Source organism: Pongo abelii, chromosome 5 (assembly GCF_028885655.2).
Source record: "Pongo abelii isolate AG06213 chromosome 5, NHGRI_mPonAbe1-v2.0_pri, whole genome shotgun sequence".
Classification (NCBI taxonomy): Eukaryota; Metazoa; Chordata; class Mammalia; order Primates; family Hominidae; genus Pongo; species Pongo abelii.
In genome coordinates, this window is record NC_071990.2 from 80,321,945 (window position 1) to 80,466,123 (window position 144,179).

The window sequence follows — 144,179 nt, forward strand, 5'->3', positions numbered from 1 at the left end:
TTAACATGGGAAAGACTAAATGCTGTCAATGAGTACTTCGTTTTGTCATAAACTTCATGATACCTGGGTCGGATAAGGGCTTCTGAGTAGGGTATGTTGAATTTATAGGAAAGTGTTCACTGACATCAATGTTAAATCTATTTCCATTTAATGCAAAAATGCTTTCCCCTTGAAAGCTGCTATTTAAACCCAAAGTCTGTCATTGCAGTACAGACCAGAGTGACATCTGCAATTTGAATTGCCTCTGAATGTATTAGATGGAGATGGACACAAAGAACTGAGGAAAAGAAGTGGTAAGCTAATGTTAAGGTGTCTGGTTTTTCTCATCTCTGATTTTACATTCAGGAAAAATTTGAGAAATTTAAAGGTGAAGACTTAATTGTTCTTTTTAAACTCTTTATGGCTAAGGTGTTAAAAAGCACTAAAAGCAAATGTTCATAATTTCCATTCAGTAGGCCCCTCAAAAATCACAGGAAAAAGAATAATAAAAATAATTGCTACATAAATAATAAGACTTATGTTTGTTTAACCTGACTTTTCCATTTTCTCTAATTGTATCTATATGTAAACATTTTCTTATACTTCCCCTATTGCAATTATTTTAAATGGCCTTTATGCCTAGCATAATGAGAAATTATAACGAATTCTAAAAACTTATTAGCAGTGTATTTAGGAGGAATCAAAATAGTTTCTGAATTCAACAATAACCTAAATGCAAATTTTATGTTTATTATAACATGGTCATCATTTACAAAGTGGTGGACTAATAAAACCAATATATAGAGTATTGGAAATCCCTGTAACTTGTGTTGCCTAAACTATTTCAGCAATAATCAACATCAAATCTTTATTTTATTATAGTGTTGTCATCTCCTGACCTGGAATGCAATCTTGGAAAAACGTATATATATAGTCTGTACTATATATAGTATATCATATATATATCATCTATATATTATTATAATAAATATATATCATCTATATATTAATCAAAAACACAAAAGTATCTATTATTAATATTTTTCGTTAATATATAGACGATATATATTAACCAAAAAAGATGACTAGGAGAGTTCTACAAGATTAAAAATCAAAATAAAAATAAAGAACAAAAAACAATATCTGATATTTTCCTTTAAGCACTAAGCATACTTGTAACAATATGTTCAGTATCATCTTCCCCAATTAGGCCATAATTTCCATGAAGGTAGGGATTGTGTTTGATTTACTGCTGAATCCCCAGCATCTAGTATAGCATCTGGCAGAAACTGAGTGAATATAGCTGCAAGAAATGAACTGCACACAAGGGCTTCAGTTTATCCAGCGGTTACCCTACCAGCATATCTCGAAGCTTCCTTGTTATAGTTGCAGGATGGCAGCTGTGCCAGTCACCTCTCTTCCATCTCTTCTCTTTTTCAGTTTGCTGACTTTTACAGTAAGAATAAGGTGCTGGGGGAATGAAAGTGTTTTCTGTTTTTTGGGTTTTTTTTTTTCCTGTCAGATAGGATAAAGAACCCTATTGGTTGAGGGGAATGTGAACTGATTCAAGAATATGTCCTAGGTGGGCTCCATGGCTCACGCCTATAATCCGAGCACTTTGGGAAGCCAAGACAGGAGAACTGCTTAAGCCCAGGGTTCCAGACCAGCCTGGGCAATATAGACTCCATGTCTATAAAAAAATTAAATAAATAAATTAGCCAGGTGTGGTGGCGCATGCTTCTAGTTCCAGCTACTCAGGGAGCTGAGGTGGGAGGATCACTTGAGCCCTGAAGGTCAAGGCTGTAGTAAGCCGTGATCGCACCATTGCACCCCAAGCTGTGCAACAGAGCAAGACCGTGTCTCTATTAAAAAATATATATATATACACAGACACATACATATATACACACATATATATACACATATGCACACACACACACACACACACACATAATTTACTTCCATTCCTTAATCATGAATGTTGAAAGTTCCATTTAATTCAGGGATTGGTTAGTATGGTTCCTGTTAATTAAGATTTTATTTGATCAAGAATAGACAGAATTGGCCTGATGAAACAACATAAAGCAGTAGATAAATTCTCTTTTTATGAAATTCAAGCTGCATTATTTGACTTTATTGCTGCTTCATTTCACAAATATTCTTTTTATCTTAATTATGACCTCTAAACTTCAATAACATCAAAAAGACTTTGTTAATACTTTAATTGAACATGGCACTGTACAAAGAGGCTTATACAAAACCAGATACCTGTCATTTAGAAAGTTAAAATCACACACATGAAACAAATATTTATAGGGTTTATATGCTTTGTGTGAATGCAGGCCCTTCCCTGATTTATTTTGCGTGATTAATAATACCTAACACTTATTGAGTCCTAACTATGTGCCAGGCATGGTGTCAAAAAGCACTGTACATACCTCATCTCTATTAAGCCCTGCAACAACCGGGAAGATAAGGAAGATGAGGTATTGGCAAGTTAAAGCAGCTGCCTAAGGTCATATAGCTGTGACATTAATGCAGGTATGGCTTCCCATTCCTTAACCCCTCTGGCCTACCCCTTCCCTTAACCTCCTCTCCCACAAATCTATCACCCACTAACAGCCAAAGGTACTGACTCAGCTTTTGAAGGAGTAACCACTTAGAATAGGAAAGGGATTGTGACAAGCATGGTGTGGGCACTGTGAAGTCCCTTGAAAAGTTAAATCCTTGGGGAGTCAGGTAATATTAGTTAAGAACAGGGCAGACCTAACAGAACAAAATTATCAGTCAGATTCAATTCCATTCTAAAATTAAAATCTGGGCTAGGTGTGCTGGCTAACACCTGTAATCCCAGCACTTTGGGAGGCTGAGGCAGGAGGATTGCTTGAGGCCAGGAATTCAAGAACAGCCTGGGCAACATAGCAAAACTCTGTCTCTAAATAAGTAAATAAATAAAAATAAAATCGGGATGGTTGAGACTTCAAACTGTTTAAAAGAACGCTTTATTTAATCTGTAGATAAACCTTAATGAAGGATATTTATGTTCCCTGATTCCCTTTATAGCTTCTGCCCTTGCTCTTTCCTTCTACCATCAAATTTCCAAAGAGGAGAGATGAAGGATGTATCATTGCTTCTATTACCTCATCGGGTTCCAGTCCTCAAGACACTGCAATCTGGCTTCTGCCTCCACCTCTCTACTGGAAGCGCTCTCACAAAGGTCAGTAATGATAATAAACTATTACCATAATAACAGCTAGTGCTTCTTGTGGATTTATTGGGTGCCAAACCCTGGGCTCAGTGCTTTACAATGGAGAGAGAAACCTGGAGGCCCATAGGGCTGTGCCTGTAGACAGTGAGTTTAGTGAGCAAACCTGAGTTTAGTGGGCTCAGTTTTAAAAAATCAAGCCAACATTCAAAAACCAGAATACTTCAGCTACAGTCCTCATGGTGCCCACCCTTTGCACGAAGTGAATATATTTGCACTTGGATCTTCCTCACCTCCCTAATCAATATCACCTGCCTGATCCCTAAAGAAGCATGAGTTACTACCCACGCTTTACATAGGTATTCTGGTCAGGATTTATTAGTTGAAAGAAAATAGACCCACTTAAACTAGCTCAAGATAAAGGAGGGGGATTATGAAACAGAAACTCAAGGGCAGGAACCATGGCAGACTTGGATTCATGAAAACTGAGACTGGAAGCAAGACAGCTGTCAGCCTCCTTGTTAGTGTCTCAGCTTCTCACTACATAGTGACTCCATTTCCCCGGGCCACAGACTAGCTTCCTCTTTTTACTCATTTCATTCCCTTCATTGCCTCAACTTGCTCAAAGCTTCTCATCTCAACCCTATCCCAGCCTCATACCATCCCCCTTTATTCTATTGCTAACTGCCCTAGTCTTTAAATTTTCTAACTATAAATTCCTAAAAGAGGAATTTGAAGGACCTGCACGTATTTTCCAACCTGGTCACATATGTTGTAAATTACAAGCTACATTAGGTCATGCTGGGGGAATTACACAAATGTGGTCCAAATATTCCAAATATCTGTGACCAGGTAGCCTGAGAGTTTCCTTTAGAAGGGCTGTGGGTTGACAGGCACTATATGGCATAACTTAAATAATATCCTAAGGGTAGTCAATTATCATTAGAATATTGATTGATAGCCATTGTTTATACCCATTTTGTAGACAAGAAACTTGAGGCTTATGGAGGTGATGAAATTTGCCAAAGGAAAGTCTCCATTTTCAATATAATCTTTCTTGACTTTCAGGCTAACATTCTTAGATAGTCTACATTTTGAAACTTAAAATTCTTCTCTTGGTTTCTGTGACAGTATATTCTTTCAGTTTTGTACTATTCTGGTTGCTCCTCTACTATTTTTAATTCCTTGTTCTTCTTCCAATTCTTAAGTGTAGGAGATCTCCAAGGGACTCTTCATGGCTCCTCTTGTCTCTTTCCATATTTTCTTCTTAGGCAAAATAATAGGCTTCTGTAGATTTAGATATATTCAGACATCATGATTTCTTAACCTGGGGTTCTTGGATCTCCCCTCACCCCCAGCCTAAACGGACTTGATAGAATTTAGGAGGTTCATGGACTTGAATGAGAAAAAAAATCACATCTTTATCTTTTCACTAAACTCTAACTGAAATTTACCAATTCCTTCAATTATGAATGTAGTTAAGCCATTGTAATAGCAGCAACACTGTGACTTTGTTACCAATAGAAATCACAGGCATTTTCATATTTTCCAATGATTGCAAATATCTCAAAATTTTATCTTTTCCCATTACTACTTCAAAATCACGACGGCCATTTGATCCACCAATCTTAATATTTAATACATTAATAAAGAATCATACATATTATCATATCAAAATTTTAACATTTTGGTAACTGTTTTGCAGTATAGTTTCCTTTGTAACCTGATACTTTCAAATTTTCTACATTTAGAAACTTTTTTTTTTTGAGAAACCACCGATAGATTTCATCAGACTACTAAAGGGTCTTGGCACTCCTCTTACTCCCACACACAAAAAAGGTCAAGAACCCCTACTTTAAAACATTCTAGCCATATGGTCTAGCAGGACTTGTAAAGGGGATAAAGTCCTAGGCAACACAGGAGCCACTTTCTTCAAGCCTAATGACCTGCTCAATTTTCTTAGTCTTATCTTTCAGTTTTGGCTACCCGCTCTATCTGTAGACCTTATTTGTCAGATTGGCACCTAATACTCTCTGTGGTCTGATAAGCTGGTGTTGATCTTTGGGCCTCTATCTTTTATCCTAGAGTGCGTTCTGCTCTCAGTTACTCTTCCACTTTGTTTACTAACTCTGGGTCTCAACTCCATACCGGCCTTGCTGTTTTACTGGATTGCTAACATATTTTCTCCTGCATACAAGGTCGAAAGGTGAACCTTTTCATTCAGGGTAGAAAAAATAGAAGATTCTTCTCGAAGTATAGTTCTGATTATATCCTTCTGTTTCTCAGAATGCATTTGGACACAGAATGCTTATGAACTTCTCAGGGCACTTTTGGTTCCATGAAACAAAACCTATTTCAGGTGGCTTAAGCAAAATGAGGAACTTATAGATACAGGGATATTACACAGCCCTCAAGAGCAGGGATATAGGAACAGGTTGAACAGGATCAGAGATTGGCAAACTTTTTCTGTAAACGCCAGATGTAAATGTATTAGGCTTTGTGGGCCATACGACCTCTGTCAGTCTACCATAGACAATACCAAGAGGAATGTGTTCCAATAAAACTTTATTTACAAAGCAGGTAGCCACGTGCATTTGACATGCAGGTCACAGTTTGAGGACCCTTAGATTACAGTATTGTCAGCACTCTTTCTAAAACTTAGAGCTATTATCTCCAACTCTTTTTTACAAATTCTCTGTTGTTCTCTTTCTGCTGACTAGCTTCTTCAGCTTCTCTGATTCTCATGTTGGAAGCTCTGAGCTTCTGTGTCACAAATTCAAGCTCTCTTGTTTTCCCAGTTCCAATTCTGAATCTTTAGGGTAGAAATGTTGCTTGGCCTTACTTGGCTCGGGTGCTCACTCCTAGATCAATAAGCTGTGGTCAGAGGGTTAGGCCCTGCTGTATGTACAGGGCTTTGGGGACCCTTACAACCTCCAGGATCAGAGGAAAGGAGCAGAAATCCCAAGGAGCTGAGCAGATAACCCAGTGAGAAAGTCCTTTGTTGGCATTCATTCAAACCTACTTTTTCAGCATTGTCCTCTACTAGTCCCCTCATATTCCTTTCTGAAGCAAAACCAACTCCTTGCTGTTCTCTTCACACACCCTGAATAATCTCACCCTGCATCCTCCCTATCTGCAGACAGAAATTCTACTCATCTTTAAAGTACCTTCTATAATGGCCACCTTTTTCCTTTACATCCATACAACACTGTATTAGTACAGTGTATCTTGTTCTGTCACTATTTCTGTATCTGTCTTTTTCTTCCCTAGACAATAGGTGCTCTGCTGACAGAGAAATGACTTGTTCAACTTTTTATCCATTCTTGTACCTTTCACAGAGTAGGCTCTGAGTTCCAATTATTTGAGTTTAACTATATCTTCATAGCTGAATAATTCCAAACTGAAGAAAATGCTGACTTTTATAAAGATTTGCATTTATATAGGAAATACGGTATCTACTTTTAAGAAAATTATTTTCTATTTTATAAACGTGCATTTCCACATTTATGGTAGCAAAATTAAAGTACATTTGCTGAGAGATACTAAAGACAGCAAAACTTCTATTTAAAATTTTAAACACGAAGAAGAAATAAAGTCCCATTAGGATTGTCTCTTCTATTACTGAAGGAAATTTAAAAAGATTCCTACTACAGAAATGGCTTTAAGAAAAGCAATAGGAAAGGTTATAAACTTGAAATATTCATAACTGCCCTAAAAACTACTTCATAATGATTGCTCTTTGTGCAAGAAATGTATCAAAGAGCCAGAGACCTCATCATCTAATTTCTTACTTTTTCTTAATTAACATTGTTCCCAGACCTCTGCTAAACTCCCGTGTTGAAAGGAAAAAAGTAAATACAGTACAGCAGGGAAAACTGGTTCCTTTCAACAAAACTGTGAGAGAGGCTTGAGCTTTTGTCAAACAGAAAGCGCTTGATAAAAAACTATTCCTAAACTATTAGCAACTACATAAAAGCTTTTTATTTAACAGCATCCTCCTGGGAAACTGCGCTGGAATGTGCAGCGGTTCTGAAAAAGGCACAGATTTGGCTGAACTGTAAATATTAGGTGCACAGAGGAGAAGCCATTGTGTAGGGAGGGGTGGGGCAGGTAGGGTCCTGATTTCCAATGTTGATAGAAGGATTCCAATTTCGTTTGGTATTTATTTTTTTCTACTACAATTACAGTTTTGCTAAGAAAAATAAAATATTGGTTGTGCTCCCATCTGGGTTTCTAATTTTCAGTGTGTACAGACAAGAGAAGACCTCTCATTTACCCAAAAGAATCACCTTTCTGCAATCTCCAGTGCTACTGGACAAACGAGCCCAACCCCACTGCCCACACCTCCCGAGCACCCGGCTCGCCGATCCCGCCTGCTTCAGGTAGCTGGGGTTTGCCCGGTACGCCAGCGGCCCTGAGACGATGTGTGCCCGCAGCACGATCTTGTCTGTTGGCACTTCTGGGTGTGGATGCTCCAAACCAGTAAACCACAATACAGAACCCAAGCCTGGACTTTGAACCGAGCCCTTTTGCCTAGTTTGCTTTTTCCTCATCAAGCCAGGATCCTTGCCAACCCACCTCACAGCTTCTGCCCGGGTTGTGGCTCCCCTCCAGCCACCTGCGCGTGTTCGGGATCAAAGCGCAGTCAAGAGGGGAGCTCAGTCCACTAGCCACTCCAGGGAGAGACGGAAACTACAACTCCCATCAAGCCCCGCAGCCGGCTCCCTCCTCCTCCCTCTCCTTCCCCTTCAGCCTGCGGCCGGGCGGCGCTGGGCTTTTATCTGAGGACCCAGCGGGAGGGAGCCAGATCCCAGCGATCTTCCCCGACGGCAGCGCTTTACCCAGAGGCTGCCGGCGGCTCGTAGCGGGGTTCAGCTCTGCGTCCACGCCAGCCCGGAGCCCGGGGGGCAAGGGGTCTGTCCCGGGCGCACCGAGAGGATGGTCATCCGCGTGTTCATCGCCTCTTCCTCGGGCTTCGTGGCGGTGAGCGCGGTGGGGGCGGGCAGCAGGTTGGGGTCGCGGGGCGCGGGTCCTGCGGGAGGCGCGCGGCGCTCGTCACTGCGCGTCCTTGCGCTCAGCGCGTCCGCTCGCGGGAGCCCGCTCCCGGCAGGTGATCCATCACACTTCGACAACAATGAAGAGGGCGGAGAGGAAAGGTGGGTGGGGGACCCCGGCCTCACCCAAATGCCCACCCTGCGTGGCCTGAAAGGCAGACAACGCGGCCTGAAAATGGAGTCCGAGGGAAGCCCCCAGCTCCTGTTGTGTGGCATGGAAATTTGGGGAACGGGTTGTTCAAGAGCTTCGGGGGTCCCCCTTCCCTTAGTTTAGTTCTTTCCGATTTGGGACCTTCAGACTGGTTATGTTTTGCACGGGAGCCTTTTCTACTGCTTTGGTTTGTTAACCTAGCTCCTGAATGAAGCAAGTTTAAGTGGGAATTGCTCTCTGTCCTCCCTTCCCCGCCAGCAAGTGCATTTGTTTAGTTTTGTACCTGCGCAAAGAGAATAGTAAAACTAGGTTTGTCCTGTTGTGGTAGGATTGTTTGCTTTCACTGTCATTTTTTTTCTTAGGGTGCCATAAGTATTTTTACATCTTTATGTAAATGTGTGTGTATGCACGCATTTTCTTTCCACCTGTAATGCTGTGGAAATTTTATCCTGGGGATCTATGAATTGTGGTTTTTTATTTAATTATTTTTAGCTATTCTGTTTGGTGGATGTTCTTGAATTTTTTTAGATAAAAAAATTTTTTTTAAAGAAAGGAAAGTTAAATAGCTAGAGATGTCAGAATTTAAGGAAAATTCAGTAGTTAGTATATTTGACAGCCCACTAAGGGACATAGCACATGTGTTTTACATGATTATTGAGACTTGGTTTCCTTAACCAAGTGTTCAACTATAGATTTAAGAGCCTCTTTTGTGACATATATAATCAAGTAACATCAAAAAGTGCATTGTAGGTTGCTTAAATTTGGTCTGGTCAATTGTCTGCCCAGTAGCTCAGTCAGATTGTTCCAAAATTTGTTTCTTAAGTGGGTGAAGTGGAGGATGGAATAAAATATTGTTTGAAAATCCTTGTAAACCACTGAAGTTTTTTATTTAAAAAGAAACCAACACGATCATACAAAGCCCCTCCACCCCCATTTGCACTAGAAACAATAGATGGGAAAATCCAACTTATCTTTATGTGCAGGCATGTTGGGGTCCTCAGACTTCTGACAGTTTCTGGTGTTTCTAGCTATTTGGGTTGCTTAGTCATCCCTGCCTTTTGTAGATCTCCCCACTGAAGCCACACTTCATGTGTTTGCAAACTGGCACTGTTTCAAGGGTAGATTTGTTCAAATGCACTCCTTACTAAGAATGCTACAAAGCTCTTGGTTTCACCACCGACTTGCATGCTTCAATAATTGTCCCAATAGCATTATATTGATTATGGAAGGAATGGTTTTTATCCCTTCCACAAGAGATAAAGCCTAGGCTACTTTGGAGCAAGTCGGACCAAGTCAAGATAATGACTTGGCTTATTCTCTTAGCAGGTAGTATATTGAGATAGTTTTGCTATTCCACATCTTTGTTTTTTCAGTGCCATTAGCAAATATTTATTGCCTGCCTGCTGTGTGCCTTTTTAACTTTTAAATTTAATGTTTTGTGTTTTACACATGGAGCTAAAATTAAGAGACTCAAGTTTTAGTGTGGGCCCGGACTAGTGCAGTGTAAGCTTGGATAAGGTGCCTCATCTCTGCCTGAGTTTCTCTTCTGTAAAATGAAGGATTTTCATGGATAACTCAGAATTGCACTCTAGCTTTAAAGTATTTTGACTTCACTAGGTGAGCGAATATGGATGAATCCTTATAACAGCTTCTTTTGCTTGAACAATATACCTACCTACTAGTCTCAAGGTGAATTTCTTTCCTTGGACATTTTACTGTGAAGGCTCAGATCCCCTCAATGCCCGGTCTCGTAGCATGTGTTCTGACATGGTTTCATTTGAGTTAGAAGACATACGCAGTTACCACATGCTTACAGACTATAAACACTAATTATCTATTTTAATGTTCTGCTGTTTGAAGACCCAGTCTTTTCAGGTTTTAGAAAATCCTTGTTTGTTGAGTCTCCTCAATTATATCTTAATATCAATACACAGTTATTCATTGAGTCTCCCCAATTGTAGTTTTATCTCCTATATCAGTACACAGTTTATCTGTAATATCCATACTTTTAGTGATGTTAAGGTTATGTTCATATGTAAGAATAATGATTTCTAAGAACCAGTGAGGATATTTAGGTCAATTCTTGGGCTGGCGAGGCTAATGGGGCCAGTAGCATTAAGCTATATTAAGCTTTAGTGGCATAGCCATGGTGTGTTCCCTCCAGAAGTGTTGGGTTGACTGTTGATAGTGTTTCATTTGGTACCCAACTGTGACCAGCAAGTGCATGAGAGAACAAATAATTTGATTCTTGAGTCAGTTTGGTTTTAGCTGAAGTTTATTAAACCACAAGGAAGGGATGTGACCAGAATTAGACTTAGCCAAGTAAGTCCCAGAATTTCCAAAAAGATGCTCCGCTTCAATCATCAATAGATTTAAACAATCTATTTAGAGAAAATCATCCTATTTTCTTCTGATTCCCCTAAGCTCTCCAGCTTCAGCAGTTGGAATAACTAACACCAAGGGATGATTCCTCTTTTGTCTTCCCTGGCTCCAGGTGAAGTCAGCTTTTACTAGGAAACAAAAGCAATGCCACATTATTATGCTACAGATACCTGAAAATCGGATTTCTTACTCAACTGACCATGTTGCTATTCATTCACATTGTATTGTAGGGAAATTTTTTGTTCTCAGTTCTAAGAAAATAGTATATTCATAGAAATGTCGTTTTAAAATTTAATTTATTCTGGATGTATTCCTGAAAGGGGAAGTCTTAGTAACTTTGTCCAGGAAATATGTGAATATGACTTTTTACTTTAAAAACATTGAAATCTATCAATTATTTCATTTATTCCATCGGTCAGTTATTTCATTTACACATTCAACAAGTATTTTCTAAGAGTCTGCTGCTTGCCTAGCTCTGTCCTTGGTCTTGTGGGAAGCCAGAGAATAGAGGGTGTGATCTGTGTCTCCAAGGAATTCACAGGTAGGAGATGAGTTAGGAAAGGTAGTAAAGTACAGCCTAAGGACACATGCTTCTTGCAGGAACATTCTTACCAGAGATAGAAATAATATAGGAGGCAGAGAGATGCATTGCAGGATGTCAGATAAAGAGGAAATATGCCAGAAATCGTAAAATATGCATGTGGGAGCCTTAGGCAGATGGCAGGGAGAGGAATTGGGTTGGATTTGGAGCCTGGGAGAGAGTTCTTGAGCCCATCCTGCTCAAGCTGGAAAGGGGGAGCTTTGGGTGGGACAGGGTAGACTCCTGAAAGAAGACTGAAAGAAGCCCATGATGACAAACTCTGTAGTGCTTAGCATCTCACAGATGTCTTTAGTTTCTGCAGCTTGTCTGCTGCCTGGAGCCTTTTGTTTCTCAGGGAACATGGAGCTGCCTGGCAGTGGGGGAGCCCTAGTTGTGTGATTTCAGAAGAATCTTTACCTTCCTGCTTGCCTTGACTAAGATTTCTCAAAATGTAAATAAAATCTTTTACTCTTCATTAAAGTCCTGGGCTCTGTTAGAGTTGGACGGAAAACTAAAGATATTTTTAGTGAAGCCCAACCACCTAATTTTTTAAGTGGCTTTCCCGGAAGCCATTTATGTCCAGTCAGTGCAGAGCTGAGATTTCATAGGAAGCCAGATTCCTGATGTCTGAATGCATTCATTCATGCATTGAATGATTCATGTATTCATCAGACAATCACTGAAAACTTACTTACCCAGGCTCTGTATTAGGTGATGTTAGGTGCTAGGTGTATATGGTGGTCAGAACAGACATGGACTCTGCCCTCATGGCATAAATCAGTGCTGTCTCTCTCCAGTTCAGAGACTTGGGATGCAAACTGTTTAATCAAGGATAGTGAAGGACTGATGCTGGCTTGGGAGATGTTTCCATGGGGCAGGATGAAATGAGCTAGACATCAGTATATCCCTGGATGTTGGAGAGCAACCATCACTGGGAGCAAAAGATAGAAAGGTATTGGAAGCAAAGTTGGAAATCATGGATAGGACTTCAAGTGAGGGTGGGTGTGGAAGGGGAACACATGGAAACCATGCTCAGAGTTGTCTTGCTGTTTGCAACTGTAAAAAGTGCATACCTACTGCTTTGAGTGATTTATAATTATTTTATACACACAATTATCAGGTAAGGTGTTGCATCCCCGTGAATGTATTCAGTGAGGCTTCACTGTGTAAGGACACCTCAGAAAAGAGTTCTACATCTTAAACTGATGAGTTTAACATCAGTTAAAGTCAGGATGTCATCATGTAGAATAGAGTGTGTGTTAATTCCTAAGTTACTCTAATAACAGGAATGAGAGTATAACTGGCCACTTTAGGATCTTTAATTCATTGGATCCTCACTGACACATGGCAGGGTAATTATTAATATTTATTCCCATTTTCCAGAGGAAGAGACTGAAGCAAGCTGACCAGATTGAGATCATACTCAGTAGGTGGGGGGACCTTTAATCAAACCCTGGTGGGCAGGTGGCTTTAGAGCTGCCAGAGTAGAAGTTCTTCCTGTGGGCTCTGTAGCATCCTGGGGGAATGAGAGTATCAGGGGTACTTCACATCCTACAGTGTGTGGGATAGCTCCACACAGAGAACTGCCCTATCCAAAATGCAAGTGATACCCAGTGAACAGAAACAGGGGTGAAGGACATTGGCAGAGGAGGGTGTGGAATGAGGTTAGGGAAGAGTTGGGAGCATACAAGTGATCAGAAGAAGCAAGAGTAAGTTGGGGGCCCAAGGAGAGGATGTGGTGGTGATGGAAGGTCAGAGTGAGAAAGTTTGTATATTAGTTCTCTAGGGCTGTCATTAACACAATACCAAAAACTGGGGTGCTTAAATAACAGAAATTTGTCTCAACATTCTGGAAGCTGGAAGCCTGAGATCAGGGAGTTGGTGGGGTTGCTTCCTTCTGAGGGCTGTGAGGGAGAGTCCTTTCCATGCTTTCTCCTAGTTTCTGGTGGTTTGCTGGCGATCTTTGACATTCCTTGGCTTCTAGATGTATCACCCTCATCTCTGCCTTCACATTCATATGGCATTCTTCCTCTGTGCATGTATCTTTGTGTCCAAATGTTCTGTTTTTATAAGGACACAGCCATACTGAGTAGAGCCTACCCTAATGATGTCATCTTACCTTGATTATCTGCAAACATCCTATTTCCAAATAAGGTCACATTCATAGGTACTGGGGGTTAGGACCTCAGTATCTTTTGGGTGAGACATAACACATAATAGCGTGCAACATGAGGATTGAAATAAAAAGACTAATTTATGGAGTTTTTCTCATTTAATTGGAAAGACTGGGCCACATTTCTTGACACTTAAAGGCAGCAGTGGGATATTGGAGTATATGGAGCTATATAGTCTGTGTATGAGGTCTTTTGCTAGAAAATGGGGTTTATTAATATCCCAAGTGAAGATCTAACCTCAGTTTTTCTAGTACATTTTAGTATTTCCCAGATTTGATGTGCTTTTAATCCATTCTTCAGTAACATTTAAACTTAAAAATATAATCAAGGGTATGGACTCCTTTATGAAATTAGGAGCTGTTTACCCATTTGTATTTGGATGCTGTGTTTCAGTCTACTTGAAGAAACTAATTTTTTTTTAGCCAAGATAAAATAATTTATTTGAAAATCAAAATGTGGCCGGGCACAGTGGCTCATACCTGTAATCCCAGCACTTTGGGAGGCTAAGGCAGGTGGATCACGAGGTCAGGAGTTCGAGACCAGCCTAGCCAATATATAGTGAAACCCCGTCTCTACTAAAAATACAAAAATTAGCCTGATATGGTGGCAGGCACCTGTAATTCCAGCTATCTGGGAGGCTGAAGCAGGAGAATCACTTGAACCCAGGAAGTGGAGATTGCAGTGAGCCGAGATTGTGCCATTGCACTCCAGCCTGAGTGACAAGAGTGAAACTCCATCTAAAAAAGAAAGAAAGAAAGAAAGAAAATGTATTTCACTTACAATTACAGAAGAAAACAAATCGAGTTGATCAAGAACTATGTCTTTGAGTGCAGAGATTGGTGGTGTTTTATTTCCCTGAAATTCTCATTGACCCAGTTATTCGAAGAAAAACGTATATGATGATGTTTCAAAATTATATGCTATTAGAAAGAAACATTAAGATAAGCTTTAAATTCTGGAATGATACTTCAAATTCTGCAAATATCCTTTTACCCATTATAAGTAGCATACAAACTATGTTTATTAAGAAAATAGAAGAATTAGAAGTTTTTTTTAACTGACACATAATTATACATATTTATGGGGTATCTAGTGATATTTCTGTATATAATGTATAGTGATCAAATCAGGGTAATTGGCTTATCAGTCCCCTCAAATATTATTTCTTTGTGTTGGGAACATTCAGAATCTCTCCTAGCTATCTGGAAATATCTTACAATGCTGTAGAATGCTAGAACTTACTCCTCCTATCTAGTTGAGAACATGTATTTATCTTTCTGTCCCTGGCTTATTTCACTTAATGTAATGTCCTCGGGTGCATTCATGTTGCCATAAGTACAGGACTTTATTCTTATGGCTGAATAACATTCCATTGTGTATATATACCATATTATCCATTTGTGTGTTCAACACTTAGATTGATTCCATGTCTTGGCTATTGTGAATAGTGCTGCAACAAACATGGGAGTGCAGATACCTTTTTAATATACTGATTTCCTTTCCTTTGGATAAATTCTCAGTAGTGGGATTGCTGGATCAAATGGTAGTTCCATTTGTAGTTTTTTGAGAAACTTCCATACTGTTCACTATAATGGCTGTACTCATATACTGCTTCCCACCAACAGTATATGAGTTCCTCTTTCTCTGCATCCTCATCAGCATTTGTTACTTAGGGTCTTTTTGATAATAGTCTTTCTAACGGGTGAGATGCAATTTCATTATCATTTTGATTTGCATTTTCCTGATGATTACTGATGTTAAGAATTTTTTTTATCTATTTGTTGGCCATCTGTATGTCTTCTTTTGAGAGCTATCTATTTAGATCACTTATCCAATTTTAATTGGATTATTTATTTTTTTGCTGTTGTTTGGGTTCCTTGTATATTTTCAATATTAATCTCCTGTTGACACATAATTTGCACCTTTTCTCCCATTCTGTGGGTTGTCTTTTCACTCTGTTGATTGTTGAGGAAACTAAATTTTGACATATATTTATAATATGAAAAACAAGGTGGTTTGCACATTGCAGGAAGACTCATGTAAGATGGTGTATTGATTTTTCTCTGTTTTTCAATTTTTAAAAACCAAAAATTGAAAAGGAAAAGAGCTATTGATGGTGAAAAACTCAGCAGGCAACAAGAAGCAGTGTGAGATATTAACTAAACAATATTTCTTCCTTAGTTATTTTTCATCTTTGATTTATAAAAAGTTCTTAAATGAATTGTGTTTTTTTCTATCAAATTAGAAATGGGTGTCAGAATAGAAAAAAATCTAGATTCATAGTGAATGTTTCACTTTCTAGAGTAGAAATTAGCATGACTTACTGATCATTATATATGAAAGTTTAAAATACTTTATTATGTGCCAGGTGCAGTGGCTCATGCCTATAATCTTTGCACTTTGGGAGGCTGAGGCAGGCAGCTCTCCTGAACTCAGGAGCTTGAGACCAGCCTGGGCAACATGGCAAAACCCCATCTCTACAAAAAATATAAAAATTAGCGGGGCATGGTGGCATGCGCCTGTAGTCCCAGTTACTTGGGGGGCTGAGGCAGGAGGAGTGCTTGAACCTTGGGAGGTCGAGCCTGCAGTGAGCCGAGATTGCGCTACTGCACTCCAGCCTGGGTGACAAAGTGAGACCTTGTCTCAAACAAACAAGCCCCAAAACCATCACCACCACCAACAAAAATACTTTATTTCGAAATGCATATTTAAAAATGGGGTCTAGAAATTATTATTTCACCTGCTAAATGTCAGTTTTTTAAAAAATCACCCTCAAGCTCTAAACTCAGGAGACCCTTTTAGGCTTCAGGAGTTTTTCAGCAGGAATTCCTTTAAATGGGTATTATTTTAGCTGGAGAGTTAGTTAGAGATTTAAGTTCTATTTAAGCCACATTCCTGTATTCATTTTTTTCTGTGATTAATTTTATTTTATCCTGTTTATCCATGATGCAAAAAAAGAGGTTAGCCTTAAAAATTTAGTGAACATTTTCTTTCTTCTGTGAAATGGCAAATGCTTGTTAACTTTTGTGGGGACTCTTCTACTTCAGGTTATATACAGTTGTCTTTTGAGGATCCTCCTTCTAGTTTTAGCTTAAGAACATATCAATGAGCCTTTCTGTTTAGTGTTTTTTAGATAGTGATGAATATGTGCCATGTCTTAGTTTTTGAGGGACACTGGGGTGGCTGGGAGGAGTAGGACAGGAGGGGAGGAGCTGGAGATTGGAAGCCTGTACCAGCTAGAAACTGCACAACCCAATTTAAGGCAGTGCAGTTTCCCTTCTGTCTCCCTCTCTTAATAGGCTTATCTGACTTCATCTGTCAGCACTGGCTAGTTTCTCAGGAACTGGACTGTGGTAATTTAAAGGGTTAGTATTGCTATCTCTTTTATATTTGATTGGTTTTATTTTCTAACTCTAAAAAAGAAATAAATCTTGGAAAAGCACTTAATTGAATGTTTCCCTTCTGGCTCATGACAGCTTTGCAGTGGGATGGAAAGCTGAACTCAGATGCCAGCATCCAGGTGGATGGGACCCCACCTCCCTACAAACTTAGGCACTTTTAGGCTGGCACAGCCTCTGGGACAATTTGGGAACAATTTTGTTGGTCACCTTCGTTACTATTGACAGCTTATTCCCAAGGGGATCTGACTCTTGAGCTGGTTCAGTATTTGGCAGAACTCCAAGGGTTGTTTCCTGGAGCTGACCCCTGAAGTGGAAGGTATCCAGCAGGGTGTGTCTGCTTTGCTGTGGGGTCTTGGCAGGCCCTCTGCCAGCATTGCTTCTCAGCTCTTGGAGCAGACAGGGAATGTTGGGTGCGACTGAGAGCAGGGGGTTCTAACTACTTTAGGATGTGTTTGCCATTTCCTACTGGGTTATGGCCCAAATTTGAAATGACTTTTTGTCATCTTCAGTCTAGTGGCTTTGAGAGTGGAGGACTGAGAGTAAGAGACACACAATTAGGTGACTTGATTGACAGGTCAGTTCAGTGGTATTTGGTAAATGCAAATATAGTTAAAGTCAGCAGCTATTGCTACATACCGATCTGATATTAAAAACAAAACAAAGCAAAACAAAAAACCCAAAGAGCAATAAGCATAGCTTTTCAGTTAGCTTGTTTTCCTTCTGCATGTTCCACAAGGCGTGGGAGTGGTCTTCTTCATTCATGACATTCCCATGTGTATTAAAGCTCAGTGGTTCTCTCTCTCTCGCCCTTTTGTGTGCGTGTGTGTGTGTGGTTTGTTTTAAATCACAGTCTCTGCTTATCTTTCACTGGTTCTCTTTTAATAATTATGTTCATTAGCGCAGTTTCTTCAAATGGGAGTTGGCCACCTTTATAAGCCTGGGCCCTTCATTGATGGGAGTTTAGATTTCACTGTTCTTTTATGAGAAACAAACTGCTTACTAGCCAAAATAAATGTTTGGGTTGAGTATGCGCTGATTTCTTTAATTCTGGAGTCAGTTTATATTCAACCCATGCACCTACCTCTCTGTGCTGGCTATGGCAATCTATCATTAGAGAACAGTGTTATGGTTAAGGCAGGGGCTGAGTCCAAATCCTAGCTCTGCCACTGATGAAAGGCATGACCTTAGACAAGTAACCTTAGTCTCTTCATTTGTAAAAGTGGGATAGGAATGGTATTTTATGCATAGAAAAGCTCTTATGAGCTTTGAATGAAATGAATTAGGCATTTAGCTGAGTGCCATAACATACTGAGTACTCAGCGCATGTTACCTACTTTTTCTGTATCATAATCATCTTCAGCAGTAGTAGTAATAACAGTAAAAAAAATCACGATGACCTTGAACTGTGTAAGTTCTTTAACAATCCAAATATTATATATAGTACATACTACTTACTAGGCTGAGAATGCATACAGGTATAATTTTAGGAGAGATTTTAGTAAATTTAAGTGTAAAGGGTTTTCTACTCAAACGTATAAGAACATTATAATTTGAGCAGGCCATTCACCAAACATACCATTAGTTAGAGTTCTGCTGTAATGTTTGGATATTTTATAGGTACATGGCATGTTGTGCATAACCCATTCAGATCATATTTTCACTCCCTATAAAGTGCTTACTACTATGCACATGGTCACTATTCTTTGCTATACATAATACAGTCAGCCCTTGGTATCTGTGGGTTCCATATTTGTGGATTCACCCACCTGTGGATCAAAAATAATCAGAAAAAAAGTGGACAGTTGTATCTGTACTGAACATGTACAGACTTTTTCTAGTCTTCATTCCCTAAATAATTTAGTATTGCAGCTATTTACATAGCATTTACATTGTATTAGATATTATAAATAATCTACAGATGATTTAAATTATACCATGTTTTACATAGGTTATATGCAAATACTATACGACTTGATATAAGGGACTTGAGCATCCAAAGATTTTGGTATCTAAGGGACACCAAATATACTGTGTGTGTTTTTTTTAGAGCCCTGGCTTGATTTAAGGATTGCTGAATAATGTGTAGATTTCATCCCAAATGATAACTCTGACTGTTGGATAGTAGCTGCCTGGAGAGCCAGGAGAGGGGTTTTGGAGCCTTGATTGGGATCAGCAGGAAAACAGTGCGATTGATTGTTGATGCCTGCTCTGGTACCAGAGAGAGGATCAGGACTTATGCCACGTATTTGCCGTCCGTGCCTTAGACTTCATGTATTTAGACTCTGTCTTTCAGATTCTTGTAACTGATATAGAATATGTTGAGTCTGTGAGTAACAGGGAAAAGGAATATGAAACACCAAGTTGAATTGATGGATATCCTCTGCAAACATCATGCCTTGTCTGTCACCCCAAATTTGGTGGGGGTTGGGGGCAGTGAAGGGCCAGGATTTCTGTGTTTAATGAAGATGAATGGAATTTCCTAGAATCCTGACTGTGAATCTGAACACTGTGAATTTTGAATACCTGTGAAACATAAGTTGGGCTGGCAGATGGGCAGGTAGATGATGGTAAAAGCAGTAAGGGGGCTTTGTGGAAAATGTGGGAGACAGGAGAAGGAAAAAGACACCTGGAAGAGGGGACCCATCGTGCTGAGCCTTGGAACACTGAAAGGGCAGCTGAACAATTACTCTTTATCTGTGTCCAGCAATGTGGTACAATATTTACTTTATGTCATTTCATCTTTACAGTTGTCCTACAAACTATGATTTCTTATACTCATTTTACAGATGAGAGTGTTTAGACACAGAATAATTAAATAGCATGTCTAGGATTATTCAGCTCAGTGGTAAAACCTAGATTCAAACCCTTTTCTTCTGATTTTGTGCCTGGTACTTTTTATATTGCCCCACATTGCTCACCAGAAGAGCCTCTGACCAAGAGACTGGTGAGAACCTGGGTTGTGCTATCACAACAAGCATGCTGGAATAACAGTGTCTGAGCTCAAGCTGTAATAAAGAGAGGGAATTGTGCAGGACTCTTGAGGAGTGGTTCCAGGGGTCTCCACTCAGCTGCTGAGCTGATAATTGTAGGCATGATGTCCTTAGAGCATGTGATAGCAATGGCTTTGCTTCTTCAGAGACTGATGGAAGCTAAAAGGAGTATGATTTAAAATTGAAAACTAATATTTCGTGATAATAATAATGAGTACCATTCACATGTGCAGGCAGTTCTAGGGGCCTTGCGTTTGTTATTTGTATTCCTTAAAGTAACTTGGTATAGTAGCTGTTCATAATTACCCTGCCCCCTCACAGAAGAGTAAGAAACCCAAACTTTAAACAACTTGCCTTGTCATAGAACCCAGAAGGTTCAGATAGCCAGATCTGTACCATCTTCTTCCTATAGGCCGTGTGCCACAGGAAGACTTCAGAAGTTAAAAGAAATGAGGAAGAGACTGTTTAATGTTTTGTTGGATGTCCTGAAACTAAATGTATGATTTCCTTCGAATGTGGTTCTCTTGCTGTGTGTGATAAAGCTGAATAAAACCAACTTGATGGGTTGAACTGGAGGGAGCAAGATTGGATGGGAGGGCAATAGGTAATACAGGGAAAGAAAGGTTGGCCAGGATGGCTGTAACCCAGAGATGGGGTCATAGGCAGAGATATTTAATATATTGGGGCCTTTTGGGCAACAGATCCATGGGGACGAATGGTTGCTGTGAAGGTGTGTGCCCTCATCCTTTACATCTTGAACCCTAGGTTACTAGGAGAAATGTTCTCTATGCTGATTATTCCCTGTTGTATGCTCTGCACAAAAGTGTTCTTGTGAGTGGAAGGAGTTTATCAATATATTGCAGCCTACCGAGGGAGTTGAATGCAAGAGAGGGAGTAGAAAGTAGGAGGCCAGAATTGGGGTTGTTGGTGGAAGGGAGGGAATTGAGGGTCTGGGGGAGTATAGACAGCCTCCATCTGTAAAGGGAAAGATTCAGTCAACACACACCGGTAGGGAGGAGGCCTGTGGGAGTGGTCAGTGCAGCTGCTGTTTACACTCTTCATCTGTCCAGTTTAATTGCTCCAAGATCATTGTGCTTTGTTTATTGTCAACCATCTCTCTAATATTAGATTATTTATATGTAAGTTATTGAGAGAGCCTCATAAGCTTGGTAGATAGAAGAAATTTGTGTGATACAAGGGCAGTGATGAGTAGAAAGAATGTAGACTCTAGGGGCAGAAAGACCTGGATTTGAATTATGGATCTGATACTCTAATGGGCAAGGTGGCTGAACATGCCTTTTTACTTCTCTGGATCTCAGAAAATCTACTTGTAAAGTTGTTGAAGCTTAATGAAATTGCAGCCATTATTATTATTGAGTGTCATTTAAATTTAAGTTGGCAATAATTTTCTGATTTTTTTTTTCAACTTTAAATGAGCTATAAAGATTTAATTAAGGAAAAAATAATGTTCAAATAATCAGATAATAGGTCCTGAGTTGGCCGGGCACAGTGGCTCAACCCTGTAATCCCAGCACTTTGGGAGGCCGAGACGGGCAGATCACGTGAGGTCAGGAGTTGGAGACGAGCCTGGCCAAAGTGTTGAAACCCTGTCTCTATTAAAAAGGCAAAAATTAGCTGGGTGTGCTGGTGGGTGCCTGTAATCTCAGCTACTCAGGAGGCTGAGGTAGGAGAATTGCTTGAACCCAGGAGATGGAGTAGGTTGCAGTGAGCCAAGATTGCACCACTGCACTCCAGCCTGGGTGACAGAGTGAGAGTCTGTCTCAAAAGAAAAAAAAAAAAATAGGTCCTGAGTTAGATGGAACATAGCCCTAGGAACACCCCAAACTGTCATTGTTTATTAAGGTTAGTGTAGGCTGGAAGTCACAATCTGGTTGCAAGTCTGAAACACCCTCTTTTGAGTTAACATACCATTTTAAATTCTTTTGAGCAAATATTTTAAATACTGGGAGATATCTTTCCTAGACACGAACATAACCTGGATTTCCCATTCTTCTTAAGACATCTGAAGATTACTTGATCCTGGCACCTCACTCCATTGTGGCATCATGGCATCTTGGCATGGATCCACTGGAACTGAGTAGTGATGCCCCCTTGCCTTAGGGCCTGTATCCTTGGTGTCTACACAGCCCCTCATCATTCTCACCATTTTCCTAACTCTGAGCCATTTGCTACTGAGCTTGTATATTATTTTATCTTATAATAGAAAGTATTTCTTGGCATCTATGTCTGTCAAAAGTGGGAAACCATAAGATTATATCGAGAAGGCTATATATATGTTTCAAGAAGAGTGGGAGCCAGCAAGTTTGTGTGTATGTGTAAAAGGAAGGAAATAATAGTTTTAAATGGTTATTAGTTGTTTGCTGGCTTCATTATTTCATATTATTAACTGTCTGACTTCTGTTGGCATTTGAATATTTGATTCTTTGGAGAGGTTGACTACTGTGGGGTTAAAAAGTACTTGTCTATTTGCTATATGCTTGGTGCTAGCATGGTGTCAGCCTCTAGTCACTCTGTAATCTCAAAACTGCTACTCTGAGGTTATTAATTCTAGGGTGGAACTGCCTTGAAAAGTTTGAAAATAGTTGATCATACCCTAAACCAGGGTTTGTCATCAGTGGCATTATTGACATTTTGGGCTGGACAGCTCTTTGTTGTTGGGGGTTGTCTTATATATCGTAGATATAGAGCAGTTTGCCTTATTTCTACCCACTGGGTGCTAGTAGCACCCTTCCTCCTGGGTGCAACAACCAAACATGTCTCCAGACATTCTCAAATGTCCCCTAGGGGGCAAAATCGCCCCTGATTGAGAACCACCCCTCTACAGTATCAGACAGGAAATGGTCTCAATCTGAGAGGACTCAGATTGCTTTAAAACTGGAAGGAACTGAAGAGATCATTTAATTCATCTTCCTCTTCTGATAAGGTATGACCTGTTAAACGACTAGTTCAAGTCTACATTGCTTCCAAGCTCAGGATCCATTGTCCTAATACTTCTAGAGCAGTGTATTGTGGAGCTAGAATACTGCATTGGAAGTTGGGAGACTTGGAATCTGGTTCTGGCGTTGCCATTTAATCAGCTTTATGTCTTTGGACAAGAAACTTGGCTTCTCTGGGCTTCAGGTTTTTTGTTGTGTTGTTATTGTTATTTTGTAATTGAGATATAATTCACATGCCATAAAATTAACTTTTAAAAATTGTATGTCCCAATGTGTTTTTTTTTGTGTGTATGTTTACTATGTTGTGCAATAATCTAATTTCAGAATATTTTATCACCCCTATTCATGCCTATTAGTAGTCACTCCCCATTTTCACCTCCCTCAGCTCCTGGCAAGCACTAGTCTGCTTTCTGACTCAATGGATTTGCCTCTTCTGGACATTTCATGTAAATAGAATCATAAATGAAACCTTTGATGTCTGGCTTCTTTCACTTGGAGTAATGTTTTTAAGGTTCATTCATGTTGTAGAATGTATTAGCACTTCATTTCTTTTTATGACTGAATAATATTCTGTGGTATGAATATACCAGAGTTTGTTTATCCGTTTATCAGTTGATGGATATTTGGGTTGCTTCTACTTTTTGGCTATGATGAATAATGCCACTCTGAACGTTTGTGTATAAGTTTTCTTATGAACGTATGTTTTCAGTTCTCTTGGACATATACCTAGGAGTGGAATTGGTGGTTTGTATGATAATGCTGTATTTTGTGTTTTTGAGGAACTGCCAAACTGTTTTCCAAAGTGGCCATTTCATTTTACGTTCCCACTAGCAATGTATGCGGGTTCCAGTTTCTCTGCATCCTCTCCTACATTTGTGATTATTTGTCTTTTTCATTGTAGCACTTTTAGAGAATGCAGTGGTATCTCAGTGTGGTTTTGATTTGCATTTTCCTAATGACTAATAATGTTGATTTTTTTTTTAAGAAGTGGTCGTGGGTATGTTTTTTTTTAAAGCTCTTCTAGCTCTGAATTTCAGATTTTTCTTCTATTCCTTGCACAAACCATATGAATAACAGAATTGAGTCTTTAGGGAATATATATTTTGGAAATTAATTGGGTTAATCAACTCCTATGTATTTATGAATATCTTCTATTGTCCAGTGTTCAGCCATGTTCAGGATGCAGAACGAGTATATGGCATGATCCTTCCCCCCAAACAACTCTTAATCTTGGGGAGCAAAGATGATCTAGAAAATTGGGACAACACAGGCTCATATGGAATATAATCCTAAATGTACTCATCCTGTAGGTAAGTCAGGAGGGCAGGTATATCTATTTGGATGAAGGCAAAGAAAGTCATCAGTGCTAGATAGAAAAATAGCAAATCTTGAGTTGGGAAGGTGGCTGTTTTTAAGATTCTAAAAAATTTTACTTATTTAAAAGACGCCAGTGGGAAGTTAAAAGACCTAAATATTTTGTATTTATTGTGAATTGGAACAGATGTCGCTTTCCCTGTTCTTTTTTGTCAAATAAATAAATTTGATTTGTATATCCACACTGCCCTTTGTTTTAGACTTAATGACCCCTTTTTTCCATTTGTATGTATTTCCTGTAGTGTGCGAGCAAGACAAGTGGCTACCCTGTAGTTAATTCCACAGCAATGTTTTAATAGCGAGCTTGGTTCTGAGAGATAATTAACACAAATGAAATGATTAATAATTCACCTTTGAGTTCTTTTTCCATTAAAGGGAAAAAAATCATCTTGTTAACAAGATTAAATCTTGTGTGTTAGGTTCAGAAACCTAGAAAAACTTCACTGACCTTTCAGAGCTTACAGCTTCAAGGCCTTTTTGGTCTGGCATTTTGGGCCCTATGTGATCTGATTCTGACCTACCTTTGCAGCATTTTCTCTCTCTATTCTTTTGGCATATATATATATATATATATATATATATATATATATAAAATATTTGACATATATATAAAATATTTGACATTTTATATATATATATATATATATATATATATGGCTTCTTTTTGCTTTTTCTCTCAATTTCCTGTCCCTTTCTCATGCTATTTCCTTTGCCTTATTGTGCTCACTTTGCATTGTGTCTCGTAAGATTGCTTCATTTCTTCAAAGCCAGTGGCATTGCTATTTCCTGATGAAGGTTATTCTTTCCCCTCCCTTCCACCTTTGCCCTCCAAACTGAGAGACTTTTTCTTCCACCTCCCTCCATGCTGTAGATTGTGGAATGTTTTCTCCTGGCCTCAGTGCAGTCAAGGTTCTTTGAGTTCTTAGTTCTTCACGGTTAGGGACCTGTTCTGTTTATCTTTTAATTCCCCCACGTTTCCTTTTAGAGCACTTGGCACATAGTATTTTATTGAATTAGTGCAAAAGAAACACTGTTTCTGTATTTTCCATATCAGAATAAAGCTAATCAAGAGTTTATGACCATGTCAAAGAGGAACGGGATTAGAGTGTAGCTAGAAGTCTACTTTGGAAAACATAAAGGCTGTGAGGGACACGATTTATTTTACTGCTCTTAAATAAGTGGCAGGAAGAATCTATGTTATTAAAGATAACTTTATTGTAGAATTCTATTTCGATATCAGAATTCTAGATCCATGTAGAATGAAGCAGGAGACCTGGAAGGAAGCAGAAAAGCCACTGAGAGGTGATTAGCTCTTCATTCTACATTCTTCATGGCAGAGGGCCACCCTGTAGGACCACCTCACCCAGAGGACTGTTAATGAAACAGGTAGAAGTCCTCAAAGCCCAAGTGAGGGAAGTCATAATGGGAAGCTCTGAGAAGTGACAGCTCCCTTCTTAAGGCAGAATTGGAGAATTCCAGAAGCATAGTTTTAGACTGTGTTTGGCATAGAGTGAAACAGCATACTTTTACATTTGAATGGACTGTGGGAATGTCAGCACACCACATCAAAGTACAAAAATGGATCATCATGAAGATTCTTAGTCTAGAACAGATTAAATCAGGTTTGGCATATTTTGGTTTGATGTCTTTGCTTTACAATGCAGAAATGTATGTGGTATATTTTAGAAAGATTTCTAAATAGAAGTAGTTTAAAATAAAATATAATAATAAATTTGTGTTTGGCAGGGTGAGCTTCAAGTATACAGAAAACCTTAATTTCCAATTCCAGGAGAAAATAGGTTATTTGCTCCTAACTCTGGCCCCCACATTTGCAGCTCCTTTTTTGCCTTTCATCATCTCTTCTTTTTACCTTTTGTTATAATACTTACAGACTTTCTTTTCCCATCATCCTAGGAGCTGTTCTTTTTGTGTTTCTCCTTTTTATGTGTCTGCTGCTGTGCTTCTCTTCTTTGTCTACACATAGGTGTAGCATTTTAGCCCCCATGCACTTTTCCCTTTGATTGCCCTGGCTCTATAGGCATGCCTCTGTTAATGCCAATTTCAAATTGAAGTTTCTTGTAAGCAAGCTCTGTCTCTTCCCTTTAGACTTTGCACTGCATCAAATTAGAGGCTTTGTTTTGTCACCTGTGTTTCTCTAGTTCCTCAGGAAGTGTCTAGCACATTGAAAGTCCTTGTAAACATCTGAGTGAACCTCTTGACCTTTTTAAAGGGTTTTGGTTTGTTGTTTTTAATGCTAGTTCTTATGTACTCTCTCTCTCTCATACACACACACACACACACACACACACACAGTTACCCTAATTCTCCTTTGTTAATTTCTTCACTTTTTCTTTGGAGTCAAGATGGAATGGAGAATTATATGGCTGAAGATACAGAGAAATCTGGGGTGGAGAGACCAGAATTTGGAGGCACACTCCAAGTTGGACATTCTTCTATTTGGAATGCAGGAATTAGGATCATCTGAGGGAAGGGCAAGTGCCTGTAGAGATTTCAGAAAGATACAAAAGTTCCCAGTGGCAGTTATGTAGGACAGAAATAGCATTGAGTCTCCAGCCAAAGTTAGATAGTTGGAGTTTTCAGTAGACAGGGAAGCTAACATTACTCAGTAGCCCAAGGAGGGAGGAAAGTACCGATGAGATGACCAACTCAAGACAGAAGGTGAGTCCATAGAATGCAGGTGTCTTAGTCCATTTGGTTGCTATAAAGGAATACCTGAAGCTGGGTAATTTATAAAGAAAAGAGGCTTATTTGTCTCACAGTTCTGCAGGTTGTACAAGAAACATGGCACCAGCATCTGCTTCTGGTGAGGGTTTCAGAAAGCGTCTATTCATGCCAGGCATCACATGGAGAGAGGAAGGACATGAGAGAGGGAAGGGAGGAAGGTGTCAGGCTCTTTTTAACAGTCAGTTCTCAAGGGGGAGACAAGAGTGAGAACTCATGCACTCTGGTCAGAATGGCATCAAGACATTCTTGAGGGATCTGCCCCCATGACTCAAAAACTTCCTGCCAAACCCCACTTCCAACATTGACAATCAGATTTCAATGTGGGATTTGAAAGACAAATATCCAAATTATCAGCAGGTGAGGGCATCCAGACTTTCCCTTAAGTATATCAATTTATGCCTACTATGGAAATGTGAACTAATTATATAAGTATAAATAATTATATAAATATATAAAAATATATAAATAATATATAAATAATGTATAAATATATAAATAATTATGTAAATATATAATTATATAATTATTAAAATGTAATTCTGGAAATCATCCAGTTCTTTATTATTTTTCAAATGTAAATAGAAGTAGTTTTTAGATAATCTGTTAGGATAACTTTTCACACAATTGAGGACTGACTGATACAGAAATGAGAACAACATATTACAAAACACATTCTTTTGCAGAGTGGCATCTACGCACATTGATAAAGGCATGGCCTTTGGCTGGAGTCCTGCAATTCTTGTCTATAGAAAATACTATCCTCAGCAGGATTTCCTTCTTACTGTGGAGGATTTTGACTATTACAGCAATTTTTACTGTAGCTGGTCTTCTACAAAGTATCCTCTAATTAACAGGAGGCACGTGTATGAAGAGTTGTATATAATTTTCAGAGAGAATCTCATCAAATAGTGGCATCATAAATTCATATTTTATGCTTGGCTGACTTTTTTCTTTAGAAAATAAACATACAATCTTGACAGGAAATGTAAAAACAGTAAAATCCAACCACCCTCATCTTTTATTCCATGGTTCTGCTAATGTTTTATTAAGGCTTTACATCACTAAGTATTAAGGTTTTTTTTTTTTTAATGCAGACTAAAAGTAGTTTGTTATACACATGTTGATGGAGAAAGTAGTTAGAGCCACTTGCATTACATCAAACAGGGAAATAAATCAGCTGCTGGGTATAAGCAGCCCCTCTGAAGCTACCCGACTGAGACCCATGGGGGTGCAGTGTGACGTGCACATTGTCTTCATCCTCCAGAGCAGTTGATGGTTGTCAGGGAAAGAGGCACAGACACATGCAACTGTTATTAAACAGTGCAAGGCTGTATATTATTAAATGCTAGTTTGTGGTGACCGTGGGTATAAATGGGAGTTTGGTGAAGGAGATGATTCTGGAGGGCAGTGGTTAGCGTAAATCAGGGTTTCCCAGCCTTGGCAGTGCTGGCATTTTGGGCTAGATAGTTCATTATTGTGATGGCTGTTCTGTGCATTTTAGGATGTTTTAGCAGCATCCCTGGCTTCTACTTATAGGTGCCAGTAGTATCCCTCTCCCAAATTCCCTCAGCTGTGACCACCAAAAATGTCTTCAGACATTGCCAAATGTCCCCCAGGAGGGCAAAATCACCTCCAATTAAGAACCACTGGGTAGGCTTAGTTGAGTGCAATGTGGATTTGAGGCTGAGTTGTGAAGAATAATTAGAACTTGGATAGGAAGTATGGGCAATATGGAGGGGATTTTAGTGGAGAAGAACCTTTAAAGTGAAGACTCAGAAGTGTGTCTGCAGCAGGGCTACTCAAAGTGTGGTCCATGAACTTAACTGTGTTACCAGTGTAAGTACTGCAATTGAGGGTAATCATTTAGAAACTTTTATAGCGACTTTACTGAGTAATTTTATCAACTATAGTAATGAAAACTTCAGGTTTGTAGCTTATCTTTGTTATTTAATTTTTCTAGAAATTAGTTTCTTGTTTTATAAAAGTATCATTCTGCAACAGATTGGAACATTAGTATAAGAACGATAGCAAACTGGTCCTTGGCCACTGAGACTTTGAGAGAGGCTGTGACCAGATTGGATTTCAGGTGTACAGTAGGACATGAGGTAGGCTAGGTATGGCCCAGATGGAGCATGGAGTCAGAGTGGTTTCTGAGATCTCTCACAGTGCCTGACATCTTAGGCCTGGTACTCAATAAATATTTTCAGGATGAATCAATGCCTGGAAAACCTCCATGCAGAGGAGAATGGACCTAGCAGTAAGGAGGGGGGACTCAGTGGATATTTTGGGTTGGGGGTGACTTTTAGAAATTTTTTTTTAAAACAGGAACTATAATCACATCATGTAACACTGTAACATTCTATATTTTTGCCTGCTGATATGTAACATAGTTAAGTTTATTACAAACATTATTTCCTAAGACTTATGGTGTAAGTGCTCCTTTTCAAGTATTAACACTTAATAGTGTTTAATCTACAATGTAACATTAGGTAAATCAATGATAAATGTATATAATGCAATACACTGTGCCACCTTTCCCTACCCTGTGTTAAGGTATTATTAACAAAATCAATTAAGAAAAAAACAAGACAACTATTATAACTGAAACAAGGCTATGAACATCACAGATGCATGTCTGAGTAGATAAACAGCATTTCCCCTTAACCTGAAGGTCATTTTGTCAAAGAGACTCCTATATCTTTAGGTTAGCATTGTTTTAGCAGCAGCTAGTCTTCAGGACAAGATCAAAAATTTCAAGCAAAAAAGACAATGAGTTACTCTGAGAAAACATCGATCCACATTACTAATAAAAGAAGCAAACTGCTGGTTTCACCTTAACATAAAGTTGGGTGTGTTCCCTTTCACATGTGATTCATGTTTAATATCATTTTGTCTGTCTCTGTGGTTTCAGTCTTTAAATCATCTGATTATCTCCACTTAGGAACCTTTCTAATTGCTTACCCTGGAACCATAATTATTCGAAACTGTAATTTATATATTTTAGAACTTATTGTCAAATTATGTGTGTCCTGGCTGTTGGGATTTGTAAACAGTCTAACGTCTGGTGTAAAGTAACTTTTGTGATTATTTGGCAATATTTATAGCTGTCCTTTAAAGAAATAAAGGAGAGTACATTTTGGTTCATTTACATTTTCTGTGAATAGAGAAAGGCCTGTGCCCTTGGCACTGTTTTCATAGTGAAGTTAGTGGGTCTGTGCCTGAATTAGCAGTGAAGTGAGGAAAGAGATGGGGTATGGAAAAGAGTAATTGAAAGGAGCTTAAGAAAGAGTGGGCATAAACACATGAAACCGGCAAAGATTTGGAAAGCACCCCAGAGATGGCAGCAGCAGGTTTTGGGGTGGAGAATGGTCTGGCTGTTGGCCAGGGTGACTGAGCCGTGTATGTTGCATTGTCCAGCTGGCTAGCTCAAGCTTCTTCACTTGGTTGTGGTTTCAAGGTTCTAAAAGTGGTAAGAAGGAAAGCCCCAAGTACTTTTCAGTATTCTGTTTATATCAGTCTTGCTAATCCATCAAGATTCAAGGGATGGAGAAGTAAACTCCATCTCTTGGTGAGAATAGTTGCATTGTCACAGTGTCAGGGTGTGGACGCACAAGGTAGAGAATTTGTGAACACTTTTATAACTTGCTGTAGTGTATGAAAAAAGAAATAATTTTTTTCATTAATAGTTCAAATCTTACAAAAATACTCCAAATCAATTGCCACTTATTTTAACATAGCTGATGTGAAGTACTGTGGCTTACAATCCTATTTTATTCATTTATTTATGAAATATGATTGTATTCACTGAAGTTTTGAGAAGGAAAGGTAAGAATATTTGGTGTGGCATTACCACACTATGATTTATTTTTGCTAAAGATCAAGTGAATTTTCGAGTCCTTTCCAGTGAACAAATGGATGGAATTTGTGTGGGATTTTGTTTGACAATATGTGCATTGTAGCTCAGAGTTCAGAATCTTTGTTTTGATTTTTACAAATGCTGTTTTAGTCCCCGTTCTGTTTTCTTTTCTCATAGTTTCTACTCCTTTACAGATAAACACCGATGGTGAACCCCCTAACTTGATATGCTTTTGTTGTTCCATCTTGATCACGATTTTGTTGGGTTTGCAAAGCCAAGGGTGAGCTGAATTAAACCCACTGAATAAATTTATGCTTCATCTTGGTTGTTGTTCTTGGCTGTATTATTCTTTTACTCTCCCTACAAGCTTCAAGAGGTCTAGGAGAAATGTTTTGATAGATGTTTCTTTGTCTTCCTCTTAGAGAACTTGATGCACACCTGGACAAAAGGACGAAATAGCAGGTGGGATTGGAAGTGTCATGTACCTGCTTGAGGGGGGTGATGTTAAGGTTTGATCCCTTTTACTTTTATTCCTCTCCAGTGCAGATATCTGATTCTATTATGGCTTGCCCCAGGAATGTGTCTGAGAACACTGTGACAATTCTTCCTTGTTTTAACCTGGTTTACATCCTAGCATGAAGGTACACTTTAAGTAATCTACTACTTAATTCATTAAAAGTGTAATTAATCTTATAAAGGGGGAATTAATGACACTGAAAATGTTTACAAGCAAAAATCTTACCTAACCTGGGTGTTTTTTTTTTTGTGGGGGGGTCGGAGATGTGGTCTCACTTTGCCACCCAGTCTAGAATGCAGTAGTGCAATACCTGGGTGCTTTTGTCAGGGAAGATTTACTTGAGAGGGTGACCTTAAAGCTGAGGGCATAAGAGGGAGCATATGAGTTAGCTAGGTGAAGCTGGAAAGAGGTTTCATGAGCTGCTGACTACCTTATGGGAAGTTTTGATACAGGAAGGTTAGTGGTTCCCCTAAACTACTTTTGTACCATGGGTACAATTGAGCAGATGAAGGGAGACTGCATAGGGTTAGTGTAGAGCAGTGGCCCCTTAAGGTTAAGCATTACTTGGGAACTTGTTATATTTGTAAATTCAGTTTTTTTTTAAAACAGCACTATTGAGATATGATTAGCATACCATTTAAACTATTTAAACTATACAATTCAGTGGCTTTCAGGATATTTGCAGAATTGTCAGCTATCACCACCATTTAAGAACATTTTTATTACCCCACAAAGAAATCTCACACCCCTTTAGCAATGGGTCCCCGAGCCCCCCACCTTTCTCACTCCAGCCCAAGGCTACTACTGATCTGCTTTCTGTCTACAGGGTCACCTATTCAAGACATCTGATACAAATGGAATCATATGATATGTGACCCTATAAGACTGACTTCTTTCTCTTAGCATGATCTCAAAGTTCATCCATGTTGTACATGTATCAGTACTTCATTTTTATGACTGGATAATATTCCATTGTTTAAAGATACGAAATGCAGATTCTTGAGCCCCATTCCAGTCTTCCTGAATCTGAAACTCTGGGTGCTATTCACCCTTCCATAATCTGTGCTTTAACAAGCCCTCCAGGTGACCCAGATTCACCCAAGGGTAGAGAGCCACCTGCAGAGGGAGTGGGAGGGGGCAGGGAGTTGGAGAGTTGGGCACTTCTTATCACTGCCTGGGCCCGGGTATGGACTTTTTTCTTCATCTTAAGGATAATGAGAAGTTACTGAAAGGTTTTTAAAGCAGAGGTGTGAAACCATCTAATTTATGTTTTTTAAAGAAATTCATTTTAGCTTTTCTGTGTAAAGTGGTTTAGAGGAAATCTAGCTAGAAGAAAATGTAGGAAGCTCTAGAGGAGACATGAGGGTTTGGCATGGGCCAGTGGCAGTGAAAATGGAGAAATGTGGATGGGTTCAAAAAAAAATTTGAAAGCACAGAGGTCATGACTTGGTGGTTAATTGCATCATCAAGGTGAGTCAATGATGATGTCCAGGTTTCTAGATTAAGCTGGTGAATGGGTGGTGGTGCCATCGCTAAGATCTTCTGAATTTTCTCCTTTTCTGATATGTGAGTAAATCTTAGTCACCCATTCTTCCTTCTAGAATCCACTCTTCCAGGCAATTCCTAGAGGAAACATTGGATAACATTTGAGTATATACCATGTGGAAAATACTCCTGGGAAGACGTATCACAATACATCAAGGACCATAAGTACAGTTGGCCCTTCCGTATTTGCAGGTTCCACATCCTTGGATTCAACCATCCGTGGATGAAAAATATTCAGAAAAAAAGAACAGTTCAGCAATAAAGAAATAAAAATTTAAAAAACAATACAGGGCAACCACTATTTACATAGCATTTACATTGTATAAGGTATTATAAATAACCTACAGGTGATTTAGAGTATAAGGGAGGATGTGTGTAGGCTATATGCAAATACTACACCATTATCAAGGACTTGAGGATCCTTGGATTTTGGTATGGGGGTTGGGGGGAGCTCCTGAAACTAATTCCCTTCAGATACTGAGGGACAACTGTAACATAAATATGAATGTGTGTGCACACACACTGAACCTGCAGTAACTGTATATTAAAATAAAGAACATACATGAGAAAGTGGGAAATAAAGGTGTCACCAAATTGTTTAGACTTAGGGGTGTGTGTACAAGTCTTTTGAAGCCTGATGAATTTGCATAATTTAGAGAAAAGAGATGGAGCGAGAGGTTTGAGGTTGCAGTCAATTCTGAAAGGAATGCGCAGCAAGATTAGATTCCAGGGTTCTGAAGATGAGATAAACATGGGAATGGCTGACGAGAGTAGGACCAGGAGACTATGGAACTTTATTTTTTTTAAATCAAGAGCCAATGAGGAGTATAAAATTCTGAAAAGGCAGTGATATGCGCTTGAGAAGAACACTCTTGTCTGCTTTTAGATGGGAGAGAGTAGGACAGTAAAGAAATTCTTGGAGGTATCAGCATCAGTGGGATAGGAAAGGGACTATAGCAATGGGGGAAATAGGCAAGATGTAAGGAATAGTAGAATTTCCAGTATTTGGTAGCTGAAGGAGACAGTGAAGAAGAAAGAAAAGGAGATGACTTTGTGGTTACTAGGAAACCAGAAGAGGACGTGGCTCTTGTAGCTGGTGGTGGAGGAGTTGTAGGGAGAAAGGGCTGTGGAAGACACTGATTTTAGTCTTTTAACATGAACAGGTAATTATGGAATTAAAACTTAAACATAGTTTTGAGAAATAAAGTTATTAAATTTGAGGTAGCAGGTTTTATAGACTTGTTAATTTTTTTTAATTTTTTTTTTTTTGAGGCAGAGTTTCACTCTTGTTGCCCAGGCTGGAGTGCAATGGCGCGATCTCGGCACACTGCAACCTCCACCTCCCAGGTTCAAGCGATTCTCCTGCCTCAGCCTCCTGAGTAGCTGGGATTACAGGCACCCACTACCATGCCTGGCTAATTAATTTTTTTTAATTTTAATTCACTTCTAGTATTATCCTACTTAGCCATTTTTAAATTATACAAATAATTAAAAGCAAATATTGTTTCATTAATGTATGATCTGGAATGTGAAGGGAATTGACTAACCTATTCTGAAAATACAGTTCCTAGTTGGAAATTATGTACAGATAATAATTTGTTAGTGGTGGATTAGACTTAATTCAAGTTAATAGGAAGAAGCATCCAGCCACAGGCAAAGCAGTAGTAACCTCTTTTTGATCGGTTCTAAAATATTCCTTTAAACTCAAGAACAGTAGACTGTAAATTCTGACACCTGCCCAAGTTTCAGTTAAGGAACTAAATGAAGTGATTGGATTTATTTTATTTATTTTTTATTATACTTTTAAGTTCTAGGGTACATGTACACAGTGTGCAGGTTTGTTACATAGGTATACATGTGCCATGGTGGTTTGCTGCACCCATCAACTCATCATTTACATTAGATATTTCTCCTAATGCTATCCCTCACCCAGGCCCCCATCACCCGACAGGCCCCAGTGTGTAATGTTCCCTGCCCTGTGTCCAAGTGTTCTCGTTGTTCAGTTCCCACCTATGAGTGAGAACATGCGGTGTTTGGTTTTCTGTCCTTGTGATAGTTTGCTGATAATGATGGTTTCCAGCTTCATCCATGTCCCTGCAAAGGATGAACTCATCCTTTTTTATGGCTGCATAGTATTCCATGGTGTATATGTGCCACATTTTCTTAATCCAGTGTATCATTGATGGACATTTGGGTTGGTTCCAAGTCTTTCCTATTGTGACTAGTGCTGCAATAAACATATGTGTGCATGTGTCTTTATAGTAGCATGATTTATAATCCTTTGGGTATATACCCAGTAATGGAATTGCTAGGTCAAATGGTATTTCTAGTTCTAGATCCTTGAGGAATCGCCACACTGTCTTCTACAATAGTTGAAATAATTTGCACTCCCACCAACAGTGTAAAAGCGTTCCTATTTCTCCATATCCTCTCCAGCATCAGCTGCTTCCTGACTTTTAATGATTGCCATTCTAACTGGCGTGAGATGGTATCTCATTGTGGTTTTGATTTGCATTTCACTGATGACCAGTGATGAGGAGCATTTTTTCATGTGTCCGTTGGCTGCATAAATGTCTTCTTTTGAGAAGTGTCTGTTAATATCCTTTGCCCACTTTTTGATAGGGTTGTTTTTTTCTTGTAAATTTAAGTTCTTTGTAGATTCTGGATATTAGCACTTTGTCAGATGGGTAGATTGCAAACATTTTCTCCCATTCTGTAAGTTTCCTGTTCACTCTGCTGGTAGTTTCTTTTGCCGTGCAGAAGCTCTTTAGTTTAATTAGATCCCATTTGTCAATTTTGGATTTTGTTGCCATTGCTTTTGGTGTTTTAGTCCTGAAGTCCTTGCCCATACCTATGTCCTGAATGGTATTGCCTAGGTTTTCTTTTGGGTTTTTATGGTTTTAGGTCTAACATTTAAATCTTTATCCATCTTGAATTAATTTTTGTATGAGGTGTAAGGAAGGGATCCAGTTTCAGCTTTCTACATATGGCTAGCCAGTTTTCCCAGCACCATTTATTAAATAGGGAATCATTTCCCCATTTCTTGTTTTTGTCAGGTTTGTCAAAGATCGGATGGTTGTAGATGTGTGGTGTTATTTCTGAGGGCTCTGTTCTGTTCCATTGGTCTATATCTCTGTTTTGGTACCAGTACCATGCTGTTTTGGTTACTGTGGCCTTGTAGTATAATTTGAAGTCAGGTAGCATGATGCCTCCAGTTTTGTTCTTTTTGCTTAGGATTGTCTTGGCTATGCAGGTTCTTTTTTGGTTCCATATGAACTTTAAAGTGGTTTTTTCCAATTCTGTGAAGAAAGTCATTGGTAGCTTGATGGGGATGGCTTTGAATCCATAAATTACCTTGGGCAGTATGGCCATTTTCACGATATTGATTCTTCCTATCCATGAGCATGGAATGTTTTTTCATTTGTTTCTGTCCTCTCTTATTTCCTTAAGGAGTGGTTTGTAGTTCTCCTTGAAGAGGTCCTTCACATCCCTTGTAAGTTGGATTCCTAGGTATTTTATTCTCTTAGTGGCAATTGTGAATGGGAGTTCACCTATGATTTGGCTCTCTGTTTGTCTGTTAATGGTGTATAGGATTGCTTGTGATTTTTGCACGTTGATTTTGTATCCTGAGACTTGGCTGAAGTTGCTTATCAGCTTAAGGGTATTTTGGGCTGAGATGATGGGGTTTTCTAAATATACAATCATGTCATCTGCAAACAGGGACAATTTGACTTCCTCTTTTCCTAATTGAATACCCTTTATTTCTTTCTCTTGCCTGATTTCCCTGGCCAGAACTTCCAACACTATGTTGAATAGGAGTGGTGAAAGAGAGCATCCTTCTTTTGTGCCAGTTTTCAAAGGGAATGCTTCTAGTTTTTGCCCATTCAGTATGATATTGGCTATGGGTTTGTCATAAATAGCTCTTATTACTTTGAGATACATTCCATCAATACCTAGTTTGTTGAGAGTTTTAAGCATGAAGGGTTGTTGAATTTTGTCAAAGGCCTTTTCTGCATCTATTGAGATAATCGTGGTTTTTGTTGTTGGTTCTGTTCATGTGATGGATTACGTTTTTTGATTTGCATATGTTGAACCAGCCTTGCATCCCAGGGATGAAGGTGACCTGATCGTGGTGGATAAGCTTTTTGATGTGCTGCTGGATTCAGTTTGCCAGTATTTTATTGAGGATTTTTGCATTGATCTTCGTCAGGGATATTGGTCTAAAATTTTCTTTTTTGGTTGTGTCTCTGCCAGGCTTTGGTAACTGGATGATGCTGGCGTCATAAAATGAGTTAGGAAGTATTCCGTCTTTTTCTATTGATTGGAATAGTTTCAGAAGGAATGGTACCAGCTCCTCTTTGTACCTCTGGTAGAATTCAGCTGTGAATCCGTCTGGTCCTGGACTTTTTTTGGTTGATAGGCTATTCATTATTGCCTCAATTTCAGAACTTGTTATTGGTCTATTCAGAGATTCAACTTCTTCCTGGTTTAGTCTTGGGAGGGTGTATGTGTCCAGGAATTTATCCATCTTTTCTAAATTTTCTAGTTTATTTGTGTAGAGGTATTTATAGTATTCTCTGATGGTAGTTTGTATTTCTGTGGGATCAGTGGTAATATCCCCTTTATCATTTTTTATTGCATCTATTTGATTCTTCTCTCTTTTCTTGTTTATTGCTAGCAGTCTATCAATTTTGTTGATCATTTCAAAAAACCAGCTCCTGGATTCATTGATTTTTTGAAGGGTTTTTTGTGTCTCTATCTCCTTCAGTTCTTCTCTAATCTTAGTTATTTCTTGCCTTCTGCTAGCTTTTGAATTTGTTTCTTGTTGCTTCTCTAGTTACTTTAACTGTGATGTTAGGGTGTTGATTTTAGATCTTTCCTGCTTTCTCCTGTGGGCATTTAGTACTATAAATTTCCCTCTAGACACTGCTTTAAATGTGTCCCATAGATTCTGGTATGTTGTGTCTTTGTTCTCATTGGTTTCAAAGAACATCTTTATTTCGGCCTTCATTTCGTTATTTACCCAGTAGTCATTCAGTAGCAGGTTGTTCAGTTTCCATGTAGTTGTGCAGTTTTGAATGAGTTTCTTAATCCTGAGTTCTAATTTTATTGCACTGTGGTCTGAGAGACCGTTTGTTGTGATTTCTGTTCTTTTATATTGGCTGAGGAGTGCTTTACTTCTAATTATGTGGTCAGTTTTAGAATAAGTGCGATGTGGTGCTGAGAAGAATGTATATTCTGTTGATTTGGGGTGGAGAGTTCTGTAGATGTCTATTAGGTCCGCTTGGTGCAGAGCTGAGTTCAAGTCCTGGATATCCTTGTTAACCTTCTGTCTCATTGATCTGTCTAATACTGACAGTGGAGTGTTAAAGTCTCCCATTATTATTGTGTGGGATCTAAGTCTCTTTGTAGGTCTCTAAAGACTTGCTTTATGAATCTGGGTGCTCCTGTATTGGGTGCATATATATTTAGGATAGTTAGCTCTTCTTGTTGAATTGATCCCTTTACCATTATGTAATGACCTTCTTTGTCTCTTTTGATCTTTGTTGGTTTAAAGTCTGTTTTATCAGAGACTAGGATTGCAGCCCCCGCTTTTTTTTTTTTTTTTTTTGGCTTTCCATTTGCTTGGTAGATCTTCCTCCATCCCTTTATTTTGAGCCTATATGTGTCTCTGCACATGAGATGGGTCTCCTGAATACAGTACACTGATGGATCTTGACTCTTTATCAAGTTTGCCCATCTGTGTCTTTTAATTGGTGCATTTAGCCCATTTACATTTAAGGTTAATATTGTTTTGTGTGAATTTGATCCTGTCATTGTGGTGTTAGCTGGTTATTTTGCCCATTAATTGTTGCAGTTTCTTCATAGCATCGATGGTCTTTACAATTTGGCATGTTTTTATAGTGGCTGGTACCAGTTGTTCCTTTCCATGTTTAGTGCTTCCTTCAGGAGCTCTTGTAAGGCGGACCTGGTGGTGACAAAATCTCTCAGCATTTGCTTGTCTGTAAAGGATTTTATTTCTCCTTCACTTATGAAGCTTAGTTTGGCTGGATATGAAATTCTGGGTTGAAAATTCTTTTCTTTAAGAATGTTGAACATTGGCCCCCACCCTCATCCAACTTGTAAGGTTTCTGCCGAGAGATCCACTGCTAGTCTGATGGGTTTCCCTTTGTGGGTAACCCGACCTTTCTCTCTGGGTGCCCTTAACATTTTTTTCCTTCATTTCAACCTTGGTGAATCTGACAATTATGTGTCTTGGAGTTGCTCTTCTCGGGGAGTATGTTTGTGGTGTTCTCTGTATTTCCTGAATTTGAATGTTGGCTTGCCTTGCTAGGTTGGGGAAGTTCTCCTGGATAATATCCTGCAGAGTGTTTTCCAACTTGGTTCCATTCTCCCCATCACTTTCAGGTACACCAATCAAATGTAGATTTGGTCTTTTCACATAGTCCCATATTTCTTGGAGGCTTTGTTCATTTCTTTCTACTCTTTTTTCTCTAAACTTGTCTTCTTACTTTATTTCATTAATTTTATCTTCAATCACTGATATCCTTTCTTCCACTTGATCGAATCGGCCATTGAAGCTTGTGCATGTGTTACGAAGTTCTCATGCCATGGTTTTCAGCTCTAGCAGGTCATTTAAGGTCTTCTCTACACTGTTTATTCTAGTTAGCCATTTGTCTAACCTTTTTTTCAAGGTTTTTAGCTTCCTTGCAAAGGGTTAGAACATGCTCCTTCAGCTCAGAGAAGTTTGTTATTACCGAGATTCTGAAGCCTACTTCTGTCTACTCATCAAAGTCATTCTTTGCCCAGCTTTGTTCCGTTGCTGGCGAGGGACTGCCATCCTTTGGAGAAGAGGTGCTCTGGTTTTTAGAATTTTCAGCTTTTCTGCTCTGGTTTCTCCCCATCTTTGTGGTTTTATCTACCTTTGGTCTTTGATGTTGGTGACCTACAAATGGTGTTTTTGTGTAGACATCGTTTTTGTTGATTTTGATGTTACTCCTTTCTGTTTGTTGGTTTTCCTTCTGACAGTCAGTTTCCTCAGCTGCAGGTCTGTTGGAGTTTGCTGGAGGTCCACTCCAGACCTATTTGCCTGGGTATCACCAGCGGAGGCTGCAGAACAGCAAATATTGCAGAACAGCAAATATTACTCCCTGATCCTTCCTCTGGAAGCTTCGTCCCAGAGGGGCACCCACCTGTATGTGGTGTCAGTCGGCCCCTACTGGGAGGTGTCTCCCAGTTAGGCTACACAGGGATCAGGGACCCACTTGAGGAGGCAGTCTGTCCGTTCTCAGAGCTCAAACATCGTGCTTGGAGAACCACTGCTCTCTTCATAGCTGTCAGACAGGGACGTTTAAGTCTGCAGAAGTTTCTGCTGCCTTTTGTTCAGCTATGCCTTGCCCACAGAGGTGGAGTCTATAGAGGCTGTAGGTCCTGCTGAGCTGTGGTGGGCTCCGCCCAGTTTGAGCTTCCTGGTCGCTTTGTTTACCTACTCAAGCCTCCGCAATGGTGGCCGCCCCTCCCTCTGCCAGGCTGCTGCCTCGCAGGTTGATGTCAGACTGCTGTGCTAGCAGTGAGCAAGACTACCTGGGCGTGGGGCCCGTCAAGCCAGGCATGGGAGAGAATCTCCTAGTCTGTCAGTTGCTAAGACCATAGGAAGAGCACAGTATTTGGGTGGGAGTGTCCCGTTTTTCCAGGTACAGTCTGTCATGGCTTCCCTTGGATAGGAAAGGGAAATCCCCCAACCCCTGTCCTTCCCAGGTGAGGCAACGCCCCACCCTGCTTCAGCTCGCCCTCTGTGGGCTGCACCCACTGTCCAACCAGTCCGAATGAGATGAACCAGGTACCTCAGTTGGAAATGCGGAAATCACCCGTCTTCTGCATCGATCACGCTGGGAACTGCAGACTGGAGTTGTTCCTATTGACCCATCTTGGAATGGACTTGTGATTGGATTTAATGTTTACCTCTTTTTGCATGCCAGGCACTGCACTAAGAACTTTATGAACATTATGACATTTAAATTTCACTGCAGTTCTCTATGCTGAATTATTATCTGTGTTTTACAGATGAGGAAACCAAGGCTTTGGTAGAATAAGTAACTTGGCCAAGGTGACACAGACCCAACTCTTTTTGACTGTTCAGGACTAGAACATTAATAAAGCCAACTGGCCCAATTGAGGTTCAGGCTGCTGCCTTTGGTGTCACTGTTACCATGTTCAGTCCAGCAAAGCCACATGTTCACAGACCAACCAGCGTCCCACACAGACCTCAGTGTCCTGCTTGCAGCAGCCAGAACTACTTCCCATTCATCAGTCATATAAAGGTTTTTGTTAACAGTTTGATAGTTGAAATCATGTTATGTTCCATGATGTCAATTAGCTATTCCAGGAAACCAAGGGAAAGACGGAAAGATGTTACATTAAAACAACTCACTGAAATATTTCATTTGAAAGACTTTAGGAGACAAGATTTAGAAAAATCTGTGTAAAGTCCCTGTGTTTTAGTACTGCTAGGTAGCCTACTGCTAATAACCATTTGTTTTCATTGAAAAAGTTGCCCAGGCGTGGTGGCTCACGTCTATAATCCCAGCACTTCGGGAGGCTGAGGAGGGCGGATCATGAGGTCAGGAGTTTGAGACCAGCCTGACCAACATGGCGAAACCTCGTCTCTACTAAAAATACGAAAATTAGCAAGGCGTGGTGGCGGTCACCTGTAGTTCCAGCTACTCAGGAGGTTGAGATGGGAAAATCGCTTGAACCCAGGAGGAGGAGTTTGCAGTGAGCTGAGATCGAGCCACTGCACTCCAGCCTGGGCAACAGAGCGAGAGTCCGTCTCTAAATAAGTAAAAAAATAAAAATTCAGCAAATTTGAAACACTTACATTTTCTATAAAACATCTTTATAACACACCTAAATCTCCAATGTTGGAATAATGTTTAAATACATTAGCATAAGTACTCAATATAATTCATACATGCAATAAGATAACTATGGAGATTTTAGAAACAAAAAATATTCGTAATACAACAGAAACATCCTTCCCCAAAACATTTGTTATTATGGCAACTATATAGAGTCTACTTCTAAATGTGGGCTCCCTGAAAGGTTCTATGAAAATAAAAGCCTCAGCATGATGAGATTATGGGTTTTCTAAAATTAAAAAATTTCAAATGGGAAAGACGATTTACCATATTATAAACATGTAAAAAAGAAACCAATGCAAATTGATCAAGAAAACAGGACCAAAAATATTGACTGGTTAAAAAGAAAACCAAAGTTAAAAGTATGAATTCAAGCTTAATAATATTTATTTGTTTAATACAAATATATACCTATGTAGTAAGTGCCAGGGACTGTGCTAGTGATACATAGATGGAAAACCACAGCATTTTCTATCATTAAAATTATATTGTTTCAATTTATAACATGTACTAACAGTTTTTCAAAAATTGACCTTTATTTTATAATCTGTCTTTCTGACAGTGATTCTATAAAACTCAAGCTTCAGTCTTTTGTAAGTCATCCTCTTTATCCTTGGCTTGGTAATCTGGTATTTGCTTTCTAGTAAGATAAACTGAAATAGAAACTGGAGACACTGTACTTTATGTATAATCTCTCATTTAGTTAAGCAGCATTAGAACATTGCCAGTTAGCAAATGGCTTCTTGGGGGTTACTCTACACCCCTGCCCTACTCCCCAACAATGAGGCATACTGCTGAGGGTTTCAGTTAGGAGTGTGTTCATTTGCAAGTAACAGAGAACCTGTCTAACTTGAGCTTAAACAGAGGTGTTTCAGTCTCTCCTGGTAAGTCTGGAGGCTGAACTTGTTGAAGGCCTGCCTTGCTGGGATTCTCTTGGCCTTTTCTGATGCCTGTCACCTCAAGGTGGAAAGGCTGCCCTGCACCACTAGCCCTCACATCTGGATGCCAAGCTGGAAGAATGAGGAAGGGCAGGGACAAGGGGCCTTAGCATTGTAATCTGTGGGCTTCAGCAGGAAAGCCAAGCTCTGTCCAGAAGCTCCACCTAGCACACTTGGGTGCACAGCTCACTGGCAAGATCTGGGTCACGTGGCTGCTTCAGCTGTAAGTGTGGCTGGGAAAACTGGAGCTTTAGTTTTTTAGACTTCACAGGGCAGATCATGAATGGCTTTGGTATAACTAGGCTAATGTCTGCCACAGTACTTTCTGCCATTTGCATCCTTTTTTATGACAGCATAATGCCTAGTAAGGCCAAGGATGGGGTTTTATTTAAAGAATTTGCCATGAAATTAGGTATATTTAAGGTACCCTACTCAATCACTGGAAAGTTCCTGAGGTCTTTGACAAGGGAAAGAGCCTCAGTCCTTTCCTCCATTTTTAGTTGAAAGGAAGAATCTTCTTACGGCCTTCTACCTTCCTTAATCCAGTCCAGGCCCTCCTTTGTAAATTTTGTCAAGCTATTTAAAAAAAACTTTTCCCTTCTATTTTCTCTCACTGTCTTTGACTTTTTTCCGTTTGAGATACATAAGAGGTCCTAATCAGCCTTATGTCTACCCCAAGTCAGAATAAAGAAAGCTGTGTATTTGAAGTGTGAAGGCAGGTGAAATAAAGAACTGTTGTGTGGAATATCTAAAGCCTTTGAAAGCACTCAGAAGTTACTATATTTTTGACAGAGGCCACATCTAGGGCAAAGATAGAAAAGCTAGTATGTTTGAGTGAATGAAACAATTGAGCAGGTGCCCATTACTGCTTAGACCTTTTCTTATTTAATTTTCCACTGAACCTATGGAAAAAAGATAATTGGGGTCTGTTAAAAGAAAAGCTTTATGGAGATTATATTTAACAGAGTTTTATTGAACCAAGAATATTTTGTGAATTGGGCAGCCCCCTGAACCAGCATAGGTTCAGAAGGACTCTGACACTGCTTCATAGTCACAAAGAATTTATGTACAGAAAAAGGAAGTTAGGTACAAAAACGGGAATAATCTAATGGAAGTTAGATTGGTTACAGCTTGGCGCTTGCCTTGTTTGGACACAGTTCGAATAGTTGGCTGCCTTAATTGGCTGAAATGCTGTGATTGGTCCAAGAGTAGGTTACAATCTGTTTACGTATCTAGTTAGGTTACAGTTCACTATGGGTGGAGAAACCTTTAGGCTGAACTCAAAATATGTAAGGAGGTAGCTTTACGCTAAGTTTTTTTTTTTTTTTTTTTTTTAGTTGAGACAGAGTCTCACTCTGTTGCCCAGGCTGGAGTGCAGTGGTGCGATCTCAGCTCACTGCAACCTCCGCCTCCTGGGTTCAAGGGATTCTCCCACCTCAGCCTCCTGAGTAGCTGAGATTACAGGTACATGCCATGACAGCCAGCTAATTTTTGTATTTTTTAGTAGAGATGAGGTTTCACCATGTTGGCCAGGCTAGTCTCGAACTCCTGACCTCAGATGATCCGTCCACCTCGGCCTCCCAAAGTGCTGGAATTACAGGCGTGAGCCACCACTCCTGGCCTTAGGCTAAACTTAATTTAGCAGTTTATTTCACAGGTTTGGAAATGGAAGCTAAGAGAGAAGCCAAGTAATATCTCCAAGGCTACACATCTGTCAGGGTCAAAATTAAAACCAGGACAATCTGACTCTAAAATATATACTTCCCCCGGCCCCCCTTCCCCCCAGTTTTCCTCATTGTCCTCTGTGGCTCATTTGTCTTCAGTTAAACTTGCTTTCCCATTATTGTTCGTATTCAATCTCAATGTTAAAAAAAAACTCTTATTCAAATTGATTGTGTCTCTTTATTTCCTAGTGAGTCCCAAGGTTCCAGCATCAGCTAGTGAGTCCCATGGTGCAGCATCAACTATGTATACCCTGGAATTCAAACATGACTAGACGTGTCCGGAAGCCTATGGAAGGAATCTGGCAGGGGCTGCTTAATTATATAAGTTAACTGGCATCCTCCCGGGAAAGAAGTAATCCTAAAGAAGAGAGTAGAGGTGTGCAAGTTTACTTAGCAGTCAGTGCCACAGAGTAGGGGGTTAAGGCTGAGTCACATGCAAGGTAATTATTTAGCCTGTCTTCTGATCCAATCCCTAGGGACTCTTGGAGCCAGGAGGTTGCCAGTGAAGGTTCCAAGTGTCTTCACTAAGATTTCCACGGGTCATTGAGTGTTCACATGGAGTCAGGAGACTCCGCAGCTTACTGCCCAGGGCCCTGTGGGGGTGAGTCACCAGGGCTTGGGTGCAGGCATTGGGGTCCTCAGGAGATTCACAGATCTGGAGTCAAAGGGTAAAGGCTTATCCATTCAGTGGCCAAGAAGGCTGCTTCAAAGCACATCTGAGGGAGGAGTTTGCTTCAGAGCTCCTGAAGTTAGTGGGGGGAAGTGGTTGAGGGTAATAGAGTACTAAGGTCGTAATGGGAAGCAGATTCAGGGAAATACCCTGAATCTCAATTGCCATATTTGTAAATGTATCAACAATTTAATAAAACCATTTGAGCAAAACAAAACACTTTTTGTTTTGTTATGCACTTGCAACTATTAAAATAACTGACAATAGAATTTATTTAAACATGCAACCACATACTACTTTCTTTTTCAGTCATTGTCAGAGTTAGAAGCAAAGTCTTTTTTCGCATTAGGGTCTAGAGACTTCTGAATTATTTCGGCTATGTACAGTTAGATGTACCATCCTAAGCACAATGCTTTTCAAAACTGTGCTGCTTTGGGATTGAGAAATACTGTCATTTGATCCACATTCCTGTTGGGCTAAATGTAAGTTACATTTGTTCCTAAATTAAATTACTCACTTAGTTTGAATAGTTTCTCTTGAATATCACCTGGAAATCTTTGATGTTTAGGACTGGAATAATTCTTGAATCATCCATTCAGTTAATATTTATTGAGGGCCTCCTGCACGCTGGTCCTTCTGCTTCCAGAATTGACGTTGCAGAGAGAGAAGTGAGAACAAAAATAAAGAGACATATAAATAAATAAAATTTTAATAAATTTAGGCAATAAAACTCTTTGAAGAGGTGATACTTAAGGTGAGCCCTCAAGGATAAAAGAATCAGCCCTGTTGCTGGTTGGGAGGAAAGTTCCCCATCTCCCAGGCCTTCTACCTGTGAATGTCTTGTCTAGTCATTAACAAATGTTTAATAAAACTGACAAAATCTCCTGGCCTTGGGGAATTTATATTCTTTTTTTTTTTTTTTTTTTTGAGACAGAGTTTCGCTCTTGTTGCCTAGGCTGGAGTGCAATGGCATGATCTCTGCTTACTGCAGCCAGGTTCAAGTGATTCTCCTGCCTCAGCCTCCCAAGTAGCTAGGATTGCAGGCATGCACCACCACGCCTGGCTAATTTTTGTATTTTTAGTAGAGATAGGGTTTCACCATGTTGATCAGGCTAATCTTAAACTCCTGACCTCAGGTGATCCCCCCGCCTCAGACTCCCAAAGTGCTGGGATTACAGGAGTGACCCACCACACCCAGCCGGGGGATTTATATTCTAGTGGGGGAGATGGACAAACAAATACGTAATATCTACAGTCCGTCAGATGCCAAGTGCTGTGGTGAAAAATACAGCAGTGGAGGGGAAGTAGAGAGTTCTGGGGTAGCTGGTAAAAGTGTAAAATCAGGTGGTCAAAGGAGGGCTCACTGAGAAAGGGAACTTTGACCCAGAAATGAAGATCTGTGATCTAGCTCAAAGGTTGGCAAGCCTTTTCTATAAAGGGCAGCTAGTCAATATTTTAGGCATTGGGGGATCACACAGTCTCTGTTGTAACTTCTCAACTCTGCCATTGCAGGGAGAAAGCAGACATAGACAATATGTGAGTGAATGGGTGTTGCTGTGTTCCCATACAGCTTTGTTTATGGACACTGGTGTTTATATTTCATGTAACTTTTACATGTCATGGAATACCATTATTCTTTTGTTTTTTTCCCCCAACGGTTTAAAAATATAAAGACCATTTTTGGCTGCAGGCCATACAAAAATGGTCAGTGGGCTGGATTTGGGCCTTGGGCCACATTTTGCCTACTCCCAATCTAATGCAAGGGATTCTGTGTTCCCTTTAATTGCTTTGTATGATGTGTAGTAGTGTTTGAATGTTAGGGTGAAATGCACTCTTCATCCTTTTAGATAACCTGCCTGTTTTAGTTCCAACATGTTGGTTGTTGCTCTGTGGAGTAGATTAAGAAAATTCCTCTGTTTATCCAGTGACAAATATTCACTCACATATATTAATTTTATGTCTTACAGCTTTTATTGCCAGGCTCTACTGTGCAGTAATAGCTGTTATTTTCAATCCTTCATCATAACACAGTATTTCTGAAGTCATTTTAAATAGCAATTAAGAATTGCATTTGGGTGCAAGCTGTAGAAAACTGGATGAAGAGTGGCTTAACTTATTAAGGGTTTATTTGTCTAATACAGAAAGGTGTAGAATAGGTTGTGCATGAAGAGACTGAGGTGGCAGCTACAAAATGTCATTAAGGACCCAGGCTACTGGCTTTTTGCTTGAGCATATAGTATTTTCACATATTTATGGTGTTTGTTTTCACATTTGTGAAATGATTTCTGCACTTCCAGGCACCATATCTGCATTTCTGCAAGTAAGGAGACTAGAGAAGGGCAAAAGCCTGCTTTGTGTTTTCATTCATTTAAGTGAAGCCTTCCCGAGGACTGTCTGCCTCACATCTCATTGGTCAGAACTGTGTCATGTGATTACCTCTAACAATAGAGGTGTTTGGGTAAACATGATTTTGTAGCTGAGCACATTGCTTTTCTAAGTAAAACCAGCCTTCTGTATTTATAAAGAGAGGGAGATTGGTTACTGGGTATAACTACCATTGTTTTGCTTCCAAGGATGTTTAAGTAAAAAAAAAACCAGGTGAGTCGAAGGGACCTTCCACCCATGGATCAAATGACATAGATGAGGTCAGGCATGGTGGCTCACGCCCATAATCCCAGCACTCTGGGAGGCCGAGGCAGGCGGATCACCTGAGGTCGGGAGTTCAAGCTCTGCCTGACCAACATGGAGAAACCCCATCTCTACTGAAAATACAAAAATTAGCCAGGCGTGATGGCACATACTGGAGGCTGAGGCAGGAGAATCACTTGAACCCGGGAGTCGGAGGTTGCGGTGAGCCAAGATCGCACCTTTGCATTCCAGCCTGTGCAACAAGAGCAAAACTCTGTCTCAAAACAAAACAAAACAAAAAAATGACATAGATGAAAGCAGTGACTGTTGGCCCACAATTTACTTCTCTTCCATTTGCTTAGGAAATTCCTTTTGATATTGATTGTAAGATTCATTTCATTTCAGAAGAGTTGAAACGTGGGGAGAATAAAAAATTCATTGTGTGAAGGAAATGATTGTGTATATTATGGCTATTTGGACTCTGGAATTAAGCCCAGCACATGAAGTGCCCTTGATGGCTTCCTGTTGCCGCATGGGAAGCCTCTCTGTTACCTGGGCCCCGCCCAGTAGGCTGATGTGTTCCTCTAAGTTCCTGCTTCCTGAACTGCCCGCCCCCGCCACCCTAGGGTGGGTGCTGTCAGTTCCAGGCCATGTTCACCTCTGCAGACCTTACAAACAGGCTGTGGTAGTGTGACACATCTTCCTTCCTGATGCTAGTATCACAAACATCCACTTGAAAACTTCCTTCTACGGATTAAGTTTCTCCTACCTTGTTATTTGAGTGATTTGCTATAGTACTAGCTAATTTTCTAAGGTTTTACCTGTTTTGTTTTTTCATGTCTTCTTTTTAATCATCTGCCCTTTCTTATAAGTGAATCATGGGGGCCAGTGACTCAACAAAATGCTTTGAGTTCTGCTTCATGTCACATTGGGAAAACGTGGTTTGTATAAAACAGGGCATCTCTGTGGTGTGTACTGCCATCCTCCAAGCTGTTCTGTGGAAGCTAGGGTGCCACCTCTCTCTCGTTAAAATACATTTCTTCTTTTTACTCTTTTGAATATTAACACATTTATTATAATGTTCAAAACATTTTAAAGTGAAACTCTTGCTCCCACTTTGTTTCCTTACCCAATTCGTGCTCCCCTAGCCCTTGGATAACCGCTTCTGTTAGTTTCTTACATGATCTTCCAGAATCTTTTAAAACAATATACATACAAGCAAATATAAATGCGATCTTATTTTTCTCCATTTTTTAAAAAGTGAGCTTAGTCTACATATAGTTCTGCTGCTTGTTTTTCTTTTTAACCTACTAATATGTCTTGGAGAGCTTTTCATAACAGTGTTAACAGTACATACAGAGCTTCTCTTTTTTTCTTTTTAAGCTGCATAGTGTTAAAGTGATCTCTTTAAAACACAAACCTGGACATGCCTCCTGGTCATCAGATTGAAAAAATATAGTATACATAGGGGTTTGGCACTATCTGTCATTTCAGGTGTCTTCTGGGGGTCTTGGAATGTATCCCCTATGGATAAGGAGAGACTACTGTGTTTTCATTCCATCTCAATTAGTTAGTATGTACTCTTAAATTAAGAAGGTAGGCAACATTTTGAAAACTTTGCAGAGATGGATTTGCAGCTCCTCAAGAGCACATCTGACCCCTAGTGACTGAAGAAGGAAAAGTGAAAGATCAGAGGAATGAAAAGGGTTAAGAAACAGAGTTCAAAGTAAGATGATATTCTTTGTTTACTCTCACCTTAGAAGTGGAGAACATTTTTCTCCTGTGAATTGATGAAAGGATGCTTTCATGGTAGTGGCTACAGCTGTGGAATTTCTGAAGAAGGCTGCTGAGGGGAATAAAAATGTTGCTGCTGTCGTGAATCAATGAAATGTCGACATCTCAGATAGTCTATACGTGGTTTTCAGATGGTTTTGGGCAAAGGGAGCTTTTATGACTATAAATGTCAACTTCTTGCAAGGGTGAGGGTGGGGTTGGGGTGGGATGGGGAGTGGTTATGGCCCACTGAGAACTAAGTCACTCTGTTATCTCATAGTCCATTCTTTCCAAGCCACCTGAATTGTGCTTCAGAGTTCTGGGGAATCTAGGTTGAAGAAACGACCGTGTTAGTGGCCGGGTGCAGTGGCTCATACCTGTAATCCCAGCACTTTGGGAGGCCGAGGTGGGTAGATCACTTGAGCCCAGGAATTTGAGACCAGCCTGGGCAACATAGAGAGACCCCATCTCAAAACAGCAACAACAACATCAAAGAAACAACTGTGTTGGGACTGGCTTAGTCTTCCACTAGATATCTAGTGAGTGGGCAGTGCATGACACCTACATAAATCACCTCTTTTTTTGTATCAGTGACGTAAATCTAGTTCAGTTTGGAAGTATATACATACTGTTTCAGATAAGCATATCTACTTATTTGTTTGTCTTCTCTCTTTAGATAAAGAAGAAGCAGCAAGATGTGGTTAGATTTCTGGAAGCCAACAAGATAGAGTTTGAGGAGGTGGATATCACAATGTCAGAAGAACAGAGGCAATGGATGTACAAAAACGTCCCCCTGGAAAAGAAACCCACTCAGGGCAACCCCCTGCCGCCTCAGATATTTAATGGCGACCGATACTGTGGAGTAAGTGGCTAGACTGTTATCATGCTGTTTCTTTTTATTGTTCAGAACACATGTCATCTAGAGTGCAGGTGGGTTTTTCCAGTGAAGACTGTGACTTCTTCACCCAATGCCCATTCAGATCCGCATGTCTAACAGAGGGTGAAGTTGAGAAGGGATGTGAGTCCCAAGGTCATGGACTGTGTATGTATGTGTGAGGGTAGTGTGGTATGTGAATGTAAGTGCACGTGTGTCTGTCAATCTGAGCTCTGTCTTTGCTTTGGAAACAGAAGTAGGAAGGGAAGCTCTGTGTGTGTGTGTGTGTATGTAAGTACGTATGTATGTATGTATTATGTTCTAAATTTTGGAGCATTAAAAATAATCATTTTAATTATTAAATTATTAATCAAATTATTTTTTGATTAATACATTTTAGGGGGCAGAGTAGTAGAGGGGGATAATTATCTTTGAATATCCCTTTATGGTATAAATAACTGCTAATAGCTGATTGTAAACCAGAGTTCCATTTCTTATGATAATGAGCCAGAGGGATCATTAAGAATATCAGTGCACCTCATATATGAACATATATCAGGTGCTTTCCTGCTGCATGTAGCGTACGAGAAGATGAAGAAGTCACTTTCATCTATTTACCCACTTTCTTACTCCTTAGGTTAAGAAAAATAATTGAGAAACTTCTTTCTAATGAGTAAGTTAGGATTTACCTTTTGCCATATCTCTAAGTATCTAAGTCAGTGTTTATTTTTGGACCTGTACTGTAGTTATTTAAGGACGGTCTAAAGAAGAAGGAGCTACAGAGCTGAGGTGCTTGAGATTAAATAAATAGCTAGGCTGTAATTAGCATAGAGGAAAGGAATAACAGCCTTTCGTGGCTTCAAAGAAAACAATCCTTTCCCAGACGTGCGTAATGGAGAATGAGAAGTTGCAATATAAAGCCATGTGTAGATTATACAGAGAATTCTTACCTGTAGCATCCTGAGGAGAATCCTGAACATGGCATTAGACATAAGTTTGAGTACTAGTACTGCCTTATGTCGGCTGGGACACCTTTGGAAAGTTACTTATCTTTTTAAGCCCCAGTTTTCTTATCTTTAAGCAAGGGGTAATGTCTGGCTTACTTTTTGATCATTTCAAAAGCATTTCTTAAGCATATTATTATATAAAAATGAAAATTGTTATTTTATGGAGTTTTTAATATCATTATTTTATATTTTATTGAGAGAAGTGTGTGGTAACCAAGGGTGTATTTTATTCATGATTACCAAGGATATAAAATGTACTCTTGTGCCTGCAGACTTAAATGAAGTAATAGCTGAAAATATTTGCAAAGTATATAGTTCAAAATAAAATAAAGCTATAAGTCAAATAGTGCTAGAAGGCTTAAAACAAAAATCTAGCAGTTTTCTGTCCCTCGGACTTCGAGGCTTTGAAAATGCTTTTATTCTAGTCTCATGGTTTAGTGGTAGTTTCTGGGTACAGAATTCTAGGTTGGAAAGGATTTTGATGATATTGATTCAGTGTCCTCTGGTTTTCACTGCTACAATTGAGATATCTAATGCCATTTTCCTTGATTGTTTATGTTTTTGTCAGTTTTTTCTATGAAAAATTTTAATCTCTTATTCATATCTATATTCACCACATCTTTTGGTAAATTACTATGGAATGAGCTATTTTTCATTCATTGTGCTGAGTGCTCAGTATGCCTTTTAAGAAATTCTGTGGTTGCTGATTACATGTGTTCTTATATTATTTTTCCTGAAAATTTTCTCCCTACTTTTTTCCTTGTTCCCTTTCTCTTGAGTGCCTATTAATTTGGATATTGGATTTCTTACATTGATTTTCTAATACTTTAATCTTTTTTTCTAATGTCCACCTGTTTGATTTTTGTTCTTTCTGAGACAGAACAAAATCCTTTCATTGAATTTTTGTTCTTTTCTCCCCATTTCTTACTCTGTGATTCTTTTAAATAATGTTGTATTTCTACTAAATGAATACAAGATCTTAACTAAAGATATTAAATATGATTTATTCGAAGTTTTCTTCTGTTACTTGTGTTGTTCCTGTTTTCACTGATTTTTTTTTTCACTTTGTTTTGGTTATTTTTCTCAGGTAGGGTGGGCTTTCCTTATATGTATGTTGATCCTCATCTTTTGTTCATGTAAGAGGTGAGACTAGGAAGTTCACTAGAAGCTGCGTGTGTGTCTTATATGAATGCAGGCTTGTTTCCCTGTGGGATGACTCAGTAGCCTGTTAGCATTCTCATTGCCGATATTGATAGTGGTATCTGTAGGTCTTTTCTCAGATGGTGGTTTAATTTTTCCAGAGAATGGCCTTTCAGTCTCCTGCTTTGGGAATCTCTGCCTGGCTATTGGAGTTCTGGACATGTAGGGTGAGGGAAATGGAAGGTCTTACTCTCTAGCATGCAGATTTTTACTTCTATGCCTATTTTCAGTCTCTCTTCAGTGCCCATATGTATATGTTTTTTTGCTTCCCTGAAGCCATGTTTATTAATAATGTATTAATATCTTCTAGCTCCTTCGAGGAGAGTGAGGCACCCTGGGATCTAACTGCTGCTTATACAGACTTTCAAATAATTTTTCTGTTTTCTGCTTTTGCTCACTCACCGTACCTTCACAATAGATGATGCCTCCAGTTCCTGACCTTTGATGGAGCCCTACACCTTGCTTCTTGCTGTTAGTGCTCCTGTAGACATTGAGTTTTGGCCATTGTCTTTTTTCTAAGATCTTTCACCATTTCTCTTCCCACTTACTGCTTATATTGTGGTTTAGGCCTTTAGATTAAATCTCCTAGCTTTATGTCTTTATGTATATAAATGTATATGTATATATATAAAATATATTTTGAAAATCTTTGTTGTTTTGTTGACTTATTGAGAGAAAGGAGGTAGAGACATCTTTGTTCTGTCATGATAAAAGCAGAAGTGTTCAGTGCTGTTTGAGTAGAAGAATATATTGAATGAATAGAAGAATATAATGTAAAATATAGTTAACTTTACTCCTTATTTTTATCTCTTTATGACTTCTAGCTGTCTATGTATCTTTGCCCTTTGAAGTCTGTGGAAATTTTTTCAAGTAGACTATCTGGGAGCTGACTAGAGGTTTATATTACATATTGATTAAACTGTGCCAGGTAAATGGCATCTTCTCTGCTTGAACGGTGTTAGTCCTGTGGTGGTGGTCATGACAGCTATTGGCATACGCACTGTCATCATAGTCTGTTCTGGCAAGAGTTTTGAGACAGTGTCGGCTCTTATCAAGGTTAGGTAAATTTGACTTTGACTTAAGCATTAGAGGGCAACTAACCATAGGCCTTGTTCATCTCACCTGCTTCTGTGCACCTTGCTTTACCTAGTGATAGTTTCTGACTGGTCTCATCTGGTTGGTTAACCTGTAGAAACCTACCACATTGCAAGTGACACGATTCAGAAAGCTTGTACATTTTTATTCTGTTTCCTGGAATTAGAAAATTATTATTTTAACCTGGATGAGCTAGGCATGTGAGGCATAGAGTAAACAGCTGCTAAGCTGCTTGGTAACCAGTGTGGACAATTGCCTTCTCTCTCATTTAGCAGTTGAATATCTTGCCTTTTGGAAGGGGTTCCCCACTGAATGGAATCTCCCTGGCATGACCAATCAGTTTTTTCTACCCCAGAATTTGAACATTGAGGGGATGATGTAGAAATACGGAGTCAGTTGGAGGTTGTTTGTGGCAATGAGTGTCCAGGGGTGATGGGGCCAACCATAGCTGTGGCTGGTGTCCTTACGCAGCTGATCTGGGGTGTGACATGAGTGTATTCTTGGCTACCCAGACAGGGAAATTCCTTCTGTTTTCTAAACTGGTCCTCTAGTTTTAATGTGGAGTCTTGCCAACTCCCTATGATACCTCCATAATTCATAATTCCTCTTCCTCAAAGTTGCTAGTATCTTTCTCAGTTGTTTGCATCAAGAACCCAAACTGGCACAACTTGTTCTTGTTGATTCCCTGGAGTGGAATCAATCCTTACTGTGAGCAGGATTCTTCCTTCTCTGAAAATGTGGGTGATGAGATTCTAAAGGTAAAGGACCCAACACTTTGGCTTTTATGATGAATTGTAGTGTCTGATTTGGATTTTAGAAAGCTCTGGGCCTCATGTCCAAGGTTTTAACCCTTTGTTCTCTCTCTGTGGAACTGGCATTTGTGCAATGCATCAGAAATGAAAACTCACCCACTTATACTAAAGGAAAATACCTACTACCTTTCATTTCTTTTCTCTCTCTATCTATTCAGCAAACAGATGATTTGGATTTCTTTATATAATTTTTCTTATTTTTATTTTAAATTTTCTTTATTATGATGAAAACGTGTAACACTTACTATCTTAAGCACTTTTAAGTGTACAGTTGTTCAGTAGTATTAAATGTATTTACATTGTTGTGAAACAGATCCCTAGAACTTTTTCATCTTGCAGATCTGAAACTATCTCCCTTAAACAACTCCCCTTTGCCCCCTTCCTCAGCTCCTGGTAACCACTATTCTACTTTCTCTATATAAAGTATCTACTTTAGATACTTCAACTAAGTGGAATCACACACTACTTGTTTTTTTTGCAACTGGCTTCTTTCACTTAGCATAATATCTTCAAGGTTCATCCATGTTCTAGCATGTGACAAGATTTCCTTCCCTATTAAGACTGCATAATATTCCATTGTATGTATGTGCCACATTTTGTTTATTTATTCATCCATTGATGGACATTTGGATTAAATTCACCTCTTGGCTATTGTGAATAGTGCTGCTATGAACATGGATGTGCAAATATCTCTTTGAAATCCTGTTTTCAGTTCTTTTAATTTTTAGAATTATTTTATATTTCTTTTATTTTAGATACAGGGAGTACATGTGCAGGTGTATTACATGGGTATATTGCACTGGGATAGTGAGCATAGTATCTAATAGGTAGTTTTTTGACACATATCCCCTTCTGTCACCACTCTAGTGGTTCGCAGTGTCAGTTGTTTGCATTTTATGTCTATGGGTCCTCAATGTTCAGCTCCCACTTATATGTGAGAACATGCAGCATTTGGTTTTCTGTTCCTGTGTTAATTTGCTTAGGGTTACGGCCACAAGTTCCATCCATGTTGCTGCAGAAGACATGAGTTTATTCTTTTTTAAGGCGGCATAGTATTCCATGGTGTATATGTATCACATTTTCTTTATCCAGTCCATCATTGATGTGCACCTAGGTTGATTCCATGTCTTTGCTATTGTGCATAGTGCAGTAGTGAACATATGAGAGCATGTATCTCTTTGGTATAATGATCCATTTTCTTTTGGGTATATACACAGTAATGGGATTGCTGGCTTGAAAGATACCTGTTTTAAGTTCTTTGAGAAATCTTCAAACTGCTTTCCACAGTGGCTGAACTAATTTACCAACAGTGTATAAGCCTTTCCTTTTCTCTGTAGCCCTGCCAGCTTCTGTTGTTTTTTGACCTTTTAATAATGGCCGTTCTGACTGATGTGAGATGCATCTCATTGTGGTTTTGATTTGCATCTCTCTGATGATTAGTAATGATGAACATTTTTTTTTCATTTTTTTTTGGCTGCTTTTATGTTTTCTTTTGAGAAGTGTCTGTTCATGTCCTTTTAATGGGATTATTTGTTTTTTGCTTGTTGATTTAAGTTCCTTATAAATTCTGGATATTAGACCTTTGTCAGATGCATAGTTTGTGAATATTTTCTCCCATTTGTAGGTTGTCTGTTTACCCTATTGATAGTTTCTTTTAAATATATACCTAGAAGTGAGATTGCTAAATTGTATGGTAGTTCTATTTTTAATTTTGGGGGAACAGCCAAACTATTTTCTATAGCAATTGTACCATTTTGCCTACCAACATTACCTACCAACATCGCAGAGAGGTTCTAACTTCTGCGCATCCTCACCAACTTTTTTTGTTATTTTTTAAATGGTATCTACTCTAATGAGTGTGAGGTGATAACTCATTGTGGTTTTGATTTGTATATCTCTGGTGATTAGTGATGTTGAGCATCTTTTGAATATGTTTGTTAGCCATTTGTATATTATCTTGGAAGAAGTATCTATTCAGGCTCTTTGCCCATTTTAAAATTAGGTTATTTGATTTTTTGTTTTTGAGCTGTAGGTGTTCTTTATATATTTGGGTAGTAATCCCTTATCAGCTATCTGATTGGCAAATATTTTCCTCCACTCCATAGGTTGCCTTTTCACTCTGTTGATTGTGTCCTTTGATGAACAAAAGGTTTTAACTTTAATGTAGTCCCGTTTGTCTATTTTTGCTCTTGTTACTTGTGTTCTTGGTATCATATCCGGGAAATCAGTGTTTGCCAAATCCAATGTCATGGAGTTTTCCCCTGTGTTTCCTTCTAGGAGTTTTATAGTTTTGGGCCTTGGGTTTGTGTCTTTAATCCGTTTCAAGTTAGCTTTTGTACCTAGTATAACATTAGGATCTAACTTCATTCTTTTGCATGTACGTACCCAGTTTTCCCAATACTGTTGAAGAGACCATCTTTTTTCTCAATGAGTGGTCTTGGTATGCTTGTCTGTTTATTTGACCGTACACAGAAGGATTTATTTTGGACTCTCTGTTCTGTGCTATTAGTCTATATGTCTGTCTCTATGTAGAATCACACTGTTTGATGACTATAGCTTTGTAATATGTTTTGAAATCAGAAAGCGTAAGTCCTTTAACTTTGTTCTTTTTCAAAATTGTTTTGGCTGTTTAGGGTCCGTTGATTTGCTGTATCAATTTTAGGATTTTTTTCTTCTATTTCTGCAAAAACTGCTGTTGAAATTTTAATAGGGATCATGTTGAATCTGTAGATTGCTTTGGGTATTATTGACATCTATAATATTATCTTCTAATCCATGAGCATGGGATATCCATTTATTTGAATCTCCCTTAATTTTTTTCAGCATGTTTTGTAGTTTTCAGTGTAGTTTTCAGTCTTTTACCACTTGATTAGGTTTATTCCTAACTACTTTATTATTTTTGATGCTATTGCAAATAAAATTGTTTTCTTAATTTTCTGTTTCAGTTATTTATTGTTAGTGTCTAAAAACACAACTGATTTTTCTGTGTGTTAATTTTGTATCCTACAACTTTGCTAAATTTGTTTATTAGTTCTCTTTTATTTTTATTTTTTAACTGGTAGTTGGAAATGGAAATTCAGTCAAGTTTCATTTGACTAGGGGCCACATTAACTAGTTTGTGGATTAACCCTCAAGGGGAAAAATACACAGTGGCTAATCAGATAGTCAAGACAGATTGGTGCAGTTTGACTCAGGATGCCATATCTAGAGTCAGGCATTAGGTGAAACTGGGAAGAAAAACCAAGTGGGGTTGAAAATGTGGTTGGAGTTAGCCATGTAAAGTTCTGTTTTATAATGAAGAAAGAACAGCTTAGCTGAGAGACAGATGGCAAACTGTTTTTACCAAAAAATAACCTTTATATCATTTTCCATGAGTTTTAATGTTTTAAAACTATTGAGTTAATTTTTTTTAGATGCTGTTTGTGGAATGTTAGATTTGTGCCTTAGCATTGGATGAGTTGCTAACCAAATAAGATTATGTTAAAGCTTTTTACTAGTTTTGTGAAGTAGTGATTTGGGGCTAACTGCCTGCATTCCCCCATATTGCCTTGGTTAATTGAGGCCTGAAAGTAGGCTAGAGATTGATTAGACTAATTTTCAGGAGGAGTATGAAGGGTAAATTACCAGCAGTTGGTATTTATGGTGTCTCCTCTCCTCTTCATTCCTTGTCATGAAAGGAGACAAGGAGATGTGTTAGCATTTTCTCACCATTTGTGGAGGCTCAGAAGCAGAGCCCAAGCACAACTAAGTATATACAGTTGCAGTTGTTCTCAAGTGCAGTGTTTATGTAAAACTTTTGGGAACACTATCCTGGGATCAGAAGTGTGTTTGGGATCTTTTTTTAAGCATAAAGAACCTAATCCCATTATTACCAGTTTTACAAATCCCCGATCCATATATAAGATTTCACTTTATGTAGTCCCAGCTACTGGGGAGGCTGAGACAAGAGAATCGCTTGATCCTAGGAGGCAGACGTTGCAGTGACCAGAGATCGCCCCGCTACACTCCAGCCTGGGCAACAGAGCGAGACTCCGTCTCAAAAAAAAAAAAAAAAAAAAGTTTTCACTTTAAAAAAGATCACTACACTGTTATTTTATACACACACACTACACACACACACACATATTTTAAGTGCCCACACACAAACATAAAATATGGTCTTCAACTACGGTCTGACAAAAAGTTACTGGAAAGAGATATTTAAAAGTATTTATGATGAATTAATTGGTTATTCAGCAATATTTTTATTAGTGCTCATTTCCCCAGCACTAAAATCAATATGCAAGTACAGGAAGTTTGACAAATGAGAATGGGAAAAAGGGGGAACAGTCAGTTTTACTTTTCAAAGAAGACTGCAAACATTTGCTTTATATATTGCCTCTTTTTAATTTTTTATTATTTATTTATTTATTTATTTGTTTATTTATTTTTTATTTTTTGAGATGGAGTCTCGCTCTGTAGCCCAGGCTGAAGTCCCAATAATGGGATTAGGTTCTTCATGCTTCAAAACAGATCCCAAATGCACTTAAAATATATGATCGCAAGACAACGTTCCTAAAAGTCTTACATAAACACTGCACTTGAGAACAACAGCAGCTGTATACACTTAGTTGTGCTTGGGCTCTGCTTCTGAGCCTCCATAAATGGTGAGAAAATGCTAACATATCTCCTCGTCTCCTTTCATGACAAGATGATTATTATATGTGTTGCTGATAAAACCAGAATTGGGTTTCTCAGTACCTGGGGGTGCCCAAAGTCAGAGAAGACTGCCCATCTCCCCGGAACATCCACTGGACTTGAAGATTTTCATCATGTTGCAAAACTTAATATTTTTAATAGCAAAACAAACACTGGTACTATAAAGACACATGCACACGTATGTTTATTGCAGCACTATTCGCAATAGCAAAGACTTCAACCCAAATGTCCATCAATGATAGACTGGATTAAGAAAATGTGGACATATACACCATGGAGTACTATGCAGCCATAAAAAAGATGAGTTCATGTCCTTTGCAGGGACATGGATGAAGCTGGAAACCGTCATTCTCAGCAAACTATCACAAAGACAGAATACTGAACACCGCATGTTCTCACTCATAGGTGGGAATTGAACAATGAGATCACTTGGACACAGGGCGGGGAACATCACATACCAGGGCCTGTCAGGGGGTGGGGGGCTGGGGGAGGGATAGCATTAGGAGAAATACCTAATGTAAATGATGAGTTGATGGGTGCAGCAAACCAATATGGTACATGTATACCTATGTATCAAACCTGCACGTTGTACACATGTACCCTAGAACTTAAAGTATAATAATAATAAAAAAACACTGGTATATTATAGGGCAAGATGTCTCATTTCCATTAAGTTTTAAGATTAAACAAAGATTCAAAGGAATTTCACATTTATGGGACCTGCTTCAAAATCTGTCCTTCAATCCTCTAGATCAGGGATCAAGCCACCTGGTAAATATTTTAGGCTTTGAGGGCCACGTAGTTCTCTGTTGCATATTCTTTTCTGTTTTGGTTTTTATTAGTTGTTTTTATTTTGTTTTCCAACCTTTACAAATGTAAACATCCTTCTTTTTTTGTTGAGATGGAGTCTCGCTCTGTTGCCCAGGCTGGAGTGTAGTGGCACGGTCACCGCTCACTGCAGCCAGGTTCAAGCAATTTTCCTGCCTCAGCCTCCCGAGTAGCTGGGACTACATGCGCATGCCACCATGCCTGGCTAATTTTTGTATATTTAGGAGAGACGGAGTTTCACCATGTTTGCCAGGATGGTCTTGATCTCCTGACCTTGTGATCCTCCTGCCTTGGCCTCCCAAAGTGCTGGGATTACAGGCGTGAGCCACCGCGCTTGGCCATAAACATCCTTCTTAGCTCACAGTCCCTTCCGTAGTCTGCCCCTGCTCTGGACATTCCATTCACATTTCCCTCTGCCTCTTGGAGTTCCTTAGTGGATATATTTGAGAAATACTGGATTGGCTGTTTCCCAGGTCTCTGTCCTGACAATTGAGTGTGTCATCTGGTAGAATGGAGTAGAACAAAATGATGGACAGAAATTTTGACCTACGTCATAGCCTATCTGCAGTAATAATGGGTTACTAGAGCTCTGTTTAGAGTCAGTGAGGAAAACAGACAAACAAAAAAGCAAAAGTCCAGAATAGTAACTGTTATCCACAGGAGATTGCGCTCTATTTCGAATTTATGGATGTTATTTATTTAGGGCTAATGGCTACATCTACTATACGATACTTAAGGGAAAGCCCTAAAAATCACCCCACACTGATCTTTCATACCTCATATACCCAGTTGATTACCAAATCCTGTAATTTTTACATCATCTATAATTCTGCCCTGTTTCTCTCTCAAAGCTCAATCCAAAGTTGTGTTGTTATTACACTTTCTCTAATTAACTAGGACTCTGGTTATTACTTCTTCTCCCCCATGCCCAGCAAACTTGTGCCTTATTACTGCTAGTATGATATTTATCGCATAGGTTTTTTTTATTGTCGTTGCCTTCAGTTGGTTTCCAAGCACCTTGTGCTCACCTTTACCCTATTTATCTTAGTATCTGGTATCCATTAGATTGCTGGAAACACAGAACATACCTAACAAACATGGTTATATGAATGGGTAAGTGGTGTTTTCAGCTCAGGAGGTAGCCAGCCTATTCTGTTGGGACATGCCTTGTCAAGGTTCTGAGCATTTGCTGTACATGGTTTGAAGTCCGTTAAGCCAGACTGTGCTGCATTCCCATTTTATTAATAAAGTTCGAAGCCAGATTGTTAAAAGCAATCTTATTGAATCTACTTTTAAAGTTTTACAATGAAATCTGTTTAGAAAACTAACTGTTAGAAGCTCACCTATCCCACAGGTAGCATTTTCTTAGGAAACTTTATCTGCATTTGAAAATCTGTATTCCAAGGCCTTCTGTCTAAAAGATTAGTTGTCTAATCAAGGAGAATATTCTCCATCAGATGTTTTCTTGTAAATATTCCTATGTGGCATCTTTCCAGATACCAGGAGGGGAAAAGTTGAGTAGTAGAGAGGGTCTGATACAAATTCTCCTTTATGGTTGATTGCTGATCAACTGCATGCCCGGAAGCACAGAGATGTAATTAGATATTCTCTGCGTTTTATCTTTCCGGTATAACTCTAGCTTTTATTCTTCTGTCTATAAATGTTTAATCTCCCATTTTCACCTTCCTGAGTTGTTTGCCTTAATATTCTACAGTGATGAATTCCTGGGATGTGACTTTCATAAAAATGATGACTTGTGCTGTGAATACTGAAAGCCTTCATCCAGACAGTTTGAGGCCTCCCCAGTTGCATGGCTAGCAGTATATCTTAACTAATAGCCAAACTGGTGGTTTTCTTACTGTTTCAAATTCTCTCTCTTTCTGAACCTTATGCAATTGGGGTTAATGAAGAGAAAACAAAACTGTTAAGACAATCAGGCCATGTTAATATCACTTTGGACAAAGGGTCCCAAGTGAAAAGTTGGTTTTCGTCTGCTCTTCTTTCTGCAGCTTCCCTCATTTTCCCAACATGTAGTCTTTTCATGAGGCTCTGCTTTGTCATTTTTCTAAGTTCTTGCCATTCATGTATTAATATCTATATTCCTTGATTTTAAATATTGGACAGCATTTACTTTTTCCTTTGAAAGTTGAAGAGAAATTGACATTCTCATTTCTCCCCTATTTTGATATATGAATACACATACACACATGAATTGCTAAAGTATATGTCATACTCTCTTTTGTAACTATAATAATTATATAAATGTATATTATATGTATATTGTTATAATTATATAAATACTATTCCTTAAAGAACTGCTTAGTGTGAGCAGCCATAGATAGAGGAGGGTATGTAATCCTATTTTACTAAATCCCTGTGGCTTAAGGGAGAGTGACACAAATGTCAGTGTCCAAGGGAACCTCTTAATACATTTTAACCTTTTCATTTCTTCCACTTCACACTTGTCTGGCAAACCTATGAGAGAAATAACTTTTCCTTCTTGTATTTTTTTTTAATTTGTGTGTCCTGAAAATAATTTTGTTAATGTAGTGTGCCTACCTAGTAAACCTTATGAATGCTTTAATTTTTTGTAAGTCTTTCATTCTTAATTGATCATTTTGTTTAATATAAAAGACTAGATTTAAAACCAAGTTCCCCCAGGAAGCATTGTTCTATTTTCCATATTCTTTGTATTGATTGGAAGACTTCATGTCTGCTAGATTAGATTCTTAAAGGTAGGTTGTTTTGCTTCTTTTTCTGGAAAGTTTTAGGGTTTTCTTGGAGCTTTGGAATTTCATCAGTATGTGCCTTTAAAAAACATTCTGCTCAGCAGTTAATAGGACTGCTCAGTCTGAAAACTAATGTCTTTTTTCACTTGAGGGCAAGTTCTGTTATTTCTTTGCCCTTTTTTCCCCCCTCCCTTCCATTGTCTTTCCTTTTCATCTTCAGGATCTTTTTTCCTTTTGGATGAAGTTTTACTCTTATGTTCTAACTTTCAATACTCTTGACTTATCTAGTAATTTCCATCTCTTGGTCTTGATATTCTATATTCTGAAAGGCATTCGTAACTTTTATCTTCTGGATCTCTAGCCTGGTTTTTAGCTCTATGCTATCCTGCTTTTTATTCTTTTTATCTACTTTCTAATTTGGCAGTCAAACTTAATTTTCAGGAGCTCTTTTGTTTCTTATTATTCCTTTAAAAATAGTGGCTTGTTCTTGTTTTGTGGATGCAGCATTTTCTTTAATCTCTCCAAGGATATTAAAAAGCATTTTTTTAAGTTTTGTATATTCTATAAGTTATCTCTGTGTTCTCCAGCATTAGTTCTAGTTGTTAGTTTTTGTCTTTCTTAGGAGCCAGCTTGGCTTCCTTCAGTAACTCACAGGCCTGCTTTCCTTTGAGCAGGAGGGCTAAATAAGACTGTGTAAGAGAGTGGGGGTAGCACGAAGCAGACTGGAACTCCTCAGGTGCCCGTGAAAGAGCCACACCCAGGCAGCAATGGACTTCAGTGCGTGTCCCTCCGGGGTGAACTTCCTTTCCATTTTTCCCTTTCTGTGTCTGATGGGGGGTCAGGGTGACCACAGACTGTGCTGGCCTCTCTCAGGCCCCTGAAGCCTCACCAGGAGTTTTCAGCATATAGGCAGCGAATGTTCGTTGGAGAGCACTTCTCTGGAGCTCTGGCCACACTGGGAAAAAAACTGCCTAAGCCGTTACAAATGTACTTCTTTTTTACATTGATTGCCCTGCCATAGCCTGCTCCAGATTGTTGTGTTCATTGTCTCAGGCTTGTGATTTCTGTGCAGGCTCCTTGGGAAGGACTGTTCTTCTATTGGTTTGGGCTGTGGTTTCCCCTGCTGTGTTTTCTCTACCTGTTTGGTTGTATTTTATGTATTCTGGGTATTTCTTAAAATTTTATGGCTGATTCCTGTTCCTAGGTTTTTTTCCCCTCCAGTTTAAATTGGCTCTTGGGTAAGAGGGGAGGTAGATGTATTTGCTTGCTTTGTTGTCTTGAACCTGTATGGTCAGAACTATTAAACATGAATTAGGAATTTGAGATTCTCACCTTTGGATTTGCTCATATTTTGGTATTTGGCATAAAAATTGCCAAAATGAAGCTATTTTAGATAACTGCATCTTATCTCTCCTGCCAGGATTGGAATTGTCTACTGTTTTTTGATTTCTATAGCAAGATTTCATAAAGTAGACTATAGCACTAACAACCTTTATCCACTAAATCAAGAAATTCTGCTTAGAGGCTACGCTTCGGCTTGAAAGAAAATTTGAGAAGCAGCCACTGTTCATTTTAAGCAGCTGCAGCAACTCCTATAGTCTTAAAAAACTGCTTTTTAAAAAATATTCTTCTTTTGGGTAAAACAAATTTACTTTGGCTCATTTAGAACTGGTTGCTGCTGTACCATTTCCTTGTTTTTGTTCCCTCCAGTTTTCTGTTTGGTCATGTCCTGGGTATGAAGAAATAATGTGGGCCTGTCACTTAATTGTGATTGACTTAGCTGTGGGAAGCAACACAGCTTATCAGAGTGGCTGCTGTGGGCTTTCCTAACTGTTCTCTCCAGAGACACTGAAAGGGCAAAGAACATTAAGGTGTTTGTCTCAGATGCTTGCTTAGTCCATAATGGTCTAATCGGAGTGCACAGATAATGTCCTTAAGTAAGCTTTGTGGAGGAATGAAACTGTTGTTAACTCTACCTGTTGTAGATTTTATCATGAGCTTAGAAATGTCTCTAACAGTGGTTTTCACTTGAACATAAACAGAAGTGTAGGTGATGAGAGATTTAAAAAAAAAAACAAAATCAAAAAACCACAACTGTTTAGGTTGCTATATTCTTAAAATTACAGCATTTAGATAAATGTCCCTTAGTGAGTTTGAGTAGCTTGGTTATGCTATTATCTGTACAGTTCAGAGATTTTTCTTTTTGTCAGCAATTGGCATTATAAACAAAGTGAATTTTTTGTCCTTTGTCTTAAATGGAATGAAAATGTACCAGCTTCTGAAATGGGCAATTTTACCTTGAATATGATTTATGTGGCTATACCTTTCTGCAAAGTAAATATTTACTAATCATCATATTCTGTAATTACAAAAGGTTGATTGTCCTGAAATGTGCAATCTACAGATGTATATTTACAAAACACTTTAGGGAGAGTGCCTTAGACTGTAAGGAATTCAGTGAGCCTATTTGGAAACTTTATGTGAGTTTTAAAAATACAGTGCTTTTAACCTTTATAGTAGGAACCCTAAGGTGTTTTTTAAATATGTATAAACCTGACAAGTAAAACAAATTTGATGATAAGAAAGCAGATTTTTTCTTTTATTTAAGAATGCTTACAACCATAAGAATTTGTATCTTAATAGGAAGTAGTTTTAAATTTTTAACACTATATTAATCTTAAATTATTTCACATGCAATTTAACTTATCTCTATCATATCTACTTTTTGCTTAAATGTGACAAAGGAAATATTAATAGTTTCACTTTATATTTATATACCTTAGGATTCATCAGGCCACTCAAAAGCTTTTGAATGTTAGAAAGTAAATTTTTCACACAATTCTTTAAAACTGGTAAATAACAGAATAGAAATAGGATTTACTTAATTGTTACTAACATGATATACCTAAAACATGGCCTGTCATTAATTAACAAATGCAATTCATCTATCTACATGACAGTAATTATTGGTAACCTGGTGTCTGTCAGGTACTAGTCTAACACTGACTTTTAAAAATGATTTACTTTAAATCATTCTATTTTTCAAGCTAATTACCAAATTTTATATTTGTCATTTGGAAGGAGTTAATTACCTGAAATAAAAATTTCTGTTCTTTTGGGTGGATCCCATTCAATTTTTGGATAAGAAGCACCCTGCTGGCAATAGTGATAGGGCACTGAATTAAAGGTTCATAACATAAAAATAACGCTTATAATTATTATGAGAGAAATACAGCTTAAGAGAAATTTTTCCTTTCTAAAAGTAAAAAATGTTGCTATTCTGAGATTTCTAAACATCTGACATTTTTAAATACCTTTCTTGGTGACCGAAACTTTAAGAATGGTTTCAATTATTATGGACAAATAGATTATTAATAATGTTACATATTTTCTCTGCATGAGAGAAAATGTTATATATACACGGTTTTTTGTTTTTTTTTTTTTTAATTGAGACAGGGTCTTGCCCTGTTGCTCAGGCTGGAGTGCAGTGTGGTGCAATCTCAAAATTTTGAGGCTGCAGCCTCAAAATCTATCTATTTTATAGATGTTGGTTTATATATATGAAACTTGCATGTGAGAATCTACCTTATTTCCAATGTTGTGATTTGGGACATTGGGATCATTTTAAGATTAAGGTTTTTAGTTATAAACACTGAAACCTGAAATATAAACATTAAGTCTCATTGTACCTTGCCTTTTGCTCTTTTACATGCACAGTATTTTCGTGTAACCACTTAAATCTTTTGAAAGTAGAATTCGTTCTACATTTATAGAGATTGAATGAGGCATTATGTTTTCTTTTTTACATTTCATTAACTTTTCATTCCTGCATTTCACACTGACATTAGAGTTGTTTGTTTTTGTTTTTGTTTTGACATAGGCCCTCCCTCACTCTGTCACCCATGCAGGCTGTAGTGCACTGGTGTAATCATTGCTCACTGCAAGTAGCCTTGAACTTCGGGGCTCAATTGGTCCTCTCACCTCAGCCTCCCAAATAGCTGGAGCTGCAGGCACATGCTGCCATCCCTGGCTAATTTTTTTATTTTTTTTAGAGACAGGGTCTCGCTATGTTGCCCAGGCTGGTCTCAAACTCCTGGCCTCAGACAGTCCTAACACCTCAGCCTTCCAAAGCTCTGGGATTACAGGTGTGAGCCACCCCAAATGACCACGTAAGATATGTTTCATCACATAGAGACAGATGGTAGCCTTTTAAAACAAGAACAGGGACAACGTTTTGATGATCAAGTTACTAGCCCTCAATTTTTCTCATTAATATCTCTTCCCTTACCTATTCAGTTAAACAAGACAGGGGCAATTTCCAAATAAATATCCCCAGGAACAGGAATACTTAGGCTGGGCTTTACACCTGGACACAGCTAACAGTCCATTTAGGAGCAACTCTACTGGATTCTCCTTTATTTTCTAGAATTCTGGAGTTCCAAGGGATTTCACTAGTATTCTGATACAGAAAGAAAGAAAGTCTGAGAAGGTTAAAGGAGTTGGTCAAGGTCATAGATAATTCATAGTGGTTTGCTGGACATCACATCCACGGTTGACTAAACATATACACCACTCAGTTTTCCAGAAATGAATCTGTGGTTGCATCAGACAGTGGTTGGTGCAAGTAGAAGTATAACACCCCTCTTGGCTGGGCATGGTGGCTCACGCCTGTCATATCAGCACTTTGGGAGGCCGAGGCAGGAAGATTGCTTGAGCCCTGGAGTTCAAGATCAGCGTGGGCAACATAACGATACCTCATCTCTACAGAGAGGTGGTCTCTTTGTAGAGGGAGTTTTCTCTAAAAAGACGGGTTATCTCTACAATAATTTCTCTCATGTACATAGATGAATTTTTTGATTTCTTTCTACAGAAAATGAAAAAAATAGCTCGGTGTGGTGGTGCGCACCTGTGGTCCCAGCTACTTGGGAGGCTGAGATGGGAGGATCACCTGAGCCCAGGAGGTAGAGGCTGCAGTGAGCTGTGAACACACCACTGCACTCCAGTCTGGGTGACAGAGTGAGACCCTATCTCAACAACAACAAAAATGATCCTTCTTCTCCCCAAACCTGATGAATTAGAGCTAGGCCATGTAGGGCCTTTCACATTACATTAAGGATTTTAGGCTGTATCTTACAAGGAGTGAGAAGTCTCAAAGGAAAGGATTTAAGCAGAGGGTGAGATCAAATCTGGTTTTATAAAAATCAGTCTGTCCTCACTTTGAGAGAATGATGGGGTAGAAATAGATTAGACAAAGGTTGATAAGTTGGGGTGCTGTTGCAGAAGTCTAGCTTAGATCAGGTTGGTAGAGACCAATGTGGAAAAATTGAGAGGCTTAAGGGATATATAAACTAGTGATTGAGGGAAGAAAGGAGTCCTGTGATGTGTTAATTTTGGAGTTACAGGGCGCAGTAAATAGTGGTGCCATTTTCTGAGACGTCCAGTTTGTGGAGTGGAAGATCATGAACTGTCGTTAAGACCTGTTGTGTTTAAGAGTCTGTGAACAGTTAGTGACTTTTATGGAAGCAGAGCTCAAAAGAGAGGTCAGGGCAAGAGATTGTGAATTTAATCAGGGCCATGGCTATGAATGAGTTTCCCAAGGGAAAGACTTTCGACTGAGTAGAGGCTGAATATGGTATAGAGAGAACAGGTATACTAAGTTAACATACAGTGGATATCTTAAAGGATGGAACAAATCTAGCTGTAATTTAGCCCTCTTCCTCCTCTTACCACATTCAGTATGGTCAACAAATTGTCAGGTAGAGAAAGTATGTTTTGAACAGAATTATTTCTTGAACTCTCATGAGGTAATTATTACTCAACTCTTTGGAAATAGCTTCATTACAAAGAATATAACATTTTTAGTCCATGAGATTTTGCCTGTATTTCATGTCAAACTTTGACCTGTTTTTGTGGCATAGTTAGGATCATATTTTGTCTTACAAGAAATTACAAATTTTCTTACAAATTCCATGAAATCTCTACATCCTAGAGCCATTAGGAACCTCCAGTTGCTCAGTTGATATCTTCTTTACTCAATGTTTCATATAGTTTCTCAAATATTACATGTTGAAATTGAACTCCAACCTTCCCTTCAGATTTTTTCTCGTCTTTTTCATCAAGCCAGAAAGTTCAGAGCCACTTTAATTCTTATTTCTCCCTAATCACCCCCATCAAATCCACAACCAAGTATGATCACTTCTACCCCCAAAATGTATCTGCAGCCTGTCTGCTGCCCTCTGCCGTCAGCCCGGCTGCCACCATTGCTTACTGCAATTGCCAAAGTACTCCCTTTTTTCCCCTGCTTTCCTTTTTGCTGCCCTTTTTTGAGCCACTGTCCACACGGTTATTTAGGTATTTTCTTAAAAGAAACTAGATCATTTTTCTCCCTTGCTCAAAACCCTTATATTATTTCTTTTGGTACTTAAGATAAAACTCAAGATCATTTTCTTGGTTTACAAAGCCCAGCATATGTTGATTCCTGTCCACCCTGCCAGCTTCACACTTCACTAGTGCTGCTCCCTGCCCAAGAATGCTCCCATCCCAGTCCTTCACTTGGCTAACTCTATTCATCCTTCAGATGTAAGCTTAAATGCCAGTTTTCAAAGAAGACTTGGCCAAATCTCTCTTTTCAGACATGTTGCTCTTTCTTGGCTTGGTCAAGGGAGGCCTTTCTTTAGAGCTGATCCTAAATGACAGAAGGAGCAGCCCGTGAAAAACCTGAGGCTACTGCCTTCCAAACCACGAGAGTCAATTGCTAAAGCTTTTGGAGAAGAGGATCTGTACACAGAACCAAATAATTCAAAGATTTTTTAATCAGACAAGGCATGCGTTGCAGGAAGCGAATCTCTACAAGTTTAGATGCCGTTGGCTTGGCTTAACAATGGATTCATTAGCGCTCAGTGACTCCAGCACACGTGGTGCCCCATACTTGGTTTCCTTTTGGGCAGGATGCATCCTAGAGTACAGAACGTGTGAATTTCAAGGTCAGTGAAACATGAGCCCAAATATCAGTTCTTTAACTTATTAGCTGTCAAACTTGGACAACGTATTTCTTTGCCTTGAGCCAGTCTCTAACCTGGCAGGCTGTGGTGAAGATTTAATAACATAACATTTATAAGACACTTAGCACAAAGCAAATGCCTAAAATGATTGTGATCATCATTTGCTTACATTATTTATCCTTAGGATAAAGTTACCAAATTACCAAATTTTAAGACTGCTTTACATATGATAAATGCAAACTTTTGAAAAGAAACAGTTGAACAGATTGACCAGAATTCCTTGGTGCCTTCTTGTGAAGGTAGGAAGAGAAAAATGATTCTATATGTTTGAGGCAAAGGTAAATATTATAGAGTATATAGTTTTGTTTAGTTTTTATTTGATCTTTTTATTCCCTCTAAGGAGATGGTCTCAAAGAATGTGGAAAACTTCAGAAGCAGAATAAGACACACTTTCATTGACATATGGAGACCTTTACAGCTTTGTTTACCCAGTGATTTTTTCAAAGCCCTAGATAACAAAATATCAAGAGTGGAATTGGGAGGCAGCCTTCCATACTGAAGACCTAGAGTAAAATCTTAGGTCAGAGCGATTCACACAGACAAATGTTAGTTTGGCCCACAAAGGAAAAGGAGTGTGTTCCCATTTCATTTCTGTCACCAAATGTTTTACATTTTAATCTTGTCATAGGTTTTGGATTAAAAACTTGTTACATTCTTCATCATACTAAAATAAATTTTTACGTGCAAGCAGACTAATTCAGCAGATTTATTTAGTTTTTCCCTGATCTGGACGGAGCAATGGTACATTTTTTACTTCCATAAAGAATTTGTCCAAAGCACCAAATATAAAGATAATTGTTTGCTTTTGTTGGTTTATTTTCTCCTTCCCTTTTTTTCTAGGATTATGACAGTTTTTTTGAATCCAAGGAAAGCAACACAGTCTTTTCATTTTTAGGCCTGAAACCACGGTTGGCATCAAAGGTAGGTAAATCTTTTCTTATTCTTGTTTTAGAATTCATCTCTTTTGAGTTTTTCTTAGAGATGTAGAGTGATGGTGTTAGAGGAATGCATATATAGTTTCTTAGATTTGGGGGTTTTCCTTCCTCTGATGCATAATTAGAGACTACCCAGTGTTAAAACATACAACAGAGGCTAGTTTTTTGTTTTTCCCCCCAATTTTTCAATTGTTGCTATAAATTAGAATATTACCTTATTTTTAATTTATACCTCATTCCTCCAAGAATTTAAGGTAGCAAAAACTAGTAGGTGCTTTCTGTTTAAAATTGCAAATTTTTTTACTTTACATTTTTTGAAATAGCAGACTCAGAGTCATATTTAAAGGTGTTTTAAATTTACTTTCATTAGAGAAGAGATGGTCTATAATAATAAATGGTCAACCTGGAAAAAAATCTTCAAGTCCTTAATCAAAATATTTTGAAGCCACTTTATTAAGTCATATGTCTTTTAGAAAACATAAAGTAGCCAATATTTTCTCATGTTTAGCACTAGAAATGATGTGTGTTATCACAACTTTATTAAGCTTGTAGATTCACTTTCAAAAAAGAAAAAACATTTCTTTATTAAGTAAGGTACTACTTTGATATTATTTCTTCTTTTAAAACACACATTTTCTTTCTGATTATGAAAGTAGCCTAGACTCCTTTTTTTGAATTGGGAAAATATTGAAAAAGGGTAAAACAAAGAATTAAAATCACCACCCAGAGCTAACCACATTGACATTTTTTATATTTCCTTGCAGTCTTTATATACATAGTAATTGAAGTTTTGAGCGTTTCAAATTGAGACTGAATTCTAATATGTCTATTTTTAACACAACTGAAATAAAAGTACATTTCCTAGAACTTTGATGTCTGAAAATAATAGGTCTTTCGAGGCTACCCAGGATTTGTACCATCTCTGGCATACCTGTAGGAAGAAGGCAGGGACCCTCAATAACATAAATTATACACCAGCATCTGCATTGCATAGCCAATGTGAAATCGTGCTTTGTTTTTACATCAGTAAGTCCACAGATGGTTGTGGGTGGTTTCCATGCACATGTTTTAAGCAGAGGCAAAACCCACGCATACCGTATTTAAAGGTTCTTAAAACTACTTTTATAAAGATGGAACATTTGAATACTTGTTAGGAAAATTAGAGTATTTTTATAACGTATTTCATCCAGAGATATTAAAAGTCCAGATTTATCTTCAAAGAACTGGAAAAAACTAGGATGGAGTAGTCTAATGGATACGTAAATCCAGCGGGCGTCATTGTCTATGCAAAAACCTTTTAAAAAATACTGTTTTTTCCCATTTTCCCCAAATATGTAAATTCTTTAGAGACTGTGGGCTGACTTCTTTGTTCTTCAAAGAAATGTATTTTCTCACCAGTTTCTTAGGAAATCTGTGGTCTGTGAAATATACATTCTCACATGGTTTGTGGCCACAGTATTAAAGTTGATCTTGGTGTCACTGAAGTTAACTTGATTTCAGGGGACCATCCCAAAGGCAGTGAGGGCCCTGGACACTGCCCCCATTCAGCCCACTGTTTTCAGGGACCTAAATCAGTTATACCTGGGCAGGAGTATCTGGGACCAGAGCAGATGTCCATAGCACAAGGTCTGTGCCACTCTCCATGAACCATTTAGGGCTTTAAAAGCTAATAGTAACTCATACTTCATCGTTGTATGAGAGAAGTGAAAATGTCTTCAAGAACAATTTAGCATTTTCTCTCTTCTAATCTTCTATTTTTTACCTTGGTAGTGATTCATTATACAGTCTATAGTCTAAGGCTTTGACAGAGTGTTCACAGGTTTAATGTACTAAAAGATGAAAGCCCTCTTTTCTCTTTTCCTTTCCTACTCCCTGTGTAGTATACACACATAAAAAACATGGCAAGAAAGCCTATCAGGAAACATAAAGACATCATTAGCACCTATAATTGCTCTTACTTGGTAGGAGAGGACATTCACGGGCCCAACAGGCCCAGGTGCAGTGTAGGCTCTGACGGGGCTGCCCTCCGTAGTGGGAGGGGCAAAGGTAGGTTAGAGGTCTCTAGATGGTGGCCTGCAGGCCACATTGGTGCTGGATATGTTGTTTGTCCTGTGAAGAGGTTTTTTAAAGTATGTAAATATTAGATGGTATGGAATCCCTGGTGGGGGTGGTGGGGGGATCTCAGTTTCCCTTGTAGTTGGCTGGAGCCCACAGTGGCTGGCTCATTGTGATAGCCAACTAATTCTGAGAAAGGGAGGCCATTTCACCAATACATTTTAGGTAGAAAACCATCAAAGTTAAAATTTAGTAGACCCCAAGAAGGGCCTGTCATAGAAGATTGTACTTTCAGATCCCTAGCTTTCAGGGGTAATATCCAAAGTAGGTAACAACTGGTCAACACTGGGTGCTGACTGGCCAGAGCTTGAGCAGGCCACAGAGGCCCCCTGTGCCAGATGTCAGCTCTTTATCCATTGTCTCAAGGGGGAGGGTGCGCAGGGGTGGCAGTCGGGGGATTGGGGCAGCGACTCTTTACTAACAGATATGGTCGTACTAGAGTGGTTCTTCATCTTGGGTTGCTATTAACGGGCATCTCTGCAGGCCCTCTGAGCAAGGTAACCCCCTAACCAGCCATACACCAGTGGAACAGTACCTCTGAGAGGAATCTCAGTAGGTCATTGAAAACATGCAGCTTTCTTTCCACTTTTATATTTGGCAGGTCAGGTGGGTGTGATTTAAATCTGGGCTCTGATGCTGAAATCCAGGATTTTCTCTTATCAATCATATGGAGGTGATCTGTTATGATTTCCAACATCTCTGTTCCTGACATTTAAAAAACCCCTGCCAAGGGTGAATTTTCTTGTCAATGTAATGCAAAAACCGACCTTTTTTTTTTTTTTTTAATAGGCAGAACCTTAGAGAAGAAGAGTGGAAGATGACGGAGATGCATTTTGAAGCACCCCCTGGTACTCAGCACACACATGCTTACCTAATGCATCACTGTGACAAAAGCCACACGCATTATCAGTAACTTTGCTTGCCACGGAAAAGGTGTTTTTGAAAGATGTGGCTATAATGAGAATTGCATGATTGCTTTAAACCAAATCAGGTGGTGGATTTTTTTTTTTTTTCTTATTCTATTTGCCTGCAGTTGCCTCACTCACCTGGAAATAACCGTCACCTGTTACAGGTGTACTTTCTTAATGACTGAAAGATAAGTGGGTAGCACCGTCAGAGAGAAAATGTTGGATCTGCCCTAGGTTATAGTAGATGTCGGCATTGCGTAAACCCACTTCTCATTAAGCTGCCTGGATTGCATCTTTGAAATATGTCTGCCAAGTTGTTAGAATCTTTGAATCAGAAGGAAAAAAAGCAGCGCTGGTTGACAAAGGGTGTTGAAGATTTTTGCTGCAGAATCAGTTACAGACATCACGGTTCCCATGCTTTGTAATAACACCTGGTGAAAAAGTTAGATATTCTAGACTTGTTTTAGTAATGGAAACTCTTACCCCCGCATATTATCCAAGCTCCTCCAGATGTTTACAAATCCCTATTGTAACATCAAGTGATCAGAACTAAGTTACTGGGATGACAATAATTGCTATTTGAAATATATGCTTCTTTATTTCTTGCAAGGGGCAAGTTTCACCCAAATGCCTAAGACTGCTTGAAAGTTATATTTTAAGTGGTGCACTAATTAGTAAATTTATAGGAAAATTGTCTGATGAGTATCTGAAGGCATTTTCGGCTCTAGCAATTTATTTATAATACATAAGTTCATATATTTTTTAATGCAACTCCCCTAACAGACAGCTGCTGCTTCTATTTTGTGAAGGGACTATATTTTTTGAGAAAGGAAAATCTCAGTTAGATATATTTTGTGAACCCTTGATTAGACATATTAAAATATACCAATGTTGTAGTAAAATTTAATTTTTCCTTTTGTTACTTTTCATTTGCCTCTAATTTTGCTTGCTCATATTTCTGGCCAATGTACAGCCTCATATTTTTCAGAGTAATACAGATACTTGTTCTCATTCTGTATATGAGCACAAGTAAGTTTTCAGAGCAACACATATGAGAAAGAGAGTAACCTGGAATTGTACTTGTCAAGAAAAATCTATACTCCTATTGGAGTGGATGCTGATAAACATCGAACATATCTACTTCATTAGAGCAGAGGCTATTTTTCTGCATTCTTGTCCCTATAACAGGGATGCTTAATTTTTTTAAAAAACTTAAAGAGTTTTAAATTGCCAAACATGGGAACAGCCTTGAATAGGATAAATTTTCAGAGGGCTGCCTAAAATATTTTATTTCTAGCATCCTGATTCTGGACTTTTCATTATAATTCTGAGCAGGAAATTTATAAGAAATTCAAAGAGCAGAAGAATTACAGCCCTGTCACATGTGCCTAGCACTCCGCCCCATGCCTTGCTAAATGTAGACTAAAGAACTTGTTGAATGCTAAGGCTGAAATCCCAACCTGAGATTTGTAGTCCAGGATTACAACCAGAAGGAAAGTATGACAGATTTCTACTTAACAAGAATGGACACATGATCCACAATTTTCTCTTCAAGGGAAGCTGTTGTCAAATTATGGATATTACTGGTTAGTTGTCATTAAGTAAGATCCAGGTCAAATTCCATTTGACAAATCCCAGGGACTATCCAGGAATTTTTTTTAACTGGATATTGTGTTTGAGTATGTGAGTCTTCTGATAAAACTTAGAATTTCTTTTCAAGCAGTTGTAAAAATTGTCATGTTGTAATTCATTACTCAACTAACATTTAGTCTACTCTTGCTAGTGAGTGCCAAGAACCAACTTGGTAAGGTTGAGGCTTTGCAAGTTAACTGCTGGGGTTATAGGATCAATACCATACTTGCTAGACAAAGATACCCAGATTTGTCTTATATTATAATTTTTGAGTTAACCATAGTATACCTATTATGATTATAGTAAGCAGACTAGTGGGTAGTAATGCTAAATTACCATCACAGTTATGTACCATCTCCCCACCCCATTTTTTTTTTTTTTTTTTGATCAGCAAAGAAATACAGGAGACCAGTCTCGAGTGGTGCTGTGCTTGTTATGAGTGAAGCAGCAGCACAGTGTGTGGCATTTACATGGTACCCAGGCTCCACAGAGTACCGAGATGTTGCCCTCTGGGACCACACTTAGTTCAGAGAATATGGGGTCCTTACTTGTATTCTTTTATCAGCTGATTTTGAAACATATAATAATGATTTTCTTGTTCCCTTCTTTAACTAGCTGCCTTTAGATTTTGATAATCACAGTCTTAAAATACTAGGAAAGAAGTGGATGGGAATTATAGGCATAGATTTCATATCAAGGGCATTTCAAGACAGAATTTTTATTTCCTGTAGTAGGCTTGTTGGAGCAAAGGAAATGTGCTGCTAAAAATCAACTTATGCCATTTTAAAATTAGATAAAATATGGAGTGCCATCCTGCTAGGTGTGTACAGACCAGAAGAAAATTTAGTTGGGAAAATACTTGTTTTTCCAAATTCTGGTGTTTTATTACAATCAAAGAAGAGGAAAGCAAGGTATTTTTTCACCTCAGACTCTAATATATTCTAGATTTGTTTCTGTTTTATAGATTTAATTCAATACCTCCACATAGATGTTTTTATATTACATGAATTTAATAATAAACTAAACTTTTTTTTGTCTCCTGTTATTGAAAAGTACCAAAGCTTCTTTCTGTTGTGTTTGATTTTACTATAGGGTTTTGCTTTTTCTAGAGATACTTTTCATTTAACAGCTTTTGTTAAGTGTCAGGCTCCACTTTGCTCCATATAATTATTGTTTTCAGATTTCAACTTGTATGTGTTTGTCTCTTAAAGCATTGGTGAAATCACATATTTTATATTCAGCATAAAGGAGAATAAATTCCAGAAAACACATATTCTGAAAATGGAGTGTTTGTTCCCTACCATTTTTCACACCTCTCTTAATTTTAGTTCTGTTTAGTTGAGAGGCTGTGATTTTACTCTTGCCTGTGAACCTCATGCATGAAAGCAGCACATTAAATTGTAAAAATACAAGCAGATCGTGTGATCATTCAAGGAGCCAGACATGAGGTCCTGCACGAGGGTGTTGGGAGGACACCACAGATTCATCTCAGACAGTGATCAGGACCGAGGATGGAGTTAAATCACTCAGCCCCTGGGTTGGGTGGGGTGGTTCAAATGGATGACTGATCTCCTGAGTACACTGAAGCCACGGGCTGGTGGCCCTGTTCCCTGAATTGGGTGCAGAAGACAAGGGCAGAGTGGCTGCGGCCCCTATTACCTTTGTAGCAGCCACAGCAGAAAGCAGAAGAAAACAATATTTCTGAAGGCATTGTTTGAGGTTGATCTCAGCACTGAACGATTTCAAGCCCTACGCACCAGAACAGAAGGAGGGTGGAGGAAGGGATCAGAGGGAACAAGCTGTAGGTTTGCAGAAATGTGTGAAACCAAAATGATCACTGCCTACTTGTGATTCAAATCTTCAGAGTTTTCCTAGTTCTTCTAGAAATACACATCAGGTTTGTTTGTTCATCCTTTCTGTCAGCATGGATCAAGCCCCTAAAATGTGGTAAGTATTGTCAGAGCAGGGCAATATCTCTACTCTCAAGTATGAGGGGAATAGAAACAAAGCAGCAGTTTTAGCCAGGGTTCAATGATAGAGTGGAGGTAAATTAAGAGCCTCCAGGCTGTGATTCACCATTTGAGACATTATACATAATTTTTTTTTTTGGTATAAGCCATTTGAATTTTTAAAAAATTTCATACATGCAATGGAATATAGATATGTATATACACATATAATATATATGCTAAAGTATAAAGAGTAATAATAATGACAATAAACAAACCCCTGTGTGCCTACCACCCACCTTACTGCCTTTCCTTTGAGGTACCGTGTGCTCTTTCCTGAACCTATCTCTATCCCTGTCTGATAGAGGGAACCCCTATACTGAACTTTGTGTTGACCATAGCCTTCTTGTCTTTCATCACTTTATCTCCATGTATGTATCCTTAAAGAATAATAAATGGAATTAAACTGAATGTATTCTTCTGTCACCTCCTTTTTATGTTCATTGCCATCGAAGTTTTTTCACTGCTAAATATTATTCCATTATGAATATATCACATGTTCTCTTCTCCAGCTGGTGCTTATTGAACTGCATCTTTGTTTGAAATAGAAAAAGGTAATGTTGCTGTGAATATTCTTTTATGTGACTTCTGGTGTATATACTCAAGAATGGATGTATACCTTGAATAGAATTGCTGGTTTATACAATAAAAGCACATCATCAGTTTTAATAGATAAGGCCAAATTGCTTTCCAAAGTACTAATTTATGCTCCCCACCAGTATACTAGAATTTGCAGGACTCTAAATCTTTGCCAATGTTTGAGATTGTCAGAGTTGCATTTTTGCCAAGCTGGGGAGTATAAAATGTTACCTCATTGTGGTTTCATTTTGTAAATTTTTGATTATTAGTAAGTTGAACATGTTTTATTATGGGAATTCTTATTTCTTTTTCTTGGCAATCCCTCTTCATGTCTTTTGCCTTTCTTCCTATTGAGTTGTGTTTTAATGATTAATTTTTAAAGTTTCTTTATATTTAATATTTAATTGGTCAACATTTATTTAATCATTAAAGTGAAGAGAAACCAGATTTAGAGTAGAAAACTTTTCTGAGGCCATTTCCAGAAATATGCTAAGCATATGAATATTCTATTTGTAGAAAATAAAGTTAAATACATATATATTTTTTTTTCTTGTGTGCTATTTTTTACCTTGTCAGCATATCAGCCAACAGTTGACTTCGGGAACTCCTCTGTGCTCTAGAAGTGTGTCTTCTTTGAAGCCATTTTAAAGCTCATCAATTCCAGTTATTTTGTAATAAATTAATTTTATTAATGTTATAATCTAGTTTTCTGCTACAGAATTTCACCAACAAGAAACCTTTATATAGACTGTATGTTTATGCACATCTCCTTAGTATGTCACCATATAATGGGCCTAGAGCAATAGGCCAAAATGATGTTACACGTAAATGAACGTTAAAAAATTACTTCTTTAAGTAATAGGAGATTGTATTGAACCCATACCCAATTAAATAATCCTTAAGCTGAGTGAGGTAGATCAGCATCATGCTGAATATGACCCAGTGTATTGTGGTGGCAGCATGTTCCCATGTGTAAGCCAACTGTCAGGTAGAAGAACAAGAAACTAGAATGCAGTCGTATCTTCTGGGCCCCTGGTAACTGAGGGCATGACATTTTTGATAGACTGAGGACCCTGGTATTTGAAAGCACATTAACTGAAAACTTGGTGTTGCTTACAATGAATAGGACAAAGATTTAGACCTTTTTGTAAAATAGCACTCCACACTGTTGTAATATACATGATTTTTGGCCCTATAATAATAAAATTCATTATAATGAAACTTTCCACTAAAAAAGCTCTAGCACAAGAATCTATCATACTAATGTTACAGAAACGAAAGCTCTGTAGTTTAGAACAGTGCTATCAGTGTGGTACCAACAAACCATATATAGCTGTTGAGCACTTGAATTGTGCCTAGTTGACTTTGTGATGTGAATGTAAATATATTCCAGATTTTGAAGACTTAGTGTGAAAGGAAGAATGTAAAATATCTCATTAATAATTTTTATATGGTTATATATTGAAATAATATTTTAGATATATTGGGTTAAATTAAATATTAAAATTTATTTTTCCTTTTTGTTAAGGTGGCCACTAGAAAATTTAAAATTACATATATGGCTTGTATTATGTTTCTACTGGACAATACTGTTCTGTACAAACCTCTTTACCTGAATTTACAATAGAGAAATTAATACCTTTAAAAGGCTTTTTGGGTTTTGGCAAAATGTCACCTTCTTTCCTTTGTAATACTGAAAGGAAATGTGAATATCTTCAGGAACATAGTTTTCTAATACTGCTGCCAAGATAAATATTTTTCTCATTTTCCTTTTTTGTCCCTCTAGGTTGAAGCAGTTTTTGTAGTGAAAGAGAAGTTTTTTTTTTTTCCTGGAAAAACAGAATAATGTTTGTATGTTCTCATAATATGTGACATCTCTTTATGTGTCCAGTCTGTTGTTACTGCATCGTCGTATAAACTCAGTCTCCTGTTGAATTGCTTTCTGTGAACTAATTCATAGTGGCATGTTTGTATTTTTTAAAATACATTTTATTGTGTATATTTAAGGCATACCACATGATGTTATAAGAAACATATTTGTAGTAAAATGGTTACTATCATAGAACAAATTAATATATCCATCATCTCACATAGTTACCCATTTTCCCTCCTTGCGGCAAGAGCAGCTATAATCTACGCTTTTAGCAAAAATCCTGAATAGAATGTGCTATTAACTACAGGCCTAATATTGTGCCTTTGGATCTTTAGGCTTGTTTATCCTACATATTTGCTACTTTATATCCTCTGACCTACATTTTTCCACCTTGTCCTCCAACCCAGACTTAGTAACCACTGTTTTATTCTCTCTATATTTGACCTTTTTTTTTTTCCCCAGTTTATCCATGTTGTGGCAACATGATCTCCTTTTTTAAGGCTGAATACTATTCCTGTCTCTCTGTGTGTGTGTATACACACCTACACTATAGCTTATCAATAATAATGCAACTGCAACGTCTCTGTGTCCAGTTTCTTGTTACTCTGTCATCTTATAAAGTTGATGTTTCCTGTTGAATTGGTCTATATCTGTGAATTAAATCATAGTGGCATTTGTATATTTTTTTCCTTTTTTTAAAAAAGGGAACTTAATGAACCACATGGATACCATCTACAATCTGCAGAACAGTGATGAATATTAATAGGGTTTAGTCCTAAATTTTCTAAAATGTTAATTCTTTGTATCTATAAAACTCAGTTGAGCTTGTAAGAATGTATGAATAATCTGGCCAGGTGCAGTGACTCATACCTGTTAATCCTAGTACTTTAGGAGGCCGAGGTGGGAGGGTTGCTTAAGGCCAGGAATCCAAGACCAGCTTGGGCAACACAGCAAGATCCCTTCCCTTCTCTACAAACAATAAAAATGTTAGCCAGGTATGGTGGCACACACCTGTAATCAGGAGGCTATTAGGGAGGCTGAGGCAGAAGGATTCCTTTAGCCCAGATGTTTGAGACTGCAGTGAGCCATGATCACGCTATGGTACTCCAGCCGGGACAATGGAGCAAGACCCTGTCTTACAAGAAAAAAAAAAGAAGAATATGTGGATAATTTGCCTTTAAAAAGTTTAATTTTGGGGTGGATGCGGTGGCTTATGCCTGTAATCCCAGCACTTTAGGAGGCCGAGACAGGCAGATCACCTGACGTCAGGAGTTGGACATCACCCTGGTCAACATGGTGAAATCCCGTCTCTACTGAAAATACAAAAAATAGCTGGGCATGGTGGTGCACACCTGTAATCCCAGCTATTTTGGAGGCTGAGACAGGAGAATTGCTTGAACCCGGGAGACAGAGGTTGTAGTGAGCTGAGATCGCGCCACCACACTCCAGCGTGGGCAACAGAGTGAGACTCTGTCTCAAAAAAAAAAAAAAGGTTCCTTTGGGCATTATTGCCAAAAATTAAAAACAGAACATGTAATTATTAAGGGAAAATTCTTCCTTTCCCTGCTCAAGCTTTGTTTTTTTTTTTTGAAGACAGTCGCACTCTGTTGCCCAGGCTGGAGTGTGGTGGCACAATCTTGGCTCACTGCAGCCTCTGCCTCCCAAGTCCAAGCAATTCTCATGTCTCAGCCTTCCAAGTAGCTGGGATTACAGGTGTGCCCCACCACGCCCAGCTAATTTTTTTTTTTTTTTTTTTTTTTTTTAAGTAAAGACAGGGTTTTGTCATGTTGGCCAGGCTGGTCTCGAACTCTGGACCTCAGGTGATCTGCCCGCCTCAGCCTCCCAAGTGCTAGGATTACAGACATGAGCCACTGCGCCTGTCCTGCCCAGGCTTTTTAACCATTTCTTTTTGCTATTCTCTTAGCATAGTAACTTCGGGGGGAAAACCAGTATTATTTTTTCATTATAATTGATGGTAACAGCACTCATTGAGTGGAGGAATTTTTTTGCATAATTTTGTTTGGGATCCTTTCCTGAAATAAGAGTGATTGTGTTATACCCTTGCAAGCCCAGGAGATGCCAGCCATCTCTGTGTGGTGTAGCTACTTCACGTGTTGCTTTGGGTCTCATCTTTTGTCATTCTAATAAATTACTACACACACCTGTGTGAGATTTAGCTTTTGGAGATTTAGCTTTTGGGTTTGCCTGTATTTATCTTGTCCCAGATAAATACAAACATTGTTCATGATAATTTGATTTAGTTTATTGATATGGTTATCCCATTTGTTTACATTCTCTTTTATTTTCTTCCCTGCCTGTCTATTTCAGGTCATGTACTAATAACATCACTAGGTTGAAATACGGATTCTGGGCCCTGAGACAGCCCACAGCTTGGCTCCAAGACCAACTCTGAGATCAATAGCTGGGCTAAAAGACCAGCAATTTGGCATGGACTTTGTGACCCTAGCCCAGAGGAATCCTTTTCTCCCTTCTTTCCTGTCTTTAGTGGTGAACCACTCTTAAACAATCTGCTCCTAGCCATGTCCTAACCAACTAGTATGGCTAACAAAAGTGATGACAACAGCAATATTTTCACTTCCCAGACTAGGAACCAGAAGGAATAACTCCAACTGCAGCCTCCCTTACTGTACTGTTTTACATACCTAGTAAATGTTTATTATTATGCTGTATCCTAATCTTAGATGAGGAGCTGAATAATGACAGTTTTTCCATCCTAGTCATAAGGGGGCTGTGCAAACAGAATTTTAGCAGTTACATATTTAGTAGGTTAAAATGACTCCAGCATTCGGACTTGTGGATGGCTTCTGAACAACAGCAGCAGGAAAGCCCTGCCCTATCATTGACCCATTGAGGGCACTAGGCTGCCTCTAAGTGAAAACATTCCAGAGTGATCCAGTTCTCTAGGGGTAACTTTACCCAAACTCCAAAACATGTAACCAGTTAAATCTGCAGCGTAGATGGGCAAGATACTGCTGGAATCAGATAGATGCAGGCAAAATGACAAGTTGATGCTGAAGGAATTTAGGTGGTGGTGGTGTCTACCTGAAAAGACAGCTGTCTCCCTGAAATGCCACATTTTAGAAAGTGGATTTTAAGTGTTGATGAAGAGCTGATTTCCACAATGTTTTCACCATAACTGAAAACTGCTTATTAGTCTCCCTGACGCAAATGGCCCTTTTATTGCTAATATTTTTCAATACCTTATAATTTAATTCGAATATTTTTCTGATTGAAATAGCATCCTTTGCATCAACAAATAAGCTGTCAGCCAAAGCCTGAGAATTTTGTGCTAACGAGTAATTTTTTTTCTTTGTACTTTGGTTTGTGTCTTTTACCTGATGAACATCTGAGAAAGGAGAAAATAAACCTTCTTTTATTTCAGTAAGGGCATAATCACCAGTCACCAGTTTAAACCCAAATATGTTGTTATAAAAAACAAATCCATTATCTCTTATCTTGTATTAAGACAATTTTATGGAGTATGTTGATACTGAGTATTATACTTGCTTGCATTATATTGTTGAAGAAAGTGTAGCGCTCTGTAACTTACCTGTGAGCATAAATGTTCACTGTTTAGTATCTCAGGAGCTGCTTTTTTTGTGTTTTTTATTTTGTGCTATTTAATTTGGGTCAGCTTTTGTATGCCTTCGTTTTCACGCTGCTATGAAGAAATACCTGAGACGGTAATTTATAAAGGAAAGGCTCACAGTTCCGCATGGCTGGGGTGGCCTCAGGAATCTTATGATCGTGGCAGAAGGGGAAGCAAATATGTTCTTCACGTGGTGGCAGGAGAGAGAAGTGCCAGCAGGGGAAATGTCAGACACTTATAAAACCGTCAGATCTTGTGAGACTCACTCTAACAGGAGAACAGCATGGAGAACCACCCCAATGATTTAATCACCTCCCACAAGCTCCCTCCCCCAACATGTGGGATTATAATTCAAGATGAGATTTGGGTGGGGACATAGAGCCAGACCATATCAGTCATGTAACCCAAAGAGAGCAATTACTTGTATGTCCTTTTTTAAACTTGTATACAATAAGTTTGCATAAAAAAGCTGATGCTACAGTCAAATGAAATACGTGGTTTATTAGTATGTGTTTATCTGATAAATATATGGCCATGGACTGAAAAGTCTAGTTTTTTTCTTACTGTATCACTAGAACTTTGATTCCTGTCATCTTTTCTGCTGACAATTCAGTTAGAAAGTTTGAAATATCTTTTGTCAGTCTAAGACCAATTAGGAGATAAACATCACACCGTGATTTAAACAGGGGAAGTTAAATATAAAGAAATGCTGAACTCTGATAAAAGAGTGACTATCAGATATAAGAAAACTGTATTTTTTCTTAGGGGTAAGGGAGACTATCCAAGGAAGGACAGACTTGGAAGGGATGCTGGGCTTCAGACTCCTTGTAAAGTTGTATTTGCAGCCCACAGGATGGTAGAGAAGTTCACTGGGCAAGCAGGAAGCAACCCTCTAGAGTGCAAGCTGGGGCCAGGTGAGCCTCAGCCAATGACCGAGCTTGCAGAGAGAAGGGGCACCAGTGCAGACAGGAGGTCTGGAGTACATGGTGTTCACATCAAGAGGGCTGTGTGAGGTTATCACCAGGCCAGACCAGAGCTGCAACTTTCCTGAGAGGCCATGTGTTCTGGGCCGCTGAGCTGGGGCAGAGCTACCTGCACTGCTGTCATACCGTGCAGCAACCAGACACTGCAAGACAGTCTCTTCCCTCCTGCAATATCCCTTCAGCACGCTCCACCACAAAGGCTTAACATTGTGCTCAATGTGAAGAAGAAAATTTTAAAGGATTTCTGTCCATGATCACAGAACAGGTATTGAAGCATGAATTTGGAGTTAAGATGCAATAAACTGGAAACTGGTACATGTCATAAAACGATTCTGTAAAAGTATTCTCTTAGTGACTTTTCATCTGCAATTAGCCATGTTCATTAACAGCAAAAGGTTTCAGTGTTTTGTGAAGTGTAGATAATTTAAGTGAAAATTTGCATTACAGGAAATACTGATGCCTTGCTATCAAGTATCCAAAACTTCATTGTGGGAAGCTAGCAACTCAGTTATTAACCAAGCTAATGAGTGGCTTATAAGAGATATAACTGACAGGAGGACGCAAGGTTGGGAATATAACATGGGCTTCTGGCCATCCTTACTTTGTGGGTCTATACTGGGTTCCACAAAGCTGTTGAAATTTTATTTAAAGGAAAGAGCATGGTGCTGAAGTGCATACTTACTGCTTATAAAAATGACTTTTCATGTAATCAGTTATTCTGGTGACATACACGAATCTATTTTTAGAGCTTTGGTCTTAGCCCAGCCCTAGAATTTCTCTTTAATTTCAAAATGATAAATACAAAAAGCCCAATGGTTCTATAAAGGACCTAGATATTGGCTCTCTTTTTGTTTTTAAGTCACTCCTGTGGCAAATAGGAAATTGAAAAAAAATTGTCTGTAGCTTCTGACCTATTCATTCACCCTAAAAGGTCTTACTTATAATGGAAGACAAAGGTGATTAGGAAATAGGAGGTGCCAGATCCAATTAAATCTGGTGATTCTGTGCCTTCCCAGACTCTCGGTCCATGGTGCCTAGTGATTAAGTGGGTGGTGATAAATGGATAGATGATCCTGCCAGATATCTTCCCTTTATTAACTTTAAGCAAGGCTGAAGTAAAAGAAAAATTAATTTTACTGAGAAAGCAATTGGTTTCAAAAGATGGCTTGTCTAGGACATGTCATTTCTTACCAGTGTCTCTCCGGCTTGATGCTTGAGCCCTTGGTAGGCGCCTGTTTTCTGTTGATTTTCCCATCGATATTTGGGGTTTTTCCTACCATCAAGACATGTTTATCAAGTCAAGAGTAGCAAATAGGTATTCACAGTACCCCTGCCATTCTGGACTTTGTTGGGAATGAATATGAAAGTAAGTTCCAGTGTGGTTCTGTCATATTAGGATCTTATTATGCAGTGTTTACATCACTGTGGTGTGGCCAAACCCACAGTAGCAGAGAATCTGTGTTGGCGAGGAGGCTGTACTAGAGGCCTCTGGACCCATTTAATTCATAGGCTCTATGCTATGGATTTTGCAGATGTCTACAAATCAGTGCTTAACATTGGTGTTAGTTCCAGGAGCTAGTTAACCTCACCCCATAACCTCAGAATTTGTTAGGCATTAATATGGAGGCTAGGGACAGATAGGGAGATCTGGGACTATTATTTTACAGAAGTATTAGTTAACTGAACATTCTGGTTTCACCAACAGCCAAAAGGAAGAGTTACTGCTGGCTTACAATGAAAGCAGACCAAATCATGAGACTATTTATTTTTATTTTATTATGTAACTGCCCACTTATTTCCATTTGACTGATGTTCTTTTATATTCATACACATTTTTTAACCCTTAACTGGCACAGTCAGTTCAGTCACTAATATAACCTTTGGGTTGTTTCCCTGAGAAAAACTCTGGCCTTCATGGGCTCCTTATTAATTTCAGCTCTAAAGTCAGAAATCAACATGAATTGCTTGCCTGACAGAAGTCTGACGGCTTAGCAGTTACTAGATATAGCCCTTAATATGAGCTAACTGCTGTTCAGTATTTTTCTTGGGTAGAGCAAGTGGGTGGATGATAAAAACAGCATGTTCTCTCGTCTTACAATAACCTTGATTGTAGTCAAAGTTCTTTGCCTAACAATAACTTTGGTTATATGCAAATCTGTCAGAAAATGACTGCATAAATATTAAATATAAGATTTGGAAAACATTCATTTTTAGATATATATGTGTGTGTGTGTGTATGTGTTAGTACATATGTACATATATAAGGGGACATTAGTCTTAATTTTTAGTTCTACTAAGTCTCAGTTTAAAAAAGTGAGAGGCAGGTGTGGTGGCTCACGCCTGTAATCACAGCACTTTGGGAGGCCAAGGCGAGGGGATTGCTTGAGTCCAGGAGTTCGAGACAAGCCTGGGCATCGAGGTGAAACCCCATCTCTATGAAAAATAGAAAAATTAGTCGTGTGTGGTGGTCCACGCCAATAGTCCTGGCTACTTGGGAGGCTGAGTGGAAGGATCACTTGAGCCCGGGAGGACAAGGCTGCAGTGAGCCACGATTGTACCACTGCACTCCAGCCTGGCGAGAGTGAGACTCTTGTCTCAAAAGAGAGAGAGAGAGTGATGCAAGGACTATCTTTAAATAAAACATTCCAATTATTCAGGTCTCAGCCTAGGCTATGAAATGTGACCTACAACATCCATCAGAAGTAAAATGCAATAATTACACATCAGTGTAATAGGAAGAATATCATGCAATGTTATGGCATAAATAAGGACACATGAAAAAAGGAAACAATTCTAGCATAAAGAGGAAAAATGGAACTGACGGTTTTTGTAAAAGCTTGTCGCATGTTTTCAGATCAAGACAGGCAAGTCTTCCAAATTTAGCAATGTGTAGAAATATTCTCATGAAATCAGAAAAGGGAGTACTGGAGGGCAGGTTTTCATCCTTTCCAAACTCTTCTAAATTCTCCCACCCAGCGTTCATTTCAGATTCAAAATACCATACATATACATTTATAAATTGAAATTTTAGAATGGGAAAGGACCAAGTGTTAGTGACTAGTGAAGTTTCAGGGTATTTCCAGAACTCTAAGTGCATCTGCCCTTTAATGTTTGCTGCCACTTGCTTTCAAAAACCCAAATCAACTCGTAGTTGTTTCCAAAAAATGTGTGCAAATCTAGTGGAAGGGAAAATACCGCAAAAAAAAAAAAAAAAAATAGTGCTGTATTAAAAAAAACAATTATTTATGTGTCTGTGGAACTGGGTGCACCTTTAACAAATACTTCTGATAGTCAAGCAAATCCAGAATGTTCTAGTGCTGACATGGGAAACAGAACTAAAGAACAAAATGTAAAAGTAATCAGGTATATCATTTACTCTCATTTAGTTAGAATTTTGCTCAAAAAACTTGAGTTAGTATGGAGCAGAGGAAAATGGTGAGGTTCTGTGATTAAATATATATATATAATATATATATATGATGTATAATCTTGAAAAAATACTAAATGTGTGGCACATATGTGTACAGCCGAGTGCCCTTTGATAACAGGACTTGGGTGGTAGCGACACCTAGAGGCCTCATCTCTGAGTATAGTTACAGGGTGGGCTTTGTGTTGCATTTTAACCCTCACCGTGGTAAATAAAAAAACCTGTGAAGATAGCTGTGAAAATAAAATCTACTCTTTAAAAAAGTCTATTGTAGTATATGAGATTTATTTATGTTAAATTAGAAATGAAGGTCTGGGGAAGGGGAAGCTGCAGCATTTCAGAAAGTTACTTAAGCGGGTCAGGAAACCTGGGTTCTGGAAGGAGGTGGGCGTTCCTCTCCTTTTGTTGGTGGGAACGAGGACGGAGAGACCTGACAGGGAGCAGGAGCCCATGGCCAGAGGCATTATGCTCCAATTCACGTGATTGCAGTGTTCATTCTCAAGGAGTTCTAGAGAATTTTAAAATAAATCATAGACCACATAAGATTCCCTGTAGCATCAATCACAGGATTTTGCATTGGTTAGCAATAGAAAATACGCACATAAACATGACTTTGCATTTTGGTGGAGTGCTGTAGTGCAGAGCACACTGCTGTGCTAGCTGGGCCAGCAGAACGCTGGGGACAGAAGCCATGGGGGCGTGAAAGGTACTCTGAGAGCCATCACCTGGGGTTCCCTTCACCTGGGCTTTCCATGCCGCTCAGGGAGCTAGAACATAACGGCAGAGAAGATGAGCCCAGAGGCACTTTTCTATTCATGCGTTCTGCAAAAGAACATTAATCGAGCACCGTATTGGTTTCCTATACCCGAACTTAGTAGCTTAACACAACGAAAATATGTTTTGGAATTCAAGAGGTCAGAAGTCTAAAATGAATCTCACAGACTAAAATCAAAGTGTCTGTAGCGATGCTTTCCTTTCTGTTGACTCCAGGAGAAAATCTGTTTCCTTGCCTTTTCTAGCTTCTAGAGACTGCCTATAAGCCTTGGCTCAAGGCTGCATCACTCTGACTCTGACACTCCTACCTGCATCTTAAAGGGGACCCCTGTGATTACACTGGGCTCACCCACATAATAATCCAGAATAAACACCCCATCTCAAGATCCTTAATTCCATCTGCGAAGTCACTTTTGCATATGTAAGGCAATGCATTCACAAGTGCCAGAAATTGGGACGTGATCTCTCTGGGGGTGGGGTTGAGGGAAGGAGGGCAAGGGCATTATATTCCACTTACCACAAGCATTATATAAGCCTACACATAACCAGGCACAGGAGATATAAAGTCCCTGCCTCTGATGGGATGGGATTGGGGTCATGCAAATAAATCAGATTTTCCAGCAGTGCAAAAGACTACAGATAACTCAGGAAGAGGCTAGCTCAGCTGAGGTAATCAGTTCACGTACCCCAAGCAAGTGATAATTGACTTAAGTCTGACAAATCAGGAAGAGTTAGACAGATGGGTGGAAAGGGAGTTTTAAGCAGAGCAAAGAGCATATGCTAAAGTATAGAAATGTATAAAACAGCTCAGCAGTTTCCGTGATTAACAAGATATTGGATTGTGTTGCTGAAAGTGGCAGAAGATGAAACTGTACCTAATGGCTCAACTGTGTTAAGAAAGATTGTTCTTCCACTGATAATATCTGTTCTGGGCTCAAAAAAGAGGAGGTTGATCTTCTCTTACATAAACATTGCTTCCCAGTGTTCATGCTGTTGGAAATTATGTTCAAACCTGGTCAAACAGCCAAATGTATTTTAATCTACCTTTTTATTAGCCACTTCTAATGATAAAAGAAAAAGGAGCTACAAAGCTAGAATGAAGATAAGCAATTGATGATCCAATGAAATTATTAAGACAGTTTCTAGAGAAAGATGTATAATATATTTTTCATAAGGCTCTTAATATAGTTCTGTTCTCTCACCACTGCCCTCATAAAAATTTTAGTGAGATTTTTATTAAGAAAAAAAGATCACCATGATAAAGACCCAAAGGTGAATTGTTAAGAAATGTGAAACAAATGTGATATTATTGAACCATTTCATACCAACAGCTTGTAAAACATCTATTTCTCTGTTATTAGAGAAATTTTATTTGATTTTTATCTTTTGAATATGGACAGATCTACAGCTGGTGCCTATTTTCCTGAACGACAAAAGATATAAGAAATGTGGCTAGGAAATTGTGAAGGTCAATTAATTCAGTCTCCTGACCTACTCAGACCCCTTGCCTGCAACGTTGGTGAGAGACGTTTCATAAGGAAAGCACAAAGTTTAATAAATATCTGAAAGCTCATTTTGTGCCAGGCGTTGTGCTGGGCCTGCAGGAAAAAAAAAGAGTGAGATAGAGTTTGCCCTCAAGGAAACACAGAGTGGCTGCAAGGTAAGGGTGGGGAACATATATGTGTAAGCAGCTCCATTATTTTCTATGTCAGATGATAGAATTGAAAAGTGTCCAGGATGAAAGTGCTGCTAAAACGGTGGAAGGACACTTACTAATTCTGTCTTGGAGAGTCTGCCGGAAAGGTCTTGTTAGAGGAGGTCATTCTTAAGATCAATCATGGATGAATGAATGAATGATCAACCAATTAATTAATCAGTAGAAGGAAGTTTCCTGGGGAAGAAGGCTGGGAGGAGACAGCATTGGTCAGAGGCAATAGCATGTGCAAGGGATCGAGGTGGAATTAAGGTTACACATGATAGAGGTATCACAGATGTATTCTGGGCAATGGACTAGATTGTAATGAGCCTGGTAGCTATACTATAAGATTTGAAAATTAACCTATAAACCCCCACTACTCAAAGTGTGGTCCAAGGACCAGCAGTATCACATGAACCTTGCTAGACTCCACTCCAGGTGAGAAGCACATTTTTAACAAGATCCCCAGGTGATTCAGGGTCACATTAATGTGTGAGAAGCAGTCCTGTAGATATTGAAAAGCATCAATGGATTTAAAGTAAGAGTGTGAAGAAATCATATTTGTGTTTTCAGGAAATCACAGAGTTTGGCAGTGAGAAGAGAAGATGAGGTATGGGAGAAGGTGATGTGGGGAAGAATAAAGGCTCAGAGACCATTTAGAAAGTTAATTTATGGATGATAAGAGTTTGAACTAGGGTCATGGCCATGGAGATGTCTTATTAACTCTTGGGGAAATGGAGAGTAAAGGACTCAAATGTTCTAGCTTGGTTAATAGATGCAATTATCCAAAACAGGGAGCTTAATGAAGCTCCTTTTGGACATCCTGAGATTGTTTGAAGCACAGGTGAAACAGTCAGGTGGATAATTTCACCATTGAACAGCACCGTGACTGTGACAATTCAGGAAGCTCTGAAGAACAGAAAAGGAAGTAAAATCTGAAGAAGTAGGAAAACCAGTAGAAAGCATTGTATGGAAAGCCAAGGGGAAGAAAGTCTCAGAGAAAGGTCAGGTCAAATGAACACTAGAGCATATCCTTTAGATTTGACATTCTGGGAGTTTGGGGAGAATTCCTTAATTATTAATGTACCAAAAATTCAGAAATAATTACTGAAATTGAGCAATAGTGAATAGAAATGGAATAGGGCCAGTGGTAGCCAGAGAAAGTTACTAAAAGCAAAGTAAGTTGGGACACGTATAATTCTAGTAGCAGGTGTTATTTTTAAGGACTCTCATGGAAGCAGTTTAGCCACTTAAACATGAGGATGCTTTGGCAGAAATCTTATAAAAGCCCACTGAAACATGGGGAGCCCAGCAATAAGGTAAAAACTGAGAAAATGGAGATCAGAGATGCTTAAGGTTCTCTAAAGATTTTCACAGAAGGAAAACAGATGAAAGAAAGGAGTGAATCTTCTTTTTAAACTGGTCATTTAGAACGACATAAGTTTTGTGCTGTCTCATTAAGAACAGGTATGTGGAGTTAAGCCTTCTTACTGTCTTATACAACTAACAGCTTCTCAGTCAGCTGTTCATGCTACACAGTGTATTGGAAGCTTGCTGCATTTCACTCCCAGATGTAATTCTTTAGTGTATTAGAAACTGGGGAGGCTTCATTAGGTTCTTAATTAAGTATTAATTTATCATATTCTGTGAGCTACATTGAGCTGTTTTTTAAATCACAGTAATTTACTTTTTAGTATCTTCAAAAAAATGTATGCTTCCAGGGATCTTCTACCCAGGAAACAAAGCCCACGGGAAGACCATCACATAGAAACATTAAAACATCACAGACACTTGGGTGACTAGCTGTGTCTAATTTTACCTTCTGCCATTCTAGAATAACTCATTCAAACTTAATTTGAAAATATTCTTTTCTGTTCCCATAATTTTTGTGCTTCTTGTCTTTTTAAAGTAATTAAAATGAAAAACAAGAGACTAATTGCTATACTTGTAGGAGTCTTTATTTTTATGCAGTCATTGTATACAATAGTTTCCTCCTCTAAATAAAGCATACTAAATCTGAAAGTTTTTTAATTGCCTGCTAATTGAATTAGTTCAATTGTTGGCCCTACAGGGAGACCTCCCATACATGGTCTTTATTCATTTAACACTATTTGTTTCCTGTCATCGTTCCCAGTTTTCACACTTCCTTCCCACTTGCATAGTTTACATAATTAGATTCAACTGGTACTGAATCCAGCTGCTAGCCTCTTTAAGCCCACCCCACTTTCCATAGCAGTCCTTCTCATTGGGCAGCCTGGTGTCCAGTAAGATCTCACATCACCAGCACCTGTTGCCACAGATCACTTTGGTTATGAGATAAGTGGGACCAACCCCTTTTCTTAAATTCAAGCAATGATAACAGAATGCTCATTTGAGAACTGAAGTCAACACACCAGGCATGGCTGGAACTTGATGCTCCCCCTATGTTGCCAGAGTTGTTGCTCTCCAGCTCTCTGCCTGTATCTGGGTCTAGCTTCATTCCCCAAAGAAGGTCTTACATGCAGAAGGAAAAATGGCTCCAGGTTCTCATGGTTTTTAAAACTAAGGGCCACATGCTGAATATCATAGAAAATTTTAGACAGCCTGGGTCACACGCTCACTCTACAAGACAGCCTACCAGAACCACACAGAGTAGAAAAGGATAGCTCCCCAAAAGAAAAGTTAGGGGGCTATTGCCAGATGACAGAAGCAATGATGGTCAGGTGAAAATCACAGGTGTCTTTCACATTCCAAATGATGAGTGAAACTAGCCACTTGGAGATTTTCTGAAAATGATCAGGGGAAAAAAAAATGCAAAGCAAGAAGTGATAAGACCTTGTGAAAAGCCAAACTTTATTTAAGACAGTCAGGGACATGAATTACAATGTAAAAGAAGATGATAGCATAATTGATCACAATATGATACCGGAAGTAATGTGAACAGGAGAGTAGTCCCCATAGAAAAGGGGAGACAAAGAGCAGAAATCTGTCAGTGAGTCCCAGAAGGGACCCTAACAGGATGATGGAAATATTGTGTTTAACACACATATTGAGCACCTGCTATGTTCTAAGCAAGTGGCTTTCAAACTTTTTGACTATGAGCCACAGTGAGAAATATATCACATATCAAAACCACACAGACACACACACTCCAAATAATAAAACTATATTGAATGATGTTTACTCTTTTATTTTGCAATGCTCTTGACACTTCTCATTCAGTTTGGAGGCCTGCAATGCTGAAGGCTAGACCGTGGAACATGATTGCCATGGTTGCTCCACCCTGGCTGGCCCAGTCTCAGAGAGCAGATGGCATCCCTTTTCCCAGCACTCTAAGTTTTCTACAAGGGCAAGTGATTGAGTGGCTGGAGGGAGAGGAATGGGAGTCTGACAGATACAGACTGGAGTTCTTGGTGCCAAAAGGACAAAAACCTGGATTCCACTTCATTACTACTTTTTGTCCTCGTAGCAATCATTTTACTTCTCTAGGCATGTAGACTGTCTATGAAGACAGCTGCCAATACATTTTTCCACCCCGTACTTACAGACCACTTCCCTCATCAAGAGGGAATGTCTCTTTTCCCTCCCTTAGAATCTGGCTGGCCTGGTGACTTACTTTGACCGGTACAATGTGGTGGAAGTTCTAATTTTAGGCCTGGGCTTTATGAGACTTGGCAGCCTTTTCTTTCACTGTCTTGGGCTCCAGCTACCATGTAAAGGAGCTCAGGCTAGACTATTGCATAGTGACAGACCACGTGGAGACACCCAGCCAGCCTCCCCACACGGGAAATCCCAGCTGACATCATGTGGAACTGACCTGCCCAGCCGAGCTGATATATCCTGCAGAATCATGAAAAATTATAATAAACTGTGGTTGTTTTAATCCACTAAATGTTTAGGGTGGTGTGTTTCACTGCACCAAGTGGTGTTTCTCTTCTTACTCCTCTTCCCCGGCAGCAGGCCTCAGAGCTCTGCCCCTCCATGTGTTGGAGGACGGCAGAATGGAGGAGGAGATAATTCAGCAAAGCTCCCCAGGTAATCCTGATACTACCCTCTTGCGGTTAGTTTGGGCTGCAAGTAATAGACAAAGCCCAGTTACAGTGGCTTAAACAACATGGGAGTTTATTTCTCTGTCGTGCCAAAGCCTTGAAGTACTTTGTAAAGGAACTAGTCAGAAACAGCATAGAGTGCCAGGATTTCTTCCACTTTGGTCAAGAACATGCCTTTCCAACATAGTAATTACATAAATGTATCCGCTCCCAAATTGGAATTTGCTGTTTCAGATTACTAAAGTGATGCTTACTGTTTTACAATTGCCCAAGCTAATTCTGAATATAGGTATTTGAGTTTAGCTTAGAGCACCTTCAGGGAAGCTCTTCAAGTTTAGTTATGACATTCTAGTCTCAGTTTCACTGATCAGGCTTGAAGAGATTAACTTATGATAAGTAATGTTTTTTGGAGAAACCAAGAAGTCTGTGGTGGGTTAATAACTAGCAGAGATGAACTTAATCATGATTGTTAAGCTTCAGGGCTCCTCATGTGCAATCTTTTTTCAAGACTAGGGAGGAAGCCCTAGCAATATACTTACATGATCATATGTTTGTGTAAAATTAACCATAAGACCAACTAAGACTGTTGTCTCTTTCCCTTCTGATATACTCCGTCACCATTTCTCATGTGTCACTATGCTGGATTGGCCATAGGTCAAAATTTGACTAAGGGGAAGCTGAATTGGGAATACTCTGAGTTTGAGAAGTATTTGTGTGGTTTGCAGTCCCTTCTCTGTGTAGAGAAGTGGTTGCTAGGTGTGGAAGAACTTCAGGAATATGCCCACTGCCCTCTGTGCTGACTCACAGCATCATGGCACAACAATGCAGGGCCAGAAGTGGAATCGTGCCATGAACACAATCAACAGCAGCTGCCATTGAAGTGTATAGACATAGAAGAAAAAAGAAAAGTTTGTAATGTGCAGAGCCATGAGCTAGATTGTAGAAAATTCTTCCAATAATCAGTGTGTGAAGTTGTAGACAGAGAATTCAGTTTTCATTGATGTTCTTTTGTCAAAACATAAGTTCTCTCTGGTCAGGAGTATAGACAATAAGTGGCATATATAATTACAAAAGCACTACACACTTTTTTCCATTTTTATTGGAATTTTGTGAAATAAAATTTATTGGAATTCCTGTGTTTGGAAGAACAAACCTGTAGCAAATCAGCGAGCATATCTGTATGTGACATGACATATTTATGCATCCCAATATATTGGGTTGCATCTTAGCAATTCGAATACATGCTGTCCTGACATAGTCTGGTGGTTCCCAACAGAATGACCCACAAAATTGAGTTCTGAGAATGCTATGAATTGGTCACTGTGTATGAAAACTTGAAATGCCCTGAAATCTTACAACACATGTATAAAAGAAATTTGATAGTAGTTTCCTACAAATATACAGGCCATTCCCAATAATGAGTCGTGAAGTCAGAAAAAAACTTTTCAAAACTATCAATAATTTTTAAAAGTTCAGTAAACTATGCTAAAAGAAAGAATAAGTTATTTCTATTTTCTCTCCAAATTGGATTACAAAATAATTTTCATATGAAGAGGTGATCAAAGGACATACTACCAACACTATAGAAAAAAGATATTACATAGATGTGTTAGACTTTTAATTACAAGAAATATGTTAATTTTTAGATTTGGGAATGCTGTTTTTAAAAATTTATAATTTGATGTGATATATTTTCTCATTCTTACAAAAATTTATTTTCATACCTAACTTTGTATTCTGCATTTTGTGTAAGTTCCAGGACTGATAAAATTTAAATCCACCCATGAAAACTTGAAGAAAATCTTGATCAATTCAGTTAAATAACTTGTTTTTCCTAAAAGAGTGAGGCTTTATGTTATGATGAACCACTGTGATGCTAGCATTCAACGATAGTGTTCTCTGGACCTGCAGATATATTTCTCCCAGTGCTGTAGGACACAGGCTCCCAGGCGGGGTACCAAGTGTATATCTTGGCATTGTCTATCTACTGGAAGCATCATTTTGTAATATTCTATGAATGATTCTAGTCTCTGATAGAGACAGTTTTATTCTCTGTTGAATTCCACATTGTGTCAGTGAGCAGAGACCCCCTACATCAGGTCCACAATAACCATCTCAGTGGCCTACACTTGCTAGCTAGAGAGCCACAATGCCTTCATTGATGTGGGTTGTATTGGGCACTTCTGCCATATGCCATGGTTTCTACCTCTGGACTTACTTGTGCTGAAAACACGTGTTCCTTGAATAAAAAGATGGTGCTTCTTTTTTGTCCTAGCCAAAAAATAAATGTTAATTAAATTATGTTTAACTTTAAATTCCAACTACAGGCATTTCTTTGCCCCATAAATTGTAGACTTTGCTGTATTTACCTCCATTTTCCTGATTTTCTGCTTTAAAATAAACATTTCCCTCAGAGCAATTCAACTTTAAGCAGAAAAGAGAGAGACATTTAATAATCAAGTACAACGATTACCCAAACAAGTTCTCTTCTTCATTTGCATCTATATTCCCTGGATAGTATCCCAACTCCAAATATGTTAGGTTGGTTAAGAAGAAAATGTTTTATGCACTGTCCTTTAATTAGAGTTCAGGAAGTGGTACTCCCAACAGATGAGTAAATGTATTCCTTTATTTTCACATTGTACAATTGTTGAATTTATGGCATTGAAGAATGTACCAAAATTATTCACCACTTATTAGTTTTCATTGTAGAAACTGACCTGAACTTCATGATTTAAAAAATAACCTTCTTAAGCACCTGAACATTTGAATGTGTTTTATTTTCATCTGAAAGGTAAACAAATACTTTTTCCATGCTAGCAATTTGTCTTTTCTCTTGACATTTTTTAAATTTACTTTTGGAAGTTTCTTAGAATTTCTATAATCTAACTCTGATTGCCTAAAGAGCCACATTAAAACGTAATAGGAAGAATTTAATGCAGAAGTTTTTTTAAAAAATGAACAATGGGAAAGCTTTTGGATTCACTTTCTGAAATAAAGCAGTTACCTTTTATTTTTAAGTTTAACTGTTGTCCTTCCCTCTCTGTTGGCAGAAATATGTCATGTGATATTAGACAACTACATCTCTATTCTTCATAGAATTTAGTGCATTTAGTAGTATAATCACTGTATTCTAAGAAATTAGCCCAGAACCATGTTTCAATTTCAGTGCTATCAATACTTGTCCGTTCTAGTTACTCAAGTGACTGTGGATTGATTAGCAAAAGGTTTAGATGTTTTGGACATCTCCTTAAATATAAAACTGAATAGTACATATCTTCTCACCATTCATGCTAAATTTACTTGTACATGGAAGTGATGCATTATAATGCATCATGAAGTGGTGGTTTAAAGATTTTGTTTACTTTTTTCCTAACAAGACCATTTTATCAAGCATGCAAGATCAATCTGATAATTGGTTATTTTCTATTTCATACCTGTAAGAGCCATCTTAATCATGGAATAGGTTTTATTTATTATTATTTTTCTCCAGTCATGTTATTCTTTTACAAGCATAAGTGAATTTATGTCAGTGTTGACAAGCATCCCCATGTAAGATCAAAGTGGCCTTTGGGTGATTCATTCCTGGCCAGTCTGATTGGCTCAAACTGGGGGTCATTGACATGGTAATAAAAGTCTTCTTTAAAGCATCACCTTTGAGACTCACTGACTCCTAGTAAAAACTATACCCAATGCTAAATCTGTTGGAAAAACTAACAAAAATATTCTCCTTTAATTTATTTAAAACATTTTTTGCTTTATTTTATGAGCCAAAATTTTTAGGGTTGGTCACCAATTTGAATGGTTAAAATCTGGGTCACAAAGGCAGTGTAAAAACAGTAGCATCTGACCAGTATGATGACTCATGCCTGTAATTCCAGGACTTTGGGAGGCTGAGGCAGGAGGATCACTTGACTTCTGGAGTTCAAGGCTGCAGTGTGTTATGATCGCACTACAGCACTCCAGCCTAAGTGACAGAGCAAGACCCTGTCTCAAACCAACAACAACAACAACAACAACAAAACAGTAGCATCTGCCATTAGCCATTTCAGTGAAATGGGAGTCTTTACACTCCTCCTATCATCTTCATGGGCAGGTGGTCATGGACCTTCATGTGTGCGTCCTTCTGATGGTCTTCTTCCACCTTCAGAGCTTCGATTACTGTTTCTCAACAAACCAATGAGGACGTGGTCACCTATGGGCCACTGAGTTTGGTGTAGCCACTATGTCGCCCTAATTATTACCACACTAAAATGGAAAATGCTACCTTAGGTCAAAAAAGAAGATGAAAAAAACATTTTTTTTAAAGAGGGTGACTGTGCTGTGTGTTTTCTGAAACTTTCCTAATAGTAAAGATAGTGGGTTTGATTCACTGTTAAGTATTACACTTCCTCCACATTTTCTTCAAAAATTCATAGAGAAGCTCTGGAAAGGCTGTGTCAAGAGATAATAAGATGTATCCTGAGCTCCACTTAGAATGCCTTTCCCTCTGTCAGTCAAGGTTGATGGTTTCCTCAATTTGTTTGGGCTGCTATAACAAAATACCATGAACTGCGTGGCTTAAAAACAACAGAAGTTTATTTCTCACAGTTATAGAAGATAGGAAACTAAATATCAGGTGCTGGAAGATTCAGTGTCTGGTGAAGGGGCCTGCTTCCTACTTTGTAGATGGTGTCTTCTTGTTGTGTCCCACATGGGGAAAGGCAACGCAGCTCTCTGGGGCCTCTTATAATTTTATAAGGGCTTGAATCCCATCTATGAGGACTCCACCTTTATGATCTAATCATCTTTCAAAGGCCCTACCTTCTAATAACATCATCCTGGGGGTTAGGATTTCCACATCTGAATTTTGGGGAACGCAAACATTTAGACTATAGCAATGACTTTAGCAAGTGTCCTCTGAATCTCTCTCCTCTGGAGCCACTTTCCCTTTTATTCTAAACCTTTCTTTGTCCAGTAGATTGGGAACATCTGTGGTTCCCCAGTTGTATAGGAAATTTTTTCTGGTGAGCAAGTAACCCGGGCTAGTGCTTGTACTCATTATCTTTTCAAAGATGTTCATCAAGTTATTTTGTAAGTAAAGTACTGTGATGTGCCTAAATTTACAGCACTAGCTGCACAATTTCTACCTTTATTCCTAGATTATTCCTAGACCCTTGCTATATTTTACTCTCAGGAGCTCTATTTGATGTTTTCTTTCCTCTCTTGTAAGGACCAAGTTGTATACTCTGTTTCTTACTGCTCATCTCTCTCCTGCTAGAATGCCATCAGAATTTTCTGTTTCCTTTGTGCTTCCGTAACTCTTTCCTGTGCTATTGCTTTGATGAATGCCAATTTCTTACTCCTCTTCTTTATATAAATATGCTAAGTTTCTCCATTGTCAATTGGACAAATCCTTCATCCTGGCTTTCAAAAATCTTCCAAAACCCCCATCATTCGCTTTCCTTCTCTGCTCCATCTCCAGATTCTCCCCACTATACCCATCTGCTTCAGCCTTGCTGACTGCTCCTTTTTTGGAGTGTTTCTCTCTCCCATCCTATGCATACCCATGGCTTCTCCATTTCCTTATCTGTGATGCCTTTCTTCCCCACCCCTTGCTGCAATCAGTCTTTAAGCTTCAATCCAATTCCCCCTTTCTTCTTTAGGAGGCTTTTCTTGACTACTTCTGCTGACTTTTTACCACATTCTTTTTTGAACAGTTCTATAACTTGTTTCCAGAATTTCTCATTTGCCACTTGATAATCATAAATAATTTAACACATTTTCTTATTGCTCCAAGGAGATTATACATTTTGAAAAACAGGGTCCACCATTTCCACTTCTCATCCTTCTGTCCTGCTGGCTTTAGCACAGGGCCTTCCAATGAGGGGCACTAACTAGGTGTCTGTTGAACAAATGGCCTGCAGCATCTGGTGGTGGACTGCTCTGTATCAAAGATGGGCATTTATTGTCTGCTGCCCAGTGGACAGCTTGTCCTTTTCCCCAGGCTGGAGGGGGTGTGACAGCATGTGAGCGGCAGTTGCTAATTCAGTTGACTGCTTGGCATACTTGGAATTTGCCTGCTACGGGGAGGTCATCTGGCCCCGGCTGCAGCTCAGTGATATTCTTGTTAGTTATTTTGGAACACTTGGTCCACTAACTCCCATGTGAAGTATTATTGATCTGTCTCCAATATGTATTCAACTTCTTTATCCTACTTATTACCAGTAGGAATTATACCTCATACTTGTATAACAAAGTGCTTTCACGTATACTTTTGCATTTGAACTTCAAAATAACCAGATGAGGAGTGAAGAGCATATGATGTTGAACTGATCCGCAGAAAGCTGAGATGATTAATGGGCTTAATTCACAAAGTTTTCTGTTTATCTGTCTGATTTCATACTATCATCAATAAAAATAATTTAGCAGTTTGGGCCGGGCGTGGTAGCTCACGCTAATTTAGCAGTTGGGCTGGGCGTGGTGGCTCATGCCTGTAATCCCAGCAATTTGGGAGGCTGAGGCAGGTGGATCACTTGAGGCCAGGAGTTTGAGACCAGGCTGGCCAACATGGCAAAACCCCTTCTCTACTAAAAATCAAAAAAAAAAAAAAAAAAAAAAAAAAGCGGGTGTGGTGGCACATGCCTGTAATCCCAACTACTTGGGAGGCTGAGGCATGAGAATCATTTGAACCTGGGAGGTGGAGGCTGCAGTGAGCCGAGATCATGCCACTGCACTCCAGCCTGGACAACAGAGCAAGACTCTATCTCATTAAAAAAAAAAAATTAGTAGTTTGCATTTGATGTAGAGTTTGTTGTTTTTTGTTTGTTTGCTTTGTTTTTCCTGCTAACTAATTCTCTACTCCTCCTCATCTCTCATCTTCTGAAAGCTTCTGTTTTGTTCTGGTTTCCCATGAAGCAGGAATACGTTAGTGCAGCCCATTCCTTGCCCCAATGTTGTGACACAGGCAGAGTTTCCATAATCCAAAAATTTGAAATCCAAAATACTCCGAAATCTGACAGTTTTTGAGCACTGACTTGATGCTCGAAGGAAATGTTCACTGGAGCATTTTGGATTTCAGATTTTCAAATTAGGGATGCTGAATAAAATGCAAATATTCCAAAATCTGAAAACATCCAAAATCTAAAACACTTCTGGTCCCAGGCATTTCGAATAAAGGATACTCAACCCCTGTATCTAATATGCACATACCTGCTCTCACTATTAATGATATAATATAGATGTTGAAAAACTATTTCTATAAAAGGCTAGAGTATAAATATTTTAAGCTTTGCAGGCCATGGGGTCTTTGTCATACTTGCTCAACTCCGCTACTGTAGCACAAAGTCAGCAATAGATAATACATAAACAAATGAGGTGACCGTTCTAACAAAAGTTTTATAAACAGTGAAATTTGAATTACCTGTAAGTGTTATGGGTCATTAAACAGTCTTTTTATTTTACTTTGTAGAATCATTTAAAAGTGTAAAAGTCATTCTTAGACTGTAGGCTTTGTAAACGCAGGTGGTAGGCCAGATTTGGCCTGCAGACTATAATTTGCCAACCCTTGAAACAGTGTATAAAAGTGGAGCCTAGACGTCAGGCAAGGCACTTTAATTAGAGACAAAATGGGCTTGAGCCCGGTTTCACGGCCTATGGAATTTCAAAGCTGTCCCTAAGTTTCCTGTCTGTCTTTGGTGGACAAATGCTCTTATGGCCTCCTTCATCTGCCGGCTCCTTCCTGCTTAGGTCAACCCTCTTTTCTACACCTTGCTAACCCTCCTAGGAAACACACGCTGTCCACTGAGCTCCTCGATGAAGTCTCCACCCACACAAGTCTTCTTAAACAAAACAAACTTTACTGAAGATTTCAAAGGAGGAATTTGTCACCGAAATCCAGGCAATGTCCATTGGAACTGTGACATTACACTTCTTACAGTGTCATTCTATCACTTCACCTCTTTCATTTTTCCCCCCAAATAAGATTGTGCTCTTTAAAAGGACTGGCTCAACTTTTTGCCAGAGCATTATCTTTTCTCCCCTTTTGAATGTTGGGCAGTCATTTATTCATTCATTCAACATGTGTTTATCGAACATCTAACACAGTGCTGTCAGAAAACTTTCTGCAATGATGGAACTGTGTTCCATCAACATGTGTTTATTGAACGTCTAATACAGGGCTGTCCAAGAAAACTTTCTGCAATGATGGAACTATTCTCTATCTGTGCTGTCCAAGACAGTAGCCACTAGCCACATGTAACTCTTGAGCACTTGAAATGTAGATATAGTTTGGTATCCCTTATGCTTGGGACCAGAAGAGTTTTGGATTTTGGATTTTTTTTTTAGATTTTGGAGTATTTGCATCGTACTTAGCAGTTCAGCATCTTTAATCTAAAAATTAAAACTCTGAAATGCCCAATGAGCATTTCCTTTGAGCATCATGTTGGTACTCAAAGTTTCACATTTGGCGGCATTACAGATATTAAATTTTTGAATTAGGAACACTCAGCCTGTAGTGAGACTGAGGAACTAAATTTTAAACTATTCTTAATTTTAATCAACTTAAATTTAAATAGCTACACACGGCTAGTGCTACCACATTGGGCAGCATAGACCTACCATGGGAAGGCCACTTAGATACCCTTAGGGGCTCTATAAATGCTTGATTCCTAAAACATAAGACAATACTGGGTCTGAGCCCTCATTGCCACTGTGTAGGATTTAATTAAAACTCCACAGTTTATCATGGCTGCCTTGTAATCGATAACTTTCAAGGCTTTCACTTTTTACTCCTGTCAAGTAGCTGAAGATAGTATCTGGCTTTTTTTGTTTTTTGTTTTTTCTTTGGAGATGGAATTTCACTCTAGTTGCCCAGGCTGGACTGCAATGGCATGCTCTCAGCTACTTCAACCTCCACTTCCCGGGTTCAAGCGATTCTCCTGCCTCAAGTGATTCTCCTGCCTCAGCTTCCTGAGTAGCTGGGATTATGGGTGCATGCCACCATGCCCGGCTAATTTTTGTATTTTTAGGAGAGACAGGGTTTCACCATGTTGGTCAGGCTGAACTAACCTCAAGTGATCTCCTGACCTCGAACTCCTGACCTCAAGTGATCCGTCTGCATCGGCCTCCCAAAGTGCTGGGATTATAGGCATGAGCCACCACGCCTGGCCAGTACCTGGCTTTTAAGTTTCTCTCTTGTTTTTCATATTAGTTGTATACAAATGCAAAGCTTCTTTTCCCTCAAGAGCACATTCCTCACACAAAGTACATCTTCAGCCATGTGTCCAAATGCTATATCGATTCTAGTTGTTTAATCACTAAGTGCATAGACACAACAGCTGGTCTTCATTCTTAAAGCTCTCCATTTAGGCTGAATATTTCATCTTAAATGCTTTAATAGTTAACATGGGATGATCCATATGGAAACTATCCTATGGAAATATTGGTAGTTTGCCTGCAAGATTATTGATCAAGATGGATTAGGAAGGCTGTGAAATAGTGCCAGGACGTTTCTCAGAAATGTCAATAGATACTTAATCACTGTCAACAAACATAATCTTTCTTTGGCTATAAAGCCAAACTTTTGGAACTGTCACAAGAATATAATTAACCTGTATATTATTGCAAAGCTGGAATCATTGTTGCCCGGCTGCTTGGTACATCCTGCCGGAGGGTGTGATATTCAAATACATATGGATCTTGGGGAAACCTGGATCTACAACCCAAGAGGCTAAGTTAGTGTTGGAATTCACACAAAATTGTGAGTCAAGACCAAGATGATGTCTAAAAGGGCCAGTATATTCAGGAGACCAGTTCATTCTAGGCTTCCCTACTTGTTTGAGTCCCTTAGCAAGTGATGTGCATGTAAGGTTGTTGGCATCTTAAGATATGAGATATCAATAAGGACTTTCCAAATTAAAAAAAGTAGATTGCATATAAAACTACTTTGGACCTTGTAATGTAATAACCACTTAACAAATGTTAGTTCCCTTTTTTCCCCTTTGCTTCCTGGCTTTTGAGACTTTAGTCCTTAAGGAGGTACCACCTCTATAGGAGTCCTTCATCAGGGATGCCATGACCAGACCACCTACCTCCATGGAATAGAGGTACCCTAGAGGAATTTGTGGGCAGGATGGAGGGAAAATCTAATTCTGTACAAGCTGCTCCAAGCAGTGTCACAACATAGCAAATGCTATTCCTCTCTACTGTAAGTATTGTAAACCCAGAACACAAAAAATTCTTATATAGAATGTTCCAGGAAACATGAGCTCAAACTAAAAACCACTAAATGCCAGAATACATAAGCCACCATAACCAAGAGTTCGCAGAAACAATGAACTGAAGAATTAGAATATGGATTTTGGAAACATTTGATAACAGAATATAAAATGTTAATGTACTTTAAAATTATTTAAAAGTACTGAAAATATGAATGGGACCAATAGAATTATAACAAAGCAAAGCAAGTTAAAAAATAAAACTTATAGAAATAAAAATATATAATGATTTAAATCAGAAACTCTGTTAAGTGAAATAGCAGTTAGACCTAGCTGAAAGGAAATTTGTAAACTATAAATTAAATCTGAAGAAGTTACTCAAAATGAATGACAGAGATAAACAAGATAAAAAAAGAAAGGTCTATAGTAAGGAAGTTTAACTATATTCAGTTAAGAGTTTCAGAAAAAGACAATGGAATAAAGAAAGATAATATCTAAGAAAATACTGAAAATTTTCCAAAATTGTAGAAAGGTTCAAATTCTCAGGTCCAGGAAACTCAAACAAATCCCAAACCAGATAAATAAAAGTAATTTTTTACTTAGACACATTGATGTAAAGTGACACAGAAAAGTTTATAAATGGTTCTAGGAAAAAAGGACAAATTATGCTAAATTAGACTAACATGTTAACTTTTCAACAAAAATCAATGAAAGCTAGAAAACAGTGAAATAATATCTTCAAAATGCTGCAGGAAAATAACTACCAACTTTTAGAATTGTATGCTCATGCTCACAGAAACTATTTTTTCAAACAAATAAAAGCCAAGAATGTTCATTATAAGTGCTGTACATACAAAATAAAATGCAATGTCTAAGTTAAAGGATAATTTACAAATAGTTCTCTATAACCATATGTTACTTCTATAATCAGAAATCAAAACTGCCACTCATATGTGTAACACTGAGTAAATAATGTTGTAGATTAAGATAAAAAGTATTCTTTCATTTCAAATTTCTATGACCAGTGCCTAGCACAGGACCTGGTACAGGATAGATGATCAACAAGTATTTGTTGACTGACTGAATATTTAACATCATTAACTATTTTCCATCTATTTGACTCTTCCCATTTAAGCATGTCATTTTCTATAGACATCAAGTATATCAGGGCTCTGATGTTCATCTGCTAATGGCTAAATTGGTTTGTCTCAGGTAGGAGAACTAATAAGAGCTATTTTAAATAAATCTAATGTCAGTTCACACTGAAACATAGTTGCTGGTAATGAAAAAGGGATTTCAAGTCCCATCACATAAGTAACAGGTCATATTCAATTCCATGAGGGTCAATAATATCTATGGTAGTGTAGAACTGGAGGATACTGCTTTGCTGTGGGAACAAAAGATTTTAAACTATATTTTGGCATAAGCTTAAATAAAACTTTGAAGAGCAATAGATAGTATGGTGAAGAAAACACCTCCTGGTGATCAAGAGAACTGGGTCCTAGCTCTACCCTCCTTATGACTCCAAGCTGATCACCTTGACAATGAATCTAATTTACATCAGTGAACTATGGCTCTTAAACTCTGTGCTCAAGAAGGTTTCACACTGTTTTCACTCTATAATATTTTACTACAAGAATGATTTTGGTAATAGCTCCATTGTTCCCATCAACAAAAGAGCTACAGCAATATCTTTAGCGCGTCTTCACTGAGACTTTTTGAATCTCATTGTGGTCTGAGTCCACCATTAGGGCTGACTTCACCTTTAGGTATGGGAGGCACTAGGCCCACGATACTTTTAGGGCTTCATAAAAATGTTTTCATTCTAATGTCTCTTAAAATTAAAAAAGAACATAACAATAATAAATATAATAATAAATGCAGACTGGATTATATTTGTCTTTATACCAACTCAGTCACAAATATAAATTTTTATTATTTTTAATGGAGGAAAGCAAAGAGGTCATAATACAGCCCTACCTACTTTAGGTTCAGATGTACAGGAATTTATAAAACTTCAGATTAGATAAAACCTGGGAGATACTACAAGAGTCTCTGCATTCTAGGTCCAGAAGTTAGTACTTAAACTTAGAAAAACAGATTTTGAGACTTAAATTAGTAAAATGAACGTAATGAATGAGGTCAATAATTTGCAAAAAATGACCTCAAAATATAGGAAGCCTCTCAGGAAAAACAAAGTTGGGATATCTGCAGTAGTAACTGTAATCATTATTGAGCATTTATTATGTACCAGGTGCTGCACTAAGTGTGTTATGTGCATTATGTCATTTCATGCTCACAATAACCTTATAAGTGAGTATTATTATTATGAACTTCATTTATAGAGGACGAAACTAAGGCTTATAAAGATTAAGTTAACTTGCTGAATATCATGCATTTGTTAAGTGGCAGAAAGAGGACTTGAGCATAGAGTTTGATTTGGGAGAATGCAATAATGCCCCCAACAAAAGCCTCTCACCTTGTGAAAGCACACTAAAGCCTCCATGGGATTAGCAGAGCTCTGCAAAGGCAGAGTGAGTCTTCATGAAGCGTAGGGAAGAACAGCAGGGACAAGGTGGACTCCAAATCGATTAAAGCTAAGCTGAAAGGTAAAACTCTAAGGCTGATAGAAGAGAATGTAATTTGTCTCATGACCAAGTATTAGATAAAAACCTCTTAAGCAAGACACAAATCAGTGGAATTCTGTAACCCTGCCAATCAGCATGATTCCCAGGTTAAGTAATTGTCAATGGGCCGTTCATGAGGAACTCCTGAACAAGTTTTAAAGTTAATAATAGACTGACAAAGTTGCAGAAATGCCGTTGGAGAAGATTTTGCTTTTCTAAAATTGAAGTTTTCAGTGGTTGGTGAACAAGAGCACGAAACATTTTGAAATTAGTTGTAATGAATATGAAGATGTGACCATTCCAATAAACTTATATGGAAGAGATGAGCAACAGATAATGGGATATCTGGACTGAAGTAGAGAAGAAGAAAAAAATAAAAAACCTTTCTTTAGCCATGCTGCTAAGGGTTCCGAGGATTTCTAGTGCATTGGAACTCATAAATACCAGTGTGTGTAATGTTTGTAGCTTGTAGTAAATTACTATGCACGAACTAATTTAGAGTAATTTGTTTATAGTTCTTATTCCATATGGTCTCCATTAAGTTATTCTCTTCATTAAGTTATGAAATTAACTTATAAAATATTTTTTATAATCTTTATTAAAGGTTGAATTAATGAGATTCTCTAATATTCATGCCTATATCAGATTGACCACATTGTTGTAGTCACCATGTCTTTTGTTCTTTGATGCTTTGACATCTTGGTCCTTGATGACCCTGGAGAGACTACCCCTTTCAGGGTTAGCTAATTTCTAAACAACTCACCTGTAATTGTGCCTATCATATTCACACCAACCAATTCAGAGCCTATACCCTCTCAATCACCTAACTTTATTGAGCTCTTACACATGGGACCACTATCCACCTGCCCTAATCACCCAGGGTCAGGTACCAGACAACTGGGGATATCCCTATGCCCTAGAGTCCACTGAAATTATTCAAACCAGTCAATTCTAGGCATGGTTACCCTGCCTCACCAGATTCTTCCAACAGGAACCACAATAAAGGCTCTTGTCCACATTTCCCCCATAGCTCCCTCTGCCTCCTGACCAATCCAGGTGCCTCTCCATGTGCCCCCCATGGCGTGGTGTGCATTTTTCTCTCTGAATCTCTGAGTATGACAAATTATCTTTTCAACAGCAATTGCTTCCTGATCTGTCAGCCTTGCCATACCTAGATTATAACCTGCCTTTCAAAATAATTGGTCATTATTTTTAAGCTTCTGGTAATCTGGGTAGGAAGAACAGGTTAGAAGCTTTCTTCACTGCGTTAGTCAGCTCGGGTTGCCATAACAAAACATCATAAACTGGGTGGCTTTAAACAGCAGAATATATTTTCTCATTGTTCTGGAGGTGGAAGTCTGAGGTCATGGCTCCAGCATGGTCATGTTCTGGTGCGGGCTCTCTTTCTGGCTTACAGATGGCCACTTTTTCATTGTGTCCCACAAGGCAGAGACAGACAGAGAGAGGATGCTTTCTGGTGTCCCTTTTTATAAAGACACTAATCCCATCCTGGGTGCCCTACTTCATGACCTAATCTAACCCTAATTATCTCCCAAAGGCCCCATCTCCAAATACCATTACATGGGGTAGGGGGGTAGGGCTTCAACATGAGAATTTTGAGGGCACAAAAATATTTGGTCCACAGCACCTCCTCAGCCAGGTTTATTCTTATCTGGGTGTGTGACACACATTATGAAAGAGCTTGGGAGTGTTTTCTTCCATGATGGTTAGAGACGAAAGACACATGATCTAGCAAATGTTCATATTTTGGCCACTAGATGATGAATTTCTGTGGCTGGGTGAAAAGAGTGAAATATGATTATGTCAAGGGTATGGGAGAAAGCAAGAGAGAAGGAGCCATGCTTTGGCGTGACTCCTTTCCTCCTAGTCTGAGGGGAAGCTGAAGAATACACTGTGGAGAAGTGAAGGTGGGAATGCAGTTGAGAAATTAAAGTCAGGATTACTAATTGACACAAAATAAGGGTAAAAATATTTTTAAAAGAATATGAATTACTTTCATGGACTAGTTGGAAATTTGGAGAATGAAAGAGGAAATAAAATTATATCTTAGGCCATGATGTGTATTCGACTTTAAATATTTTAGGAGACAAGAAGCCCTCAGACCCCACTGGTCCTCCCCTCAGCACCACAGAACCAAAGTTCATGCCCTTCCATACCCCCTAAGAGTCAATTGCAGAGAGAAGTTTACTTACTTCCAGGAGAAATCTGGAGAAAGTAATGCCTGCTACCATGAAATAGGACATTTATAATTCATCACAGAAGGGATGAGCCTTCATCATTTCTGTAGGAAGTGGAAGTGCCTGTTTCCTCATCTACAAAACTGGAATAATAATAGCACTCGCCTCTAAAGGTTGTTGTCAGTTGAGATACATATATATGTGGGGGTGTGTGTGTGTGTATATATATATATATATATATATATATATATATATATATATATATATATAGCTAAAGCACCGGACATTTAGCCTAGTTGGTTCATTGTGACTGCTCTGAGTGTTAGCTATTACTACTACTCACATAACATTTTACAAATGAGGGAACTGAGACTTTAAGAGAGACCAAATATCTATCCCAGGGGTTATATAGTTAGTACGTGGCTGGGCTGTGCTCAAATTATGAACCCCAAATATACCCACTCAACACTATTCTGCTTCCCCTAATGCAACGGAGGTCATTCACTTTTGTATTATTGCACTGAGACCTGTATGATTCATCCATCAAACTCCCACCTTCCGCTGTTCCAATTCCATGCTTTGTCAAGCAACCTTTTGTGCCTTCCCAAGATCCTGTGTCAGAGGCATGCTCTGAATGGCAGTGGATGATCAGTCATTAGAAAGGAATATTCCTGGCTGGGTGCGGTGGCTCACGCCTGTAATTCCAGTACTTTGGGAGGCCAAGGCGGGCAGCTCACTTGAGGTCAGGAGTTCGAGACTAGCCTGGCCAACGCAGCAAAACCCCATCTCTACTAAAACAACTACAGAAATTAACTGGGTGTGATGGTGTGCACCTGTAATCCCAGCTACATGGGAGGCTGAGGCAGAAGAATCACTTGAACCCAGGAGGCGGAAGTTGAAGTGAGCAGAGATCGCACCACCGCACTCCAGCCTGGGGAACAGAGCGAGACTCAGTCTCAAAGAAAAAAAAAAAAAGAAAGGAATATTCCTGACATTTCTGTCTATTCTTTGTCGAGTGGGGAGGCATTTTTTTGCCAGTTTGTTTCAGCTTTGTGCCTGGTAATCACAGACATTGCCATTACACACATTTACCATTTACCTTTACATACATATTTGTGGGATAAACAAACAAAATACCTCTGTGGGCAATTGAAGGAAAAATTGCCCACCGTATCTATTATAAAATCTATCATGTGTTTGTGCCCCAATCTAAAGCAATTTAAAAACCCATTCTTTTTTGCAGATAAGTGGGAAAGTCATTTTCACTTTACAAAGTCAATTATTCACTAGAAGATTTCTTTAAAAACTGGACATTGGTTTGTCTGAAATAACACAATAAATATATACATAAGCATGACTTTTGATAAGTCTTCTTCCCAGTGCCCTACCTTATACTGCAGCCACACTGACATGGCTTGATAAATCTGTCATCTTGGTTCATGCCTCTGTGCCTTTGCATAGGCTGAACCCTCCCAGAAAGCCCTTCCACACACTCTACCTGTTGAAACTCTACTTTAATTTCTAGGCCCTTTTCAGGTACCAACACTCACATGGTAGTTCTGTTTATCAGAACTGATCTTTCCCTGGTATCTTTCTGCAGTTTTTGTTTGTGTTCATGGTAAACACCTCTGCTACTTCCTAATTACAAGCTCCACGAGTAAAAAAGACCCTGGCTAAACTCTTTTTACTTCCCAGTGCTCCATGCCGAATAACTTGTCTTGCAGAGAATGTTCTCACAGTTTCTCCCTAGGTACCACTTACAGCAGAGGAGTAGAGGCCTTCAGACTGCTTCAGGAGGGTATTTCTTTGGAGCTGTGCTTTATCTTAAAAATTCATGTGAATTTTACATTCAGTTCTATCATGTAGTATTAGTAATTTTAACATAAAATTGGTTAAATAGACTCCTATGTAAAATTTAGACTCCAGAAACTTCCCGCTGTTTATGCTCCAGTCAGTTAGACTTTCTAACACACGACTCTGGAGAAGGGAGTGAACTCTGGTTCTGTGGTGCAGAGGTGAGTACCAGCGAGGTCTTAGGGCTCCTTGTCTCCTAAGAAATGTTGGCATTTCTCGGTTGAACAGTGTAAGCAGAAGCTTTAAAATGTTTGTTGAATTAAACAGTGTAATGCAATGTAAAAAGTATTTGTTCCAAATGCCAAATAATTGAGAAAATATAGTCAAAACAGAGAGAGGCAGCTTATCCCTCAGAAGCCTAGAATAACATATCGGAGTATTATTTTAAATAAGGTAAGGCCTCCAAAATGCATTGTACTCACATTTCCTGATGTTTCCCCCACCTTCTCCAATTCTCATGTTCAACTTGTGATGATTGCGTTAACATGCTTGTAGCCAGTTGCTCTGAAAGCCCAAAAACAGAATCCCACACAAGGAAAAGTGCCTCCTGATTTCCATTTTGGCAGATATTTTAGCCTATGAGATTTTGGGCCTGTGCTCATTCTCATGATTGTGTTAGTAAAAAAGATGCAGGACTTTATAAGTGACTGACACCTAGCATTAATATCTAGTTGCAAAGGAAGTATAATTCAGTTTTTATTGACATGCTTTACAGAGATTTCTAAGACGGCCTAAGAAAAGAAGAGATTAATAAAAAGCCTTAGGAAATAAGTAAATTGCTGAATGAACATGTAAATAAATAAAACACCCCTAACTCTTGCCCTCTGCTAAAATAAATACTAATGCTAAGGGACTGGAAGAAATCATTTCCTAAACAACATTCCTAAACCCCAAAGATGCTAAATGCTTCCCAAAAGAAATATCTCCATGATAAGCTGATCATGGAATGCAGTGTAACACAGAACTGTCTGGACTCTGTGTAGGGAAATGTGTTCATGCAAAAACCTGGTGCTCTGCATTATAACCTCTGACAATAATCCAATTGAAAATGCCAAAGTGCATTTTCACCAAGCAAAGACTTCTTCCTTTACATCTTTTATGTATCCTAGCAAGAGCCTTATTAATATTTTTTAAATGGATAAGGGACAGTAGACCAGCACACAGAACCACATGATGGAATTTTCTGTCTCCGTAGTAGCACCTCCCTCAATAGCTCTTAAATTCCTCTTATAATGTAGATTTAAATGTCAGCAAAATAAGAGTTAGTTGTACATGTACTTGGTCAGGTGTGAAACAGTGCTTTTATATTTTTTTCTCCTTGAATATTTGCTTATATTTCTCCCTCCTTGCCTGCTTACAAAATTAACAGACAGGATTTTCTCTAATCTGGCTTTGACAATGTAATGGAATGCCTTGCGTACTTTGCCCCTTTTTTAACGCTTATCAAACAGCACCGTTCCTTGCATTGGGACTCTCTGAAACAGCCATTGTGTCATTTATGGCTTGGCTGTCTTTCCAGTGCTGCCGAGTATTTTCTGTTGCACTTGGCTGAGATTGTATATATACAGTAAAATCACTGAACTGAGGAAGAGCTGCCTGCCTGCTGTTCCCGCAAGGCAAACAGCATTCAGAAGGGCAACTTACCACAGATTCGATAACATTTCAGTCACACTGTGACGGTGCATACAGGTTTAATCAACTTCACCACAGACATAATTCATGGTGGATCCCTTTTGTTTCACTTATAATCAGAATGAATACACACAGGAAGCTCATTTAACCCCCACCATTCCTCATCGGCTGCCATGATAAACATCGATTGTATTTTCCAGGGTCAGAAATGATGAAATCAATATCTAACATGGCAAGTTGTATTTGCCCATACTCCTTCATTCAGATTCCTTGACAAATTTTAAACCTTTTACATTGCATTTATTTTAGGGATTAAGTTTGTGAGCTTATAGATTTAAATGTCAGCAAAGTAAGAGTTAGTTGCACATGAAACTGACTACGTTAAATTTTAAAGTGAGAGTAGGTATTATTAAACCCCACACATAGAAGTATTAAAAGCCGGGTGCGGTGGCTCACGCCTGTAACCCCAGCATTTTGGGAGGTTGAGGCGAGCGGATCATGAGGTCAGGAGATAGAGACCACGGTGAAACCCCGTCTCTACTAAAAATACAAAAAATTAGCTGGGCGTGGTGGTGGGTGCCTGTAGTCCCAGCTATTTGGGAGGCTGAGGCAGGAGAATGGCGTGAACCCGGGAGGCGGAGCTTGCAGTGAGCCGAGATCGCGCCACTGCACTCCAGCCTGGGTGACAGGGAGACTCCGTATCAAAAAAAAAAAAAAAAAAAAAAAAAAGAAGTATTAAAATATTTTATTGTTATGATCCACTAACTCATTCATTGATTAATTTTTTCATCATTCCTTTGTCATATATTAATGTAGTACTTAGTATTTTTCAGAGAGCTTGAAAGTAAAAGGTTAGGTATTAATCTGTTTTCTGTTATTACAACAAAATACCTGAGACTGGGTAATTTATAAACAGCAGAAGTTTATTTTCTCATAGTTCTGGAGGCTGGGAAGTCCAAGATCAAGGCATCAGTATTAGGGGACAAATGCTGTGTCCTCACATGGTGGAGGGGCAAAAGAGCAAAGGGGCCTAAGCTAGTTGTCTCCAGCCCTTTTGTAAAGCACTAATCCATGCATGAGGTAGAGCCCTCACGACTTAATCACTTCCCCAAAGGCCCCCCTTCTTAATACCCCCACAATGGGTACTAAGCTTCAGCATGAATTTTGGAGACACATTCAAACCATAGCAGGCATTGACATATAAAGGTGGCTTCAAATTGTAGAACTTCATAAAAATGTTATATTGGAAGTACTTTTTTGTTTCATTTTGTCCATTCATTCATAAAATGTAAGGTAATTACTGTGTGTGGCCCAAGACCTGTGCTAAGAACTGTGTGGATTTAAATAAGGACAAGCCACCATTCTCTAGGAGCTCACAGTTCAGTGGAAAAGAAAGAGACACATAAAAAGAAGGTAACTGGCAAAGAAGTCACAGATTAGGTTATCTTATCCACAGGAACCTCACAGGTGATCTGCTCCACGGGCCCTGTAGAGGAGGCAGAAATCAGAGAAAAGAGAAATGCCAGCTCTGAAATGGCTAAAGGTATTTTAGGAATGATGAAAAATTAGAGTACTAGGAACAGGAATAATAAGAAAAGCTACCAGAAAAATGGGAGGAGAACCCAAAACGTAAAAGGCAATGTATACCATGCTATGGTGCCTAGACTTCATTCAGTCATGGAAAACCACTGGCAATTAAACAACTGCATGTCTAATAAAATTTTTTCACCCTGTATTATATTTTATTGTGTTACTTAATACAGTTTATTTTATGGTAAAATTAATCATAGTAATGATAAGTCAATGGTGCTACGCTAGACCTTATTGATTTCCAAAGGTCTTATTCTGCCCTTGAACCTCTCTGTGAATGTTTTTAGTTCTTTAAAATGTTGTAAGAACAGTTTAAGACTTAGAAGACATGGGTCCAATTGGCCTTCAATAGCTTTGTAACCTTACAGAGGCTGATTGATTTCTCTAAGATCTGGTTAATTGATTTCTCTAAGATCTGGTTCCCTATCTGCCAAATAGGTATAATTATTCCGTACTTCCAAACGAACTCACGGGGTTGTGGTAAAAATTAGGTTAAATATTGCACATGAATTATTTTTAAGACAGTGGAACATGACACACGAGAAAGGTATTATTATCATTGTCATTATTATTTTTATTTGAGAAATTGAGGTCAACCTGAATTACTTGGCAGTTAGTGATCCGAAACAATTTTATTCCCTGGAACACCAGATATGTAATAGCTAATTTACAAACATGTAGTAGAAATTTCTTTATTTAAACTTCAATTTTTTGATAATTGATGAAAATGTCTTTAGGTGAATTGCCTGAAAATAAGTCAAAAAGAGAAGACACATAGACTACTCTGGTTTGAACAGCCCCCAGGGTCATGCAGTGTGTTATCTGCACAACCATGCACAATGCCTTTGCCAACATAAGAGTTTGATAAGAGTAAGAAGGGAATAGTGGAAAAGCACAGATTTTGAAGAGATTTGAGCTCAGAATTTTGCAGAGTTGAAAGATACAGGCTGCTCTGCCTATGGAGTAGCCATTCTTTTTTCCTTCACTTAATAAATTTACTTTCATTAAAAAAGAAAAAGAAAAAAAGGGAGAAAGATATAATTCATTGGTCCCAAAACACACTCAGAGCATGATAAATACACACTCCCAGCTCTACCACTAATTGGCTGTGGACACTGATCAAGATACTTCAACTCTTGGTGCTCTTGTTTCCCTATCTAGTAAAAGAAAATATTAACAATGCTTGCCTATGAGGGTTGTGGTGAAGTAGAAGTGAGTTAAAATTTGTACTCAACATATGGTACAGAGTAGGCACTTGAAACATGTTAGCTATTATTACAAAGGAATGCCAATTAGACAGCATATTTATCACCGGCAACAATGAATGACAGAGGATAATACACTAATATCTTTAAAGTACTAAAGGAACAGAAATTTCCAGTCCAGAATTTTATTAAGGCTAGATAAATTATAAATGAAAGAAACTATCATCAGAATGAACAGGCAACCTACAGAATGGGAGAAAAATTTTGCAATCTATCTGTCTGACAAAGGGCTAAAATCCAGAATCTACAAAGAACGTAAACAAATTTACAAGAAAAAAAAAACTCCATCAAAAAGTGGGCAAAGGATATGAACAGACACTTCTCAAAAGAAGACATTTATGCAGCCAACAAACACATGAAAAAAAGCTCATCATCACTGGTCATTAGAGGAATGCAAATCAAAACCACAATGAGATACCATCTCATGCCAGTTAGAATGGCGATCATTAAAAAGTCAGGAAACAACAGATGCTGGAGAGGATGTGGAGAAATAGGAATGCTTTTACACTGTTGGTGGGAGTATAAATTAGTTCAATCATTGTGGAAGACAGTCTGGCGATTCCTCAAGGATCTAGAACCAGAAATACCATTTGACCCAGCAATCCCATTACTGGGTATATACCCAAAGGATTATAAATCATTCCACTATAAAGACATGCACATGTAGGTTTATTGTGGCACTATTCACAATAGCAAAGACTTGGAACAAACCCAAATGCCCATCAGTGATGGACTGGATAAAGAAAATGTGGCACATATACACCATGGAATACTATGCAGCCATAAAAAAGATGAGTTCATGTCCTTTCTAGGGACATGGATGAAGCTGGAAACCATCATTCTTAGCAAACTAACACAAGAACAGAAAACCAAACACTGCATGTTCTCACTCATAAGCGGGAGTTGAACAATAAGAACACATGGACACAGGGAGGGGAACATCACACACCAGGGCCTGTTGGGGGTTGGGGGGGCTAGGGGAGGATAGCATTAGGAGAAATACCTAATGTAGATGACGGGTTGATGGGTGCAGCAAACCACCATGGCACGTGTATATCTATGTAGCAAACCTGCACGTTCGGCACAAGTACCCCAGAACTTGAAGTATAATAAAATAAAAAATAAATAAATAAAAAATCTAAAAACAATTTCTTAATGGTAAAAGTGCCTGAGAAATAAAGATAGAAAACTATAGCTCAAAATAAATAAATAAATGTTTTAAATCACTGAATTGTAAAGAAAAAAATGATATTTTTCATACCCATACTCATTAACCCACACTGAAAGATTATTAAAGGATGGACTGTGCAAAAAGAAACAAATTCAAAAGGCCTTAGTTACAAGAAACAAAATTCATCATAAAACAAGTCTTAATTAGCTATTGACTATACAGGTTCTCCTAATTTTTGTTAACAAAACGTAAAAATTAAAATCAGATGAAAATAACAGGAGAGTTGCTCAATGACTAGTTAAAGCATGCTAAGGTCTATGTCCTATACGGTAAGATTAAAATACTGAAAAACCTTAAACATTCTTAGAAGAATATAGAGCTAAATATTTATATTTTAAAATTAAGAGTAGTATACTCCCCCCCCCACCCCCGCCCACTACTAAATTTGACGGGCTAAAAAAATACGGGTAATTTGTAATGCATAAAATATTGGAGGGGAAAACTTAAAGAAAAGAAAAATAAAGCAGAAAATACAAAATAAGATGGTAGAAACAAGACATTATTGTTTGCAGTAGTATAAATCAGTAAACAATATAACAGTTGCCAAAAGGAGAATGGATAAATGTTTGTACAGTTGTTCGATAGTAAACAATAAAGCAGGTCATGTGAATGAACAAGAGGAGCAGGTGTCAGTGGGCTACAGTCGAAGGAAAAAGAAAGTTTCAAAATATACATATGGTATGGTAATATTTATCTAAATTTCTAAAGTATAAAACCACAGGAAGGAAAGGGGAACTGAGATTGGCCAAACCTAACAAATTTGTCCAAAGTTAATATTTTCATCTATTGGTGATTTGCTGTCACAATTTCTTAGATTTTTCCAATTGTTTTATGAAAAACATTGTATGTGTTTGACATTCTTATTTTTTCAGATTTATTTAAAATTTTAAATTCTTTAAAAATATTTTTGAATTTTTACGAATACATAACAGTTGTGCATATTTACAAGGGACATGTGATATTTTGATATAGTATATGATGTGTACTGATCAAATATGAGTAATTGTATATCTATCAGCTTAAATATTTATCATTTCTTTGTGTTGGGAGCATTTCAAATCTTCTAGCTATTTTGAAATATATAATAAATTATTTTTAACTATAATCTCTTTAATGTGCTATTAAATAGAACTTATTCCTTCTATCTAAATGTACTTTTGTACCTATTAATCAATCTCTCATCATCCTCTGATGTCTCTTCCCAGCATCTGGTAAACATTTTTCTACTCTTTACCTCCATGAGATCAATTTTTTTAGCTCTCAAATGATTGAGAACATGCAACATTGTCTTTCTGTGATTGGTTTACTTCCTTTAATTTAATGTCCTCTAGATCCATCCACATTGCTGCAAGTGACAAGATTTTATTCTTTCTTATGGCTGAATCATATTCCACTGTGTATATGTACCACACTTTCTTTATCCATTCATCCAATAATGAACACTTAGGTTGATTTCATATCTTGGCTATCGTGAATAGTGCTGCAATAAACATGGGAGTGCAGATATCTCTTTTGTATATCTATCAAAAACTGAGATTGATGGATCATATGGTAGTTCTATTTTTAGTTTTTTTGAGGAAGTTTCATACTCTTTTCTACAGTGGCTGTATTAATTTACGTTCCACTCACAGTGTACAAGCATTCCCCTTCCTCTGCAACCTTGCTAGCATTTATTTTGTCTTTTGATAACAGCCATTTTAACTAGGGTGAAATGATAACTCATTGTGGTTTTGATTTGCATTTCCCTGTTGATCTTTTTTTTCACACATTTTTTGGCCATTAGTATGCCTTCTTTTGAGAAACGTCTATTCAGATCTTTTGCCTATTCTTCAATTGGATTATTTGTTCTTTTGCTATTGAATTGAGTTCACTATATAGCCTGGTTATTAATGCCTTGTCAAATGGATGGTTTGCAAATATTTATTCCCATTCTATAGGTTGTCCCTTTACTTCATTGATTGTTTCCTTTGTTGTGCAGAAACTCTTTAGCTTGATTTAATCCATTTTTCAATTTTTGCTTTGGTTGTCTGTGTCTGTTTTTCCCCTTTGTGTTCATGTGTTCTCATTGTTTAGCTCCCACTTATAAGTGAGAACATGTGGTATTTAGTTTTCTGTTCCTGCTTTAGTTTGCTAAGGATTATGGCCTACAGCTCCATCCATGTTGCTGCAAAGGACATGATCTCATTATTTTTTATGACTGCATAGTATTCCATAGTGTATATGTAAGAAAAGTTTTAGAGACGTTGTCCCATTAACCCATTTAACAAACAAGAAAATTAAATCCAAGAAATTAAGTAAATTATCAAAGGTCACATAACCAGCAAATGGTAGCTTCAGGATTAAAGTTCATCTCTCTTGTCTTATACTTTTAATTGTTGGGAATTTGGAGTACGACCCATTGTGCATTTTTAAGAAGTTTCAGGAATGTGGGTAATGGGAAAGCAGGATGTGCACACATAGTTCTGTTCTTCTGCTTTCTCTCCTGGTGTGTTCTTTCATATCTTTCACGTCAAAAGAAAACCAATACAGTTGAAAAATCAGATAAATACTGAATCTTTGGTAGTTCTAAGTGATCAGATTCTCTGAGAGAATCAAAAACTCATATAATACAAGATTTTTATTTTTAATAATCTGGCACTTTCTCATTGAACTGTCTCATTATAGTCTAATATACAAATCAAACACAAAAAGGAAATAAGGATTTCTCAGGTTATAGGTACGATGATAAAGGGCCAGATTAAGAGCATAATCTCAGTAGGGCATAGAGGCTGACATAATAGGACATCGTAAACAGAAACAGAACATAGTTTCCAAATAAGGAGAAAAAAAATTACTTTCAATTTTTAGTATAATATAAAAACCTTAAAGACTAGCCTTAAAAATAAGCAGTGTGTACTTCTGGTGCTGGCCAAGATTCAGTAAGCCCAATATAGACCATCCCTCACTGATGATAATTAAAATCTGGACAAAATTTAAAAAGTAACTACTTGAGGACTTTGAAAAGTAAACAATAGCATGTAGATGGGGAAGGAACATCAAAACTTGAAGCACAACCCAACACAATCATGAGCTTTCTGTATTTCTGTATTTCTTTCTCTCCTTAATCTCCCAACTTTGACCTGAAGGTAAGCCAATTCTGGGAACTGCACAGTGGGTGTGGACAACAAAAATTACCAGAGAAACTACCTCTTTCTAGCCAAAAGACTGGGGAAGGGATGCAGCTGAATATTGGGGATCCCCTTTTGCAATGGGCTGAATGTTTGTTCCCCCACAAAATTCACATGTTGACATCCTAACCTGTAAGGTGATGATATCAGGAGGTGGGGTCTTTGGGGGATGATTAAGTCATGGAAATGGAGCCTCATGGTGAGGATTAGTGCCCTTAATAAAAGAGGCCCCAGCTGAGCACAGTAGTGCACCTGTAATCTCAGTTGCTCAGGAGGCTGAGGCAGGATGATGGCTTGACCCCAGGAATTCGAGTTCAGTCTGAGAAACATAGTAAGACTCTGTCTCTAAAAAAAAATAAATAAAGAGGCCCAAGAGAGCTGCCTTGCTCCTTTCACTGTTAGAGCATGCAGTGGTAAGTCTACAGTGGGCAGCTCAGAAAAGGGCCTTCACCAGAGCCTGATCATGTTGGCACCTGTATCTTGGAATTCTGACCTCCAGAACTGTGAGAAATAAATTTCTATTGTTTTTAAGCCATGCAGTCTATGGAAATTTATTATAAGGGCCTGAGCAGACTAAGACATCCTTCCCTGTATTAGTCTGTTTTCATGCTTCTGATAAAGACATACCCAAGACTGGGCAATTTAAAAAAGAAAGAGGTTTAATTGAACTTACAGTTCCACATGGCTGGGGAATCCTCACAATCATGGCAGAAGGCAAGGAGGAGCAAGTCACATCTTCCATGGATGGCAGCAGGCAAAGAGAGAGAGAGCTTGTCAGAAGCTCTCTGACATCTGTGAGATGGCATCTCATTTTGCTTTTGATTTGCATTTCCCTAACGATTAATGACATCGAGCATTTTTTATATGCTTGTTGACCAGATGAACGTCTTTTTTGAGAGTGTTTGTTCATGTCCTTTGCCCATTTTTAAATGGGGTGATTTGTTTTTTGTTTGTTGATTTGTTTAAGTTCCTTATAGATTCTAGATATTAGACCTTTGTTGGATACATAGTTTGCAAATATTTAATCCTTCTCTGGAGGTTGTCTGTTTGTTCTATTGATAGTTTCTTTCTTTGTGCAGAAGTTCTTTAGTTTAATTAGGTCCCACTTGCCAATTTTTGTTTTTGTTGCAATTGCTTTTGGAGTCTTCATCATAAAGTCTTTGTCCAGACCAGTGTCCAAAATGGTATTTTCTAGGTCTTCTTCTAGGGTTTTATAAACCCTGGAAGAAAGATGCTATACCTAGAAGCCTAGAAGACTATGGGGTTTTCTTTTCTTTCTTTTCTTTTCTTTTTTTTTTTTTTTTTTTTTTTTGAGACAGAGTCTTGCTCTGTCACCCAGGCTGGAGTGCAGTGGCGATGTTGGCTCACTGCAATCTCTGCCTCCCAGGTTCAAGTGATTCTCCTGCCTCAGCCTCCTGAGTAGCTGGGATTACAGGCGTGCACCACCATGCCCAGCTAATTTTTGTATTTTTAGTAGAGACAGAGTTTCATCATGTTGGTCAGGCTGGTCTCGAACTCCTGACCTCGTGATCCACCTGCCTTGACTTCCCGAAGTGTTGGGATTACAGGCGTGAGCCACCATGCCCGGGCTTCTTTTTTCTTTTTTCATTTTACTTTAAGTTCTGGAATACATGTGCAGAACATGCAGGTTTGTTACATAGGTATACATCTGCCATGGTGGTTTTCTGCACCTATCAACCCATCATCTAGGTTTTAAGCCCTGCATGCATTAGGTATTTGTCCTAATGCTCTCCCTCACCTTGACTATGGGGTTTTCTTGGTATAGTATCATATCGTCTGCAAAGAGAGATAGTTTGACTTCCTCTTTTACTATCTGGATGCCTTTTTTTCTTTCTCTTACCTGATTGCTCTGACTAGGACTTTCAGTACTATGTTGAATAGGAGTAGTGAGAGTGGGCATCCTTATCTTGTTCTGGTTCTCAAGGTTCTCAGATTTTGCCCATTCAGTGTGATGTTGGCTGTAGGTTTGTCAAAGATAGCTCTCATTATTTTGAGGCATTTACCTTCATTGCCTAGCTTACTGAGGGTTTTTAGCATGAAGGGATGTTGAATTTTACTGAAAGCCTTTTGTGTGTCTAATGAGATGATCATGTGGTTTTGTTTTTAGTTATAGTTATGCTACGCATCACATTCAATTTGCATATGTCGAACCAAGCTTGCATCCTAGTAATAAAGCCTTCTTGATCATGGTGGATTAGCTTTTTGATGTGCTGCTGGATTCAGTTTTCTAATATTTTGTTGAGAATTTTTCAGTCTATGTTCATCAGGGATATTGGTCTGAAGTTTTCTTTTGTGTGTGTGTCTTTGCCAAGTTTTGGTATCAGAATGATGCTCGCCTCATAGAATGAGTTGGGACAGATTCCCTCCACCCCAATTTGTTGGAATAGTTTCAGTTGGAATGGTACCAGCTCTTCTTTATACATCTGGTGGAATTTGGCTGTGAATCTGTCTGGTCCAAGGCTTTTTCTGGTTGGCAGTTTTTTTTTTTATTACTGATTCAATTTTAGAACTCATTATCGGTCTGTTCAGGGATTCAATTTCTTCCTGGTTCAATTTTGGGAGGTTGTGTGTTTCCAGTAACTCATCCATTTTTTCTAGGTTTTCTAGTTTGTGTGCATAGAGGTGTTCATAGTAGTTTCTGAGGGTTTTTTTTATATTTCTATGGGATCAGTGGTAATGTCCGCTTTTTCATTTGTCTTTATTTGGATATTCTTTTTTTCTTTAATAGTCTAGCTAGTAGTCTATCAATCTTATTTATTCTTTCAAAAAATAAAGTTTTGGTTTAATTGATCTTTTGTATGGTTTTTCTCATCTCCATTTCATTCAGTTGAGCTCTAATTTTGGTTATTTCTTTTCTTCTGCTGGCTTTGGGATTGGTTTGCTTTTGGTTTTCAAGTTCCTCTAGGTGTGATGTTAGGTTGTTAATTTGAGATCTTTCTGACTTTTTGATGTGGGCATTTAGCATGATAAACGTTCCTCAACATTGCTTTAGCTGTGTCCCAGACATTCTGGTATTTTGCATCTTTATTTTCATTAGTTTCAAATAACTTCTTGATATTTGTCTTAATTTCATTGTTTACCCAAAAGTCATTCAGGAGCAGATTGTTTAATTTCCATTTAATTGTATGGTTTTGAGAGATCTTGGTACTGATTTCTAATTTTATTGTGCTTGTTGTCTCAGAGAGTGCTTGGTATGTTTTCAGTGTCAGTCTGAAGGCTCTAGTGGGTAGGGGTTGGGGGGATCGCCTGTGCCTAGGATTGCAAAGGTTCATGGCAGAAGTGTAAGTCCCAGGGCATCTCACTCATTCACCATTTTTCCATGGTGGGGACCCTCCCTTGGCTCCATGCCAATCCTTGGTGGGCAGCTGTCCTTTCTTGCTCTTCCCTGTTTTCTGTGGGTCACATTATTTCCTTGATGAATCCCAATGTGCCCTCCGGAATGATCCAGTTGAAGAGCTAGTGTTTACTGGCCACTCTATCTTTTCTCTGTGAGAGTGGCACAAACTAGCTGCTTCTAGACAGTCATCTTGGCCCCTCCCCGACCCCCATAATTTTCTTTTAAAGCTAAACAAGCAACAAGCAACTATACAGCCCAGCAATCCTACTCCTAGGTATTTTACCCAAGAGAAATGAAACAAGCTTATACAAAAATGTGTACACAAATGTTGACAGCAGTTTGTCTTAATCTCGTCTGTGCTCCTGTAATGAAATGCCTGTGATTGGGTAATTTATAAAGAACAGATTTTTTTTTTTGAGGCAGGATCTCACTCCGTCACCCAGGATGGAGTTCAGTGGCATGATCTTGGCTCACTGCAGCCTCAAACTCCCATGCTCAAGCAATCCTCCATCTCAGCCCCCTGAGTAGCTGGTACGATAAGTGACAGTACCACACCTGGCAAGAACAGAAATTTGTTTCTCAAAGTTCTGGAGGTGGAGAAGCCCAAGATCAAGGTTCCGGTAGGTTTAGCATCTGGCAAGGACCCAGCCTCTCTGCTTTCAAGATGTTACCTTATTGCTGCATCCTCCAGAGGGGACAAATGCTCTGTCCTCACCTGGCGGAAGACTAGAGGAGCAAAAGGGCTGAACCCTATATAAAACCTCTTTAATAAGGGCCTTAATTCCATTCACGTGGGAGGATCCCTCATGACCTAATCACCTCCCAAAGGTCCCACCTCTTAATATTATTATATTGGTCATTAAGTTTCAACATATAAATTTTGAAGGACATATTCAGACTATGGCACAATTTTACTTATAATCACCAAAAAATGGAAACAATCAGAATGCCTTTCACCTGTTGAATGGATAAATACACTGTGATACATCTGCACAATGGAATATTACTCAGCAATCTAAAGGAACAAATTATTAATACAGGCAAGATGGATGACCCTCAAATGTATGATGCTAAAGTAGGTGTCAGCAAACTCTTTGGTTTGCAGGCCAATTCCTGTAACACCCATTCGTTTATGCATTGTCTGTGGCTGTTTTCATGCTACAATGGCAGATTTCAATAGTTGCAAGAGACTATATGGCCTACAAAGATGAAAATAATTATTACTTGGCCCTTTACAGAGAAAGTTTGCCAATCCCTTTGCTAAGTGAACAGAGCCAGATACAAAAGGCTGTATTCTCTATGGTTCCATCTATATAACAATCTGGAAAAGGCAAAACTATTGGGATGGAGAACAGATTATTTGTTCCCAGTGGCTGAGCTTGGGTTCAGGGATTGGCTGTAAAGGGGTAGGTAGCACAAGGGTATTTTGGGGTATGATGAAACTGTTGCATATCTTGATTATGGTGATCCTTACACATCTCTGTGCATTTTCAAAGGTAACAGATCAGATATAATGACACATAAAAAAAAAGGCTTCCTGTATGTGAACAAAAGACTAAACTTAAAAAGTAAGTGCTGTAAAAATGGCACATATATTAGTGCGGACATTTTGGCTGCAACTTGCAGAAACTAAAACGATTTTTAAGCAGGAAAAAAAAGAGCTGATTCTTTGCTCAAGAAGCTGGAGATGATACTGTGGTAGATGACAAATCTAAAGAAAGGGTTTCAGGAACCAGGGCTGAGAGAGGAGACCTGGAGATCACTGGGGCCAGGATTCTTTCTCTTCACCTGCCCTCAAATCTTATGTGCATGGTTACTGTCTCCTACTGGTCTTCTTATGGCAGGGTACTGATCCTGTGGCAGTCCCAATTTTGTAGCCCAGCTGGAAAGAGAGAACTTTTTTCTTGAGTGTTCATTTATCAATCCAGGGAAGAATGGTGATTGGCCCAGCTGGATAAGAAACTCACACCTAAACCCATCTCTGTGGCCAAAGGACCAGGGTCTGTTTTGAAAGGAAGGGGATTAGAAAGCCTGTTGAACAGACAAAATCCAGTAGTAGCCTCAGTTGATGTCATGAGGCATAAATTAATAAAATTAACACAACTAGTATTTTATTTCAAGTTCACATCTATTTGTAGTTTCACAATTGATTTCTTATCTAGGCAAGCATTGATCTGAAAGAGAGGTTTAAGAAATTTTAAAAAGTTTTGAGGTACTCAACCAAAATGGTTTGTGACTTGTAGAAAAGGGAGCTACTCTTCATTAAATATGAAAATATTTATTTCAGTTCCAGTGTATTTCATTAAAGTACTGATATTTTAAGAAATGACAGGAAAGAAATGGCCTAATAACTGTTGGGATAGCCCAAATTAAAAACACTTATTATGTAGATCAAGACCATATTGTATCCCCTTTATGATTTAGCTGTTTTCCTTTGAAGTATCAGTCCTTCAACATTTTGGGATTCTTTTTTAGAATATCAAATCTAGATATCCTTTTGTTAAAAGAGAAAGATGCATAATTTTAAAGATTTTCTGAGGAAGCCACTAATCATGATAATTGCATTCAGCTTACAAATTTTCCTGCCTCTGTGTTAGTGAACTATAAAGTGAAATATTCTCTTTAAATAGTGAGCAGACATACAAAAACCTTAAGTTTCTCTTTTAGTTTCTCTTTTCATGCAGTATATGGTATAACAAAATTCATAAGCCTCCTTCCAAATCAAAAGACACATAAGTTTCTTTATCTTGTTTTTCTCTTTCCCTTTCTGCAATGCTATTGCAAGGGCTCCACCTGAAGGGGTTGGCATACCCAGAGAAAATCAAATACACGCTGATCTCAAGTCCCTAAATTACCAGCCAGTAACAGGAGCAAAAGAGAAAAATAAAAGCTGGCTTCCATTTGCCCAGCCTTCTGGTTCATCGACCAGGGAATCAGCATCAGCTGCTCATTTGCAGGGCTGCACTGATGACTTCTCCCCAGGAGGGAACCACAAAGAGAATCACTTGCCCTCAAATGCTCATATTTCTGGCCTAGGGAAGCAAAAACAGATGAAGAAATTGGAATATGACTTGCCTGAGAGCAACTTTGAACAATTTTAGAGAGGATTTATGTCATGTAGTCTCAAGTTTTAAAATCTAATTTAATAAATGTACATCTTTACAAAATAACACTGCATATTGGCACCATTTCTATCCATTTCAACTGGAAACGAAAGCTGAGTTTTCCATTACTGCAAATCCTGTTGGTATTGCAGCAGCTGGAAAGAAGAGTGAAATTCTCGTATTATTTTCCTCTGTGCATTAAAGTTATATTATTACATATTTTTAAATTATCTACCACTCTATTTTAAAACTACAAGTTGAAGTGATGTAAGATACTTAAAATTGAAGCTGAGAATTGAAAAAGTTATTTTTAAGGAAAGTTTTGAAATTATCTCATTAAACCCAAATCACTGCTTTCACATTTAGCAATGCCTACCTCGTACAACAGAAGAAGTGATTGAATAACGGACCTCCTGGTCATTCTAAATTGTGTGGTGGTATGAGGGGTGATCAAAATCTTTCCTGTTTTCCAGAATTGGAGACAAAAATCAATTCTGAGAACAAAAGGTACTCAGTACCTCTGCATTCTAACACAAAAAAATGAATAGAAGGGTGTCTATGGTTTCTTGATTTATCAATAGGTCTAAGGTTCGTTGATCTCTCCTGCTAGCACCAGACCTCCATTTAAATCTCAGATTCCCTGATTAAAATAAGAAAGCCCAGAGGGATGAGGGACAGGCTGGGAGGGGGCAAATTTGGGAGGGAAGGCTAAGGAGGAGGGATCTCAATGATTGGCACACCCAGTGCTCACCTAGGGCATCTGACACCCAGAATCAACCATTTTTTTGTGCCCCACTCCTCTATGACAAAATTACTTCACTAAATAGAGAAATTAATACATTTTAAATCTTAATTTAATCTGCTTATGCCCCTTTAAGCGGAATTTTTCTATTATATAGATTTCTAATTTGCTTGGGTTTCTTCAGAGTTCAATGCTCTTCTGATTCTGTGGACAAAGAACATTTATAAATTACTATCATATAATTTATAATATATGATGTTGTGTGACTTTGTTCTGGTAGAAAAAGCCAAAGAGGCATTGGTATTGCCCAGTCATTCTTTAGTAACTAGACTGAGAATATAAACAACTGGAATGTCTACATAAACAAATTCTTATGAAATATTCAAATGACATTTTTGCATCTGGAAAAGCACTATCATGATCACAAACTGAAATAAGTAATAATAATGGGCAGAAAAGAAATGTAAACAGTAAAAACTGTTGTACTGATTTTTGTAAATGTGATCATGATGATACAACAGAAGAAGTGATTGAATAACGGGCCTCTTGGTCATTCTAAATTGTAAACTATTGCAGAAAAAAAGAAAAAGTAATGGTTTACTATATTTTAATTATATTAATGAGTTTTTTAAAAAAAGAGAAAAATGTATGTCTTCATATTGACCTGTCACAGTAATGAATAACATTACAGGTTCTAGTTTCAAGCCTTAATTTTGTCAAGATGGATCTTCTTTGCATATTCATGTTCAATGATTGTATAGCCAGATTTTTCAATCTATCTTTCCTCATGGTTGATCCAAGAACATTTTTTATTAATTTTAATTTCAAAGCCTTTTTTTCCACACAAAGCAACACATGTGAATTTCCCTACAAATAGTAGGGAAAGGTCTTAAGCTTAAGTTCGGCAAAGATTCAAAAAAATCCCATCTCATGATAATATAGAAATTGCAATACTGAGAATGTCATTTTTTTCTTTGAGATTTATTCTAGCAGCTTTAAAATGTCTCAATCAAAAAATGTTCACTAAAGTACCTTAAGTAAATGTATGTAAGTTTATATCATATTTTGTTAAAATTTTCAAAGCTTTTCTTCTGCTACAAAAATCAGAGACTTTATTTGATCCTTTGCTTTAGAACTAATGTCCATTTCTTGGTAAGAACAATAAAGCGGTTCAATTTTAGCCCTTTTTCTAACACCTAGCAATGTATGACCAGCATCTCCTGTTATTTGTCCTCGCATTCTTCTGCAAAATTTGATTTTTAAAAATGTCAATACCCATTTTCTTACATGTTGTTGTGGGAGAAAACTTTTGCTCTGCCAACTTAGGTCTGAATGATCAGGAACCCGAGAATGGACAATAGACAGATTAACAGGAGAAAAATTAGTTACATATGTCAGAGTGCTGTCTAGGGAAAGCAGCTCCCCAGACATCTAGGGATACAATTTCTGTACCAGCTTAATTAGGGGAGTGGAAGTGGTATTAGGGCTTCGAAGGATGAAAGATTCTGTGAGGCTTGTTTACACAACTTTTTTGGGGGAAATGTCCTGGGGTCTAAGGTCAGTTACTTCCCTAACTGGAGACTCCCCTCTGGGAGGTGAAGGGTATTTGTAGCAGCTGACTCTCTTAAGCTCTGCTTTAGATAGAAGACAAAAATGTTCAGGTAAGATTTCTTTCTGCATCTGCTATAGCTCAGATATTTTCACTTTGATTCCATTTAGGTGGGTTTTTGGTCCCTTCAATGTTTTATGGCATAATTACAGTCTTCTTCATAATTTCTGTGTCTTGATCTTCAAGCAACAACTTTAAAGCTTGTTTTTTCACTGTACATTGTTCAAGACTGATTTGGGCTGCCTGTAAATATTGTGGGATCTTAGCCTCATCTAAAACTTCAAACTAAAAAAGGTAACGCAGGAAAAACAATTGCATGCAACAGAGAAGAATTTTAAACTAATCCTCTTGGGTCCATATTTTTTTTGGATTGTATAGTATTTGAAGATCAAAATTAACTTTTCAAACTTACTTGGACTGTGCAGCTTTATAATGAGCATCCCATTTACTCTGGGAAGGTCTATTTCATTGTCAGGCACATTCTGCAATGTTTCCCATCAATGAGGTAAGAGTTCAATGAATGAATAAATTGTTTTCTGAAATACCAAAAGAGCCATGTGTAAAGCAATGCTTCCAAAAGAGTGAACCCTGCAAAAATTCAAATAATTGTTTACAGAAGATATGCATAAAGATTGGGAATTATTTCTTTGATTTGTGCCTGTCACCACTGTGAGTATCTGTCATATCATTGACCACAAGAGACGATTATGTCTGCCCATCACCACTCAGTTGTTTCAACTTCTCTTCTGAGAGCTCAGCAACAGTCTTCCAGAAATAGAAAAGAAGCCCAAGAATAAAATATTTCCTTTATTTCAACTTTACCATCTTCAGCATGGTCATCTCTGACCACTTTGCACACTGTGTCAGTGTTTGAAGCAGGAAGAATGCTAGCAGATAGAATTCTTAAGTATTATGCTTTTAAAAATATCTGCCACTACTAAATGATACCACTGATTTAATATTTTATTTTCTTGATTCATTCTTTAGTTAACAATTTAATAAGGAAAGCATATTTCAACTCTTTAAAGCTATTATTCAAATTCATTAAAATACTGCATATACAAACTGAAATTACCATCTACCAACCAGATGTACCATACCTAACATTTTGCACTGCTTTACTCTGTTACATCTGAAACACAAATAAAATCTCCAAGGGCCCACATAGAATAACAGAATGGAAGTTCTCTAATTCTGTTTCCTTCTCTTTCCAATCTCTGTGCTATCATTATTTAATTTTGAGTCACTATTTAAAAGTAGAAACATGGAGTACCACAATGGTTATGTCCAAATCAAACTTTATTTTTTATAAACTTACTCATCATAAAGAATGCAAATTACTGAATCCCTGTGTGTTGGGAGCCAACTGATTAAAAGGGATTTCTCCAAATTAAGTTCCATATGGAATATTTAATAAAGGATAACAATAAAAATCTATTAATCAGAAGCACATACACACAATAACCAGTTATTATTCAGAACTTAGACCAACAAAAGTTATTTATAGGGAGAAGTATTTTATCACTGACATTACATAGTATTGTCAGTGTGTGGTGATGATAAAAAAGCAGACTGACTTATAGTCAATTTTATTGTTGTTTTTAAATTCTCTACAGACAATTTGCTGCCTATTGCCTGCAAGGGGTGGGCCCTTCCCACCACCCTTGGTACATCTCTGGTCTTGAATGATTCTCTAGCCAAAAGAATCATTTTTAAGGTTTGTGAGCTTGTATAAGAAGAGAAAACTGGTTTCTTGTTTCCTGATTGCTTACTTAGTCATTGAGCTTGATGACCTGCCTCGGTGTTTCCATGTGGGAGAAAGTTGGTATAGCGGCATATCCTGGTGGAAAGGACAGCACTGTCTCCAAAGTTCCAAGTGTGTACCTGTGACTGAGGCCCTCGAGTTGGGCCATGGTGCCTAGGAAAGCTGTTTGGGATAATTCTAGATAATGGAGCTATATCAACAAAAGAATAAGGACAGCGACCTCTTTACCATGGAGGCAGGGTTGTCTCTGTTAACACCATGAAAGGGAAAGCAACGTGCTCTGTGTAGCTGCATAAAGACATTTCCATCCTCCCTGACCCAACAGCCCCTCCATGTCCTCCCATCTAAGCCTCCAGAGCTTCAAGCTCATCTGTGGAAGAGATCTTTAAATTAAAGGTGAGATCTTTAAATTAAAGGTGAAACAGAAATTTTAAGTGGAAGAAATTCATTCTTAAGAAAGACAATCACCCTGGTTTAATAACTAAGCAAGTTGACAAGTTATGGAATCAGTCTGATATGTGTTTGAGGTAATCTATTACCTACTTGGAAAAATGCATCTAAGTGCAGTGTCAATAGGGTAGTAGTTTTTGGGGAAAAAAAATAGAAACTTTCATTTTTGAAACTTGGATATGTTGGAATTCTTTATCGGGCTGTATTCCATTTGCTACAAAATGAGTAAATGCACCTCTGTCCCTTCTCTGCTGCTTGGTGGGAACCTAGACAGTGTTTTCCGTGTGTGTGTGTGTGTGTGTGTGTGTGTGTGTGTGTGTGGAAATGGGGGGGGTCTCGTTATACTGCCCACACTGGTCTGGAAGTCCTGGCTTCAAGCCATTCTTTGACTTCAGCCTCTCCAAGTACTGAGATTACAAGCATGAGCCACTGCTTCTGGCCAAGAGTATTTCCTTAACTGGATTTTGCTCTAGTTGTCCTTCGTTTCTAGGAATTGTGCTGGTCTGGTATATGACTTTCTTTCAGATATTTCCTCCTAACATTTGAGCTTTGAGTTTATCTCCACATCATCTAAGGTTAAAGAGGAGAACAATTCAAAAGGGGAATGAGTTTTGGAGCTTTTTCTAAAGATGTATGTGCCTCTCACATGCACGAAATTCTCTCTCAAAATTTGAATTAGCCAAAAGCTATCGCACAAATCATGGCAACTTGTCTTTCTTCAAATGATATGATTTCCCCTTTTTGTTTTCCAAATATTTATTATATTTTATTTTTTTCCTTTTCAATTGTTCTGTTCCATTTCCTTTGGGAAATACAGAGAAGTGCCCCATAATTTTCTTTTGGACTGGATAATTATAAAGTCCAGATGATTTCTTTTTATGTAAACATCTCTTAAATCATTAACACACTTAAGTCTCTCATTTAAATGATGACTAGAAATTGTTGAATTTGAGTTATGTATGCATAAGACATTCCGTCATTAGAATACCAGAAAATCTTTTGAGGCTACTGATTGTATTGGGCTATGAAATTGCCTTCCCTGACTGTGTTCACACAAACAACAGCAACAAAAACATGCTATTTCAAAAGTATTTTATCTTGGGGCCTATTTATTTCTAAACATGTGCCTATTTATTTCTAAACATGTAGCTATTGAATGCTGTATCTTCTGTGATAAAAATTGTAAACTCTTTTTCTCAACTTTTAGATTCAAGGGGTACATTTTCTGGTTTGTTACAAGGGTATATTGTGTGATGCTGAAGTTTGGGGTACGATTGAACCCTTCACCCAGGTAGTGAGCATAGTACCCAATAGGTGGTTTTTCAACATTCCCCCCTGCCATTCCCTCTTTTCATCTTCAGTGTGTATGGTTCCCATCTTTATGTCCATGTGTACCCAATGTTTAGCTCTCACTTATAAATGAGAACATGCAGTGTTTGGTTTTCTGTTCCTGGGTTAATTCACTTAGGATAACAGCCTCCAGTTGCATCCATGTTGCTGCAAAGGGCATGATTTCATTCCTTTTTTATGGCTGTATAGTATTCCATGGTGTATATGTCTCATATTTTCTTATCCAATTGCCCATTTATAGGCATCTAAGCTGACTCTATGTTTTTGCTATTATGTGTAGTGCTTCCATGAACATACAGGTGCATTTGTCTTTTTGGTAGAATGGTGTAAATATATTTTTAAAAAGAGATACTACACAAATTTTACCATAGTCATTATTAACTTAGAAGGCATTGAACATGGTTTTTAATATTTCAGATGCTAATGAAAATATACGTGCTATAATTAGGAATAATAGAAGAGGATCCAAGGAAAACAAATTTCACATTTGCCTCACAGGCCAAACCCTATAAGGACTTATAAGGTTCTGGGGTACGTTTGTGTGTTTCTGACTGAAATGCCCAACTGAATTCCCCTCCTGGATTTTGTCATAATTTCCGTAAGTGTTACCAGGCCCCTGCTGAACTAGGTCACATAATGCAGCCTCTAGAAATGACAGTCTTTACAAATATGTAAGAGTTTAAGGTGGAAATGAGATTTGAGACAGATAGGGCCAACTGGACTTGTGTCTTTTCACGAACCGAGGGAATGAAACAACTTCTAGAAAGAATATTATCTACATCTTATATTAATAGAACTCCAAATAAAATAATAATAATAAAAAACTCATGCTTATAAAGTCCTTTATAAGTTTATATCACATATTAACAGGTTTTAAAATTTATTCTTTTTTTTATGGCATTCCTGTGAAGTAGCTATTATCATCCCCATTTTATCCATCTTCCATGAGATGGTGGTTGGCCATTTTAAAGTTCACACGCTTTAAAAAATTAAAGAGATTTTAAGTATGAACTTCAGATATAATAAATTTTGTGTCCTCATTTATCTTGATTTAAGTTTTTTAAAAAATCAAATATCTCCTTCTCTGTCACTCATGTTATATCCCTCTTCTGGCCATAGTTCTAATTCATCTGTTTCTCCTCAGTTGAAGCCAAGTTCCCCCAGTTTCAAGAAAAAGGGGAATCTTTTCTGTTTTCATTCCAGGACTCCTGCTGAGACCCACAGAGTAACTATTCTCTTCTCCATCATCTGGCCTCTGCTGTGGCAACATCAAATCTGCCCAGGGAAGTTCTCAGAACTCACTAGCATCTTTTGGTTGGCACTCTGCCTATTTCTAGCCTTTGGTGGCTAGACTCAAAATGACAGCCAGACTCCAGTGGTACAAGGTGGAGAATTCCATGAGGCATGGACTCCACCTTGTTCCTGTTTATATTGTCAGCACCTAATACAGTGCCTAGCATGCCTGACATCTACTAGAGCTTCAGTAAACATTTACTGAATGAACGAATGAATGAGTGAATGAGAAATTTGTGTCTCATTCTATTGAGGAAAAAAAACTAAAAAACTAAAATGAGAGAGTTAAGTAAATTAGCCAAACTCATGGTTGTTAGTGACTAAACCAGTACTTGAAATCAGATCTATTCACTCCCATTACAATGTGTTTCCTCTGTACACGTAATGTGTGGCCCTGTCAGTCATCTTCTCCATCCCTCTTAATTGCGTCCCTAGCAGACAGATTTCCTTCAGTTTTACTAAGCTCAGGTAGTGGGCCCCTTCTGTGTAATCTCTTGCCCCATCCCCACCCCTTAGAACCTATAATTTCTCCAAAAGTTGTATTGCTTTCATCATAATGCACCGTGTACTGCACAGCCCCATTTCACCTGAGCAACATGGTGTGTTGTCAGGGAAAAAGCATTTAACCCATATAACCTGCCATAATGTATTCACATCCCTTGCCACAGGAGCAGGATAAAACTTTTGTACCTTAGATTAACTATTTTATTACAAAATGACAACAATTGTAAAATTTCAAACTCTTTGGAAGGTGTAAAATGGAAAGTTAAAGTCCTAACTCCCACTACTAATTCCCATCACCTCTTTCCAGATGTGAATGCCATTAACAGCATCTTGTGTCTCACCCGGAAGCTGTAGTGCAGAAACAAGCATATATACATATCCTTCCAACAAAAAACACAATTGGCATTCATACTCAAAAACTATGTTGAATGGAGAAAACAAGCTTCAGAGTGTAGAAAAATAAGAAAGCAAATTGAAGAGGTCATAGCATTTATGCAAATTTTAAAAGGAACAGAAATAATAATATTGTATCTATGTTACATATGTATGAGAAATATAAAAATAGATACAAACTAAACCCATGTGATTCTCAAGAGGTGAGTAAGGTGCAAGGGACAGGGGATGAAGGACGAAAAGACTTCAAATTTGTCTGGATTTTTTTTGCATATACACTCACCGTACACAGACACACACAGACACACACACACGCACACACTCTGAAAGAAATATGACCAATGTTAAGAATTGCCAGTTGCAAGAGTAGGTTCATGGATGACACATTATTATCCGTACATTACTTATTTTAAAATGTATTTCAAATAAGACATTTAAAAGCAAAGAAGAAATGGTAGATTTGTTGAATACACACCATTCTGCACTGTACTTTTTCCATTTTACTATGTATCTCAGTTTTTATTATTTTAGCACAGGTAGATCAACTTCATTTTAAAATAGTTACTGTCAACCTAAATAACTAACAGAGAAAAGCTCTCTAGAAAGGATATTTATTCAGGAATATGGCATTGCAGTGGGAATATGTGTATCATAGTCAGCTAGCTGTGTATTCAGGGAGGTAAAAGAAGACAGAAGTTTTTAAAGGTAAATGAGGATGATTACATAATTGTTTTGAGATAATTGTCCCTGGCTGCAAGGATCAATAACAAGACTGATGCCAGTTTGAAGTTAAACAGGCAGTTGCTGGGCAGATGTTCTTGCAGAAGTATTTTTTGAGTAAAAACTGCAAGGTTGTGGTTTTTGCAGTCTTTTGTGATAGTTTTTGTTATCAGGCATTTTTCACGAAAAACCTCCCTTCATCGCCTTTCCCAGTTCTATTTGTCAGCGTTTTAGCTTTTTTTTTTTTTTTTTTTTTTCCTTCAGACGGAGTTTCACTCTGTCACCCAGGCTGGGGTGCAGTGGCGCCATCTCGGCCCCCTGCAAGTTCCGCCTCCCGGGTTCACACCATTCTCCTGCCTCAGTCTCCTGAGTAGCTGGGACTACAGGCTCCCTCCACCATGTCCAGCTTTTTTTTTTTTTGTATTTTTAGTAGAGATGGGGTTTCACCGTGTTAGCCAGGATGGTCTCGATCTCCTGACCTCATGATCCAACCACCTGGGCCTCCCAAAGTGCTGGGATTACAGGCATGAGCCACTGCACCTGGCCGGTTTTGGTTTTTTTAAAGCACAAATGACCTCATTTTGATTCTGCCAATTTTCACATTACATATCACTAAACTAAACTGTACACTTAAAATAGTTACAATGATAAATTTTATGTTGTGTGTATTTTATCACAATTTTTTATTATTTATTTTGAGTCTGGGTCTCTCTCTGTCACCTAGGCTAGAGTACAGTGGCACAATCACCACTCACTGCAGCCTCAAACTCTTGAACTCCGGTGATCCTTCTGCCTCAGCTTCCTGATTAGCTAGGACTACAGGCAGGCACTACCACACCCAGCTAATTTTTTTTACTGTTTTGTGGAGATGAGGTCTCACTATGTTGCCCAGGTTGGTCTCAAACTTCTGGCCTCAAGGCGATCTTCCTGCCTCAGCCTCCCAGAGTGCTGGGATTACAGGCATGAGCCACCACACCTGGCCCACAATTTTTTAAATAGCCAAAACAAGGTTACATGATATTTCATTGTATATCAATCATTTCACCACTGCCCTATAGATGAACATTTATATTGTTTCCGTTGCTTTTTTATTTGCTATTATAAATACTGCAATAATGAATGTAAACACATTTATATATTGTCACATGCATCCACCATGGATAAAGAAATTTTCCAAAATGACTTTGGCTCACCATAGAATTTTAAATAAATTTAAAAATGACTAGAACTTGCAAAATTTTATATACATCCATTTATAAATGCAGAATTTAGCTAAGGTATTTCATTCATGGAAATTATTTATGCTTTGGGGCAAAACTTCCAGTTTCTTTAACATATTTTTGAGTTTAAAATGTGATTTTATTTAAAATTTCACTGTTTGAATTTTTTAGTGTTGGCTTGAGGTTTAACCCCAGGAGTCAATTTCCAGTTGTTTATATCTTAATAGGATTTAACTTATCAGCTCCTTTTCTGGGATTAAGTTTTTGTTAAGTAAAGAGATGAAAATTGAAGACCAAAGATATTATATAAGCCAGGAGCAGTGGCTCATGCCTGTAATCTTAGCACTTTGGGAAGCCGAGGTGGGCGGATCACATGAGGCCAGGAGTTCAAGACCAGCCTGGCCAACATGGTGAAACCCTGTCTCTACTAAAATACAAAAATTAGCCAAGTGTGGTGGTACACCCCTGTAATCCAGCTACTCAGGAGGCTAAGAGACAAGAATCGCTTGAACCTGGGAGGCAGAAGTTGCAGTGAGCTGAGATCGCGCCACTGCACTCCAGACTGGGTGACAGAGTGAGACTCTGTCTCAAAAAAATAAATAAAAAATAAATAAATAAATTATATAGATGTAGAAAACAAATTCACCAAAGCAGGGTGCATAATGCAACTTTATTTCCTTCAAAGTTTTATGTAGAACAGGATCATTTAATATAGGTGTTTTGATATTGACACCAACCTATCCCCCTCAACTCTCAAAGAAAAATTAAAAATTTTTTAAATTTAAAAATTAAAGCAGTGATGACCTTAAAATCCATGTCAGCTGAGTGCGAAACTTTGAGAGAGATTTCTGGTATTTCCCTGTACATTTTGGTCATAAAATTTTTCATGGGCTGTCTCATCAGAGGCATTACGTTAAATATTTCCCATTTTTAGGTTTTCACATTTCACAGGTATTGTCAATTACAAGAATTAATATTTGACTGGAAATTTGGGTAGAAGCACTATATTTAGTGGGGTTTAATCATGTGGCAATGCCCATAAATGGAAGGCTGTGATTCACATTGCCACTGTGCAGGCTTTCTCTCTCTCTCTCTCTCTCTTTTTGGAGGAAACACTGGCCAGCATCTCCCCTCTATATTTGTGGGCATTCTTATATTGTTTTAAAAATATGGTGATGAGAATGAGTTGTATGTATTTTTAAAATAGCGTGCAATGGAAAACAAAAACAAAAGCAATCATTCTTGAGATGTCTAAATCTCCCTGAATTTTGGGACTATGTTCTCAATATCAGTATGCTCACTCGTCCAAGATTTCCTCTAGAGGGAGCTTGCCTTCTCTTCCAGACCTCGCCTTCCTCGCCCACAGGGACTGAAGCCTATTTCTTTATTTATGCATTTATTTTCACCTGAGCCATTAGGAGTCTACATATCCTGTCACGTGACTATGCTCAGTAGCCGTAATAGCATGATGGAAGCTGGACATCAGCAATGAAGAGGAAAAATGGAAAAAGAATCAAGTATGTTAATATTCTTCTGGAGGTGGGGAGGGGTATTGAAGTTACCTTGCTATTTGGAGACAGATATAAGCTTGCTTTAAGAAGCGCAGATATGATCTAACTAACAGTCATGTTGTTTTTGCATTGCACACCACTTCAAGGATTTGTATATTATTGTCACTTGGTGATTGAAGAAATAGCTTTACATTTGAGCTCTGATAAATAATAAAAAAGTACAAGTAAGAAAGACAGATTTTAAAGTCTATAGCAAATGAATTGCTTTTTTAAAAGAAAATGGGGTATATGTACTATTTACATATAAATAATTCACACGACATTCAGGTACATATGCATCTATGTATCATTTTAAATGACAGGCACCAATTTAATGGAGAAGCTAGGGCTCATTAGTTCCCTGAGTAGGATTGATTCTTCATAACTGGAATGGTGCGTACAGCTCCTAGATAATTTGTAATGAATTGAATTTTCCCTCAGCATACTTAATTAGTGACTCTTTCTTTTGCTACTTAAAAGGATATAGACATTTAAAAAGATAAATGTTTGGAAATTCTGTTAAAATGCTGGAAAGAAATTAAGCCTTCATGTGCATGGGCTCTATGGAAAAAAAAAGCATAAGAAAAAAAGAAAATTTCATTTTTGGAGATGGAGATGGTAAGGGTTTTATTTCAAGAGCATCATATGTTTTTAGCCCATTTGCAGAATTGTTTGGCAAATTCTACATGATTTATGTCATCCTGTATCTTCTAGGTGCCTCTTGGCCACATACCTTGGATGACTGACTCTTCAGCTCCTCTAATGGTAAACCACAGGAATACTGGAGGACATTTCTTTCCTTGGGGTTTGCACACAGAAAGATTCGCTTTTTACTACAGTAACTTATAGATAAGTTCAGTCCAAACAGAAATGCTGGCCCATGTACTGGGAAGTAGACAAACATAGATCTATAAATAAGTTCCTACTATGTTCAAAAATGTGTTGTTCTCATTGACCCAAGACCTGAAATGGTCATTTCTGGCAACCCTGTGAAAATATATGCTGTAGTAATTTTGGTTTCTGTCTCAGTTTTTATTAGAATTAGTGATTATTTCAAAACCCCACGATGGCACAGATTGGATATTTAGCAAAAATCTAGTAATTTTAAATTACATTCTCCCTTGAGGTAAATTCAAACTCTGCCCTGTCTTCTATGACCAACAGCACCTTATGTATTAGACTATGCCAAATATTAAAAATAACAGCTTACTGCCCAGAAAATGTAGAGGAAGCCAGAAAAAGTAGAGATAATTCAGTGGGCTGATAGTGTGATTGAATAGTTAAAAATTCAGTGTCTATTGCCCTTCAGAGAATAATGAATACAATTACATATGCTCACATCAGATGAAGATTAAATGCTTTGGCCAAGGATGAGGAGTTTGAGGGCTGTTCATTGGTGGGTAACAGTATAAGGGACCTGTCTTTCCACATTAAAATGATTTGGATTAATAGAAAGCAAGTCTACCAGCCTGGAATAGAATAGGAATTCACCATCTCTGAAGTCAAGATATTTAAGAAAAGAAATGTATGACCTCAGGTGAGATGACATTGGCCTTGTCTCTGAATTTTCCAGGATACCATTTCAAGCAAAAAATACAGTCTGAATATATATAATATATAAGGTTAGTACACAATTTATAATTAGCTTAAAATAGCAACAAAAATTGCACAGGCCTTACTTACTAGCCCTTACTTCTGAGAAAGGAATTCCACTTTCTTTCAGTAGTTTAATTGAAGAAGATTTTTTCATGCCTTCTTTTAAGATGTTTTCTCTGTCACAGTCTGTCTTTTCAGATTTCCAAGACCTAAAAAGAGAATCTATAATTACTGTTAATAGAACTGTTTAATTATTAAGTGATGTGAGATTCCAGCAAACATAAGTTCCCAAAACAATGAAACACAAAAAGCCAATAGAGATAAATTAATGTGAATAAAATAAAACAAAGATGAGCAATAAGACAGAACAGATTGACCTTGTAGACACATTCTCAGGCTCCTGCTATGGGATTGTGCCACGTTAAATGTCCCACTACACCAAGGCTCCTTACCACACCTCTGCAACATCAGCCACAGCATTTCACATTGTTAACAGCAAATGACGCAGGGGAATATTTGGCATGAGTTTACCAAACAGTGAACATCAGAGTTTTGGATCAGGCCCAGAGGTGCGCTGCTAATGATAGTGGCAGGAGGCAGACAAATTCCTAGGCAGATAGGGGCGGGTCCCTGGGGGAACCTCGCCTCCAAGCCAAAGACAGCCTGAAACCTGAAAACCAACCTGCCAGTTCTGGGTAAAGTCCCCGACTGGAGTGCTTTTTCCAGGCTTCCCATGGACCAATCAGCAGGCACTCCCCTATCCCATAAAAACCCTGTACTCAGCCACACATTGGGACTACCTGCCTTTGAGTAGGGGCTACCCACTTCACATCCCTTCTCTACTGACAGCTGTTCTGTCGCTCAGTAAAACTCTTCCCCTCCTTGCTCACTCTGGTTGTCCGCATTACCTCATTCTTCTTGGATGCGAGACAAGAACCTGGGACCTGCTGAACAGTGGGGCAGAAAGGGGCTGTAACATTGTAGCCCTCTTGCCCTCTGCTGGTGCTGGGCAGCTGCCCCACGCAAGAGCAAGTGGTGGCAGGGCCAGGCCAGAAGCCACAGGCTGGAAGAGGGTGGTGGGAACAAACACGTCGTAACACCCTCTTTGGGGTTCTGAGGTTGCTGGTGTCTTCAAAGTTTTCAGGCACCACTGCATTCCCCTCATCCTGAAGCCAGAGCCCAAGGTGGAACCAGGTCACAGCATGCATGGCCCAACTGAAGGCTGAGCTCAGATCCTGCTGTGAGCACAGGATCTGAACCACTAGTGTGAGCCAAGCACAGCCTGCTGGGCCAAGTGGGCGGAGCAAGACCACTGGGCATGAGTGAAACTTGAGCAGAGGCCCTGCCAGCCACGGAGGTCTCTGGCTGGCGAAGTGGCCCTGAAAAAATCCTATGTCAGTAGCGAGCACTCCAAAAAAGTCTTGATTTGTAGTGTTTGTCAGTTTTCATGGTATAAATACTCCCACAATTACCAAATTCAAGATATGCAAGCAACGTGACAGAACACAATTTGGGAAATGATAATAATTGGCTCTTGTGAGTTGGCTTCAGTGCACCCCTGACAGGCCATTTCTAAGCCTTGAAGCTTTTATCTGATTAACATGTATGAAAAATTTTATAACCATTGGCCATTTTTCCAATCTTGTGCTGACCAAGGCATAGAAATAGAACTGTGGAGATGATCTGTTTTTAATACTTAGGAATGTACCTTTATCCATTGGAGAAAAAATTCTAGGAAAAATGGCTACACTAGACAACATGTTCTGTTGTAACTGATGGCTCTTAAATCCATTCACTTAACACATAGCTAACATAATTGTGAAGGACTGAAAACATTTTCTCTAAGGTCAGGAACAAGACAAGGATGCCTACTTCTATTCAACATTGTAATGGAAGTTATAGCCAAAACAATTAGACAAGAAAAAGGAATAGAAGGCATCCAAATTAAAAATGAAGGAGTATTATTATCTTTATTTGCAGGTGACATGATCTTAAAGTCATACATAATCTACAAAAAACTGTTAGAACTAATGAGTAAATTCAGCAAAGTTGCAGGATACAGAATCAACCCATAAAAGTAAGTTTTATTTTTGTACATTAGTGATTAACAATCTGAAAATCAAATTTTAAAAAAATCGTCAAAAAAATAAAATACTGAGAGAACCAATTTAACAAAGGAAATCAAAGGGCAAACCTTGTACACAGGAAACTAGAAAATATTGCTGAAAGAAATTAAGGAAGGCCTAAACAAATGAAAAGACATCTTGTGTTTGTGGATTGGAAGATTTAACATTAAGATTGCAATATTATCCAAGCCGATTACAGATTCAGTGCCATACTTAACAAACATCCTAACAACCTCTTTCTCAGTAATGGGAAAGCTGATTCTAAAATTCATATGGAACTTCAAGGGACCCTAAATAGTCAAACCAATCAGGAAAAATGAAAACAAAGTGCGAGGATTCACAATTTCAGATTTCAAAACTTACCACAAAGCTAAAGTAATTAAAACAATATATTACCACCATAAAAACAGAAATATATATCAACTGAATAGCATTAAAAGAATTGGGTGGGGACACAGCCAAACCATATCAGTGGTCTTGGCACTCTTGTTGAAAATCAATCTACCATACAAGTATGGATTTACTTCCAGTGGTCTTGGCACTCTTGTTGAAAATCAATCTACCATACTGTATGGAATGGTAGATTACTATATGGAAATCAATCTACCTTACCATATGAAACGATAGATTGATTTTCAACAAGAGTGCCAAGACCTATGGAAGTAAATCCATACTTGTATGGTAGATTGATTTTCAAGAAGAGTGCCAAGACCATTGATATGGTTTGGCTGTGTCCCCACCCAAATTTCATCTTGAATTGTAGATCCCATAATCCTCACGTGTCATGGGAGGACCTGGTGGGAGGTAACTGAATCATGGGGCAGATTTTTCCTGTGCTGTTCTTGTGATTGCAAATAAGTCTCATGAAATCTGACTTTTTTTTGACAGAGTCTTGCTCTATAGCCCAGGCTGGAGTGCAGTGGTGTGATCTTGGCTCACTGCAACCTCCACCTCCCAGGTTCAAGCAATTCTCCTGCCTCACCCTCCCAAGTAGCTGGGATTACAGGCATGCACCACCACACCTGGCTAATTTTTGTATTTTTTGTAGAGATGAGGTTTTACCATGTTGGCCAGGCTGGTCTTGAATTCCTGACCTTAAGTGATCTGCCCGCCTCAGCCTCCCAAAGTGCTGGAATTACAGGCATGAGCCACTGTGCCCGGCCTGAGATCTGATGGTTTTATAAAGGGCAGTTCCCCTGCACATGCCCTCTTGCCTGCCATCATGTAAGACATGCCTTGCCTTTGCTCCTCCCTCGCCTTCTGCCATGATTGTGAGGTCTCCCCAGCCATATGGAACTGTAAGTACATTAAACCTCTTTGTCTTCATAAATTACCCAGTCTTGGACATTTCTTCATAGCAGTATGAGAATGGACTATTACAACAACTTACTGGAAAAGGAATAATTTCCTTCACAAATGGTGCTAGGACACATTCAATAGCTGCATGCAAAACACTGAAGTTGAACTCTTTCCTCCCACCATATACAAAAATTAACTCAAAATTGATCAAAGACCCAAATGAAAGAGCTAAAACTATACAACTCATACAGAAAAACATGAGTTTGCATTTGGCAATAGATGTTTAGATATGGCACCAAAATCACAGGCAGAAACAACAAAAATAGATAAATTGAACTTCATCAAAATTAATAACTTTGTGCATCAAAAGACACTGTCATCAAAGTGAAAAGACATGGAAGAAATTTTATTTGCCAAGTCATGTATCTGAGAAGGGTTGAATATTCAGAATACATAAAGTGTTCGTATCCAGAATACAAAATACAGCTAAACAACAAAAAGACAAGCAACACAATTTAAAAATGGGCTCAAGGCTTTAGAACAGACATTGCTTCAAAGAAGATACACAAATGGCCAACAAATATGAAAAAAATTCAACATGATTAGTCATTAGAGAAATCCAAATCAAAACCACAATGAGCTATTACTTCACACTCAGTAGTTTGGCTATAATTTTTAAAAAGGGAAAGTAAGTATTGATGAGGATGGGAAGAAATTGAGACCCTCATACATTGCTTGTTAGAATTCAAAATGGTGTAGCCACTGTGGAAAATAATTTAAATGTTTAAAAGTTAAACATAGAATTATCATATAACCCAACAATTACACTTTTAAGTATGCCCAAAATAATTGAGGACAGGTATTCAAACAAATACGTGTATACAGATGTTCATGACAGCAGCACTA

The 144,179-nt window shown here is 38.4% G+C and overlaps 1 protein-coding gene across 2 annotated transcripts; it reads left to right on the forward strand.

The window, feature by feature from the left end:
- The first annotated feature begins 7,904 nt into the window (after window positions 1-7,904).
- Window positions 7,905-77,873, forward strand: SH3BGRL2 (SH3 domain binding glutamate rich protein like 2). 2 transcript variants are annotated; one of them, XM_063724725.1, is made up of 4 exons: window positions 7,905-8,167; window positions 50,238-50,423; window positions 70,706-70,786; window positions 73,705-77,873. In XM_063724725.1, the coding sequence occupies exons 1-4, from the start codon at window positions 8,123-8,125 to the stop codon at window positions 73,714-73,716; spliced, it is 324 nt and encodes a 107-aa protein (XP_063580795.1). In that variant the 5' UTR covers window positions 7,905-8,122; the 3' UTR covers window positions 73,717-77,873.
- Window positions 77,874-144,179: the final 66,306 nt, after the last annotated feature.

Bases quoted from the DNA above. Each gene is read 5' to 3' on its own strand.
- SH3BGRL2 (XM_063724725.1), top strand. From the start codon at position 8,123: ATGGTCATCCGCGTGTTCATCGCCTCTTCCTCGGGCTTCGTGGCG. The intron at 8,168-50,237 runs GTGAGCGCGGTG...TTCTCTCTTTAG, and splicing joins CTTCCTCGGGCTTCGTGGCG to ATAAAGAAGAAGCAGCAAGA. The intron at 50,424-70,705 runs GTAAGTGGCTAG...CTTTTTTTCTAG, and splicing joins ATGGCGACCGATACTGTGGA to GATTATGACAGTTTTTTTGA.